At 42.1% G+C, this 121,896-nt stretch overlaps 1 protein-coding gene across 1 annotated transcript; it reads right to left on the bottom strand.

The window, feature by feature from the left end:
* Positions 1–4,457: 4,457 nt before the first annotated feature.
* On the bottom strand, positions 4,458–94,700 carry LOC126176691 (uncharacterized). The gene is made up of 4 exons (XM_049923854.1): positions 94,665–94,700; positions 25,868–25,992; positions 10,695–10,844; positions 4,458–5,511 (listed from the first exon to the last, which is right to left on the bottom strand). Exons 2-4 carry the CDS (start codon positions 25,976–25,978, stop codon positions 5,437–5,439), a joined length of 336 nt encoding a protein of 111 aa, XP_049779811.1. The 5' UTR covers positions 25,979–25,992; positions 94,665–94,700; the 3' UTR covers positions 4,458–5,436.
* Positions 94,701–121,896: the final 27,196 nt, after the last annotated feature.

Raw genomic sequence — 121,896 nt, 5'->3', positions numbered from 1 at the left:
CTCTCGTCGTGCTGATAGGATTATCCACTGCTGCTAGCAGTGGTGATTGGATACATAAGCTCACTACCAAGTTAAGTGGGTCAGGTAGGCAGTGTTACCGTGTGAACTGTAGGGCACTGTAGGCCGTGGATCGAACCCGTTCAATCATCACAGCTCTTAGGGAAATAGTCCGGTTAGGAGTGTACTATTCATTAGGTAAATACTGGCGAGTAACGGTCAAAAATGTATACGCAAGTGAATTTAGCAAGGTCCACGTAGCACCTAGTTAATGTGGTGCAATGGAGAGGGTAGGAGTGGAGTAAAAGTGAGCTGAGCTTGTGGCAGCTGTGCTGGATTCAAATATTAACTACGTGAATTCACTACTGCCTCTTACCATTGGGACTGAGCTATTTACAGTTAAAATACATAGCAGTAAGCGCAAAGGCGTGACAGCTACAAGTCCGTATTGGTTTTATACATACGGAATTGGGAAGTGGGTCATTCCGTCAGTAGAGGGGGTTAAAACAACTGAGTCAGTGGAGAACATACCCCATTTACTGATGGAAAGATTCAGCGGTTCGGTCGCAAAGTCTTTTAGCGGGTCTGCGACCATATTTGGCTCAATAATACACTCTTCTATTGATCGCTACGTTATTTTTTATTGTTGCTGTTCATTACACTCGCTTTAATAGCAACTTCAGATCAAATCTTATAGATACATAGTATGTAGTCAGGGTTTAAAGCATCTTAGTCAACATTAGAAGCCAAACATATTGTTCCCTAAGAACCATGGGTTAGGAAGACTTATGGCCCCCACGTAGAAAATTTAGTGCAAAATGAAAATGGGGTTAACCGATAGCGACTATGCATCAACACGTATCCCTGATCACTTCGGATTGGCATGCCTAATGAATTAATTCTTGACGGCAGGAGGGAACTGCTGTCTACGAGACAATGCGTGTTGTGAAATTTAGCTTTCTGAACCTAATACCTACGAATTTCTCAGAGATGACCGAAAGGGAGCATGATGACGAGACAACGTGTGCCCAGTGCTGGAGAATACGTCGCAACATACAGGACATCGCTCAGTACCAGGATGGGAAATAGAAATTAAAATAATACAGAATGACACGTCCAGTAAACCAATCGTCGTGTCTTTGGGTGGAAAGAGGAGCTTCAAAGAGAGGCTGGACCTGGAGTAGTCTGTCACCCCGTCCCTCCCTCCGCCCTTCCCTCACCATCACGTTTTCGTGTGGCAAGCAACGTAATTTGTCGCGATGTTTTCGCGCCTGTAATCGTTTTTACTTGCATTTTCGTGTGGCAAGCAACGTAAGTAAAAACGAATATAGGAGCGAAAACTTCGCGACAAACTAAATTACATTCTAGAAGGTAGGTTAACTCCCAGCAAAAAACTTTCTCATCAACATCGACTGGTTGCACATGACAAACTGCCTCTAGCAAATAACACACAAGTGATCCGGAAAATTCATGCACACCAACTGTAAAGGTATTTACAAAAAGAAATGATCTATTGTTTAAACTAGTCATCCACATGATTTTATAATCATTTAACCTGCTGATGATGGCACAGTGGTGCCGAAACATGTTTGGGTACTGAGAAAAAACGGTGTTTAGCATAACTGGCGGACCTCACATCCAACAATTTCAACCTCACAATAATTCATTCAAAATAAGGCGAAACTGCATCCATGACAAATGGAACGGTTACGTGAAGAACGTCGATACTCGGTACGGAAGCCATTACCTTACTTTCCCAAACCCTGAAGAGGTAAGTAAACTATTTCCTTTCCTCAGCAAAACTTGACTGAAGCTGCTACACATTCCCCTCCACCCAAATCGATCTTTTCTCCGCCCAGTAAGTCATTTATACACATTAGAGAGCAAAACTCAAGGACTGATGTAACTTTCCCATCATATTGCAGTGCCAAGTAACGTAGCTCGATCAAACTTGCACTGTACATAGTAAGAACTGTTGTAGTATAGCACAGAAGGCAACTGAAGGAAATATCTATTGAGACGAACAGAAATAACACTTTTTGGCAAAGAGAATAATTTCACTGAAGTCACCGCGACTGATGAGGTTCTCCTAGACATTACAGAATGCTGGCCATAGTTCTTATCAGGGTGTATTGTCACCACGAATGACAAGACATACGCTACAACGTGCTCCCGTGCTAGCCACAAGGAAGGTAAAGAGGTCTTACAGTACGCTGTTTCCCTCTTTCATGTCGACACTGTTGAAACCATGAACAAAAGACCAGCTTTCTGGCAGTTTATCATTCAAAACATAGTTATCAATTGTTAAGTGAAGAAGATATTTACTTACTACCTTCTATGTGGTAAATACTTGATTTTGATGTTTTCAATGGAACATAATTCTTTTCTAATAATCTCTCTACTTGGCAGGATGAAAGACATTCTTGGATTTTTATGTTTCGTAACACAAAGATTTGAAGTTTGATAGAGAGTTACTCCGATGAAATTTTCTGGCATTTAATGTTGCTTTTGCTTATTTCGCCGCGTCGAGTGAACGCGAGGTTTGAGGCTCCATGTCACGGATTGCATAGGCCCCTCCCGCCGGAGGTTCCCATCCTCCCTCGGGCATGGGTGTGTGTGTTGTTCTTAGCATAAGTTAGTTTAAGTTAGTTTAAGTGATGTGTAAATCTAGGAACCGATGACATCAGCAATTTGATCCCTTAGGAATTCACACACACTTCAACACTTTTTTGCTTATTTCAACGCTTTAGTTATGTGGACTATGGTTCGGATGCCACGTTAAACTGCAGTTGCTTTGTTAAATGACTAGATAAGCTGTTCACAACCCAGAAGAGAGGTACACAATATCAAGTCCAATACGACATTGTCTGTGATGTTTACATCTTCTTTCTTGATTATGAATATGGAACTTACTTCTATTATTATAAAAAGGTTTCACAGGGCAAATTGATTTGGGGGATAATTTTGAGTTTGATCTGAAAAAATTACTTCTCTTTCTACTTTAAAACAACTTGTTTTGATGATAAGAATTTTGGCCATCGTTTATTCAGAACTTTCATTTTTCATTGTTGGTAAACTCAATATTGATTTTGAATTTATCCAAATTAAACCTGCTTTGCTTCAGTGATATTGAATCTTGTGGCGGAAGTACGAAGAGATCAGTGGTTATCATTACAATTGATGAAATGAAAAAACTAAATATCCGGAGAAAAATTCATTGATTCCCTTCACCTTCACATCAGCGACTGACACATACTGCTCTTTAGACAACGACGCTCTATTTAATGACATTACACAGCTGTTGTTCACCAACCTATAGTGCTGCCTTATAGTTAATACTCGGTAGTTAATACTCTCTGTTAGTGATATGATGTTCATTTAACAGCTTATCAAAAGAGATTAACATTTAAATGTTCCAGAAAACTTTTCAGAAAAATAAAGAAATCTACAGGAGCCGGAGGATTGCCGACACAGCATAAATTGACTACAACAGTCGTGGAACACTGTGTAACGGAGCTGAAACTATTATGCGAGTTTCACATTTAATAAATTTTCCACTGCTTTTGCAAAAAGCTCCACAGTGAACATTCGAATGTGCGATTATAAGTCCACTCCTCTTTTCAGTTACTATAGAATGAAATTTCAAATGTGTAGCTCACTGTAAAAAGTAAAATTCCTTCATAATCTCTGTGTATGATGTCAATGTATGTTAATTATAGGAAACAAATAATTTGATATAGAATTACTTTGTTCGAGGGAAAGTGGCTACACAAAGAGGTACAATAAAAACGTAAAATAATGTTAAAGTGCATTATAACGATAGCATGCCCTTGGAATGCTGTAAGCAGGGTATTAAAAAATTGTAATGACAGAAATGTGACTGGTACAATAAAAACTTTTTCATTCACCTGACTCTACAGCCATGGACAGCAAGGCGTCTGTAAACACACTGGAGAGGATCGAAAAGGTTCAAGTCTTTGGTGACTAACTCACTGTCTGAGGAAAGCTATATTGTATTTATATTAGATACTTCCGGACAATGGCCCACTGTCTGTCCTCATTCATTTATTTATGAAGACTAATTACTTGATGTGTAGGAATCCAGAAACTTTTTCCATTGTGAGGAGGAAACCTGCTGGCAAGTAAAGTACATATTTACTTTTGGTGAATATCTTGGTCAGATAAAAATAGTAGTTTTTTGATAAGACGAAATGCCACAATTATATTCGATTGCTCTTCCAATACGAAACCTCCTAGTGAACGAAAATCTATTGACTCAAGTCTGCTGGTAAATAATACATCAGGAAGAGACTAAGTAATGTTGTGTCAATGCCCAATGTCAAGGTTCCATTTGTTCGTTTGTTGTTGACTCTTTCTAAACTAGTGCTACATGGATGTGAGGAAAACAGTGCTGAAGAGAATCAGCACTGAGAAGTAATACAGTTCTGACAACACTGACAATAATTTCAAATTTTGAATATTTATTATTTATTACAATCAGTGAAAATGGAAAAATTCTTACATGTCTAAAGCCTATTTTATTTTCATAAAAAATATTTTTAATCGTAAATTTTAATAAATAATTCAGTATTCATAAATAATTTCATTTTATTTTTGTCGCTAACAAACCAAGTTTGAAAATATTACCTACTGCAGATTGCACCTGTAAAAAAGAGACAATGGTCTGATTTACTCCTCTGATACGGTTTTATATAGTTGCATAGCGAATTGTCTGTGTTAGTTAAGCGACGGCATTTGCCTCTCTTACAGTCTATTGTTTTAAATGGTTTATATAGTTATCTAAGCTGAAAACGTGGTGGACCAACTAAAATTTCACACTTCCATCAACAATAAGAGTTGAATGACTTTGTGTTTACTTAGTTTTCAGTCTATAGCTTTAATGAGAATGAATGACAGGGTACGACGAAAAATGAATGCAAAAATTAAATGATAATGAAACTAATGGATGATGACATGCAAAAAAATTTGTGTTTACTGCATACTCTTATGATATACAATTTTCCACTATTTGAGTGTTACATGTAAGTCAAAATGGCATGAATGATGTATTTTTCTAAAATTAAATTTGCCTCGAAAATAAAATAAAACTGATCAACAGTCAGTGCAAGGGATCAGGGAAATGTTACATAACATTGAGAATATTTACACAAAAATACCGTTTAATAATCTTTCCACGAAACATTCTCAGAGCAGGTGTTTCAAAGTGGTATAGTAGCTTGTGAGATTGTGAAGTCGCATGAGTTCCCTGTTGCAAGCTGAACAGCCTGCGGTGCCCATACAAACATTGACTGAGTTAAAACTTTTCTTCCATACATTTAACGAGTGTTTAAGCATCGTTCACGCCATTTTGAGGTCGTTTGCCAGGTAATGGCGAGTTGTTGCATGGCGTCCACGGACGTCGAGTTGTGGGCGAACTGCTCAGGAGGAGCGTGCTGACCTGCCGAAGGAGTTGTTGAGCAGGTTGTTGACCGCTCGCAGCACGGTGATGGGGATCTGCAACAGCACACAGCCAGGATTAACTCAGGAAACATAGTTAAGTGTGCAAACGGCTAATCAGAAGCCGAGATCGAAACTACGGACCTCGCGGGCAGTTGAGACACAGTTACTACCGTTTTACATGTTTTCTTCAGGATCGTAATGACTGATATTCCTAGACGTTGCCCTTTCGATACGCTAAGATCCTTAAATATGTATTAATTAAAAAAGTTATTAATGGAGTCATTAAATGAACCTAGTAATTTCCTTAGCAAAACCCATTTCGAAGTATTCTCCAATGTGTTATAATGTCCCTACTCTTTGCTTTTTACCTTTTCCTTTGTTTGGGTTCCTCTTTCTGCTGGCTTGCACTTATCAGATAGTAGCTAGGTTTAACTGCTCATCAGGACGTCAATTGCCTTTCTTCTGTTAGTGTTCGTTTAGCTTACCGTTTTCATGCAGAACAACACGTTTTTTAGCTTCAGGTAATACAATTATTCATATGCTGGGAAACAATATTCAATTACAAAATTTATGAAATTCGTTCCTATATAACTTACAGTGTAAATATTTTTAATTAGGTAATGACGACGTGCTAGGAAGTCGAAACCGGTGATGACACTATTTGTTATCCGAGACCCAGAAATACAATAAAATAGTTACGCTCCCTATAAAAATTTTCTATAATTTTGAAAATTTGTATGATTTGACGACAAAGTTATCTAGAAGGGTTTAAATCAAGACATTAGCTCCTACGAAAGGCTGCTACATCGCTTCAGTTTCATTTTACACTACGAGGAAAAAACATTATTGTGACTGACATCATCACCCGAGTCGAATATCTGACACAGACGTCATGTCGATTCCAGTTACTATAGAGTTTCTTGTGACAGCAATCATGAATTCCCAATTTTGTAAGGTGCTCGTACCGCGATTATTAGTTATAATAAAGATATTTGATGGTTCAGAAAAGGCAATAAAAAAAAGACAAGTACATCAACAAACTTTTCCCAATTATGCTGATGATATTTGGAGTCAACTATTTGACATTTGCAAATTATTTTGCTATACTATCTGAAAATGCAGATGCAGGAATACAGCCCGCACTCTTTAAAGTGATGCCACTAGAGCAGATATCAGAATAAAATTCATTTTCGAATGACAAGAAATGTTTACAATAAAACGTGCATTTGAAAAAACGGAAAAGTAATGTATCATAACACAGTAGTGAAATCAGAACGCATCTACACAAGTGAATGTCTGCCACTGAATTGTAAACCAAACAAACTAGAAATATTAGAAGAATCATGAAAAAAGTTTAGATCCTATAAGTAGCAAGGACACCTGGAAACTAAGAGCAGTGAAACAAAAAAAAAAGGAAAAGAAGACTGATATTTTTTGAATGTTTACACAGGATGATGGACACTGGGATGAGAAAATAGACGTTCAGGTATCTTTGGGAAACGAAATCAACAACAACCAGTACCCGGGAAGTTACAAAATTCTTACAAATACACAACACAAAATCAGAAGGAGCAGCAGAATGAGGTAACTGTAAAATGAACTTTAAAATTTAAGAGGCTTCAAAGGCAGAAACATAAAAGAACAAGTTTTGAGTGATCTGAAGATAAAAAGAAGACATGGTGAAAACATGAGAAAAAGAGCAAATCGAGAGGAAATGAAATTATCACTTGACCTCTAGTTACCCACGAAAAATAAAAGATATCATGAGTGTTGAATCAAAAAAAGGTGAAATCTGAATCGCTTCAATTCTTCATTAATGCTTGAACATAGTATGCCTACCTCTGCGAATTGATCTCGATGCAGACAGGCAATTATTTTTCAGCACTTGATGAAAGCACGAATGGTTAGCAAAAGCTCGAGTCATCGCTAACATAGCTTCTGACGACTATGTAAGTATGGTTGACAAATACTGTTTGCCTTTTTTGTCTCTGAATTTTTCACATTTGTTCCGCTGTTCCCACGGATTGCCAACGTTGTCAGTACTGTCACGTGAATTACTTTAGTCACTCTTTCCCTGGCACTATATTAATTCTGGAGAATAGGCAGGAGAAAAAAAATGGACAGAGCTGGAATTAGATGTTATGTGATGTACGTTATCTGAGCGCCTTGAATAACTAAGAGAATAAATACAACGACGCTGACATTTATCGAAATTTACCACAACGAACAGCTTCTAACGGATTTAAACGTGCTATTTGGGCTTCGTTCATCCTTCGCGCTATGGATTTTCTGCGTTTATTTATAGTCACAAACATTGTGTGTGGTTTGACGCCGTCCTCCATCTTCTCTTATCTTACAGTAAAGTTTTCACCTCAATGTGCTTATTACATTCGTCATCCTTCTTTAACATCCCTTAACTTTCTCTGTGAGTAGCTGACTTGAAATGTTCAGAAATTGGAGCAACTGTAAGTTCTCTAACTTACAGGTGAACAATTAGTGATAGTTTAATAAAAACAGTTGAGTCAGTTTTTGATATTTTGGTGTTCAATCAGTTGCACAGCCAGAGCAGCAGCAAGTTATTCCTTGCTTCTCTTTTTTTTTTTTTTTTTGATCGAAAACGTTTTGTACCGTCTGATAAGAATCGGGTATTCCGATAAAACTGAAGAGAGCTACCTAATCGACTGAAACAGCAAAAAAGTATACAGATGTTATTGATGCAAAATTAAGTTGATTTCCTTATTTCCGCCTCCCCCTCCTTTCTCCTGCAGCTGGGTTGTAGCTTATGACACTTTTTATCTTTGAAACACCGATTGATATATCGAAATGATAAAACGGTACACATTTCCATCCCTGAAAATACGAACTATTTCAACAATTTTCACAACACGCGTTTGAGAGATGCTCTAAAGAATGTTTCCATACTTTTTCTATTGCATGGACATAATATTTAGTGTTACAAGAGATGACATAATTTTTCAGAAAGAAAGTTTTCCGTGCATCTAGTGTAATTACGCAGGTGTGTTTTGGTTCTGCTGTCTTCAGCGTTAAACACACTTTGTATACAGTCTGTTTTCACTTTCTACTGTACTATCTACGTCGACTTCCTACTTCCTACTGTGATAAAGTACGGCTCTACAATCCTATTCCCTACCCCTGCTTCTGTACCCCACTTTCTAACCCTCCTTTTAATGCAAACGAACTCTCCAGCTCAGTCTCAATCACATCATCAACTGATGCAACACAGCAAAAACGCAGGAATTAACTATAGAAAAAAACCTCCCGAACATTGTTCCCTCGATTCTTGTTCACGTACATAGAGATCAAAAATCCTAAAATGAAAATCTACATCTGCGTTTACGTGACTACTCAGAAATTCACGTTTAAGTGCTTGGCAGAGGGTTCATAGAAGCAATTGTAGACTATCTCTCGGCCTTTCCTCAGTCATGTATCACGTGGGAAAAATGGGCACCTGTATCTTCGAATGTGACCTTTGATGTCTCTCATTTCTAATGTGAAGACGGGCGTTAATTCACTGAAAATTCGTGTGAAGATCTCACCACAACAAAAAACACTTTTGTTTTAATGACTGTCACCCAAAATCCTCTTTTTTTGATGTCCTCCATCAGTCATGTCCGGTAAGGATCCCATATCGCGCAGCAGTACTCCTGGAGAGGACAGAGAATTGAAAAGTAGGCAGTCTTTTTAACATACTTGTCGCATCTTCTAAGCGTTGTGTTTTCTATATGATGGTTTCAATTTAAGTCGTTCGCAATTGTAATATTTAGGTATTGAGTTGAATCGACAACCTTCTGTGATTTATCATGTAACTGAAATATAACGGAATTTTTTGGTACTCATGTGGAGAACCTCACTTTTTTTTCAAGTCACCCGCCACTTTTCGCATCGTGTAGGGTAGATATCTTGTCTAAATCATTTTGTAATTTCTTTCGAGCTTCTGATAACAGCATCATCTATAAAAAATCTAAGAGGGCTGCTCAGATGGTTTCCTAACTCTTTTATATCGATCAGGAACAGCAGAGGGCGGAGAACATTTCCTTGGGGAACTCTAGGTTTCACCTCTGTTTCACTAGAAGACTTCCCGTAAGCTACTGTCAACTGTGCCTTCTGGCAGAAAATCACTAATCCAGTCATATAATTGAGACAATAGTCGACAGGCGTACCAAAGACTGACTAGGAAGCCTAATACACAATGCATGGAAAGAAATCGACAACGAGGTCATTAGAGTTGGAAAACAAGCTCGGATTTTTTAACTATGGGAAGGGAAAACGGTCACACCCCTTCAAAGAAACCATCTTAGCATTTACCTTGAGCGATCAAGGGAAAAGACGGAAAACCTAAAATTGAATGGTCGGACGCGAATTTGAATAATCGGTCACCCGAATGTGAGTCCAATGTGCTAACAACTGTGGCACTCCGCTCGGTTCGAAGATAGACACATCTGCTTCCATTAACAAGCTGAAAGTGGTAACTAAATCTCGGAACCCCTATCCACGTCACCCTCGCCCTTTCAAACGCAGAAAGTGCCTCAACCCTTCCGTTAGTTGTATTACTACTTCTGATTGCTTGGATGACATGCGATTCTCAAGCCTTCCATACACAAGTATCTGATCCTGTACCAGCTCATAAAGTACCGACACGTCCTGAAACACACTTTAACATGACATTCTCTCCAGTGTTTCCGTAACCAGACTCGTCACTAACAGTTACCCGACGCCCTTTCAATCACGATTTCCACACCACAGTAACATCGTGGCATACGTGTACCCAAACCCTTGCCTTACATAAATTTATTTTGGACTGTAAGACAAATTCTGATAAGTGGCAACCTAGTCATTACTTGCCATTTTTCCACCGGGGAATCAAAATTACTAAAATTTTGATTTCTTTCTGTAGGATTTATCTACTCTCTGTATTGCTATAGTTCAGTTTCCTTTTAGTATGTATTTAAAAATGTACGCCACTTATACAAACGTTAAGTGCTGTATATTAGCGGCAAAGTAACTGAAATTAATTTTTTAGTTTATGCAAATATTTTTAATTTTTACTTGATCTCTTATCACTGGCATTACCTACATTCTGGGAAATGGAGTTTGATAATGACGACACTTGGAAACAGTACATTGGCGTTTTAATTTTTAATGGCAGGTACTTAGAACAAAAATATTACGTATGAAATCGTATAGCAAAAACGCTCAGACATGATCGCTAGACTTACCTGGAAAATATCATTGATTATCCTGGAGAACATTGAGCTCCTTGTTGTCGGAACTGTAGTGGATGTAGGGGCTTCAGTTGTGAAGTCCGACACACTGCTGGAGTTTGTACTGACGCTGGTCGGCGCTGGGGAACTGCTCACGTCAATACCCTGAAACAAATAACGTCCAACCTCAGCCTGGACCTCTGCGAAATTGAAGAACGTGTGTAAAGATGTTTTTCAGTCACACCAGAATTTTAGGAAGACATAGTACGTACAGTAAAACAGTAGCAAATACGAATACGACAACAACAAAAAATAGTGGAGTATAGGGTTTTCCGTTATTTTATTACGCAGCTCAACACAACTCTCAAAAATTGTCGAGAATACAGGTTTTGAAATTTTTATAGTGTCTGTAACACCCTAGGGAGAGGTCCATTTTTCTACAGGCAGCGTGGCTTTGTCGTAGAAGGCTCACCTGCCACGAGGGTAATCCAGCTTCGATTGCCAGGCGATACATTAAAGAAGTAATTGAGGGCACGGAGTACAAGTACTACTCTGCGACGAAGAGGTTGCTACAAGGGACGAATTAGTTCCGAGCTATACCAAACAACTCAGACCTCTAACAACAGTAAAAAGTTGTTTTCACATATTCTGTAGCTCAAGGAAATAATAAATATCTATATTCTTTGAAGATTGCTGTTTTGTTGCAAATAAGGATTAGGTAGCTACAAAATTCTGACCAGCGGAAATACGTACGTGTGACACGTAGTAGTGGTTTTTAAAAAGCAAATAAAAGTTGTTTCTCCTTGACGATACCTTCTGCATTATAAAGTAATTATTAAATTACAATACGTGGTCAATAACTGTCTCCTAAGTGTCCAACATACCGTCGAGTTAATGATTTTTATGATGTGTGCAACGGCTTTCAGATGATATATACCAAGTTTCAGCTCTTATCTTCAATAGGATTTACGAAATAGATAACTAAGTAAATAGCTGATAAGCGGTGTATGGATCATTTACCCTGTAAATCGTTTCACTAATAGACTAAGGGCTGGAATTTAATTTGCGGAGTGTAAGGAACTCGATACCGAGCGAGGTGGTGCAGTGGTTAGGACACTGGACTCGCATTCCGGAGGACGACGGTTCAAACACACAGGCCTCCGGGCATCGTGATTTAGGTTCCCCGTGATATCCCTAAATCGCTTCAGGCAAATGCCGGGATGGTTCCTTTCAAAGGGCACGGCCGCCTTCCTTCCCCATCCTTCCCTAATCCAATGGGACCGACGGCCTTGCTGTTTGGTTCCCTCCTCCGAATCATCCAACCAACCAAGGACCTCCATGGACACGCCTGGTAATAAGGCTAGCGGCGCAACACTACGGTTGACGCGGTTACCATGCTACGGGATTGAAGAGGCGACTAACAAGTTTGTAGACTGCTACATAGAAAATACGCTGGACGACATAAATGAAAAATAAAACTTTCTAGATACATACGACATAAACGAAAAATAAAACTTTCTGGATGGATCATTTGTGTCTCAAAACGTAACAAATAAGTTAATTTAACATAATAGCGAGAAATACAGCTGTTCTCGCAATATTTATGACAAAGGCGCAAGTTCTTCGTTAGAAAATAAACCAACTTATAAAAAAAGGACAGAGCTCTTCATGTACCGTGCAATATAAAACGAGCTGTATACTTCTATTTTGGTCCGCGTCCACTATTTCAGGTTCACTCTTAAATACTACTTATATACAGCCTTTACCTCTTCCTTCTATCACTTACATTGTCCCATCTGCCCTCAAACAACTAACCAAAAACGTGGACCCTGAGGGGACTATCTTGCCCACTACACTTTTTGGAACCTCATGTTATTAATGTTCACTCCATCGACCCATAAAAGAGATCTTTGATTTTCTTTTAACATTGTCTTCTTCTCGCTTTCCGAATAAGTGTTTCCTCCATTGTACGACTTTCATATTCTAAAACTTAGACGAGAAAAACATGGAGAAGAAAGCGCATTAGCCTGGTTCAAGATGCCACCTTGCGATTCACGTTAAATAATCTATCTCAAGCGCATTAGACTGGTTCAAGATGCCACCTTGCGATTCACGTTAAATAATCTATCTCAAGCGCATTAGCCTGGTTCAAGATGCCACCTTGCGATTCACATTAAATAATCTATCTCGGAGACAACACGGAAATTGTATTTTTATATTTTTATATCCTCGAGAAAATAGACTTTGTAGTTATTCAAGAGTATTTAACACTCTAATACAATTTCATTATTTCGAAGAAACCAGTGTGACTCTGTGGCAGAATGCTCGTCTGCCACTTGGCTGGTCCAGGTTAGATTCTGAGATGCAAGCAAATGTGCAAGTTCTGCGAAAATTACAGTGTACGTAAAACACATATAGACGGAGAAAAGTCGTTAGCGGTCAAGTCTGGTAATCACTGGATTGCTGGTTCGAGTCTCGCTTTGGTTACTTTTTCATTTTTCCCTTTCAATTCGACTACAGACGTCATTTAAATTTACAATTCCTAAAGCGTATGCTAATTAAAACACCTAATTGTAATTTTCATGAATAATGCAGAACTTCTTACTTCTAATTACATAATGCGCACTAAACGCAGTTTTCATAGCAAATATATATTCTTAATTTCAGATCTTCACTAAACTATTCTTAATAAAAGTAGTTTAAATGAGAAACACTACAAATGAAATTATTCTTCTTCACGTATTTTAAAGTTCATGTAAATGCTCGTAGAACTTGTTGCACCTTTGTTTAAAAACTTACGCCATCCCAGAATCGTTTCTGAGCCGTCCAACTGGCAACCGAGGATTCCATCACACAGCCACACTGTGCCTCCGAAACAATGAACAAATACTAGGTTATTCAAGACACTCTATAAACTTCGAAGTCGAATTTCTTGAGAATTTTTGATGTTGATTGTTATTTCAGTTCTTAACTTCATGTAACATAAATATAAAAAATACAAAAACCTGATTGCTGTGCGGTCTCCGTGTTATGTCATTTAACGTGAATCGCGAGATGGCTCTTTGAATCAGGTTACGCCATTTTCCTTCTCCGTATCTGCGCAATTTTTCGCGTATAGTGATCACAAAGTCAACGGAAATTTAATACCGAACTTTTCTTCCAGAGTACGAAAAGATTCATCGCCTTACAATGGGGGCAACAATCGGAAAGTAATAAGAAGGCAATGTCAACAGAGTAGACAACGATCTCTTATGGGTCGATGATAGTGAGCAATACTAACAACAGGTTGAGAGTAGGACAGTGTACGAGATACATAGTACAGCCTTCTAAGTTGGTTTAGATTCTGACGAATAACTTGCACATTTGTCACAATTATCGTGAGAACTGCTATATTTCTCGCTCCTGTCTTTAATCAAGTTATTTGTTACGTTTTGAGACGAAACCGGCATATTCTCTTCAAATATGATGTCCAGCACTGGTTGAGTATTCATTTCTTTCGTTCAAAATATTGTCTGTGCAATACTCTAAAACCTTGTTTGCCGCCTTTCAAGCCTGCAGCAAGGCAACCACATCATCCGCCGTGTTGCGCTGGTGGCATAAATTCCAGGCGTTTTCATTGAGTGGCTTGTCTCACACTCCGCAAATAAAATTTAAGTCCACAACCTAAAAGTGATATAGAAACGCTTTACAGGGTGAACGACTCACACAATACTATCAGTTATTTATTTAGTTACCTATTTCATAAATCTTATTCAAGATCAGTGTCGAAGCTTGGTATTCATCATCTGACGGTTATTGCACACTTCATCAACTTTATTAACGTTGCTGTATGTTGGGAACGTTATTCAGTAATTATAGCAATTGAATAACTGTTTTATAATGAAGAATTTCTTTTAAAGGAGAAACAACTTTTATGCGATTTTCAAAAGCCTGCTGCTGTCTGTCAGACGTCTTATTTCCGTTGATAAAGATTCGAAGAGATTCGGAGCTATATAATCATTTTTTGTGCCAAAGTTATAGTCATCAAAGAATAAATAATTATTATTTACTTCAAATATAGAATATATGGAAAGGAGTTTCTTTTTTTTATATATAATTTTAAGTCGCTAGACTTCTTTCTAGTTTGATGCAGCCCGCACCGACTTCTTCCCTCGCAACCAGCTCTCATTCTCAAGAATAGTACTTGACCTTGTACCCTCAATTATTTCTTTAATGTATACCAATCCCTGTATTCCCTTATAGTCTTCATTTTCTACAGATTACTCTAGTATGACGGAAGCTACTCTCTCGTGTCTTAACACGTGTCTTGTCTGTCCCTTGTTGTCAGTGTGACTCTGCGGAACACCTCCCATATCCTTATCTTACAGGTTCACCCGCTTTTCAGTGTCCTTCTATAGCATTAAATTTCAAACGCTTCGATTCTCATTTTTTCCAGTTTCTCCACTGTCCATGAGTCACTATCATGCAATGCTGTGTTGCGAACATACGAGTACATCCTCAGAAATTTTTTCCTGAAATTTAGACCTATGTTAGATTCCAGTAGACTCCACTTGGCCAGGAACTCTCCACTTCTCTATGCTAGTCTTCTTTTTATGTACTATTTGCCTCTTCCGCCATAGATTATTTTGCTTCCAAGATAGCAGAGTTCATTAACTCCGTCTACTGCTTTATGGTCAACTCCGATATTAAGTTGACCGTATATATGCTAATCCTCGTTACTGTCCCCTTCCTTCGGTTCACTCTCAACCCATAGCCTGTAGTCATTAGAATATTCATTCCGCTCAATAGGTCCTGAAATTCTTCTTGACTTCCACTGGCGACAGCGATGTCATCAGCTAATTTCACCCTGAATTTTAATCCTACCCTTAATCTTTCTTTTTTCCCGTCACTTCTTCTTCTATGCATAGACTGAACAGGAAGGTCGAAAAACTGCATCCCGGTATTACAGCGTTTTCACTCCGACCAATTGGATCTTTGTCCTGTCCTATGTTCCGATTTGCACCATTTTACATTGTTGAACGCATTTTCTCGATCGATAGATTCTGTGAATATGTTCTTTTTTCCTTATGCTTTGCTTCCATTATAAATCACAACGTCAGAATTGCATCTCTTGCGCCTTTATCTATCCTAAAGCCAAACTGATCGTCATCTAATAGATCCTCAATTTTATTTTTCACTGTTCTGTGTACTGTTCGTGTAGTATCTTCGATGAATCAGCTCTTAAGTATCTAGAATGAAATTTTCACTCTACAGCGGAGTGTGCGCTGATATGAAACTTCCTAGCAGATTAAAACTGTGTGCCGGACCGAGACTCGAACTCGGGACCTTTGCATTTCGCGGGAAAATGCTCTACCAACTGAGCTACCCAAGCACGACTCACGCCCCGTCCTCACAACTTTACTTCTGCCAGTACCTCGTCTCCCACCTTCCAAACTTTACAGAAGCTCTCCTGCGAACCTTGCAGAACTAGCACTCCTGAAAGAAAGGATACTGCGGAGACATGGCTTAGCCGCAGCCTGGGGGATGTTTCTAGAATGAAATTTTCACTCTGCAGCGGAGTGTGCGCTGATATGAAACTTCCTGGCAGATTAAAACTGTGTGCGGGACCGAGACTCGAACTCGGGATCTTTGCCTTTCGCGGGCAAGTGCTCTACCAACTGAGCTACCCAAACACGACTCTCGCCCCTTCCTCACAACTTTACTTCTGCCAGTACATCGTCTCCTACCTTTCAAACTTTACAGAAGATCTCCTGCGAACCTGCTAGTTCAGCAAGGTTAGCAGGAGAGCTTCTGTAAAGTTTGGAAGGTAGGAGACGAGGTACTGGCAGAAGTAATGTTGTGAGGACGGGGCGTGTGTCGTGCTTGGGTAGATCAGTTGGTAGAGCACTTGCCCGCGAATGGCAAAGGTCCCGAGTTCGAGTCTTGGTCCAGCACACAGTTTTAATCTGCCAGGAAGTTTCAGCTCTTAAGTAGTCTGAGCGATAACTTTTGCTCTCGTCTGCCCTTGCCATCTTCTGGGATGGATGGATGAAATTTTTCTGATAGTCTGATGGAATGTTACCAGTCGCATGGAACCTGTACGACAACATGTATAAATCTCTGTTGGTCCATCATGGCCAGGGTACATTGGCTGGTAAGAAATTTTAAATGTCGATAAAATTCACCAACAGCTGTATACTTTAAGGTATTTTATTTTATTCTGAAAGCAACCGGTTTTGGCATTTCATTTTTCCATCTTAAGGTCCCATACGATTTTATGTAAATAAACGATATCCAGTGATTTATAGCGCTATACGACAAGTTCGGTTATTTGGATAAAAGCGTATGGGGAATTAAGAAGGCAAAATGAAATGCCGAATATGTTGCTTTCAGAATAAAATAAAATATCTTAAAATACACAGCTGTTGGCGAAGTTTATTGACATTGAAGAAAACCTTGTATAGATATTCGGTTGAACTTCTCATTATGATTTTAGAAATTCTGAAGGAATGTTATTGATTCCTTCTGCCTTATTTCGTCGAAAGTCTTCCAAAGCCTTGTTAAAATCTGACGCTGATACTAGATTCTCTGTGTCTTGCTTATCGATTGTCGTTTCTTCTTCTACCATGCCGTCAGGCAAGTTCTCTCCCGCTGACGTCTTCAGTGTTTCTTCTCACCTATTTGCCCTTTCTCTGCATTTAACAGTGAAATTCCCTTCTCACTCTTACTGTTGACGCCCTGGCTTTTTAATTTCACTGAAGGATGCTTGGACTTTTCTATATGCTGAATCAATCTTTACGACGATCATTCTTTTCGGTTTCTTCGCTTCTTTCTGTAGCTTCTGTTTATTTCATTTCTAAGTGCCTTATACGGCAGTATTGGATTTTCTCCCTGAAAATTTCTGTATTTCAATCTTCTCACTCAAGTTAAGTATTTATTCTGCTGCCCGAGGTTTCTTCGCAGTTGTCATTTTTAGCTGCGTCCATTTCTACCAAGTGTGATATTTATTATCGCGATTTCTACAGCCTTAGAAAACTGCAAAAGTGTCTCATCATCCCTCAGTACTTCAACATCCCACTTCTTTCCACATCTATTCTTTCGAACGATTCTCTTAAACTTTAGCCTCCTTTTTCTCACCATGATGTAATTCAGCAGAAATCGTCTCATATCTGTAGGCCTTCTCCAAGTATACCTCCTTGTCTTGTGAATTTTGGATTTTGTATTCTCTATTACTAGCTGAAATCTGTTGCAGAAACCGATTAAGCTTTCTCCCGTCTCAATCTGACAAGGAAGACCGCATTCGCCCTTAGCTGTATTTTCTATTCCTTCCCCTACGCCGGCCGGTGTGGCCAAGCGGTTCTAGGCGCGTCAGTCCGGAACCGCGCAACCGCTACGGTCGCAGGTTCGAATCCTGCCTCGGGCATGGATGTGTGTGGTGTCCTTAGGTTAGTTAAGTTTAAGTAGTTCTAAGTTCTAGGGGACTGATGACCTCAGAAATTTAGTCCCATAGTGATCAGAGCCATTTGAACCTTCCCCTACAACTTCATTTCAATCCCCCATGATAATTTAATCATCCCTTTACATAACGAATTATCCGTTCATTATCCTTATATAGAGAAAACATATCATCGTCTTCTACTTGTGACGTCGGCATGTATACGTGATCTATTATTATTGATGTTGGTTTCCTGTCAATTCTGATGAGGAAAACTCAAGCACTGAAATGTCCATTGTAACACCCTCTCTATGCTACCTACCTCTACCTGTATATAATGAATCCTACTCCCGTTTCTGTTGCTGTTTATATACTCTAACCTCTACCAGAGTTCCTTCCACAGGATACGTGGTAACTGCACTACTCGAGGACTGGATTAGGTGGAGTGCCGTGGCTTGCCAAAATTCGTGCACTCGGACGCCACATCGGGATTCCCTGCGTATGGACAGCAAACATGTCGTCCCATGCCTATTTTCGGTAGAAAACTGACGTCAAAGAAAGGCAACTTGCCAACACTGTATTCACATGTGTGACAAGTATCTTCATTCAATACTGTGTTTATGCGCTGTCGAGATACTTCAATGGGAAGTTTTTCTTCATTCAATACTGCGTTTCTGTGCTGCCGAGTTACTGGAGTGGATAGTTTTTTGCGTTGGATACTCGAGTTCGAGATTTTGATTCCCAGCCTAGTTTTCTTCTGTTTTTTAATTTTCTATTTCGCACTGCATGGCTTCTTAATCGTATACAGTAGTTATGGCGGGTATTGTACAAGACACGTTCAATTATTTAATCCTAAGTCAGAAGAGAGAACAGTCGATTTTATTATTGCACTTTTAAACGCATATTCAGTATACAAACACTTTTCAGTATGTGGCAAGAATGTTAAACCTCGCTGCCATCCCTTTCAGACCAGGGCACCAAACGGTATATTGTAGTGGCACATCACAAATGCCTTGACGAATGTACAGACCCATTCCTTCCTGTTACCTGATTTGTCATCCGCAGAACGTGAGTGGGATGCCATGGATTAATGTAGACTTCCATACCAGCTGTCAGCCAGCGATAAATGAAATGAAATAGATTGTGTTTCAACTATGAAAAGTATCCTGAAGATATTCCGGGAGGCAAAGAGCGCTGGTCCCCGGCACGAATCCGCCCGGCGGATTTGTGTCAAGTTCTGTTGAGCCGGTCAGTCTGTGGACGGTTTTTAGGCGGTTTTCCATCTGCCTCGGCAAATGCGGGCTGGTTCCCCTTATTCCGCCTCAGCTACACTACGTCGGCGATTGCTGCGCAAACAATTTCTCCACGTACGCGTACACCACCACTATTCTACCACGCAAACATAGGGGTTACACTCGTCTGTTGTGAGACTTCCCTGGGGGGGGGGGGGGGGGGGTCCACCGGGGACCGAACCGCACAATAACCCTTGGTTCGGTGTGGGGCGGCGGAGGGATGAAGTGGACAACGGTAGTCGTCGTGGGGTTGTGGACCACTGCGGCTGCGGCGGGGACGGAGCCTCTCCGTCGTTTCTAGGTCCCCGGTTAACATAACATAACATAGTAGAACATCCTCAAGATGGCATTCGAAAGTTTGCTTCGATGCAACAGCATATATAAGATTTGATTCGTACCCGTGGGAGTCATACAAATATTGATGATTGATCTTAGTTAAGAATGGAATGAAAATTTAACTATTTAATATTGGTTATAAACATTCAGACAAAGTTTGACAAATATCGGACTGGCGCTTCATGGCATTAGACTTTCAATTTCCGTCAATGTAGTGTATCAACTTCTACGATATATCACAAATTTTTGTATTAGCTCCTGTTGCCAGTAGTTAAATAGTGGGAGACGCCAGTACCGTAACGATCTACCGACGGTGCCCGCAAAGTGCAAAACCGCAAAGTGCAGAAGGGTGGGCTGAGAATAGAGACGATATGCAGTAAGGGTTACATTAAGCCCGCCCAGCTAGCCGCGCGGTCTAACGCGCTGCTTCCTGAGCGGAAAGGCGTACGAGTCCCCGGCATGAATCCGCCCGGCTGATTAGCGTCGAGGGTCGGTGTGCCGGCCAGCCTGTGGATGGTTTTTAAGGCGGTTTATCATCTATCATGGCGAATGCGGGCTGGTTCCCCTTATACCGCCTCAGTTTCATTGTGTCGGCGATTGCAGCGCAAAAACCGTTCCCAGGTACGCGTGCACCGTAATTATTCTACCACGCAAACACATGGGGTTATACTCGTGTGAGAGGTTCCTGGTGGGGGGAGCGGGGGGTGGTCCACTGGGGGCGCGAACCGCTCAATAACCCTAGGTTCGGTGTGAGGCGGCGGTGGGGTGGGTAGATTGTTGCCGTGGCCTGTTGTGGTGTAGAGTCCTGCATGATCGAGTAAACGAGCACAAAATACGACATGGGGCAAGCACACCCTAACTCGATAAGATGCCCGCACTAGTTGTAATGACCGAGCATAGATGCCGTAACCGAATCGTAGCACGTAACTTCAGACACATTACACGTGTCATTATCTGTGTGAGACTGCAGCCAATATGGGCTTCTCATTTGTGGTGTGTCTCTCTCTGTAATCACGCAGCGCCAGGAAGCCAGTGCAGTAAGACGTAAGATTGAAACCAATGTTTACACATTGAAGAAACGGGAAGGTCTAAAACGCCAAGTATGGGGTACATTTCTGTTGGCTGTAGACGAAAACAGTGCATCTGCTGGGTACGTATCGTGCATAAACTGCTCCACATTATTGTGTTTCCAGTTGGGAACCACTCATTTAAAGAAACACAGTTGCAAGAAACCTCACAAAGATACAGATGCTTCAAGGATACCGGCAGTAATAAGAAACAGTATTACAGCAAACTGTGTTGGAATGTGTGCTAAAGATATGAGACCTTTTAATGCTGTTTCCGGTGAACGTTTCAGAGAACTAGCCCAAGAATTAATACATCTAGGTGCGCATTATGGAGAAGTTAACACAGAAATGTCATGCCACATCTCTCGACTATAAGCAGACATGTCAAAGAACTAGCTGATGCAATACGAAACAGCATAATGCCTTCTGTTATTGCGGAAGTTATTAATAAAACCTGTGCTGCGACAGTTGATATGTGTACTGATTCGCATAATCAGGTGCACTATTTGACGCTTACAACACATTACATTAACACAGAGTGGTCTCTTGTGAACAATGTTTTATTTATAATAAAATTGCCGGACGTTAAGAAGACGGGAGTAAATATTATGAAAGAAATTGAAGAGAGGATGGCTGATTCGGACATTGCGCCGGACATGTTGCACAGTTTTGTTTTTGTCTCCGACCAGGGTGCCACTGTAAAACAGGCTTTGGAAAATCACGAAAGGTTTCCTTGTGCTGTTCATTGTATAAACACGGCACTTAGCCATACTTTCGATGAAGATAACTTCTTGTTAAATCATGCCCCGAAAGTAGTTGCTGCTTTGCTGAAGGAAAAGGACTCCGCTTACAGATTGCAAGGATATGATAATGAGCTAGCAGGAAAAATTGTGCATTTTGTGAGTCTTTTTAAAGAGGCCACAGATGGATTAGAAGGCGAAAAGGAACGGACAATCTAGTCAGTTCTTCTTTGGTTTCACAAACTGCAATAGATTTGCAGTGTCAATGACACTGACTGTCAGGTGAGTAATTACTGCAGTTAAAAGCACTGTTTCATTATGATAGGCGATAGGTTTATAATTAACTAGTGTAATTGATGTTTACTAACAGATATGTTTTTTAACAGGAGGTACAAAGGATTAAAAATCGAGCCTTGACTTTCGTTTGTGAGAAGATTGTGATCACTTCCAGACATAAAATTGTTACGTTTGTTTGGCCGTATTTCCGTGATCTTAATATGCTTGAAATAAATGAAAAGAAGGAAATTCTTAGCAATGTGCGACAAATGTGTGCTACTTACGCAGGTACAACATGAAATCACTAACATAATCGTTTTTGCATAGTTAGTGGATAATGTACTATAGTGAAATTGGAATGTTATAATTCGTATAATATTTCATTTACGTAAAACACCTCGTTTTTACGGGAACGTTTCGATGATTTCCACATCAGTTCTGTATTACTTGTATCTTTTGTTTATTATCATAGATCCTTCAAGTACTGTGTCATCACCACCCTGAAAGAGAGATCGTCTCAAGGAATGGAGGAACAATAGATCATCCGCAACAGATGAAATAGATCTCTACATTTTAATGCACGCCGGAGATGATGACATCTTAAAGTGGTGGTCAGCAAAAAGCTGACGTAATGAAAGATGCTTTAGTAAAGCCAGCATGTTACTGACAAATCGCCACAGCCAATTAAATCCGGGACGCGTTAGTGATTTACTGCTGATCAACAATAACTATAACTTTGTTTCTGTTGCAAACAAGTGAAAAGAATGACAAGTTACGTTTGTAAATGTTTAATGTTCTTTGTATGCCTTATTTATGAAGATGGTTGTCTTTTAGATTACATGTACAGCACGTATTTAATGTTTCCTATTAATGAAAGGAAAAATATATATTCTGTTTGGAAATGAGGCTCGTCTTCTATCCGCGATTGTGTTGAAATATCATTTTACTTTCCAAGTGCTTTATGAATTTAGCTGCGTCACGTACCCGTTCTTGGAAACGTTGCTTTTGTATTAAAAGAGAGAGAGACAGAGGTAAATGTGTGTGTGTGTGTGTGTGTGTGTGTGTGTGTGTGTGTGAGAGAGAGAGAGAGAGAGAGAGAGAGACAGAGAGACGGAGAGGCGTTGGATTTGTACAGCACAGTGCAGCGAGCCAGGGCGTGGCGAGGTGAGACGTCAGCGGTGATCGGTCATGCTTGGTTATCCGGAATCCGGATAACAGACATATGGCGAGTACGTGACAGAGCAGAGTCGTAGGGGCCGGACACGAGCGGCTCGGTCGCCCCGTAAACAGGCGAGCCGTGATCAAACATTGAGCGTTGCAGCACTCTATTGTGGTGTTGTGTACCACTGAAGGCTACAGCGGGACGAAGGCTTACCTTCGTTTCTAGGTCCCTGGTTTAATACAGTACAATACAAGGGTAACATTGCTTACAGCGATACAACACTGGTTTACGGGTATCCGCGGCTTGTAAGTGATACTCAAGTGGGTCATAACGTCGGAAGTCGTGGGTCATTCCTTTAGAGACGTTGAAAATAAAATTAGTTTAATGACAGCATACATAAAGCCATTTAAGCAATCATTTCTTGTTAACAATATTAGCTTATACCCAAGAATAAGCAGCTTCCACTCAGTTAATACTTGGCAGAAATCAAACCTGCATTTAGATCGGACTTCCTTAACTCTTCCTCGGGCATGGATGTGTGTGATGTCCTTAAGTTAGTTAGGTTTAATTAGTTCTAAGTTCTAGGCGACTGATAACCTCAGAAGTTAAGTCGCATAGTGCTCAGAGCCATTTGAACCATCCGAAGTTTAACTCTTGTGCAGAAAGGTGTGCAGTATACTACTACACCTATTTTCAATAAGGTACCACTCGAATTCAAAAATCTTAGCAGTAATCCACGCGCTTTAAAATCTAAACTGAAGAGTTCCCTCATGTGTCGCTCCTTCTATTCTGTCGAGGAGTTTCTTGAAAAATTAGTCTGATTCTTGTTGTATTGTTGATTGCGTTTACTTAAACTTATGGATTGACTTTTTCCGGTTCATACACACTTTATTTTTATCTGTTACTACTTTTATATTGTAATTTCATGTACTGACACGTTCCGTGACCTAGAAAATGTGCTCCTCAATTTGATCCCACGGAACTTGACGTGCAAATAAATAAAATAAAATGTGCGCATGCTCAATTTGTGAATAAAATGGGTGGAAATATTAATTTACTATGCAAAAAGGCAAACCTACGTTTCTAGCATTTGTAGACTTAGAGAAAGCTTTTGACAATGTTGACTGGAATACGCTCTTTCAAATTCTGAAGGTGGCATGTGTAAAATACAGGGAGCGAAAGGCTATTTACAATCTGTACAGGAACCAGGTGGCAGTTATAAGAGTGGAGGGACATGAAAGAGAAGCAGTGGTTGGGAACAGAGTGAGACAGGGTTGTAGCCTCTCCCCAATGTTATTCAATATGTATATTGAGCAAGCAGTAAAGGAAACAAAATAAAATCGGAGTAGGTATTAAAATCCATGGAGAAGAAATAAAAACTTTGAGGTTCGCCAACGACATTCTAATTCTGTCAGAGACAACAAAGGATTTGGAAGAGCAGTTGAACGGAATGAACAGTCTCTTGAAAGGAGGATATAATATGAACATCAACAAAAGCAAAACGAGGATAATGGAATGTAGTCGAATTAAATCGGGTGATGCTGAGGAAATTAGATTAGGAAATTAGACACTTAAAGTAGTAAAGGAATTTTGCTACTTGGGGAGCAAAATAACTGATTATGGTCGAAGTAGAGAGGATATAAAATGTAGACTGGCAATGGCAAGGAAAGAGTTTCTGAAGAAGAGAAATTTGTTAATATCGAGTATAGATTTAAGTGTCAGTAAGTCGTTTCTGAAAGTATTTGTATGGAGTTTAGCCATGTATGGAAGTGAAACGTGGACGATAAATAGTTTGGACAAGAGGATAATAGAAGCTTTTGAAATGTGTGCTACAGAAGAATGCTGAAGATTAAATGGGTAGATCACATAACTAATGAGGAGGTACTGAATAGAATTGGGGAGAAGAGGAGTTTGTGGCGCAACTTGACTAGAAGAAGGGATCGGTTGGTAGGACATGTTCTGAGGCATCAAGGGATCACCAATTTAGTATTGGGGGCAGCGTGGGGGATAAAAATCGTCGAGGGGGACCAAGAGGTGAATACACTAAGCAAATTCAGAAGGATGTAGACTGCAGTATTTACTGCGAGATGAAGAAGCTTGCACAGGATAGAGCAGCATGGAGAGCTGCATCAAACCAGTCTCAGGAGTGGAGACCTCAACAACAACAGAAATGCAAAAAAAACTCACCTTTTATTGAGCGGAAGTAGTTCACAAGAGTAGCTGGTGGTCACTAACTGTATTCATAGCGCTCAGTCAATGAGAGGTAACAAGAGAGCTGATACTCGTTTACATGAATTTCAAAAACAACGCACAAAAGAAAGTCGTGTGCGGTGGTCTGCTAGACGCTATGGTGCCGAATAATTTGTCACAATATGCGTGACGTCTATAATGAAAGTGCAGCTACTCACAGAGGTCCATTGAGGGACGTAATTATCGTATGACAGAAAAATGTGGTAGATAGGCTGTAGCGGAACCGTTGTACCCTGGAAAAAATTAGTTCCCATTTTGGCCACCAGGTACAAAACTGGCGAGGTGATTGCTGGAAAGACGTATAGAAAAATTTCCAGATGTAATGGATTAGAAATGGGACAAAGGCATGAAAGGTCAAAGAAGTGACAAAGGCATTATATTGATTTTATTACCAACCGACACTTACACAGTTTGTTCAGTATGAGCACTGGACGCAGTACAGCGCCAGATTTGCACCTGGAGCCCAAAATTGGAACTATTTTTTCCCAGCGTAAATCGGTTTCCCATTAACGCGTTAGCCTATCTACCATGTTTCGCTGCCATACGACAGTTACAGCCCCCATACTGAACCTTCCTGAGTAGCCGTGCTGTAATTATAACCAGCCTGTATTATCTGTGTTGGAGGGGAGCAGACGCCCTGCTGTGACTCACCAGAGGGATCTCGTTGCTGATCTCGGTCCTGTCCTCCTGCGGCCTGGCTGCCACCAGGGCCACACCCACTGCGGCCACGAGGGCGATCATCACGAACCTGTTGGCTGCCATCTCCACGTAAACTGGAAGCAAGAGCAGACGGTGCACGCAGTTTAGATTACGGCGCTTAATTTCACTCTGATACAGAAATAAAGGAAAAATACCCATTGTTGATATTTAAGAGCTAAGCTAGACTTTATTAGATACGACTTCCAACTGTATTGTCGCCTGGGAACAAAACATTTAGAGAGCAGATGCCCTTTGGACCACCGAAGTTGAAATAATTATAATTCGACCATTATTCGTGAAACACATACAACCGTCTTATTTCAATATGCTTTCGAGTTTGGACGGAACTGCGACCTGAAGTAAAAAAGGAAAAATGAGAAATTTTGAAACAGTTATCAGCCACTAAATTGGCCACCACCTTAGCAGGCGACAGTTGTTTGAAAAGTAGTCTTACCAGAGAGCCAAGTTACACTCAACATTTCAAGTGTAAACGTTTACTGCTCGTTAACCTACACTCCTGGAAATGGAAAAAAGAACACATTGACACCGGTGTGTCAGACCCACCATACTTGCTCCGGACACTGCGAGAGGGCTGTACAAGCAATGATCACACGCACGGCACAGCGGACACACCAGGAACCGCGGTGTTGGCCGTCGAATGGCGCTAGCTGCGCAGCATTTGTGCACCGCCGCCGTCAGTGTCAGCCAGTTTGCCGTGGCATACGGAGCTCCATCGCAGTCTTTAACACTGGTAGCATGCCGCGACAGCGTGGACGTGAACCGTATGTGCAGTTGACGGACTTTGAACGAGGGCGTATAGTGGGCATGCGGGAGGCCGGGTGGACGTACTGCCGAATTGCGGTGGGGCGTGGGGCGTGAGGTCTCCACAGTACATCGATGTTGTCGCCAGTGGTCGGCGGAAGGTGCACGTGCCCGTCGACCTGGGACCGGACCGCAGCGACGCACGGATGCACGCCAAGACCGTAGGATCCTACGCAGTGCCGTAGGGGACCGCACCGCCACTTCCCAGCAAATTAGGGACACTGTTGCTCCTGGGGTATCGGCGAGGACCATTCGCAACCGTCTCCATGAAGCTGGGCTACGGTCCCGCACACCGTTAGGCCGTCTTCCGCTCACGCCCCAACATCGTGCAGCCCGCCTCCAGTGGTGTCGCGACAGGCGTGAATGGAGGGACGAATGGAGACGTGTCGTCTTCAGCGATGAGAGTCGCTTCTGCCTCGGTGCCAATGATGGTCGTATGCGTGTTTGGCGCCGTGCAGGTGAGCGCCACAATCAGGACTGCATACGATCGAGGCACACAGGGCCAACACCCGGCATCATGGTGTGGGGAGCGATCTCCTACACTGGCCGTACACCACTGGTGATCGTCGAGGGGACACTGAATAGTGCACGGTACATCCAAACCGTCATCGAACCCATCGTTCTACCATTCCTAGACCGGCAAGGGAACTTGCTGTTCCAACAGGACAATGCACGTCCGCATGTATCCCGTGCCACCCAACGTGCTCTAGAAGGTGTAAGTCAACTACCCTGGCCAGCGAGATCTCGGGATCTGTCCCCCATTGAGCATGTTTGGGACTGGATGAAGCGTCGTCTCACGCGGTCTGCACGTCCAGCACGAACGCTGGTCCAACTGAGGCGCCAGGTGGAAATGGCATGGCAAGCCGTTCCACAGGACTACATCCAGCATCTCTACGATCGTCTCCATGGGAGAATAGCAGCCTGCATTGCTGCGAAAGGTGGATATACACTGTACTAGTGCCGACATTGTGCATGCTCTGTTGCCTGTGTCTATGTGCCTGTGGTTCTGTCAGTGTGATCATGTGATGTATCTGACCCCAGGAATGTGTCAATAAAGTTTCCCCTTCCTGGGACAATGAATTCACGGTGTTCTTATTTCAATTTCCAGGAGTGTATATCCGGTTCTAAAAAATGGCTCTGACCACTGTGGGTCTTAACTTCTAAGTACATCGGTCCCCTAGAACTTAGAACTACTTAAACCTAAATAACCTAAGGACATGACACACATCCATGCCCGAGGCAGGATTCGAACCTGCGACCGTAGCGGTCACGCGGTTCCAGACTGTAGCGCCTAGAACCGCTCGGCCACCCTGGCCGGCATATCCGGTTCTAAGGTTTTTTGCTTTTCATTAAAATTTTCCATAATCATGACAGTCTACGCACAGTATCGTCGCTTATAGCTATAGTAGAAATGAAGAAGTACAAGAGACGCTGAACGGTACTGAGGAAAGGGACCAACATTTTGCCAGACTGGAGGGGATTCTGCTGTCCCATATTAAAGACTCATTAAGTAAGGGAGATAAGATGGTGGATTCACTTTCCTCTAGCTCCATTTGCGAGTGAAACAGGAAAGCAGATGAATATCTTCGATACCCACTGCTATACTCTCCACAGTGGCTTGCAGAGAATGTATGCAAACCATTACTCGGTTACACGGTATTATTGTTAATAAAATAGATATGAAGACTGTGGAAAGAGAAGCGAACTTTACCGAACTTGACAAGGCAAAAATAGTGTTTGCTCATTAGCATGAACTTTTCTGTTTTTCAAACGCTGCTGCAGAGCGACGTGGAGCAGATGTCCAAACACTGGGTTTGTACCTGGGAGGAGCCGAGTTCCGACGCCCGTCCTACCATGCTAACGTCGGTATCAGTGGTTTCCTTGAGTGAGTTCTCACGGGACTCAGGTTGGTTCCTATTGACAGGGAATGCGGATTCTATCCCCTCTGTTCTTCTGTACATTTGCTACACCTCCAATGGCCTCCATGTCTGATTTCCTCTTCACAGCACTGATTTCGTTAAAAAATAAAAAAAACAGACGTTCCACCGAATCAGAATCTGTGAAGCCTTAGTTTCTGTGTTACATTTTATACACATGTCTTTTCGACTATAGCTCCGGTTACAATCTTCAGTTGTCGATACACGTCAGGTATCACACATATATGTAAGTAGCTGTACCCGGACGCTCTTTTACTGTAGCTCAATCTGCTTAAATTGAAAAGAAAGAAAAGAGAAAGCACGCGTTTCCAATATGTGTGAAAACTGAATATACGCCCTAATCTGCTTCTCTCTCCTGTCTCTGTCCCTCTCCGCCACGCTCTTTCTTTTTCTTTGTCCGTCTCCTCCTCCTTCCCCTCTCTCTGTCGTTCACCTCCTCTCCTTCTCTCTGTCCATATTTTCATGCCCCCTCTTTCTTCCCCTTTCTCAGTCTGTCTCCTCCCTCCCTTACTCTGTCCATCTTCTTCTCCCCACTCTCTCGCCATTTCCTTCTGTCCCCTCTCTCTGTCCATTTCCTCATTCTCGCTTTCTGCATCTATTACCTCACACCATTCTGTGCATCTTCTCTCCCCCCCCCCCCCTGACCGTGAGCCTTGTTTATTGTTATTGCTAATTCAAATTTGTAGTAGTATTCGAATCATAAACCAATAAGCTGTAAGTACAAATTTCACTTTGTCTAACAACGATTCACTAGTGTATATTTTATATATTCGTTTATGTATTAAAATATATAGTCTATACGTGGCTAAACGTTTATAACAGTAACACGTAAAAATTTGAAGTAAATCAGAAACGCACATTTTGAGATTTTTTAGTAACAATGTTTTCCCTTTATATATACAGGGCGGTACATTGATAGTGACCGAGCCAAATATCTCTTGAAATAACCATAAAAGGAAAAAAAACTACAAAGAACGAAACTCATCTAGCGTGAAGGGGGGAACCAGATGGCGCTATGGTTGGCCCGCTATATGTCGCTGCCATAGGTCAAATGGATATCAACTGCGTTTTTTAAATAGGAACCCAAATTTTTTATTACATATTCGTGTAGTACAGACAAATTGGCGAGAATCGGGTATCTCAAAAACGTCGGTGTTGAGAATGCCACATCAACATCGATTGCACCCGTACCATATTTCTATGCACCAGGAATTGCATGGTGACGACTTTGAACGTCGTGTACAGTTCTGCCACTGGGCACAAGAGAAATTATGGGACGATGACAGATATTTTGCACGCGTTCTATTTAGCGACGAAGCGTCATTCACCAACAGCGGTAACGTAAACCGGCATAATATGCACTATTGGGCAACGGAAAATCCACGATGGCTGCGACAAGTGGAACATCAGCGACCTTGGCGGGTTGATGTATGGTGAGGCATTATGGGAAGAAGGATAATTGGCCCCCATTTTATCGATGGCTATATAAATGGTGCAATGTATGCTGATTTCCTACGTAATGTTCTACCGATGTTACTACAAGATGTTTCACTGCATGACAGAATGGCGATGAACTTCCAACATGATGGATGTCCGGCACATAGCCCGCGTGCGGTTGAAGCGATATTGAATAGCATATTTCATGACAGGTCGATTGGTCGTCGAGGCACCATACCATGGCCCGCACGTTCACCGGATCTGACGTTCTCGGATTTCTTTATGTGGGGAAAGTTGAAGGATATTTGCTATCGTGATCCACTGACAACCCCTGACAACATGCGTCAGCACATTGTCAATGCATGTGCGAACATTACGGAAGGCGAACTACTCGCTGTTGAGAGGAATGTCGTTATACGTATTGCCAAATGCATTGAGTTTGACGGACATCATTTTGAGCATTTATTGCATTAATGTGGTATTTACACGTAATCACGCTGTAACAGCATGCGTTCTCAGAAATGATAAGTTCACAAAGGTATATGTATCACATTGGAACAACCGAAATAAAATGTTCAAACTTACCTACCTTCTGTATTTTAATTTAAAAAACCTACCTGTTACCAACTGTTCGTCTAAAATTGTGAGCCATATGTTTGTGACTATTACAGCGCTATGTATCACAAAGCGAAAAAAGTGGTCCAACTAAAACATTCATATTTCTTTAAGTACTACACGAATATGTAGTAAAAATAGGGGTTCCTATTTTTAAAAAGCGCAGTTGATATCCATTTGACCTAAGGCAGCGCCTTGTAGTGGGCCAACCATAGCGCCATCTGGTTTCCCCCTTCAAGCTAGACAAGTTTCATTCTTTGTAGTTTTTTCGTTTGACGCTTGTTTCGTGAGATATTTGGCCCGGTCACGATCAATGGACCACCCTGTATGTATCAAAACAATAGGTCAAGAACTTTCGGAGTTTAAGTAAACGAACATTTATGTCTTTGTTTATGTAGATTGGACCACCGTAAGAAACATATTTACAGTCACATTGACCATCCAGCAAATGTCACTGAAGGGATAAGCGTTTACAGAAGTATTTTTTTTTAAATTCACTTGCCACAAATCTCGAAACTAGGTGCAACTCCCTGTGCTACGTGTATAGCTATAAGACTATGATTGATTGAGAGAGCTACTGTTTTTGATTAGTACAACAGAAAATACGAGAGTACTTCATGCAGACACTGGTTCATTAAGAGAATAACCATTACTGCTGCATTCTCTTCGAAGCAGTCTCTGGGTGTTAGAGACTCACTTAAAGAAGTGCACTGTTTTTAAACGCGTTTCACAGTTCAGTGACATTTCGTTTAGATGTGTAGTAAAAACATCTTAAGCATGTTGAAAAATGTGCTCAGATTGGATTAAAGGAAGAAATAGGGAAGTTCAAAGACTATTTGCGCGATTCCTCACGAGGTTACTCAGTCAGCACAAGAGAGTCTCAGGAAAGTTGATCAGTTTTCATATTATACCGTAATTTATTACGTCCAAGGTCGCTTCAAATTTACAGCTCTTGTCATCATCAAATGTGATAAACCCTGTATCAGACTCGTCAAAATAGATAATTCCCGTTAAACATTCCGAAAATAATGAAGTCTTACAAAATGTGTTTATGAATTACACACCGTATGGTCACATATTAAACATGTCATCACTTATGAAACAGATTAATATTGAGCTGGCAACATTGCAGGAGAGGAGCTTCAGTATCTCGTAATGGCTTGCTATTCGTAGTCCAAGAGGGTACGTTCCAAGGTGAATCAAGCCACGTAGGAGGTGACTTCAGAACTTAGGTTGCGGATTATTGTGGCAAGACGAGTAACTCTTGTTGAATGGTGCACTACGCCTGACAGGTACACAGATACATGATATTGGTAGAAAGTTCCGACCTTGTTTATAGAGATCTGGAAAGTATGTTGAAAAATACACTCCTGGAAATGGAAAAAAGAACACATTGACACCGGTGTGTCAGACCCACCATACTTGCTCCGGACACTGCGAGAGGGCTGTACAAGCAATGATCACACGCACGGCACAGCGGACACACCAGGAACCGCGGTGTTGGCCGTCGAATGGCGCTAGCTGCGCAGCATTTGTGCACCGCCGTCGTCAGTGTCAGCCAGTTTGCCGTGGCATACGGAGCTCCATCGCAGTCTTTAACACTGGTAGCATGCCGCGACAGCGTGGACGTGAACCGTATGTGCTGTTGACGGACTTTGAGCGAGAGCGTATAGTGGGCATGCGGGAGGCCGGGTGGACGTACCGCCGAATTGCTCAACACGTGGGGCGTCAGGTCTCCACAGTACATCGATGTTGTCGCCAGTGGTCGGCGGAAGGTGCACGTGCCCGTCGACCTGGGACCGGACCGCAGCGACGCACGGATGCACGCCAAGACCGTAGGATCCTACGCAGTGCCGTAGGGGACCGCACCGCCACTTCCCAGCAAATTAGGGATACTGTTGCTCCTGGGGTATCGGCGAGGACCATTCGCAACCGTCTCCATGAAGCTGGGCTACGGTCCCGCACACCGTTAGGCCGTCTTCCGCTCACGCCCCAACATCGTGCAGCCCGCCTCCAGTGGTGTCGCGACAGGCGTGAATGGAGGGACGAATGGAGACGTGTCGTCTTCAGCGATGAGAGTCGCTTCTGCCTTGGTGCCAATGATGGTCGTATGCGTGTTTGGCGCCGTGCAGGTGAGCGCCACAATCAGGACTGCATACGACCGAGGCACACAGGGCCAACACCCGGCATCATGGTGTGGGGAGCGATCTCCTACACTGGCCGTACACCACTGGTGATCGTCGAGGGGACACTGAATAGTGCACGGTACATCCAAACCGTCATCGAACCCATCGTTCTACCATTCCTAGACCGGCAAGGGAACTTGCTGTTCCAACAGGACAATGCACGTCCGCATGTATCCCGTGCCACCCAACGTGCTCTAGAAGGTTTAAGTCAACTATCCTGGCCAGCAAGATCTGTCCCCCATTGAGCATGTTTGGGACTGGATGAAGCGTCGTCTCACGCGGTCTGCACGTCCAGCACGAACGCTGGTCCAACTGAGGCGCCAGGTGGAAATGGCATGGCAAGCCGTTCCACAGGACTACATCCAGCATCTCTACGATCGTCTCCATGGGAGAATAGCAGCCTGCATTGCTGCGAAAGGTGGATATACTCTGTACTAGTGCCGACATTGTGCATGCTCTGTTGCCTGTGTCTATGTGCCTGTGGTTCTGTCAGTGTGATCATGTGATGTATCTGACCCCAGGAATGTGTCAATAAAGTTTCCCCTTCCTGGGACAATGAATTCACGGTATTCTTATTTCAATTTCCAGGAGTGTAGTCACCAAGTCTCCGTTAACAAGGTCGGAACTTTCTATCAGTCGTTCGGTTCTTTGACGACAGTAATCCGCACCTTCGTCACGTAGCCATTTGACAATCGCTGTTTGAACGTCCTCAGCGTTGGAAATTCTCTTTCCTCCCGCGTGTTCTTTCAGTCTACCGAAAAGATGGAAATCGCGTCATGCAAGATCTGGACTTTCCAGTCAGCTTCAGCCTTGGGCAAATTGTTGGCACTGTTTCACTACGGCTGAACGCAACGATGCATTAAGACCGTATGCCATCAGAATTTCAATCAGACCTCAAAAATCTTTCTGTCCCTCGTTATTCAATTTTGAAGTACGTCTCCAGTTACCGCACCGTTATTCAAATCCCATCAGAACTGTGTCTGTAGGAACCCAGAACACATACTCTCTTGTTGCGCTGTGATGTTAGCGTGAGGCGAAAGTGTGACTTACTTTTTGAAGCCCATACGTATTAATCCTCCCTTTATAGTAGGGATTATGGCACTAAAATACTAGTAAAGATAAATTTTACGGTCGTTGCACTACGGAGGCGTCACATTATTCGCAATGCAATACAAAAACTCGCACTTGAAATTGACGTGTATTTCGCAAAATACATCGTCCACAGTATAAATGAAACAAAATAATACCGTGACTAGGATCAGTGAGTGTTCAGAGGCTAAAATCTAAAGTATAGTACATACTCTTGTTTGCTTTTCACACTTTTATGATGGAATTAACTAGCAACACTTACTGAGATAGTTTTGAAGCACATAATGCAAAACACACTGTGTGGGACGTTATGAGGTTGCGCATTCATAATGGAATGCTGAAAGATAATCTGTACTTAACGATGATTTCATGCGCCTATGTTAATTTGCATAGTCTGAATACAGTGTGCTGGAAGCCCACGCCAAAAAAATGTCATTTGCACGCTTATCACGTACCATTGTATCAGGATAACATAAGAAACTATGTTAAACCTGCTACTTGTAGTGTTTGACGTTGTGGAGAGAGGAAGTGAAATGGCATTGCATAGTTGTCTTAAGTGAGTGCTTAAAGCTTAGATCCCGGTTTACACCTTACGCGATTATGTTGACGCTCCCTGTCACAAATTTCAGTTAGTAGTAGCGAAAACATCCTCCAACACAAGAGGAGGAGATATAACTTCGAAACGACCTGAAGACACTAGAAGCTAGATTACAGCATGGTCAGTCAGAGACTCCAAAATCAGACACTGGTCTCTGAGGCCTATCCAGGAGCATATATAAATTTTGACCACAATTTAGTAATGATGAAGAGAAACTGAAGCTGAACAAAATAGTCCGTAGGATTCTGTGTGGAAACAGATGAGAACTAAGATACTGAGGATTGGTGAGATGCGTTTGAAGTTCCCTACGGCCATAGATACTGGGATAATACCACAGTAGACAAATCAGTTAGAGAGGAATGAATATCTGTAAAAAGGGCAATCACACAAGCTGAGCACACAAATGTATTTACAAGAAGGTAACTGTGGAAAAAATCTTTGGGTTACAGAAAAAGATCGACGAAAGCCGGAAATAACAAGATGCTCAGAAAAAGACAGCAATCCAGCAATATAAATCACTCAGGAATGAAATAAATAAGAAGCGTAGGGAAGCTAGGGTAAAAGGTTACAGGAAAAATATAAGGCTGTCGAAAAAGAAACGACATCGTAAAGACTGATTCAGAGTACAGAAAAGTCAAAACAACCTTCAGTGAAATTTAAAGCAAGAATATCAGCATTAAAACTGCTACGTGAATTACACTGTTAAACTGAGAGGAGAGAGAGGAAACAGGTTCAACGAGTACATTGAAGGACTTTGCGATGGGAAAGATTTTGTCTGATGTCGTGATAGACGAAGAAGTGGAAGATACTGAGGGTCCGGTATTAGGCGCAGAATAAAAACGAGCTTTCGAATATTTACAGTCAAATCAGGCATAAATCTTAGATAACTTCCTTTACAATGTCCAAAATCATTGGCCGAAGTGGAAATTAAACGACTATTCAAGTTGTTTGGTAGAATCTATGTGACTGGAGACATACCATTAGACTTTCGGAAAAAATATCATCAGTACAATACCGAAGTTAGCAAAGGCGTAAAAATGTATGAATTCGGTCAGCTTAATATCTCATGCATTCAAGATTCTGAAAAGAATGAGATCTACAGAATAATGGGAAAGAAGTGAGGATATGTTAGAGACGATCAGTTTGGTTTCAGCAAAGGTAAACGCACAGGAGAGCCAGTTATCATGTTTCGCTTGATAATAGAAGCAAGACTGAAGAAAAATTCAGGCGTTCTCAGGATCTGAAGACCTATAAATTATGTAAAAGGATGGAGAAACATAAGGGTAAGCTATAGGAAAATATGGGTAATATACAACGTATATTGTACAAGAATGTGTGTACAAGAAACAAGACGGAACGGTAAGAATGGAACACAAAGGTCGAAGTGTTCGGATTAAAAGGTTATAGACCAGGGACGCCTGCCTCCTTTAGCCTCTATTGTTCAATCTATACACTGCACAAGAAATGGGACAAATAACAGAAGGCTGCAAGACTGGAGTTAAAATTCAGCGTGATTGGACTTCAGTGATATGAGACGCTGACAACATTTCCGTCCTCAGTGAAAGTGAAAAAAAATTACAGGACCCATTGGATGGAATGCACAGTCTAATGGGTACAGTATCTGGATTGAGAGTAAACCGAAGAATGGCGAAAATAGTAAGTAGTAGAAGAAATAAGATAAGACGATAAAATTAACGTCTAAATTGTTGACCACTAGGTGGGTGAAGTAAAGAAATCCTGCTACCTTGGAAGTAAACTAACACATGACGGACAAAGGAAGAAGGATGTAGAAAGTAGACTAGCACTGGCAATATGGAAGTTCCTGGCCAAAGTAACTCTACTAAAATCAAACATCGGCCTTAATTTGAGGAATAAATGTCTGAGAGCGTATTTTTAAAACACAGTAGTGTAAGTAGTTACTCAAGGAATGTGGGAACATTCCAAAAGAGGAGAATCGAAGTGTTTTAGATGTATTGCTTTATATGGAAGTTAAAAATTAGGTGGACTGATGAAGATTGAAGAGGTTCTCCACAGAATCGGCGAAGGACTAACACACAGAAAATGTTAACAAGTAGAATAGAGAAGATGATCGTGTGAAAGCCACAGGGAATAGCTTCCAGAGAAATAGAGAAAGCTGCAGAGGCTAAAAAACTCTTGAAGACCACAGAGTCTGCAATACCACAGAGTCTGCAATACATCCAGCAAATAATTGATGACGTAAGGTGCAAGTGCTACTCTGAGATGAAAAAGTTCACAGAAGAGAAGACGCATCAAACCAATCGATAACCTTAGCACTAACAGTGGGCTTTCTGCGTGCCTTTATTTTGGAGACGCTTCATTTCCTTGCATAAGAGCCGGATGTTTCCCCCTAGCAGCTTTCACATTTTCGACCGTTGACATACAGCTGACGCTTCCATTCTGTGAAGTAAGTGAAAGCTATGATGACTGCGTTACTGGTAACAGTGTGAGTGGACCACGAGCATATATGTCACATATTGCTATATAAAACGTTATACACTAGAAAAGCGATATGCGAAATGAAAGGTATCGTAAAATGGGATGAATAGAAGCAATTGGATGAACAGAAATGAAATCTCCAATAAAATTCTACGCTATCGTGTCGGATGACAAATGGGAAAACCATTCAAAGATTTATTTACCTGGTTTGGTAGTAAACCAATTTATCACGGAAATTATGAATTTCAAAGTTCGTGACACTATGAGTTGATGTTGATCATCTAAAATTTCAGTTTTAAAGAATAGTTAATGTGTTTCGGCTAACTAAAAATGAGAGATGGGATTTTTATGATCAGTGAAGTGAACAAACGTCAGTGTTTCTTCAGAAGGAGACCACAAATTTGACAGAAGGGAAGAGCCACGTAGTGCTGTTTTCAGTACAGAAGATTATGTTATGGTGAAAGTATAGGGAAAATGTAAGCGTGCTCTACTCGTATGAGAGGAGGTAGTGATTATGTCGATAGATGGTGCACGTAATGTACCCAGGAACGAACATTCTGGAACATGATAGTTTTAGTGGGCCGGGTGTTATGATGTGAGGAGGAATAATGTTGCATGGGAGTACTCACTTCGAAATCTTTGCATATGGTACACCCACCGTCATTGAGACACTTTACTCCCCCATGTGCGTCTATTCAGGGCTCACTCGGCATTGACTTCATTTTTACGAATGACGATGGGTGACCGCATCGAAGTGCGCAGCTGGTGGAGTTTTGCAGCGAGACGATATCTACATCTACATTTACATCCGTACTCCACAAACCACATGATGGCGTGTGGCGGAGGGTACCTTGAGTACATCTATCGGTTCCATTCGACGAATGGATTGGCCTGCCCGTCGTCCAACACAAATCTCATAGAGCAAGTTTGAGATGCGATGAGGAGACTTATTGCAGCTCGTTAACATGAACCAATGATCATCCAGCAGTGATCAACCGCAACGGTGGAACGCCCTACCGCAAGAACTCCAACTTTGTGCCCAGAATGGGAGCCCGTTGCAGAGCAAGAAAGGGAAGGAAGGAAGATTAGGTTTTAAGACTACTATGGGGCCCTCACAATCTGAGGAATGATTTGTCTTGATCGATTTACGGAAACTGTAGAATACCTAAATTTCGGAGGCTCGACGGGGATTTGAACCGTTGTCCCTACAAATACTTGATGCTGCAAGATAAAGAAGACCAAATAGTACTACAATTGAGCCATATGAGTTGTTACAGGGACTGAATATTGGGAGCGGAGTGTTTTGACAGAAGTCATTCAATACGATTTGACACGTTAGTTATTGAAAGCTGCCCACATTTCTCTTCTAGTGCTTATTGTTTAGGTACACCAGTTTAATAAAGTTAAGGAAGAAGAACTAGAAACTTTGAGGTTCGCCAGTGAGATTGTAATTCTGCTAGAGATAGGAAAGTGTTTGGAAGAGCAGTTGAATGGAATGAATAGTGTCCCGAAAAGAGGTTATAAGCAACAAAAAAAGTAAAACAAGCGTAATGGAACTTAGTCGAATTAAATCAGGCAACGCTGACATAATTAGGGTAGGAAATGAAACACTAAAAATAGCAAGCGTAAATGAATACCGCTATTTGGACAGCTGAATAACAGATATGGCCAAAGTAGAGAGAACTGACTATAGCATGAAAAACATTTCTGAGAAAGCGGATTGCATTACCATACAACATAGGTTTAAGTGTTACGAAGCCTTTCTGAAAGTATCTGAATAGAGTGTAGTCATATATGGAAGTGAAACACCGACAATAACAGTTTAGACAAGAAGAGAATAGAAGCTTTTCAAATGTGATGCTACAGAAGAATATTGAAGATTAGACTGGTAAATCATATTACTAATAAGGAGGTACTACACAGAATTTGGGAGAAACGAAGTTTGTGTCATAACCCGACAAGAAGAAGGGATCAGTTGATAGGGCAAATTCTGAGACATCAAGGGATCACCAATTTTGTTATGGAGGAAAGTTCGGGGAATAAAAACTGTAGAGAGAGAGCAAGTAGTTTCCGAGAGACGTAAGTTGCTGTAGTTATTTGGAGATGAAGAGCTTACACAGAATAGAATAGCATGGAGATCGGCATGAAACTGGTGTTCGGAGTGAATATCACAACAACAAAAACAACAAAAACAATATAAATTTATGCGTTGGGAAGTCTTTTCTGAAGGTATCTGTCTGGAGCGTAGTCTTGTACGGAAGTGAAACGTGAACGATAAGCGGTTTAGAAAGAATAGAATGTAGCTTCTGAAATGTGATGCCGCAGATGGATGCTGAAGATTAGATGGGTAGGTCGGATAACTAGTGAGAAAGTACTGAATGGAATAGGGGGAAACAGAAATGTACGGTAGAACTTGACCAAAAGGTGGTGTCAGTTGATGGAACACGTGTGAGGCATCAAAGATATCGTCTGCTTTTAATGAAGGAAAATGTGAGAGGGTGAATTATGTAGAGAGAGACTAAGGGATGAATATAATAAGACAGTTCAAATAGATGTAAGTTCCAGTAATTATTCGGAGATGAAGAGGGCTACACAGAATAAAGAAGCGAGAAGAGCTGCTTCAAGCCAGTCTTTGGACTAAAGATCACAACATCAGCGTGTCTCTTTATGGCTTGTACTCGGGGATTTTGTTTTTGAGGGTAATGCCCCATATTTTAAAAAAAAGCCATTAATACACATAGACAAACGTCCTTGTTGGTTCTTCACATTTTATTTTTCTTCTGTGCGTCGGTGAAGTTTCGAACCATTCTGGCAGATGACACAGCCGTAGAACAGCGTCAAAATGGCGTCTGCATACGACTCACGTTACAAGCAGCGTGCTGTTATAGAATTCTTGTGTGCAGTAAAAGAAACCGTGGTGAACATCTATAAACGTTTGTGTGCAGTTATGGAGACGCTGCAGTTGATAGTACAGTTGGGCGATGAGTAAAGAAAGTTACAGTCTTAGGAAATGCAGAAACAGACCTCCATGATCAGCCACGCTTGGGACATCCTGTGGCAGCCAATGCTCCAGACGTGCTGAATCGTGCGGATGTCATTATTTGTGACAACCGGCGCATCACAAGTCGACCATTGACTCTACAGTTGTCGGTCAGCATTGGAAGTGCGTCTGCGATGATTGAGATTCTCAGATATTCAAAGAGGTGCTCACGATGGGTTCCACGAATGTTCACAACGGACCACAAGATTCAAAGAAAGGCCGTTTCATCTGAATTGTTGGAGCGTTTTGAGACCGACGAAGAGGCCTTTCTATCATGGATCATTACGGGGGGCGAAAGCTGGGCACACCACTTTGCGCTGGAAACAAAAAGTCAGTTACTGGAGTGGCATCACCCTCATTCACCACAAAAGAAGAAATTCAAGACAACCCCTTCTAACAGAAAAGTCATGGTGACAGCCTTCTGGGATTGTGATGGCGTCATTCTCGTGGATGTGATGCCAAGAGGACAATCATCAAGCAGAGGCATACGTGAAGACCCTGACTAACTCGAGAACCGTTTCCTACGTGTTCGATCGGACAAGAATCCAGCATAAATCTTGCTCCGACACGCTAATGCACACCCATACACAAGTCTGAGAACCCGGGATCACATCGCCAAATTGGATTGGACATCATTGCCTTATCCGCCCCACAGTGGAGATCTGGCACCCTTGGACTTCCATTTCTTTTGGCCGCTTAAAGATTCTTTACGGGGAACACACGTTGAAGATGACGAGAGTGTCAGTCATTCAGTGAAAACATGGCAATGCCTACAGGACAAGAACTTTTACCAGCAGGGTGTACATGCTCTTCCACAGCGTTGGCGTACGGCCATAGAACGTGATGGAGACTACGTAGAAAAATAGGACATGGATAAGACGTGTTGACGTATATTGTCACCAAATTCTGAGTCTTAACAACAAACATCTTCTGAGAAAAAATGTGTGGTGCATTACTTATTGAACGATCCCCTGCCTTTATTTGTCTAGTCTAAGGAAACTACCAAAAGAGTTATACAAAGATTGGCTTGCGTACCAGGTATTCCGTAGTTAAAATGGCTCGCAGATGATGTTACTCAGCTCCCTAGCGCTATACAAATTAACCTATGCGAGCACTCAGCTAGAGAGAAGGCTGTGTGGAAGAACTCTGATTTAGTGAAAAAGAAATAGCCATCAAATAAGAGTGGAGTAAGAAAATCAGAGATGAATGTGTCGACGTAAGATAGACAGTTGGATACAATAGAGCATCAGAAGCTTGGCGATTTATACTTCAAGTGAGAGCTAAACTTAGAAGAGCAACTAGAATTATTACAATTTCTGAGTGGAGGACACATTTTAAAGATCCTCTTACAGGGGATATGGAAGCGTTTCTAGAAGAGCAGAATGAAGTGGAGATTTGTCCTATGAAGGAGGAAGAAGTTTATCAGGTCCTTCAAAATTCAAAAAATTAAAAGCGGCCAGTCCTCGAAATATAGAAATGAAATTATTGAAGTACGGAGGACCTAAAATAGTAGTAACACTAACAATTATTTTTGATAAAGTAGTTAAGGAGGTGAAGTGCTCCAGGAATGGAAGAAGTCATACATTGAAACTTCCTGGCAGATTAAAACTGTGTGCCGGACCGAGACTCGAACTCGGGACCTTTTCCTTTCGCGGGCAAGTGCTCTACTGTTTCTTTGTGTCTGGTGTTCGTCTGTCCTCTTCGTGTCTGTCGTATTCGTTACCGCATTTGTGTTCTTTTAGGGCCTGGGGGGGGGGGGGGGGGAGTATCCTTCCCCTAGGGGTTTTATCTGTTCCGCGCCTTAATGTCTCGCGTGTTTTTGGAATGGGGGACTGATGACCTTAGCTGTTTAGTCCCCCTTAAACATCCTAACAACCACCACCACCATCTACTTGGGTATCTCAGACGGTAGAGCACTTGTCCGCGAAAGACAAAGGTCCCGAGTTCGAGTCTCGGTCCGGCACATAGTTTTAATCTGCCAGGAAGTTTCATATCAGTGCACACTCCGCTGCAGAGTGGAAATCTCATTCTGAAGTCATACATTACCGCCACATGTAAGAAAGGGAATGGGGCACTGATGACCTTAGCTGTTTAGTCCCCCTTAAACATCCTAACAACCACCACCACCATCTACTTGGGTATCTCAGACAGTAGAGCACTTGTCCGCGAAAGACAAAGGTCCCGAGTTCGAGTCTCGGTCCGGCACATAGTTTTAATCTGCCAGGAAGTTTCATATCAGTGCACACTCCGCTGCAGACTGGAAATCTCATTCTGAAGTCATACATTACCGCCACATGTAAGAAAGGGAGCAAGAGAGATCCGACTAATTACTGGGAATAAGTGTAATGGCTTCGGTGAGTAAGTTGTTCAGTAGTATAATGAAGAACAGATTGGGAAATGTTGCGCTGGTTGTTGTATCGCAGGAACAGCCTTGTTTTACCGCTGCGAAAAGCTGTGTTGATAACATCTTTTATGTAAGCCGGATTTGTCAGAAAATGATCGCAAAAAATCAAGATCTCCCTTTGGTGTTTTTTTATTTAAAAAAAGGCTATGATTCTGTGCCAATGAGGTTACTATGGACAGCAATGGTAAAGGCTGGAGAGGGTGATGCAACTACAGAGTTGGTGAAAAGGATGTGTCACCAATGCGAGGCAGTTTTAAAGTTTGGTTGCAAGATATCGGAAAGTTTTGAAACAAGTAAGGATTAAGACAAGGATATTCTGTGTCATCAAATATTTAAGTTATACTTGTTGTACTTCTTAATTACTGAATAGTATGTGTAGACGTTTGGGTATGGCAGTACAGCATCAAATTTTACATTACTTACAGTTTGCCGACGATCAAGTACATATGGCTTTGCATACGGATGATACCATGTATCAGAGCTAATGAATGCTTCTATCAGTGGGGCTAACAGTCAATATGGATAAAACAGAATATCTCCTTGGAAGTGGGCCGGGTAAGAAATGTAGACGTGTTCAAGTATCTGGGTTCACTAATCAGTAAGCCTGGACTTTGTGAGCTGGACATATCCCACAGGATCTTGCAAATGAGGGTGGCCTTTTGCTCATTAAACGGTGTCTTTTGGCGCCGGCACATATACAGGTGAACAAAGAAGGTAGTGTTAAGTTCTGACATATGGCTCGGAGTGTTGGACACGGAACGAGAGACAAAGGAGGAAAACTGAGCCTGTCGAAATGGACAAGTTACGGCGGAGCACGAAAGTGACCCGACTGGCTCGACTAAGGTATGATGCTGTGGAACCAGTCACAGAGAGGACTGATGCTCGAGCACTGATATACTATGGACGCGTCCAACGCTTGGAAGAACCACGATGGCCGCAGTGTTTGCTCAATTGGTGTCAGCGAGGGAGAAGGAGCCGAGGGAGGCCGAGAATAACGCGGACGAGATCTATAGCCGAAGTCATGGAAAGGAGAGGACTGTAGGAAGAAGACTAGCAGAATAGAAGTTTGTGGCATCAGAGAACAGGCAACTGCTGATAAGCGGAAACGCCCACTGAAGTAAAATAAGTAAGAAAACCAGCTTCCTGAGGAACGAAGAAGAATGCACGAAATTACGCAATGTTCGAGATAACACACCGCGCCACTGTTCCAAGATAAAGAGAGTGGAGCGAAGCTGAGGTGAAAGCGGCACGGCAGTTGCTCCTGGGGCTACATCCGCGACAAGAAGCGGTCCCCCCGCAGAGTGGGGAACGCTGTAGGGCGGCGCGTGGCACGGGGGCCGCGGGTGAGGTGGGCGGCACCGGGCCACCAGTTGCACAAGGGGCGCACTGCCTTGACCCGAGACGCTCCGCGGAACACTTTCTTCGCTGCTCCGCCTGTCACTGATGACTCCAGCAAGTGGAGCACACGCCACGCCACGTCTTGCGCAACCTTACTGTGACACTTTCCTAACTATCCGGTTCACACAACTCTCGGCCCCGTACTGCTGGCAGCTGGTTTTTTTACTTATGGTATATTATTTTATTTGGCCTTCAACGTGGGTCAAGGGCGCTCATGCCACTCCTCCTCCCCCCTAAATCTCAGGCAAAGGAAAAAATATAGTCAAGTTGAAATGTCCCCTTAGAAAAATTATTGAATTAGTGTGCTGATAAACCTCTTACATTATTTGATTTTCAAACAGCTGAGCAAAACTGAACGTACTCAGACATTTCGCTCTTTACCTATTCTGATCAACACTAAACTGACACACAATATTTTTTAGCGCAACGCAATCTGACTTTCAATAATCCCTACAAAAGAATGGCCCTGACTAACATTAACCAATACCTTTCACAAATCACTTACCTCACAAAAATCTTCGTTACTCGAACTACTGCAATACAGCGAGCGCCACTACTGCCAGCTAAATAAAAGATTCAAACTACTGAAGGCACTAACTACTGATAGGCATAGTTAGCAAATGAAAGATTTTGATAGACAACAAACAATGTATTTACCTTAATAGTGTTCAAAAGTCATAATATATATAGCAGTTCATGACATCCATTCTTACAAATGTACTGTTTCAGATGGACACATGTCCAGATCATCCGCTCTCAAAAATCCGCCATCTCACTTCCCCACATCCACCACTGCTGGCAGCTCACCTCCAACTCCGCAACGCTACGCGCTGTTCACGTCCAACTGCCCAACACTACAATAGCGAACATTACAACATTGCCACCCAACCACAGACTGTACACAGCACAGCCAGTGATTTTCATACGGAGCGCTACGTGGCGTTACCAATATAAAAACCTAAACAGCCTACTTACAAAGTCATATGATTTGCTTTCAAGAAAATGATTTAAACTTCGGTATTACGTAGGTTTTAACTGGATCGTAACTGGAACTTTTTGATGGCTACTGAAGAGTCGCTATTTATCTTCCAAAATATTAAAAATACTCAGTACCTCCAGGTCTAGGCCCCCTGCTAAAATCTATCGTATGGGGCTCTTGACGTGGGTAGACTATCTAGTTATCAACAATTACACCGTTTAGCCCTCAAAGTTAGATTATTCAGCCACCAAAAATTACAAAAAGCCATTTTTTTAAAACGTGTAAATGTACATATCACTTAAAAGTAAACAATATTTCTTCATCATTAGGAAAGCTCTTTGTATTGCTCTCGTGTTCCCAGCCGGATTTACCAGTTTATGTAACGATATTTCGACAACGTATGTGTGTGCGTGAATTCCTACGTGACGAAACTGCTGTCATTTGTCCCAAGACTTACACATTACTTAAACTAACTGATCTTCAGGTAATACCTGCAGAGTCTTCCCCAAACTGCGACTCCCTCCGACTACATTGCAGCTCATTTACAAAAAGAGGACGCTTATTCTATAGGTATCACCTAAAGAAGACGTCAAGATACGACGACGAAATATCGTTTTACGTAAACGACTGCACCAGCCTGCACACACCAGAGCGATACAAACAACTGATTTACCGGAAAAGCTTAACATTACACAACAGAAAACCTCCTGTAAACTAAATATGGAAATAATAAATAAATTTTTCTTCGCAAAAAAAGTTTACAAACAGGTTTGATCAGTGACAACTGTTACGTTAATTAACTACTGATGGCTGCACCTTCTCTACACGTCTGAGGTCAGATTTTAAAATTCTTATCGAAAATAAACATGAAAGATTCATGGGCATCGCGTCGGGTGGTATTGTCTAAAATACACTATATATCTGCAAGGCATCTGTTCGTCATCTTCAGGTGCGAAAATAAACGTTATTGAAAAGATACTAACTGCCTTATCATTCTGTAGTGAAAGACGAGTAATACTCGTAGGGAATAGTACCCTCAGCGTTCTGCAATCTGCGAGCAATTGTTTTCTATGTTACCGGAACTTGGAACAAGCGAAGATTAATTGGTTAATATGTCCAACGTCTGTGTAACTGCAGAATAAATGATGTTTTTGTTAAATTACTGGCTGGTAAATGGGATAGCTTTAAACTCTGAAAAAACACAGTTCATCCAGCTTCGTAGAAAGTTCTATGGTCCTGATGTGCTTATCGACGAAAACTGAAACTTGAGAAATCATAAAGTAGACATGCTTCAAGATTTAAGTTCAGGGGGGTACAGAAGTCAGTAAGTTAATATAATTTGCATATTTTCATTCTATTGAGTCTTTTCGGATAATATTCCATGGTAGTCCTCACTTACCCAAAAATGTATTCAGTGCACACAAGAAAGTATTAAAAATACAAGTGTTGGCCACACACACACACACACACACACACACACACACACACACACGTTTCTTGCAGGTATCTCTTCAGACAACTTGGATTGACAACAGCCTTACAGAACATATATTCACTTGTGTTGTTGTTGTGATCTTCAGTCCAGAGACTGGTTTGATCCAGCTCTCCATGCGACACTATCCTGTGCAAGCTTCTTCATCTCCGAGTAACTACTGCAACCTACATCCTTCTGAATCTGTTTAGTGTATTCATGTCTGAGTACCATCTACGATTTTTACCCTCCACGCTTCCCTCCATCACTAAATTGGTGATCCCTTGATGCCGCAGAACGTGTCCTACTAACCGAACCCTTCTTCTAGTCAAGTTGTGCCACAGATTCCTCTTCTCCCCGAGTCTGTTCAGTACCTCCTCATTAGTTATGTTATGTGATCTACCCATCTAATCTTCAGCATTCTTCTGTAGCACCACATTTCGAAAGCTTCTATCTTCTTCTTGTCTAAACTATTTATCGTCCATGTTTCACGTCCGTACATGGTTGCACTCCATACAAATACTTTTAGAGAAGACTTCCTGACACTTAAATCTATACTCGATGTTAACAAATTTCTCTTCTTCAGAAACGCTTTTCTTGCCATTGATAGTCTACATTTATATCCTATCTATTTCGACAATCATCAGTTATTTTGCACCCCAAATAGCAGAACTCATCTACTGCTTTAAGTGTCTCATTTCCTAATCTAATTCCCTTAGCATCATCTGATTTAATTAGACTACATTCCATCATCCTCGTTTTGCATTTGTTGATGTTCATCTTATCTCCGTCTTTCAAGACACTGTCCATTCAGTTCAACTGCTGTTCCAGGTCCATTGCTGTCTCTGACGGAATTATAATGTCATTGGCAACCCTCAAAGTTTTTATTTCTTCTCCATGGATTTTAATTACTACTCCAAATTTTTCGTTTCCTTTACTGCTTGCTCAGTATACATATTGAATAACATCGGAGACAACCGTGTCTCACTCCATTCACAACCGCTGCTTCCCTTTCATGCCCCACGATTCTTATAACTGCCATCTGATTCTTGTGCAAATTGTAAATAGCCTTTCGCTCCCTGTATTTGACCACTGCCACCTTCAGAATTCGAAAGACAGTATTCCAGTCAACCTTATCAAAACCTTTCTGTCTACAAATTCTAGAAACCTAGGTTTGCTTTTCCTTAACCTATAATCTAAGGTAAGTCGTAGGGTCAGTATTGCCACACGTGTTCCAGATTTTCTACGGAATTCGAACTGATCTTTTCCAAGCTCAGCTTCTACCAGTTTTACATTCGTCTGTAAAGAATTCATGTAAGTATTTTGCAGCCGTGACTTATTAAACTGATAGTTCGGTAATTTCCATACCTGTCAACACCTGATTTCTTTGGGATTGCAATTGTTATATTCTCCTTGAAGTCTGAGGGTGTTTCGCCTGTCTCATATCTTGCCCACAAGATGGTAGAGTTTTGTCATAACTGGCTCTCCCAATGCTATCAGTAGTTCTAATGGAATGTTGTCTACTCCCAGGACCTTGTTTCGACTTAGGTCTTTCAGTGCTCTGTCAAATTCTTCATGCAGTATCACATCTCCCATTTCAGCTTCCCTTACGTCTTCCTCCATTTCCATAACATTGCCCTCAAGTATATCGCCCTTGTATAGACCCTCTATATACTCCCTCCACCTTTCTGCTTTCCCTTCTTTGCTTAGAACTGGTTTTCCATCTGAGCTCTTGATATTCATACAAGTGGTTCTCTTTTCTCCAAAGGTCTCTAATTTTCCTGTAGGCAGTATCTATATCACCCCTAGTGATATACGCCTCTACATCCTTGCATTTTCCCTCTAGCCAACCCTGCTTAGCCATTTTGTACTTCCTGTCGATCACAGTTTTGAGACTTTTGTATTCCTTTCTGCCTGCCTCATTTACTGCATTTTTATATTTTCTCCTTTCATCATTTAATTCAATATCTCTTCCACTACCCAGGGATTTCTAATAGCCCTCGGCTTTTTACCTACTTGATCCTCTGCTGCCTTCACTATTTCATCTCTCAAAGCTACCCATTCCTCTTCTCCTGTATTTCTTTCCCCTGTTCCTACCAATCGTTCCCTAATGCTCTCTCTGAAACTCTCTACAACCTCTGGTTCTTTCAGTTTATCCAGGTCCCATCTTTTTAATTTCCCACCTCTTTGCAGTTTCTTCAGTTTTACTCTACAGTTCATAACCAATAGATTGTGGTCAGAGTCCACATTTGCCCCTGGAAATGTCTTAAAAGTTAAAACCTGGTTCCTAAATCTCTGTCTTACCATTATGTAATCTGTCTGAAACCTTCCAGTGTCTCCAGGCTTCTTCCATGTATACAGCCTTCTTTCATGATTCTTGAACCAAGTGTTAGCTATGATCAAGTTATGCTCTGTGCAAAATTCTACCAGGTGGCTTCCTCTTTCACTTCTTATCCCCATTCGATATTCACCTACTACTTTTCCTTCTTTTCCTTTTTATACTATTGAATTACAGTCCCCCATGATTATTAAATTTTCGTCTCCCTTCATTATCTGAATAATTTCTTTTATCTCATCATACATTTTTTCAATCTCTTCATCATCTACGGAGCTAGTTGGCATATAATCTTGTACTACTGTTCTAGGTTTAGGCTTCGTGTCTATTCATTTATGAAATTAATTATCAACTGTCCATCTGAGCTTGAGAATAATATTCGTAACTACAACACTAGAAGGGAAAATAATCTGCATTATCCTTTAATGAATCTAACTTTGGTATAGAAAGGGATGAAACACGCAGCTATACATCTCTTCGACACTTTAATCATGGAAATAAAATTTCAGAGATACATCAGAAATCTTTTCGAATGTAGATTCAAGATGTTTCTCCTTAACAGCTCCACCTATAACATGGAGGAATTCTTGAATGTAAATAATGAGTCATCGATGGAGAAAAGAACCTCTAATCGTTATAATACTTCGGCACCAAGTGCTCAGGATAAAATGGCTCCATGTAAGCCACACCTGGAAATAGATCTCCTTGAAAGCCAGGCACGTGCAGTTTTGAATTAAAGCTTCACTTTTAAAGGTTGTCTTATTTAAGACAAGAGTGCCGAGCCCTAAAGCACCTGGGGGGTGGAGGGGGGAGGGGGGAGGGGGGAGGGGGAGGGGAGAGGGGGGAGAGGGGTGGGGGGGAGGGAGGAGTTGCACTTGAACGAAGCACAGGAATTCACCATAACAAAGAAGTTGGTTTGTTATTGGGTTGTAGCTTTCTTGAGAACTCAGGAGTACAAACGAAAGGTTTAAATAATTCCTATAGATATTCACGAGTAAATCCAGTGTGCACTCCTCTGGAGAGTAAGCGGCCAGTGCTGAGAGGTGCCACAAGGAGCGAGCATGTGAGCAATCCAAGAGATCGCATGCTGCCCACCAGCTGCCGCGAACGGACTTTTCAGCTGACAAGATTGGCAGTTTTAGGACCCTGCATGATGATTTGGTAGGCGCAGTTACTTAGTGTCGATCGTTAACTGGTTAAGGTTGCAGACTGATCCCACCAAAGACAAGGGCGGTTCTACAGTAAAGGACAGAATGAAAGACACGAAACAAAACTGGCAAGCAGGAGCAACCTCAATAAGAGACGGTAAGAGAAAGACATCAGAGAGTGGATGGCGGAAGAGATAAGGCTGTTAATGTAAGATCAGGCAAGCAGTGAGTGGTAGACTAAGAAGAGGATCCAGAGACGCCTGAGAGGGAGAGATTATCATGCTGCTTTGCACAAAGCGTTCCAACTTTACCGTCTGGAGACATGTCAGCCTACTGTAGAATAAGTTTTCATGTTCTAAATATAATCCTTGCTTTTATTCCAGTGTCTACCACCAATGTGACATACTCATTTTTCATTCCATGTCGTGTGGACTTACGGAACAATGCATGAATCTTTAATCACCTAATTGTGTATCTCTTATCTGACATCAGCTTCCAAATATAAAAGCTGTACCACCTCTGAGAGATAATTGGTCTAGAAAATAGACGCCAAGCGCGTGGACAATAACGCTGCATCAGCAGTGCTCGAGGAATTAAACTGGCTGTCAGAAGTTAAAACATTGTTTTGGAATGAAACTTGACTCCGGATACCTGTTCTCCGAAGGCAGCATTATCAGAGTATGCATCATGGATCGACTCAATGGTTAAATTTTTCATTATTTTAGAAACTCTTTCTAAAACTCCACAACAGGCCTACCACGACATTGTATGATTAGAATCACCGGTACGTGGGCTACTAGAGAGAACTCAGTTTAATCAGAGCCTCAAGGGTCTTACTCGGGTGGCATTTTTTGCTAATACACTGTTCACTAGTGTAAAAGTAGATTATATCAGGGAGAAATATGTCGCTTGACTCATTTTGGAACAGCCTCTATCGAAATTTTAGTCTTTCTTTTCTGTAATGCATAGTTCCTCTCTTTGGGAACCTCTCGTTCGATGTATTTATCATTTCCGCGCCACCTCTACTACACAAACATGCCAAGTTTGTGTCTTCTCTTTTAATAAAGCTCGGTAAGAGGCCTGAAATGAAAACAATTCTCAAGAAATCAACTTACGGTGCATACCTAGGTGGTGCAGTGATAAGACGTTGGGCTCGTATTCGGAAGGCGTTGGTTGAAAAGCTCGCCTAGCCATCCTCATTTAAGTTTTCCGTCGATTGCCTAAATTCTTTAAGACAAATTAGGAATAAACGTATTCTTTGGTAATATTTGTGGGAGAATTTATTCATTCATGCCTCTTATCTTGACAAAACGGTTCGTTGTAATTATTCAGTGCTTTTTCTACGAGTAGGCGCCAACTATCTTGGTCTGATAAACTCGCACGTCATTGTACAAAAAGGTTAAAAAATGTTCAAATGTGTGGGAATTTCTTAGGGATCAAACTCCTGAGGCCATCGGTCCCTAGACTTACACACTGCTTAAACTAACTTATGCTAAGAAGAGCACACGCACCCATGTCCGAGGGAGGACTCGAGCCCCCGGCGGGGAGGCTGCGCAATCCGTGACATGGCGCCTTAAACCACGCTGCCACTTCGCGCATCAAAAAGATTAAATTTCTTTTGTTTACATGGAGTTCGTCACACTGTTGAAGCGAGTAATTCGAGAATGTCTTAACTGTTTTTGTGTTATGATGTGCTGCTTTGAATAGGGGATCGAAACGACACTCGGTATTATACTCAGTACAGTAGAAAAAAGTACTTTTGTTATATCACAAACAACACCTGAAATTGTACCGGTTAAGTATTGTACAATCGGATCAAACACGATTTTAAAGAGTCTAGCAAGAGTAAATCACCTTCGAACGTCGAAACCGTGCTTTGGTACGGATAAGTTTCTTGTTTTCATACCACCACATACCACTTGCCGAAAAATTTTGCAAATTTATATAACTTATCATGGATATAATGGTCAGGTATCATCTATTATTACCGCAAATATCGCGTTCGGGAAAAGTAGTTAATCTTAAAACACGAAGTTCGTGCATGTTACCATTATTACGCGCACTTGGCGTCCATCGCAATGCCCATGACGCAAGGTGACACAGTGGACCGAGAAATGGTGAATATCAGAACAACTTTTGTAGTGAAATATAGACCGTTCAAACCGTCATGCTACAATCAACTACCGATATTCTCGCCATGTAGTTATAAATACGTAAAAGTCGTTTTTCGTCATAAGCAAGAGCACGACTGAAATGACTGACCGCGCTATGTGTGCTTTCACGCTCGAGCGACTGAACTGTCCTTGTATTCTTGTTCGATAAGGTTCTCCTAAACTGTTTCTATTCAGTAAGTGAAAACTTTCTTTGCATAAAGACAGTTGAATGTTTCTGAGATTCAGAGCCATGGTTATTAATAAATCCTTTAGCAACTGTAAGACTGGCTTTTGATTTATCACAGCCCATAATCCATTAATTGGTCAAAATTAGTAATCATTTCTGACTGTTTGAAAAAGAGATTGTTTACTATTTTGTCCGATCAGACCACAGAAGTTTTCAGCGTGCGTTTAATATGCTTGCAGGTCCATACCACTAACGTCGATTTGCAGTGGGGTTTTGGAACATATACTGTATTCAAACATTATGAAGTACCTCGGCCGCGCGGGATTAGCCGAGCGGTCTGGGCGCTACAGTCATGGACTGTGTGTCTGGTCCCGGCGGTGGTTCCCTCTGGCATGAGTGTGTGTGTGTGTGTTTGTCCTTCGGATAATTTAGGTTAATTAGTGTGTAAGCTTATGGACTGATGACCTTAGCAGTTAAGTCCCATAAGATTTCACACACATTTAAACATTTTTTTCATCGAATAAAACTGAAGTAATATCCGGCGTCCCCAAGGAAGTGTTATAGGCCATCTATTGTTCCTGATCTATATTAACTACATAGGAGACCATCTGAGTAGCCGTCTTAGATCGTTTGCAGATGATGCTGTCATTTACCAACTTGTAAAGTTATCAGATGACCAAACCGAATTGCAAAATGATTTAGATTAGATAATTGTATGGTGCAAAAAGTGGCAATTGACCCTGAATAAAGAATAGTGTGAAATTGTTCACATGAGTACTAAAAGAAATCAGCTAAATTTCGATTACGCGTTAAGTCACACAATTCTGAAGGCTGTAAATTCAACTAAATACTTAGGGGTTACAATTACAACTAACCTAAATTGGAACGATCACATAGATAATGTTGTGGGTAGAGCAAACCAAAGACTGTGATTCAATGGCAGAACACTTGGAAGGTGCAACAGGTCTACTAAAGAGACTGCTTACACCAAGCTTGTCCGTCCTATTCCGGAGTATTGCTGTGCGGTGTGGGATCCGCATCAGGTGGGACTGACGAATGACATCGAAAAATTACAAAGAAGGGGAGCTCGTTCTGTATTATCTCGAAACAGGGCAGATAGTGTCACTGACATGATACATGCATTGGAGTGGCAATCATTAAAACAAAGTCGGTTTTCGTTGTGACGGGATCTTCTCATGAAATTTCAATCACCAGTTTTCTCCTGCGATTGCGAAAATATTCTGTTGACACCCACTTACATAGGGAGAAATGATCATTACCATTGCTGTTTCTCTGGGGGAACGCTGGGGGTGCGTACCCATAAACTTTTTCGTCGACAAAGTAATTTTTTTACGACGTAGAGGACTAGGAAGAGTGCCAAAGATTTATTTCACGGACGTAAATATTTTATTTCATTTTTTCGGGTTGGTAATTGCAATGCGAACTATATCAGTGCAGTTTTGGGTGGGAAAAGCGATGCCATTGACTGTTTCAAGCATTTAGAAGCTGTGGCCGATACCATTTTTTTTTTTTTTTTTTTTTTTTTTTTTTGTAGTTTGACATCTTGATGACGTCATGGCTAAAAGCAGACGGGTGGTATCCCATGCTTCAGTTATAAGTAATTTTAGCTGCATTATATCCAATGTCGGAGTACACTCAAACGTTTTTTTAGAAAAAAAGCACTGATCTTCACGATAAAATAAGAGAAATCAGGGCTTGCACAGAAAAATTTAAGTGCTCGTTTTTCCCACGCGCCGTTCGAGAGTGGAACGGTAGGGAGAGAGCATAAAGGTTGTTCATTGAACCCTCTGCCATGCACTTTATTGGGGATAGCAGAGTAATGGCGTAGATGTAGATGTAATACAACCTTCGCCTCGCAACGATGCGAGGAGTCGACCGTACATGTGGTTCGGAATCCACGGTGAACTATACGTCCCTTTTCTCGGGTTGGAAAACAGGTAGGTTTGGGACACACAAGGCGCCTAAGCGGCATCCAATTGAAAGACATGCATCCGATTACTGAGTCACATGAATTTATTGTTATTATTATTATTAATGTGCCAGTGTTATTTACCTGGGTGAGTGAGTGTATGTGTGCCGTAAGATCAATTCTGTCGCCGAATTAAATTAACAGCGGAAAAATACGGCCATACACCATAAAATTTTTTGCTTTCCTCAACGTCTATTTTTTGCGTTTTACAAAGGAAATTCTTCCGCAGGAAGAGACATATAAAGAGACAAAATAAATGCAAGTAATAATTTAATATACGTTCGAAGTAAAAACCAAGATATCTGACGCTTCGTTATTTGATTAACTAAATCATGAAAATTAACACTGTACAGCGAAAGTTACAATTTTCTCGTAAAATGCGGCGCTTCTCATTACCGAATTAGACGAACGAGGAACCCCGATTTACACTCTCAAATCTATCCTCTAACACTGGAATTCAAAGAAGAGTTGTTTTCCTTCCACGCTTCTATAATAAATCTGTTAGATGTGGTAATTTTGCTCATAACTGTTGCAAGACGAGTACTGATGTCCTTGAATGCGATGGTAATGCATTTGCCTTGTAAGGAGCAGTTTGACTGTTGAGACACGTCGAACACGAACGCCTCGCTAGTCGCGTGTAGGGTAATGATGAGCTACGCTGACGTATCTGGAAACCCTGAGCACCTGATTCCGTATAGTCAGTACGGCCTTGCGGTAGCCTCTGTGCGGTAAACGTCACGTATCTTCACTGTTCTGAACGCAGTCTTCTAGACACTGCGCTGCTTGCGACAAGCTGCTTTCATCAGCTCTTGATGCGTGATAGCCAACGAGAAACTGCTGATTTGCTTCTGTTTCGGGTTCTTCGGCCGAAGTTCGTCTGATGATTTTAGTGACGTTTCCCCAGCACGAGTCAAAGCTTCACCCTCCATTGGCGGTGGTGAAATGGAGCCGAGTTTACAGCCGCAGACTATATGTCCCTGGCGCGGCAACGTTCGAGGGCTTCTCCGCTGTCTTTTCCGGTGTGGTTTTCCCTTTGCTGCCTGCGACGGTCGTTCGCTGGAGTACAGGGAGGCAGGATCCGTTTACCTTGAGGCTTTCTTCTTTCTTGTGGAAGCTATTTGCGTGTTTGCGTATTTCTGCAGCTTCTCTGAACAAGCGGGTGTTATAGTGCTTCCCTGCAGCCAGAACTTCCGTGTCGGCGAATTTTATTACGTGGTCGATCTCACTGAGCGCGTGCTCTGCCACGGTGGGGAAGTCCACATAACGACTGAAAAATAAATAAATAAATAAAATCCCTCTCAGCGAAAATTCTTACTCGTTTACCGGTATGTGTTTCTCAAAGCCAGCTAGAACAGTGGAGAACACAAAACTCTAGACTTGAGACTATTATCCACGACGAAAGATTCGCCTTATTGGTTTTACAAGCACCATTTATATCTCTTCGGGAGTGGCGCTGCAAACATTGCAAGATTCTAAACGAGACAGGGAGATCTACTAATTAATTCTTCTCGGGATATCGGCCAACTAAAGAGGTCGATTTGTGGCGATGTTTAGTTAGATTTACTTCTTACCATCTTCTGACGAAGGCAAAACACGGTAGGTAAAAATCTTCCTGAAAAGTCGCTACATGTCAACCATTTCGCCTACTGATGCCCCGAGAAGAATTCATCGGCGAAATTCGACCAGAAATTTATGTTCAAAGTGGGGTTAGTAAACAAGTGAGGGAAGAGGGAAGTAATGCAGAAGGCAGAGAGGTTAAAGTGGGAGTAGCTTGTACACTGATTTGTAAGATACTTTTACGGTATTCATGTAAAGAGCTGCGAGACATGTAACTACCGCTATTATACAGTATATGCCCAAACATGTCGGATACTCCTGCGACTGTTGTACCAGAGACCCTAATATAAATTTCGGTCTCAGGTGGAACTGTATAGTAAGACGGCAACATCGGTCATATCTAACATTTTCTTTAACACGGCAGAAAGTTAACTGACAAGACCTATGAAAAATATTGCAGCGCCAACTTCGCAAAGAGGGGTGGGGGTGGGGGAGGAGCAAGGGCGACTGTGCCTCCTCCTTCCCGCCCCCCCCCCTCTGGAATCCAGCGTACAGAGTTTTCATTCATTACAGAACTCTCATACGCTTCCAGAAATTATTTACATATTTCTGCAGAACATGTCGTGACTGATCGCAGTGAGAAATTTCTAAGGCCTTAGCAATTTCTGTACACCTTCTGTACGTTGGTTGTCGCAATGTTCGTGGAAAGTTATGCCATTTCTTTTGGTGCAGCTGCTATTTAGCACTAACCTAAACTCAAAGCAGAGAAAGACCGTTTAGTAGGATACATGTCAGATGTATTGATACAGGGTGTTACAAAAAGGTACGGCCAAACTTTCAGGAAACATTCCTCACACAGAAATAAAGAAAAGATGTTATGTGGACATGTGTCCGGAAACGCTTGATTTCCATGTTAGAGCTCATTTTAGTTTCGTCAGTATGTACTATACTTCCTCGATTCACCGCCAGTTGGCTCAATTTAAGGAAGGTAATGTTGACTTAGGTGCTTGTGTTGACATGCGACTCATTGCTCTACAGTACTAGCATCAAGCACATCAGTACGTAGCATCAACAGGTTAGTGTTCATCACGAACGTGGTTTTGCAGTCAGTGCAATGTTTACAAATGCGGAGTTGGCACATGTATGGATTAGCACGGGGCAATAGCCGTGGCGCGGTACGTTTGTATCGAGACAGATTTCCAGAACGATGGTGTCCCGACAGGAAGACGTTCGAAGCAATTGACCGGCGTCTTAGGGAGCACGGAACATTCCAGCCTATGACTCGCGACTGGGGAACACCTAGAACGACGAGGACACCTGCAATGGACGAGGCAATTCTTCGTGCAGTTGACGATAACCCTAATGTCAGCGTCAGAGAAGTTGCTGCTGTACAAGGTAACGTTGACCACGTCACTGTATGGAGAGTACTACGGGAGAACCAGTTGTTTCCGTACCATGTACAACGTGTGCAGGCACTATCTGCAGCTGATTGGCCTCCACGGGTACACTTCTGCGAATGGTTCATCCAACGACATGTCAATCCTCATTTCAGTGCAAATGTTCTCTTTACGGATGAGGCTTCATTCCAACGTCATCAAATTGTAAATTTTCACAATCAACATGTGTGGGCTGACGAGAATCCGCACGCATTTGTGCAATCACGTCATCAACACAGATTTTCTGTGAACGTTTGGGCAGACATTGTTGGTGATGTCTTGATAGGGCCCCATGTTCTTCCACCTACGCTCAATGGAGCACGTTATCATGATTTCATACGGGATACTCTACCTGTGCTGCTAGAACATGTGCCTTTACAAGTACGACACAATATGTGGTTGATGCACATTTCAGTCGAAGTGTTCGTACGCTTCTCAACAACGGATTCGGTGACCGATGGATTGGTAGAGGCGGACCAATTCCGTGGCCTCCACGCTCTACTGACCTCAACCCTCTTGACTTTCATTTATCGGGGCATTTGAATGCTCCCCGGTACCAAATGTAGAGACTCTTCGTGCTCGTATTGTGGACGGCTGTGATACAATACGCCATTCTCCAGGGTTGCATCAGCGCGTCAGGGATTCCATGCGACGCAGGGTGGATGCATGTATCTTCGCTAACGGAGGACATTTTGAACATTTCCTGTAACAATGTGTTTGAAGTCACGCTGGTACGTTCTGTTGCTGTGTGTTTCCATTCCATGATTAATGTGATTTGAAAAGAAGTAATAAAATGAGCTCTAACATGGGAAGTAAGCGTTTCCGGACACGTGTCCACATAACATATTTTCTTTCTTTGTGTATGAGGAATGTTTCCTGAAAGTTTGGCAGTACCTTTTTGTAACACCCTGTATAAGGATAAAATTTGTTATCATCAGCTTCAACAATCTCACATCCATAATCATTTTAATAATACAGAATGATGTACTCTGAACTAAATCATGAAATAACGTTTACCTTTTAACTATCGAAGTAAGCTGCCTATAACAAACGTTGAGCGGATATCAATTCTCTGCGACATAATAAGTCTTTGCGCCACCTATAAAATTTGGGTCTTGTGGCATGACACGCCACCAAACTTCGAATCTGTGCAACTCATTTACACGAAAATGGCAATTTTTGTGTCTTTCCCCAGACCCCCTGGACAGATCTCTGCGGACGCCCATTATTCAGCTGCACGATATTTTAATTGTCGGTAGTTCAATGCGAGCTAGTATAGGAAAATTGTAGAACTAACGTCTTACGGCTCTGTCCTAACAAATGAAGCTCCTTATCTATCGGAAAACGTTTTAGGCACTGGCGTAAGAATGCTTCTGTTATGTAGTAGATATGACCACCTGTTACGCTAAAGATACGATCGCAGATACAGTACTATGACAAAATGTTTGTCTAATTTTGAAACCTGAGAATTTAAACATCATTAACATATAAATGTAACAAATTACTTACATACAACGCTTCTATGATACAGAATACATATTTTTATATTTCTAAGAAATTATTAGTGTATCAGCTACAAATTTTCAAAACTACGTTGACACACACTACTAAAATTGACAAAGTTTCGTGGTGCTGCTGTCTAAAAACCGAGGTCAAGCCGTCTTTTCTGTTAGAAACAGAAGGATAATTCAGTAGACAACTTCTTTTCGCACTGTTAATTTTTCAGGAAATGACAGATGAGAATTGAAGCTGTATTCGATTTGTAGTTCAGGACATCGGATCCTTTTCTGATAAAATAATGCTTAAGTAAATGGTCGCACGGGAAATTTTTTTGCCAACCTTTCTGACTGGTTACTCTGTATTCCCGACATGAAATAGAAGTCGAGTTCGATATCTGGTTCGACTAACAGTTTTATTCTGCCACAGTGCTTCATTTCAGTCCACAGCAACAGGAAGACTAAGTAAATGATTTTTAAAAATGGTGACAATTAGGATCATTCTCTCGCCATTAAAAGTCTTCACGGCGTAGCTGCTGTGATTCTGTATTCTTAAGACAGTATGAACAAAGTGAATGAAATATGCAAGTAATTAATATGTTACAACTACACTAGGAAACCGGTATGTCTTATAAAAGGACTAAAAGGGATGACTCCTCGCCTGGGATGTTGTATATGTCTTCAGAGTGGTGGCTGTCTTGCTCTGTGTCTTCAAAATTATTTAGAAATTCGATGTAAGACCTTTCGTCTTTGTGCATATGCTAGGGTAATTTTATATATTTGTGAAACCTTAAAGAATAAGAAGAAATCAACATAATGAATGAATATAACTATGCAAAGAAAAGCCTCGTGGAATAATATGAGTAGTAAAGTCATCCAACGTGCTACGTGTAACAGTACGTCAATCTAAATTTTCAAACTGTAGCTGAGTTTCTAGTTGTCAGACGTAAGCGTTAAGATTACTGATAACCTGAAATAACGGAACTGTTGACCAGTTACAGTGAAGAGCACGCTATTCGTGAAGTGACTTGTATTTTTGGTCTGCAAGCTATTGTACGATTTAGAGGCGAAGACTGATTAAAGTTAAATAAATAAAAGTGCTGCCATAAATTCACCGGTCTCTGCAGTGCGCAATGAATATAATGTAAGAGGTGCCTTAACTTACTTTTTGCTGTCATTCTGTACTGATTACTGTCGTTGTGGAAACACAGCCTTCTAGATTAATTTGAGACGTAAGAAAAATTACGATACATTTGTATAGTAGCAATACACTTACCACTTCCAATTAGTTTCACCAATTGAAAGTGGGTACACATTGGCTCTAGTGTAAGGCATTTTCGTAAAATGTGATTGAAGTGTTACTTAAGTTGAGAGATTCAGCCCTAAACACCCAATACCGTACAGCGCTTTCTCAGCGACGGGCCTGTCCGTAAAACTATTTCCGTACGTCGTTACTGTTACATAGCTGTTGTCCCACATACAGCAGTTTCTAGGATCTCATATAGGCTGGGACTCCGGCAAGCACATCGAAAGCCGCAGCGTGGTTTCTCTGTGTGCCTATTCGGCATCGCGTGCCTGCGTGGATCATAAGAGTCGTGTAAATGGTTCATGCGACTCAATAGATGAAATTGGTTGTTGTTTCATGGGAAAATCACATACAAACAATGAACGGTAGTCTTCAGATATGGATGTAAAACGGCACTAAACGGCACGTCACTTGATAATGGCGAAGAGGGGACTTGAAAAAACCAATGAAAAATGAGATACAGAACTAATTAGTCCGTTCATACTATAAAAAACAGATTATGTAAACCAATGGACCTATTTCAACCAAAATTGTCTGGTAAGAATTGCCATGAGAGTAAGGAGCAGCTCCTTATCAAAGGGGCGGAGGTTGGAGTGAAAAACCAGTGTAGACCAAAACGCCGGAATACCCTTACTTTAGTCATCCAGTACTTGAGAATGAGAGGAACTTCACACATAATATCAAACCCTTACGAAACTTTTTCTTGCTCACAACCCCTACAAAATGATGAAACGAAAAAAGTTTATCTGTTGCTACATTTTCTCTCTTCATACAGTAAAACTAAAACATGAAGCATGAAGTTTCAGCTTATTACTTCTATACTACTAACTCTTTTAGCGACATATTGGTCAGACAAGCAAAATTATATCCTTTTACGACGCATAGTTCAGGATATATGACTTCATAAACACTAAGGTGCATGAAAAATGCAGCATCATGCATGACGTTTCAATTTATTATTTCTTTAGTACTAACTATTCACCAAACATTTCGCAGACAGTACCCACATATACCACTGGATGTACCTGCAAAATTATAGCATTGTAATACACATAGCTCATGAGATACGACATCATAAACGTTGAGCTGCGTGAAAATGATACTATAGGGCAAAATTCACTAGAGATACACTAGAGATACAGGTGTAATGTGTAAATAAATACGTGTGAAATATGTTAAACCCATACGCGAACAACGCTACGGTTAAAAAGCTCATCCTAAACTTCTGGAACAATGTCAACTAGATTTGGTACACATGTTAATTATGATCTCTATAGAAGTACTGTAGGGGTAAGAACGACCAGTGACCCATGGGGGTGGTGGAGAGAGAAAGGGGATGAGAAGGACACGGACAGAAAAGGGGAAGGAGGAAATGGGCACAGATAGGGGGCAAGAGGAGAAGGGCAGAGAGAGGGGAAGGTGAAATGGACAGAGAAGAGAAAGAGGAGGAGAAGCACAGGGAGGGGAGGAGGAAATGGATGGAGTGAGGGAGAGGAAGGGATAGAATTGGAAGGAGGTGGAGGAGATGGACAGAGAGAAGAGGTGGATCATTTGGACAGAGAGAAGGGGTGAAGCAGGAGATTGACAGAGAGCACAGAAGGGGGAAGGCGGAGATGGACAGGACACTGAGCAGAGAGAGAGGGGGAAGGAGGAGACGGAAAAATAGAAGACTGGAAACTGTACATACCCTGCAACGCCGGATACTCAGCTAACCCACTAATACAAGTGGAAAGAGCTCCAACACCATAGCATCGAGGCACCGGCGATTATAATTATTTGGCTCTCCATGTGCTCGCTCAGCTGACAGATTGTCAGTGCGAGGTAGGTTATGTGGTCGTGGGTATAGCTTAATCAATTACGTAGGTGCAGCTCCAATACATATCAGGACTTTCGATAGACCAACGCCCTTCTTGCGTAATGTGAGTTTCGTTGTTTCTCTCGCATACAGGCTTTTCGAACCCTTACGGAATCCGCGACGAAATGTTTAGTCGTTACATAAATAAGAATTCAACTAGAACGTACATCGCGGAGAGGGGCGTGTATTTTCTTCATTCGTTTGGATGTATTCATTGTCTGAATGAAGTTCCGTTGCGATAGCAGCACAGGTTTCTGTTCGAGGGATCTATGGTAGGGGAGAGAGCTGTACCTATAGGATAGTGTATCTAGAAACACATGTTGCTTTCTCGTTGTTAATTCAGTCTAGTGAGTGATTAGAATTACATGAAACAACGTGCACTAGCGACTGCCATAAGTAGTTTCCTCCAATTTCTACAGTTTTTGTTGTTGTTAGGCTCGATAATGCGTCTTCTGCAAAATTTGTAAATATTTCGCGTTGAGTGCTGTATTATATGCTAAAGCTATTTGGGATACATTGTTAATTCTTAAGGTACAGAATTTTATGGTGAGTAAAATGCTATATATTTTTAGAATTTATGTAACATGTAGACAGCAAAGCCACACTTCGTCGGTCGTGCACCGCCTGTCGTCTACCTTTTACCATGGAACATGTGGGACTTGCAAATGAACTAATTTACTTTAATGTCTTAATGATTTTACTGTCGTGAAAATGGAAATTTGTTTTAGTGTCCAGTAGCTTCTATTTCAAAATATTTTTAGCCTGTAACTGGTTTTTAACAACACTTCTGCTTAATTTGCTTTCACTTACTGATTATCGGTATGTTGGAGAAATAATGAAACAGATAAACGATTAAATACAATGCTGACAAGATTTCCTCAGTTGCAAACTCTTTTAGACTCCACTAGAATATTTGTTTCTGGGTACATGATCATGCTATAATTTGGGACGTGTCTTCACATATGGAGAAATCTTAATTTTCCACAGTAATTTTTGAAACTTCACAGAAGGACTGCACCATTTAAAAAGTGAATGCCATAATTTAAAAATAGAATTAAAAAATAGATACGCCAACAAATTCGGTGAATAGTCTTAGAAAGAAAGGAACGCTAATCTCCTCCTTCTCCTAATAAAAAAGAGAAAAAGGAAACACGAGTTAAAAACAAAAATCTTTACTAGACTTCAAAGTAATCACCATTAGCTACAACAAACTTCTGACTTCGGTTACAATGCTGTTGAAAGCTGTCAGAAAACGTGTCTTGTGGAATCGCTCAAAGCACCGTGGTAAGGCATTGTTGTGTCTCTGCATCATTACAGGAAGTGAGAACTGGCGTTACCAATACGATCCATGGAACAAGCGATAGTACTATGGTTAAAAACAGTGCTGACCTACGAACTCTGTACAGAATCTGATAGAGATTTCTCCATTTAATCGATGAATTTTAGTAAATTCAGCTGTTCTTCAACGCCACTAACATTGGTCTTATTTGCAGTAAAAGAACATTTAAAATCTCCCTAGTTTTGCTTTTCTATCTTGAATTTCAGCTCCTTTAACATTCGTGAGGTTGTGGACACTAACTTTGGTGCCATCGGCACAGAGCTCTAGAACTAAATCACGTGGATAAAAATTCTGAGTCAAGGTAGGAAGAATTCCTTTTTTGATAACTAGTTTCAGATTCTTGACGAGCCATCTTCAGATCAATAAAAATTTTTACTGATTTCAATGTGTATAAGCCACCTGGCATTAGAAATCGTCATAATCTGTTGAGCTGAATCGCTCTTGTTTTCTTGTACATACTAAAGAACAAGGACCTCGTGGTTATATTATTTACAACGTTAGTGTGTACATGACAACAAGAACGATTCAGCTCAACTGATTATGACGATGCCTTGTGGCCGATAAACACTGAATTAAGTAACAATTTTTGTTGATCTGAATATGGCTCTTCAATGACTTGAAACTAGTTATGAATAAAGGAACTTTTTCGATATTTACTTCGAATTTTTATCCACACATTTTAATATAACAGATCGCCTGTCTCCCTGTTTGACAACTTCAAAGAATAAGGAAGGAATGAATTACCGTGTGTAGACGGGACGTGTCTTGCTATCACGTTACTGAACTACTTTGCTGGATGCTATAGATAAAGAATTCTGGCCTTAGCGGGAACATAGATAGCAGAAAGCAGGAGAGTGAAGACATCGTCACAGCTTGTTAGGTAATCTCTGCTACTGCCGCTTGCACTTAAAGCCCACAAAAGGCATTAGGGCTTTATGGCACAGGGATGAGGGCGCCGCAGTCTCCACCCTAAATGCCTCAGCCACATTCGACCCCCTCCGTCGGAATGTGTGCTGACACCGCATTCCGGAAAAAAGCACTGCCTGAGGCAACGACTAGTAAAAAACAAAAGAAAAAGGAGGAAAAAAGTTACATGAGGGGTTTTAGTGTTGGTTCAGAATAGCATACAACATTGTTTAGTAGGATTCAGTTCGTGCACAGTGTATATGGCAATCTGTTTTAATTTTGTGTACGCTTTGTTACATTCTTCAGTTGTGAGCTCACCAGTAGCTTATTTTCGCCCTTTACGGAATACTCAGGTGAGAAATAGTTAATTTCTTCTGGAAGATTAGAAGCCGGTAAGTGTGTAGGTGACTCAATATAAGCTGGTTCTGAAGACCTTCCAAGTGATAAAATGCTTTCTGCCAACATAAAATTCTAGGATGTCTCCCATCTTCCACATCGTCGGAAGATGCGAGTGACAGTAATCTCCTTTCCATGAATTCATGCACTTGGAAACCCGAGAACGCCAAATAGATATAAAGAGAACTCAGTAGGAAACATAACGAGATAATTTTTTGCCGTTAGCACTGCGGAACGATCGATCACTTGTTTTTTGTAGTCGTGATTCTTAGTACAATCTGTAGTAACCGAGATAAAGCTTGTCCGAGTGTCGGACGTTAGAGATATGTAAGTCATTCGAAATTAGGATTTGCCACACCTTCGAAGAGGCTTGATTAATGTGGAATTCATTGAGTCCTGCGTGACAAAAATATCACCTTCATTCAGTGGATCAAGAATAGATTTATTTTTTAACAGACAAGGTGAATCACTTGAGTCAAAGCCACGTTACGCTGAGTGAGTATGTGGAGCGTGCTGCTCGGCCATAATGATCTAGATATCCCTAAGTGACTTCACGCAAATGCCAAGAAAGTCTCTCCAAAACAGTTGCGGTCCGTTTGACGCTACTTTCTCGTGCAGCAGAGCTTGTCACGAAACTTTTGTGATCCTGGTAGCGGCAGGACACAAGCGTTTTGTCTCTTGACGTGTAAATTTATGACGCTTTGATGAAACGGGGCATGTGATATCAGCTAAAAGTGGCAGTGCAAGAACTGATAGTAGATGACAGATATTCCTCATTATTGAAGGAATGAGGCCCGCAGCTCGTGGTCGTGCGGTAGCGTTCTCGCTTCCCGCGCCCGGGTTCCCGGGTTCGATTCCCGACGGGGTCAGGGATTTTCTCTGCCTCGTGATGGCTGCGTGTTGTGTGATGTCCTTAGGTTAGTTAGGTTTAAGTAGTTCTAAGTTCTAGGGGACTGATGACCATAGATGTTAAGTCCCATAGTGCTCAGAGCCATTTGAACCATTTTGGAGGAATGAGTTTGCTTGAAATTGTTGAGCTACACAAACGTAGCTATCAGTACGCTTCATTGCGAAGTTTTAAAATCACGGTTTGTCAGAAACAGTTAGACAAAAGCTCCATAAAATTAGTTATCAACATTCTATCTTACAAGTGAACAAAAGTGATCAATGCACTGAGTACAATTTGGTGCGTTGCAATTCAGAAGTCGGTTATAACAATTCTAATTAATAATTATTTGTATGTAGCATAGACGAAGTAGCTGTCGTTTCTAGCTACTTGACTTAAAGTCAAACATTTGAACTGTGTTACATTATTTTAGTCACATTCCACGGACTCCATGGAGAGTGGTCTATGGCACATGGAAAGAAGTCAAGGATGAACTTCTGATTTACTTTAAGTGTAAGACAATGAAATGAAATTAAATTACTGGACTGCTGTACCAATTCTAGTTATACCTTCACCTGTTGTTGTCGTTATGGTCTTCAGTCCAAAGACTAGTTCAATGCTACGTTATCCTGTGCAAACCTCTTCTTCTCTGAGTAACTACTGAAGCTTAGATCGTTCTGAATCTGCTTACTGTATCATCTCTTGGTCTCCCTCTACGATTTTTACCCCCTATGCTTTCCTCTACTACTAAATTGGTGATCTCTTGGTGTTTCAAAATGTGTCTTAACAACCGATCCCTTCTTCTGTCTGGTTGTGCCACAAATTCCTTGTCTTCCCGATCCTGTTCAGTGCAACCTCATTAGTTAAGTGATCTACCCATTTAATCTACAGCTTTCTTCTGGAGCGCAGCATTTGGGAGGCTTCTGCTCTCTTCTTGTCGAAATTGTTTATAGTCCATGTTTCACTTCCAAACATGGCTACAATTCAGACAATTACTTTCAGAAAAAAATTTACTAATACTTAAATCTATACTCGATGATAGCAAATTTCTCTTCAGAGATGCTTTTCTTGCCATTGCCAGTATACATTTTATATCCTCTCTACTTCGACCGTCACCACTTATTTCGCTGCCCAAATAGCTAAACTCATCTACTACTTCAAGTGTCTCAGTTTCTGCTTTAATTCGACTACATTCAATTCTCCTCGTTTTCCATTTGTTGATGTTTATCTTATACCCTCCTTTTGAAGACACTGTCCATTCCATTCAACTGCTCTTCCAAGTCCTTTGCTGACTCTGACAGAATTACGAAGTAATCGGCAAAGTTTTTTTTATTTTATTTCATCTCCCTGGACTTCAATTCCTACTCCAAATTTTTCTTTTGTTTCCTTTACTGCTTGCTCAGTGCACAGATTGAATGAGATCTACGGTCGCAGGTTCGAATCCTGCCTCGGGCGTGGATGTGTGTGATGTCCTTAGGTTAGTTAGGTTTAAGTAGTTCTAAGTTCTAGGGGACTGATGACCGCAGCTGTTAAGTCCCATAGAGCTCAGAGCCATTTGAACCATTTTGAATGAGATCGGCGACACGTTACAACCCTGTCTCATCCCTTCTCAACCACTGCTTCACTTTCATACTCCTCGATTCTTGTAACTGCCACCTGCTTTCTGTACAAATTGTAAGTAGCCTTTCGCTCCCTGTATTTTACTCCTGCCACTTTTATACTTTGAAAGAGAATATTCCAGTCAGCATTGTCAAAACCTTTCACTAAGTCTACAAATGCTATTAACGTAGGTTTGCCTTTCCTTAACTGATCTTCTATGAGAGGTCGTAGGGTCAGTATTGCCTCGCGTGTTCCTACACTTCTCCGGAATCCAAACTGATCTTTCCTGAGGTCGGCTTCTACCAGTTTTCCAGTCATCTGTGAAGAATTCGTGTTAGTATTTTGCAACTGTGACTTATTACAATGATGGATCGGTAACTTACACACCTCTCAACACCTGCTTTCTTTGGATTGGGAATTATTATATTCTTCTTGTAGTCTGAGTATATTTCTTCTGTCTCATACATCTCGCTCACCAGATGGAAGAGTTTTGTCATGGTTGGTTCTCCCAAAGCTGTCAGCAGTTTTAACGAAATGTAGTCTATTCCCGGGGTCTTGTTACGTCTTAGGTCTTTCGCGCTCTGTCAAACTCTTCACGCAGTATCATAATTCCCATCTCATCTTCATCTACGGCCTCTTCCATTTCGATAATATTTCCCTCAAGTACATCTCCTTGCATAGACTCTCTATATACTACATCCATCCCTCTGCTTTCCCTTCTTTGCTTAGGAATGGTTTTCCATCTGAGCTCTTGATATTCATACAGGTGAGTCTCTTCTCTCTAAAGATCTCTTTAAGTTCCATATAGGAGGCATCTTTCCCCTAATGCTACAGGCTTCTAAATCTTTATATTTATCCTCTAGCCATTCCTGCTTAGCCATTTTCCACTTCCTGTCGATCTCATTTTTTGTATGTTTGGATTCCCTTTCTCCTGCTTCATTTACTGCATTTTCATATGTTCTCCTTTCATCAATTAAATTCAGTATCTCTTGTGTTACACAGGGACTTCTATATGTCCTCGTCTTTTTACCTACTTGATCCTCTGCTGACTTAACTGTTCCATCTCTCAAAGTTACCCATTCTTCTTCTACCGTATTCCTTTTCCCTATTCTTGTCAGTCGTTGTCCATTGTTCCCTCTCAAACTCTCTACAACATCATTAAACTAAAACGCTAAATTTAAGGTTTTCCGTGAAGATATTGTGCAGTGAGTAGACTGAGTTGCCTACAAGAAAGTTCTTCTATTCATTCTTAAGCCCCACGACATTACTTCCACTATATTTTGTGTAGAGATAAATAGTGGTAATGACAAACGATTTTAATGAATATCCAGGGTGAGTCAACTGCCCCTGCTGATGTCGTTTCACGCAATTTGTAATGTTACAATTGGCCTTCAAAGGCCACACATGAGATTTTCATATTCTCTCGCTCGCTACGCTTAAACTATTAGCCCTAAGGAAAAAGTGAACAGCGTCTCTTCGTACGAAATTTAATACAGTTAAATTTTGTACTGGGGTACATTTTCGCTAGAGGCCACGTTTCTCGAGATATTCGCGAAAAACGTATAAAGGTGTTCTTCAAGCACATCTCCACATCCACACTCATCTAGTCAGATTTTCTAGTATGTTGCTCATAGCATTCCCTCCTGACACCCTAGAAAAATTTTCGACTATAGGAACTGTTTCCAATATGAGACCTTTTTTGGTTTCAATTGATGGGGCTATTACGCCTCCGGCATAGTCGGCTATTTCGTTAACATTATTCACTTAAACGTACCCATATTATTACGCTGACAATTCGACCCAAACTTAACTCTTATAATCACAATAGTTTCGTTGTCAGAAGTTCTAAAAAATACAGCGATGATGTTAAAACGTTATCCTACTAAAATCCACAAAACTGTTAGGTAAAAAGTGCACAAATTTCAGTCTTTGACAGCTTTTAAGTGCTCCACTGAGCTGATGGCGTAATAAGACCAGACAATTAAGACCTAAAAGGGCCGAGTGTGGGAAATAATTCGTTCAGTCGCAAATAATTCTAGTGGTAGGAGAGAGTGCTATGAACGGCATGGTAGAAACCCTGACCGGTGGAAGCTGGTTGTGGGAGTTGAGGTACGTTTGAAGGTCACTTTTGTACTTTTGCCTTGAATAACACGAAAACTACGGCCTCTAGCGAGAACGTATTCCAGTATAAAATTTAATTACATTAAATATCATACAAACAGGTCCTGCTCAATTTCTCCATAGTAGCAAAAGTTTGCGAGTAGCGAGCGAGAGGATATGGAAATCGCGCCCACGGTTTTGGAACGTCAAAAAAATGGCTCTAAGCACTATGGGACTCAACTGCTGAGCTCATTAGTCCCCTAGAACTTAGAACTAGTTAAACCTAACTAACCTAAGGACATCACAAACATCCATGCCCGAGGCAGGATTCGAACCTGCGACCGTAGCGGTCTTGCGGTTCCAGACTGCAGCGCCTTTAACCGCACGGCCACTTCGGCCGGCGTTGGAACGTCAGATATAACATTGCTGATTGTGTAGAGCGACATAGGTAGGGGCAGCAGGATCATCTTGTATGTGTTGTGAAGTAGTTGTCAAAATGCTCATTGTTTAAAGAGGAATCTGCAGGATGTATTTGAATTTACACTAGATATAATTCACTTAAATCGCTTCTACATTCTGAAAATATTGACTCTGGAACTTGAATTTCCCGTGAAACATTTTCGTATCTTATTAGTGAATGGAAATAAGCACAATAAACTAGTTTTTTCTTCATTTTCAAATGGCTTATAGCATTAATAATGGGTACTGTACGCACAGCTGAACCAAGATGCTCCATTAATTGTAAACGGTAGGTTTCTAGCTGAGTTTGTGATCTATCTGCAGCAGCCAAAAGTTAAGACTATCTACTTCTTGTATTACACTGTTTTAGAAAGATTTACAGCTTGTAAAGTTATGTGAGAAGTAAAGAACCGTATGTACTTAGTCTTGTCAAAATTCAATGTAATAAATTTCTTTGAACTACATTTATGTTTCCGAATATTTCATCAGCTTCCTTTTCAGTTTTACTGTCCTTAAGAAGCGAATCATTCCAATAAGACTGGTGTAAAAACGTTATTGTTCCAGATTCAATTGGTAGTGAGGAAAATTTACCTTAACATAGATGAAATTTTGTAAGGCGATAGTCATAAAATAGAATCTAAAAGTTTTTGTCGTTGTTTCAGCGCAAGACAAAGTAGCTAAGTACCCGTTTGTCCGAACTAAGGCACTCTATGATCATTCATGAGTGACTGTATGTAAAGTCACTGTCACGAGCGACTCTCTTCCTCTTTCTACGGCGACCAAGTCAGTGGTGTATTTCAGTTTTTTACTTATTTTTTTCTATCTCTCTGAACTTCAGGGGCCACATCGTAATATTCTGTTCTGCAAAGCTGAACATTGTACAATAAAGAACTTTGCATGACAGTTTTGGTGGGTTACTAGACATCCGTTCGTTCACGATCAAATAGTGGAAAATTTCGAATCATTATATTTTTTTGCGCAGGAAGAAAGTTATTTTTCATTTTCTAACGGAAGAAGGTCCAACGAACAGTTACAATTTTTATATTAACTTTATTCACATACCGGTTTCGGAAACATATTCCCATCGTATATCACAGATAGTGGAAATATAAAATTCTGAAACCGATCTGCGAAAGTTCAAGGAAACATTTTAGGTGTTCGGTGGATTTTCTTCACCTACAGAATGAATTATACTGCAGGAGACCCAACGCAGGCATCCTTTACCTGGAAATGCATCAAATTATTATTCAGTGTTATTGCTTCAGTCTGGAGTAGCCAACAGATTACGTGTTTGGGTTATGTCTATAGTAATGGTCCACTGGGAATTTCAGACGATTCAGGGTGTACAGAAGTCCCTTTGTGAGTTCGGACTAAGCCACCACAACAAAACCATTAACTGCTCATCAACAGGTGAGGTGACGCATGCGACTTAATTTGGCCTGACATCTGGGTCGTCAAAGGCGCGATGAAAGCTTGGTGTGTGTCACCACTGACTAACGTCAGGAAATTCGTGTTCGTTCCTGTCGTTGATCACAGAAGCAGTTTTCGGCATTGATCATGTATATGGCAAGTTAGAATCTTGAACTTACTTTTTTATTCCGGAGGAAACTATGTAGGTCAGTCTTCTCCAAATGATTATTTTGTTTATCTCTCAGAATTGTACCTCTTTCACATAACACTCGTTAAGCGTTATAAGTACCTTAAAAATATTTGACGTGAGATATTCGTTTATTTAATAACTAAATGATGTTTTATGTCTCTTTTGTAAATGATGTTGACAAACAGCATTTGTATTGTTCGTCGAACAAATAAACGAAACAGATGACAATAGTTTTTGAGAAGAGTGTTTTCGTAATTACCTTTCGGCTGCCCTGATTTAGTTTTTTCGTAGTCTTATTAAAGCCAACGGCCTTGCCGCAGCGGTAAAACCGGTTCCCGTCAGGTCACCGAAGTAAATCGCTGTCAGTTTGGGCTAGCACTTGGATGGGTAACCATCCGGTCTGCCGAGAGCTTTTGGCAAGCGTGGTGCACTCAGCCCTTGTGAGACGAACTGTGGAGCTACTTGTTTAAGAAGTAGTGGCTCTGGTCTCGTAAACTGACATACGGCTGGGAGGACGGTGAACTGACCGCTTCCCCCCTCCCCAGTGACGTCTGTGCGCCGAGGATGACACGGCGGCCGGGCGGTACCGTTGGGCCTTCATGGCCTGTTCTGGCGGAGTTTAGTTTAGTAGTCTTATTAAATCACTGAAGGTGAATGGATCTGAAGTTGATGAGAGGCGACGTATTCACTATGAAAGTGACAGCGATCCAGTGTTATGAAATTTTGTAAATATCACAACAGTCAGACAATTGGTTCCGATCGGAGATGTTGTGGTACTTACAAAATTGGATATGAAGTTGTCAGTTGTCGCTGCAGGTATATGCCTTACACCAGTTGAATCACTCCCAGCCGACAGCGAGTGACAACACGTATTGCACAGTGCGCTGCAGATCCGGCTGTGGCTGCAAAGTTGCCCAAAAGCACACTTTCCCCTTGTGACTCGTTTTACTGGTAATTCCACAACACGATTTATATCGATTCCCGACTACCCGATTTCACCACCATTTCGTAAATGCAGTAGTCCTTTCAGTAGGTATCAGGTTAAAATCGCCCCACAATTTCACCACTCCTTGTGCTCTCTGTCAAAACTGCTCCTATTTCGCCGTCCTGGGCTTTAACAACTAGGAATAACGAAAGGGACAGACAAAATTCAAAGACAGCTACACTGTTCATTAGTTTTTCTTTTTCACTCAGTGTGCCACCAGGTGTCTCGTGTACAACCAAGACGGCAAATGAGAGAAATTAGGCCGTCCACAGACAATCACTCTTCCGCTTACCATCCATTAACGCAACAACACGATGATCGTTATTATTCTAATATTCTACGCATCTCCCCTTATATTCGGCACTGTGGCAGCCATGAGAAAAGTAGGTGGAAATTTAGGAACTTCTACTACCAACGTAAATTAATTTACCAGGATATGACAGCTTAAATTTAAACTAAAACCGTAGCTCTTGTGTCTACTAACCTTATCGTCTCATACTCGTTTGGCATGTTCGTGACTAAAGCACAGCTAACCCGGTAACATATGCCAAACGAGTATGAGACGCTAAGGTTAGTGGCCACACCCGTGCCCGGTGCATACAAAGTGACGTACACTGAGCTCTTTCGAACTGGAGAACTTCTGCGTCAGTGTCTCCAAGAGACTAACAATGAACTTCGATAAAATTAAGTAAATGGACAGACAAACGCACGAATAACTTCATTTTCACAAAGATGGATGACTCAAGGTTCTATATGTGTCTTATGAGAAACTTACCGAAGTATTTCACAAGCAAAATTGGGTTCTCCTGAGTAGAAACTGCGGAACATTGGTTCAGCCTTTCTGCTTTCTTTGCGGATTAATTTGGAAATCGTGCGGACGTGCTCGACTATCGTCACGTGCAGAGCACCAGTAGATGACCCACACCTAGACTGTATCCATTTGTCGAATTAGTAACGGTGGGGTGTACGTACAGACCGACGGAGACTGCGACGCAGTTAGGTCACTAGACTATCCGCAGAGTGTCCCGTCCAGTCCTTCTGATTTAGGATTTCTGTCGTTTTACTATGTCATTTGAGACGAATGTCGAAATGGTTGCTTTGATTACGCCACAGCCAACTTCCTCCCACATCCTTGACTAACTGACTTAGTTTTCCGTCTCTTCTCTTGAAGACTGTCAGTTAAACCCTGATCTTCCTCTTTCATTTCTGGTATGTAAGCCTGCATAAAAGTTATTCCCACTCCCATTTAGTTTTTCGATGATTCTTCACTCCTCCCACAGAAAGACAGAACACGGCTAAGGCTTGAAAACACACACAGCAATATTTCCACCTTTTGGGAGCTCTCGCAAAACGCAGCTTCTTTCCAAACAAGGAGGGATGTAAATCCAGTTTAGAAATTATTGCAAGTACAGGCTACATCGTGCTTGCGATCGACCTACGCCCGAGCTCACTCTGGGTTTATAAAAGTATACTTGCTGTGGTACACGGTTTTGGATCATCCATTGTAAATGTGAGAGCCATTGGTTTTGGTTGTTGCGTACTTCATCGACCACATTTTACTGAAGCCGCACGAAGTATCCGTGCGGTCTGAGGCGTCTTGTCCCGGTCCGCGCGGCTCCCCCGTAGGAGGTTCGACTCCTCCCTCGGGAATGGGTGTGTGTGTCGTCCTTAGCGTAAGTTAGTTTAAGTTACATTAAATAGTGTGTACGCTTAGGGACCGATTACCTTAGCAGTTTGGTCCCGTAAGACCTTACCACAAATTTCCAAATTATTACTGAATTCCCTATGGATACAATCAGATATACTTTTACCTCGTGAATTCCCTTGCATAGCATGTCGTACACATTTCGTTTCTTACTTATGTGTCCTCTTACCTTGTTGCTTCAACGCCCTTAACTTACTTTCATTAAAATTGAGAAATGTGCAGATATAAGTCGCTAATAATTTGTTTATTGGAGATATAGCTAGATTTCAAACAATGTGTGGCTATCGTCAGTGCGGTAAGATTATCGCTTCCTGTACACATAGCCCCTACTAGGCTATCTACGTCAGTATTTCAGTTCACAGGTCGGTCCTAATGACAGTCTTCAGCGACACACTTCATACTACAATTCAATGTAAAAAATACAGTTACATGTCTAATTAATCTTCGTCAGCAGTTTTATAAAATATCTTGATAGAGAATGTATACAAAGTTTATGGTTACGCTTTTATAAAATGCCTACGGAAACATTTTGGTACGATAGTCGCAATATATAAAGTTTCGTGTCAAGCACAAAATACAGTGGTTAAAAGGGTCGTAAGCGCAATTATTTTCACGCAAAATACACGTACTGAATAACACAAATGTGGTCGACTAGACAGTAAGCAACGCAACTACACTCCTGGAAATGGAAAAAAGAACACATTGACAGCGGTGTGTCAGACCCACCATACTTGCTCCGGACACTGCGAGAGGGCTGTACAAGCAATGATCACACGCACGGCACAGCGGACACACCAGGAACCGCTGTGTTGGCCGTCGAATGGCGCTAGCTGCGCAGCATTTGTGCACCGCCGCCGTCAGTGTCAGCCAGTTTGCCGTGGCATACGGAGCTCCATCGCAGTCTTTAACACTGGTAGCATGCCGCGACAGCGTGGACGTGAACCGTATGTGCAGTTGACGGACTTTGAGCGAGGGCGTATGGTGGGCATGCGGGAGGCCGGATGGACGTACCGCCAAATTGCTCAACACGTGGGGCGCGAGGTCTCCACAGTACATCGATGTTGTCGCCAGTGGTCGGCGGAAGGTGCACCTGCCCGTCAACCTGGGACCGGACCGCAGCGACGCACGGATGCACGCCAAGACCGTAGGATCCTACGCAGTGCCGTAGGGGACCGCACCTCCACTTCCCAGCAAATTAGGGACACTGTTGCTCCTGGGGTATCGGCGAGGACCATTCGCAACCGTCTCCATGAAGCTGGGCTACGGTCCCGCACGCCGTTAGGGCGTCTTCCGCTCACGCCCCAACATCGTGCAGCCCGCCTCCAGTGGTGTCGCGACAGGCATGAATGGAGGGACGAATGGAGACGTGTCGTCTTCAGCGATGAGAGTCGCTTCTGCCTTGGTGCCAATGATGGTCGTATGCGTGTTTGGCGCCGTGCAGGTGAGCACCACAATCAGGACTGCATACGACCGAGGCACACAGGGCCAACACCCGGCATCATGGTGTGGGGAGCGATCTGCTACACTGGCCGTACACCACTGGTGATCGTCGAGGGGACACTGAATAGTGCACGGTACATCCAAACCGTCATCGAACCCATCGTTCTACCATTCCTAGACCGGCAAGGGAACTTGCTGTTCCAACAGGACAATGCAAGTCCGCATGTATCCCGTGCCACCCAACGTGCTCTAGAAGGTGTAAGTCAACTACCCTGGCCAGCAAGATCTCCGGATCTGTCCCCCATTGAGCATGTTTGGGACTGGATGAAGCGTCGTCTCACGCGGTCTGCACGTCCAGCACGAACGCTGGTCCAACTGAGGCGCCAGGTGGAAATGGCATGGCAAGCCGTTCCACAGGACTACATCCAGCATCTCTACGATCGTCTCCATGGGAGAATAGCAGCCTGCATTGCTGCGAAAGGTGGATATACACTGTACTAGTGCCGACATTGTGCATGCTCTGTTGCCTGTGTCTATGTGCCTGTGGTTCTGTCAGTGTGATCATGTGATGTATCTGACCCCAGGAATGTGTCAATAAAGTTTCCCCTTCCTGGGACAATGAATTCACGGTGTTCTTATTTCAATTTCCAGGAGTGTAGCTATATAGAATTTCTCACGTACGATTTTTTGAGCACTACCGTTACAATATTTCGGTGTGAATATGAGCATGCCAATACCATATAAAATTTTCTTGTAGAAACGTGAAGAGGAAAAAAATTGAACGTCATATATTCCCAACATAAAGTGACCTAACCACAACAGCAATGATATCCGACAACAAAAACAGATCAATGCTAAATCTGGAATGACCGATAGCCCATAACGTGTGGGTCCAAACGAAGCAATAGCTACACGAGAAAGAGGAATAGTATGCACATAGCATATGAAAAGTTTTCGAACTTACATCACAAAGCAGAGAAATTTAGTGAACATTAACCTATACCAGGAAACCTTAAGTATTTAAGATTCTCCTAATATCGATGGCTTCCTGCTAATCCGATTTGCTTTTGATGTCTTACAATCCTCTTCGCAATTCGTGTTTAGTATCAACCACTTCTTATATTGAGAAGGTTCCGAAAACGGCGGCATCTTTACCTAAGCACACCGTCCTGCAGTCCTGAATGCTAACGTCCTTAGCTATCACACGCTGCGCGCAACCGGGAGCGTGCGTTACCTTGAAAGTGCGTCACCTTGAAAGTGCGTGACCAGCGGCGCAAGTGCCTGGAGCAATGCCAAGGTAGCCGCTGCAGCCCTGCAACGGAAATATCGCAGTCGGAAGTACGCTGGTTGCTGCCTTGCACCGTGACTCAACAGACCGTCCATTTCACTTTTACCGACGATGGACAGCCGGTTTCTCCTCCGTGGTCGAACGGAGCCAATGTACCAGATGGCTTTCTCCGTCCGCTGCCTCTCTCTAGCCGGGACCAGCGGGTGAGCGCCAGAGCCGCTACCGCCTGCGACTTTCACTTGCAGAGGTTCGCCACGTCCCAGAAGGTACGCTGGGTGTTATTGAACTTGGAGCGACCGCACCCATCTTAGTGACGCACTCTGTACAGCCTACGTCCTCCGGTTCGCTATTCTGGCTAGAAAGAAGGGAGGGAAGGTTAGAGACTAATGTCCCCTCGACAGGCGGTCATTGGAACACAAGCTTGGATTACGGAAAGATGTGGAAGATAACCGACCGTGCACTTTTCAAAGGAACCATCCCAGCAATATCCGAGAGCAGTTTAGGGAAATCGCGGAAAACCAAAATCTTGATGGTGGGAGGGGGACTTGTGGGTAGGGAAAGAGTTCCCATCTTCTATGAAGACGCAATCACCGTACAGTTACTGTTATGGTAATCGCACCTACGGCTCTAAGCTGACACTGCTGGATCGAATCTGGATGGTGAAGATTTTCCATATTAGTTACTGCCTTAAATGTCAAACCTTTACACAGTTATCTCATTTAGTGCAGGATTAAGAAACCACTGATAATATGTTTTCCCCTGGAAAAAATTTCAGGCTTACTACTCAGATAATAACAGGTTGTTGAGGATATTTTTATTCTGTCGTTGCAGTTGCAACAACAGAACAAAAATACCCTCAAGCGTTTTAAAGCAACTACGGACAACATGGCCACACAAATGAAGAAAATAATAGGTTGATGCATACGTTCACGGTGTTTTTGTTTTTTATGTTGGTATTGCTGTTGCTCTGGGTTTGTTTATCGATTGTCATGTTTTATTTGTATGAGTAATTCACTGTTGCTATTTGAGTTTACATATTGTCATTTTGTGATTTGGAGGTAGTGGGTGGAGCTGTGGATGGTATAAAATGGAGTGCCAAGTGGAGAAATCGGAACATTTCCGACATATTCTTCTGTTTGAGTACTATAGAGGGTGACAGCAGAGAAGACAAGGAGAAACATTTGCGCCGAGAGTGGAGATAATGCCATTGGACAGAGCACGGTAAAAGGACTGTGTCTCTTTTTAAGGAGGATCGTTTTAACATTGTGACTTTCCACATTCAGGAAGTTCTCTGGGATTTGATGAAAATCGCATAAATCCACAATGATCAACGTCAGTGTAGTCGAGAACTGGCAAATGTGATGAAATGTGATCATTCCACCATTGCGACATTTGCATGCTATGAGGAAGGTTGAAAAATTGGGCGTATGGGTATCGCAAATTTTATGCAAAAAAACACAAAATGAGCGGGTAGCATGTGAGTATGTACCTCTCTGCTTGTTCGTCATCGATTGGCTCGTGAATAACACCGACCATTCGTATCCTGTACCGTTAATGATGACGAGAAATGGTGTCATTATGCTAACTTAAGGACAGAAAGGAATGGTTGAGCCCAAATTTCCTGTACAAATACATGCGCGCATTCACAAAAGCGACGGTGGGATGTAACTGCGATTGTTTCCCCGAGCTATAACCGTCACTGCTAACATTTATTGTCAACAACTGAGACGTCTTGCAGATGCAGACCAAGAACAACGACCAGAAAGACTACGTGAGGTGATGCTACTCCACGATAACGCCAGCCCGCATTCTTCTGGACTGACAAAAACCACTGTACAGAAGTCACGTTGGTAAGCCATTGCACACCCAGTTTATTCAATCGATCTTGCGCCCTCAGATTTTCATCTTTTCCGCTCTCTATCAAACAACCTTCAAGGAACTTTCTTGCTGGATGCACTCCAAACACAGTTCGACGAGTTTTTCGCCTCAAAACTGCGTGATTTTTGCAGTCGCGGCCTCGAAAAGTTACCTCAGTATTGGTAAACTGTTGTAAACAGTGAAAGAGAATATATCATTGATGGCTGTTGTGTTGTGTTTATTATACTTACGGAAGAACTCTACGAATTTAAGCCCTATCCCAATATTTCCCAAGAAGCATAGTCATGTTTCGGCACTGTTGTGTTACTTCTAAACTGAAAAGCAATACATATACTGCGGGGGATTGCAGTTAAAATAATATTTGTCATTTACTGTTAACGGGTATACAATAATGCTATTGCCACATTGCTCTCTACACACAGCCATTATCGTTATTTATTCCGAATTGGGGCACCCACCTTTGTCTCGCTTTTAAATTAATGGGTATGGTTCCAAACCTCTGCAGATTCGATGGCAGCCGTCCAACTTTCACTAGAAAACAAACTCTTAATCGAGCGTAATGTTCAGGTATGTTAGGTAGTGCTCTTTGGATTAGTAGGAAAAGGCAATTGTAAACAAGTTTTTATACCTAAAGATAATCGGATGACTGAAACGGGTCGTGAATGAAGAAATATTGTACCAACAGCCCTTGGACATTCTGAAATATGGATTCCTTCAAATAGTTGCCAGTTGTGAGACATACCCTGCACAAAATACGGGAGAGGAGTTCCATTTTAATATTTCGAGTAGTTGCATGTTGTTTTACTTGGTTATATTTTCAAAAGTCCATTTTATTTCTCCATCACGTATTAAAAATAGTTGCTGTTAACATACTTTATCACTATATATACGAAGGGTGATATTTGCTAAATGGGGACATATCGCAGGAAACTATCCCTTACAAGAGAGAGAGCAGGAAAGGTCATGTGGACTTCGGGCAGGAAATTCGTTCCAAGGTGGAGATAAATGATGTTCAGCAGAGTAGTTTTTAACGGTTGAGTGCATGCAAGAGGACTCAGCAAGCAAGTGGGAATGTTGTGTCTTGTACTAACACTTTAGCTCACACAACAGGGTATGCAGGATGTCTACGCACTAGGATCGCTGCAGAGGCAAGTCCGGAGAAACAAGACCTGCACGCGTTGTGTTACAGATAATGGCAGCTATTGTTGGCAATATTGCTGCTGTCCTGAGTATGGTGCTAATACTCTACTACAGGCAGACGATTCCCACTTGCCTGATAGGTTCTCAAATGTGCTTTCAATCACTTAAACCTACATTGTCAAAGACCTTTTACCTTAAAGTGGGCTTATCTCCATTAGAACTCATTTCCGGCCATATTGAACCGAATTTCATTTCGAATAGTGGGACTCAGATTTCAGAATTTGAAGAGGTCTAATTTCATCACCTGTATGCCTGAACTTTAAACGCAGAGTTTGATCGGTGTAATTGATAATTTGCCTTCTCTTCCTGAATTATTACAGAGAAAAGGTGCAAAGTAATTTAGGCAAGGAGATGTTTTTCGCTGACGAGAATCATGCGTTAATGTGTTTGTGTGAGTGACTGAACGTATGTCGGAGGCTGGCTGAGGTGGCACAAATAAAAGAAAATGAAATAAAAAAGCACGCATTATGTACATGTTTAGCTCGTGTTACAGCGCTCCTCTTGCGAAACTTGGTACGCACTGTGATGCATTGTTGAGGCTCAGTGCCGCAGTTCTTTGCCACGGACTCTTTTTACGGCAGTCTTCTTCGTCGTCCCACGCAAAGAACCGTGTCAATATCTGGTTTTGACTCATGGAAGGCAGAAAGTTAAAATCTGAGTCAACTGCTGCGCTCCTGAAGGAAATTTCCTATATATGAACGATGTTGCTGAAGTTGCAGAAGTAGTTTTTCGGAAAATGCTTTACATTAGCATAAGAAACAAAACACCACATATTTAGGATTCGCTTGTTTTTCGCTGTGCAGTTGTTCTCAAACTATTGCAGGGAAACTATTGGTTACAAACATTTGATTACTTCAAATTTTCCCACATCGCAGTCTGATGAAGGGGTGGTTACCTTTCCGTTATTGGTCATATTGATCTAACTACATCGAAGCCGAGTAAGTTGTTCAAAGAATTTGCAGTGAATTAAGAGTGCGAATTCCTACTGATAATCTGTCGGAAGCAGAAATTGTCAGACTGAAATTGTATCACATTTCGAAATGCGTATCTCCACATTATTGAGAGGTAAACGCTAGGTTAGTAGGCGCAGTGAAAAAAAGTGGCAGCGCTAGCAATGAAGGGTAAATAAAGCGTGTCGGGAAGACGCTGGAAAACAGTGCAGCCGCTGTCGTAATGCGACAACGGAGAGATTCATCTGTTATCGAAAAGTGCATGATCATTGGCTTTCGACCAGGTGTGGAAGTATTTACGAAACGGCTAACTTTGTAATAACCTGTTCTCGTGCCGCCATGGTTAAGGTATACCGAGCATGGCAAAATGGTGCTATCCAAAACAGGCGCTGAGGCAACTGCGGGTGAACGACTGCTGCGAAGATGTGTGCGGTCGAAGAGACGAGCAACTATTAAGCAACAGACTGACAGGATGAATCAAGAGCCTACCAGCAGTGTGTTCTCAAAGACCGTTAAGCGAGCGTTGCTGCGTACAGGCCTCCGCAGCAGGTTCAAAAATGGTTCAAATGGCTCTGAGCGCTATGGAACTTAACATCTGAGGTCATCAGTCCCCTAGAACATAGAACTACTTAAACCTAACCAACCTAAGGACATCACACACATCCATGCCCGAGGCAGGATTAGAACCTGCGACCGTAGCGGTCACGCGATTCCAGACTGAAGAGCCCAGAACCGCTCGGCCAATCCGCAGCAGGCGCCTGGCTCGTTCACCCATGCTGACTGCCGTTCATCACCGACGACGGCTGGGACTGCACGCCAGCAACGCAAGAGGACTTCCTCTGAGAGGCGATAGATGACCTTTTCAGATGAATCTCATTCTATGGTCCGTCGGACAGATGGGTGTTGGGCGTGTAAGGCGTGGAACGTCTAAGAGCAAACACACTGCAACAACTGTCGGAAGGGTCCAGTCCGGAGAGGGAGCGTTATGATCTAGGGAATGTTTTTGTGGCATTCCCCGGGTGGTCTCGTCATTGTGGAATGCGCAATGGATCTACAAAAGTATGGATCTGTTCTTGGGGACCACGTCCAACCCTAAATGCAGTTGGGTTTTCCCCGGCACGATGGCATCTACCACTAGGACAATGTAAGTTCGCAGTGTAGGTGCATGTTTCGAAGAGCACCAGGTTTTTTCTTTACCCCCTTGCCACCAAACTCCCCGCATTTAAACCCAATCGAGAACCTGTAGGACCATCTCGATTGGGCTGTTCGCGCCATGGTTTTGCAACGGAGAAACATAGCACAGCTGACAATGCCAATGCCACGCATTGCTCCATATCGCTTTCGGTACTTTTCAGTACTTCACTGATTCTCTTCCTACACGTCTCGCACTGCAAAAAATGATTATTCAGGCTTTAGCTGATGGTCAAATTAATATCACTGTACAGTGATTAAAACATGTCAGCCGGCCGGGGTGACCGAGCGGTTCTAGGTGCTTCAGTCTGGTACCGCGCGACCGCTACGACAGCAGGTTCGAATCCTGCCTCGGGCATGGTTGTGCGTGATGTCCTTAGGTTAGTTAGGTTTAAGTAGTTCTAAGTTCTAGGGGACTGATGACCTCAGATGTTAAGTCCCATAGTGCTCAGAGCCATTTGAACCATTTTTGGAAACCTGTCTGAGGATGGATGACTGAAGGTGACTGTCTAAAGACCAGACGTTTTTTAATCGTTGACAGAAACAGAAGAAATTAATTCTAAAACAGCTTAAGTTCACTGTTGAGCTCCTCGAACTACGGTAGCACTATTTTGGCTTTGCGATGCGGACAGTTACCTTACTGGAAGATGCCATCGCTGTCTGCATTTGACGCAAAATATTTGACGTCTCATCTCTATCAGAGACAGACCATTTTCAGTAGTCGGGAGACCACAGAAATGTTTTTATTCTGTGCAACGTCCCAATTTTGAAGTCGGGAGACCACAGAAATGTTTTTATTCTGTGCAACGTCCCAATTTTGACTTTCTCCTCAACGAGCCTCAGATAGTGCTCTTTCCGTGCTCATAGTATCTACAGCTAACAGACGGTAGTACGACACTTGTACTGTACTGCCAAAATACCCGTGACACTGAAAATGGTGTTTTGCAATTAAGTGCAATTTTCGTTTACTGGACACGCAGCGTGTATTGAACAATAAACCTGTGATACAATAATTAAAAGTACCTCAGTATCTTAGGCCTCTGTATTACAATGACTTTCCATTTTGTGAACCCATAAGAAAAGAAACCGAATTGTTGAAAACCTTACGCCTTCCAGTACTCTATTGCTACTTTGGAAGACTCCAAAAATGCCACGAGTACTTCTGCAGCACTGCCATAACTAGTAAGCTTTTCAGAGACTGCTATGTCCGGAAGCAGTTCCATTATTTTATCGTACTGCTTAGCTACCGTAGCATTCTAAACAAGCTGTTCCACCTGCTCTCCGTTTCAAGTTGTGGAATACACGTCACCAGTTATTTTCATGAAACAGCTAGTCTCTGGCCTGCACTGAGTCCTGACCTGTATCCTACAGAACACCTTTGGGATGTTTTGGAACGCCGACATCGTGCCAGATCTCACCGACCAACATCGATACCTCTCCTCAGCGCAGCACTCCGTGAAGAATGGGTAACCATTTCCCAAGTAACCTTCCAGCTCCTGATTGAACGTATGCCTTCGAGAGTGGAAGCTGTCATAAAGGCTAAGCGTGGGCCAACACCATACTGAATTCCAGCATTACCGATGGAGGACACCACGAACTTGTAAGTCATTTTCAGTCAGGTGTCCGGATACTTTTGATCACATAGTGTACACTTCCTGTATTTCTTGACGAATGTAGTCGCTGCAGTGCCTGTTCCTTTGGACATACACACATGTTCGAAGGAACATTTCATCGTACTTTATAATACCACAGGCACTGCTATTTCGCATTCGTGCCGTAGTACTATTCACATATGAACCACAGTTCACACCAGATGGAATTACACACTTGCACAATCAGCATTTATGGAAACCTAGATGCAATTGTTCCATTTTATTACCAAGTGTCGTTCTCTTTCAGCCTTGGGGCTGGTATCATTGGTAATTCGTTAATCTGACACCAAGTATTTGTGAACAGACTTACGGGGTAAGCTTACCCAAATTTACGAGAGAACATCGTACCTCTTGGTTTTTTTTTCTTTTTTTTTTTTCAAGACACCCCATTGATCATCCGTCAACCAGCTCACTTCTTGCACGACTGCACTCCTGCAAACTTCAGTCTTAAGACTCGCCTGTACTTGGATCAAATTTTTCTTGGTCGATACGTTGGTGGAGGTGGGCCAATTTGTTGGCCTACACGCTGACTTGTACCCTATCTATTTCTACATCTACGGCAGTTTATAGTCGGTGTGTTCATCTCTGGTGATTCACATTGAATCACTTCTGAATAGAATTCTTACAGGTTGTGAGGAAATATGCAATACTCCTGGAATTTGGGATAGTGTTTGTCTTGTTTGCAGGGCAATGAGACGTGAAACCTTATTTAGGCAGAACGTGGACATTTTGTGCATTTTCAATAGCAACTATTTGCGAGAATAAAGACATTCTGGTAAATATCACTGTTTTGAAGACAGAAACCAAGCATTTTCAGACACGTAACAAACTTCTTATATGTCTACATGTGAGGAATGTATATCTGACATTATGCGCTCTGTTTCTGAAACAGCCTATACAGCACGATTTAACTGCCACCTATGGATTTTATGCAACCCGCAATGTCTTCAAGTATAATGTGTGAGAATTTCACATTCTCTTGCTCACTACGTGCAAACTATTAGTCCTACAGGAAAAATGAACCAGACCTTTTATGGGACATTTAATGTAGTTAAATTTTGTACTAGGATACATTTCCAATTATTCAAGAAAAACGCACAAAAGTGACCTCCTAATGCGTTTTCCTTGAATAGCTCAGAAATTATGGCCTCCACCGAAAACATATCACAGTACAAAATTTACCTGAATTAAATTTCCTACAAAGTGGTCATGTTCATTTTTTCTGTAGGACTACTAGTTTGTGCCTAGTGAGCGAAAGAGTATGAAAATCTTGCATGTGGTTTTTGAAGGCGCTATGGTTTGCATAAAATCCCATCTGTAGTGTCAGTTTAGTCACCCTGCATAATTCTATGCATCAGGCTTTCGACTCCCTTAGTCTTAAATGATTTTTGACAGTCACGAGGCAGGATTCGTTGTTATAGAGACCTCATGCAAACATGCTAGAACAGGGACTGGTTCTAAATACATTCAATATGGTGCCTAGCATATTGCTGTTCTGGCTTATCCAGCATACTGTCACAGATTTTTTTGGTTTGATGAATTACTTACGAGGATCTGCAGTGGCCTCATCAACAGTCGTCTCTCTTTTACTGACATGGATAATGTGATCGTGTCTGATATCTAAAAAGGTAGTATGATCTTCTTTAAAAACGTGTGAAGCACGTGGGACAGACTACTAAGAAATATACTGCAGGAAACTCTCCGATTCTAGACTCTGTAAATCCGTTTACCGCTGTGTTACATTGACCTAGTCGCGTACCTTTTGTTTAGCTGCTCCTGACATAATGAAACAGTTACTGAAATAGACTTGTCATTGGCTTGTTCCACTGAACGAGCAGTAGGCAAGCAGTCGTTGGTAGCTCACGTACGAGTTGATTAAACAGTAAAACGATTGGGTTTCTCTACGTACTGAGGGTTACAGAAGTGAGTCCTTTGGTATGTGTGCTGAAAGGTTTCCCTGAGTCAATGGACATTGCCCCTCGCTGAGTCATTTGCAGTGAAGCAAGAGCCACAACAAGGTGCTCGCCGTCCACCAGTTTCTCTCGTGAGACAGCCGAGAGCAGAATGGAAAGTTAGCGAGTACTCAGAAACAGAAGACTCTTTCTTAATGTTCTTACTACGAAACTGCTTTAAATCGTATCGACTGTTTCTTGAGACTTCAAAACAATCAATGCATAGCATGCTAATGCTGAAACTCTATATTTTCGCACTTTTTTTCTTATCAAAGACCTAGCAGAGCTGAATTGGCTCTGCTTGTTTAGCAGCTTAATATGTAAACCTTTCAGTGTGTATATGTGAAGTGAGAATGACTATAGCGAATACGTGAATAATTGCTTGTGTTGTTATAACGGAATATTAAGATGAATAAGTGCGTTGGTACAGAAGACTCTGCCCTGTAAAATTAGGCAATTAATTAATGTTATCTGTATCGATTCTGGATGCTCACACTGCGTCCCCTTGTGGCAATAGTTGTCGTCGCTGAGACAACAGAGCGTCCCAAGTAAACGAAACAAGGAGGAGATCGTTTCTGTAATTATGAAAACAGGTGCGCAGAATATACACTAAGTGATGAAAAGTATCCGGACACACCCAAAAACATACGTTTTTCATATTAGGTGCATTATGTTTGCATCTACTGTCAGGTACTCCATATCAGTGACCTCAGTAGTCATTAGACATCGTGAGAGAGCAGGATGGGGCGCTCCGCGGAACCCACGGACTTCGAAAGTGGTCAGGTTATTGGATGTCACTTGTGCCATACGTCTGCATGCGAGATTTCGACACTCCTAAACATCCCTAGGTCCACTGTTCCCGCTGTGATAGTGACGGGAAAACTTGAAGGGACACGTACAGCACAAAAGCGTGCAGGCCGACCTCGTCTGTTGACTGACAGAGACCGCCAACCGTTGAAGAGGGTCGTAATTTGAAATAGGCAGACATCTGTCTAGACGATCACACAAGAATTCCAAAATGCATCAGGATACACTGTAAGTACTTTGACAGTTAGGCGGGAGGTGAGAGAACGTGGATTTCACCGTCGAGCGGCTGCTCATAAGCCACACATCATGCTGGTAAATGCCAAACGACGCCTCCCTTGGTGTAAGAAGCGTAAACAATGGACGATTGAACAGTATAAAATCGTTGTGTGGAGTGACGAATCACGGTACACGATATGGCGATCCGATGGCAGGGTGTGGGTATGGCGAATGCCCGGTAAACGTCATCTGCCAGCGTGTGTAGTGCCAACAGTAAAATTCGGAGGAGGTGATGTTATGGAGTGATCGTGTTTTTCATGGAGGGGGCTTGCACCCCTTGTTGTTTTGCGTGGCACTATTACAGCACAGGCCGACATTGATGTTTTAAGCACCTCATTGCTTCCCACTGTTGTAGAGCAACTCGGGGATATCCATTGCATATTTCAACACGATCGGTCACCTGTTCATTATGCACGGCCTGTGGCGAAGTGGTTACACGACAGTAACATGCCTGTAATGGACTGGCCTGCACAGAGTCCTGACCTGAATCCTATAGAATACCTCTGAGATGTTTTGGAACGCCGACTTCGCCCCAGGCTTCACCGACTGACATCGATATCTCTCCTCAGTGTAGCACTCCGTAAGGAATGGGCTGCCATTCCCCAAGAAACCTTCCAGGACCTGATTGAACGTAAGCCTGCGAGAGTGGGAGCTGTCATCAAGGGTAAGAGTGGGCCAACCCCATACTGAATTCCAGTATTACTGATGGAGGACGCCACGAACTTGTAAGTCATTTTCAGCCAGGTGTCTGATCACGTAGTGTATGTTACGGAAATCAGTCTGTTGTAGAAACATTGAACATATTTGGTACTCGGTCTGATAACAGTTTCGGAAACGACTCTTCTGAAGGAGTCAACACTAATTCCGAAACTACCACTCACGTGCATCAAGATAGTAGGAGAACTGGCAACATAAGAAAGTGCTCAGGCTGCAACTATTAATGTTTACCCAATTGCTGATGGACTGCCTAATCGTGATGTGCAATTAATGCAAATAAACAATATGATAACGTAAAACCCCGAGGCAAGTTCATACAAAGCAGTGATGCTTGTTAATGAAAAAAGGACACAATGTTTTAAGAGTAAATTATAAGGGGTGGTACGGCATGAGGTTTAATCAATATTTGAAAGTTACTTTCCTGGGGAACTGCCCATAAGAGCCATTAAAAAACAAATCAGCTGTGGATAAGTAAGGGAATTAAAGTTTCATCTAAGAGGAAGAGGGAAATTTACATAAAGAGCAGACTAAATTTAGAGCCGAGATTACTTGCATAATACAAAAAATACTGTACTATTTTAAGGAAAGTCTTAAAATGTCCAGAAGTATGCACGTCCTGACAGAAATAAACAATGCAGATAATAAGATCAAAACTTTATGGGATGTTTTTAAATGGGAGACACGGCAGCCAGTCATTGACAACGTTCCATAACAATTAAACTAAATGACAATGTAGTTACTGATAATTCACCAGCTGCAAGTACATTTAACAGTCACTTTCTAAACGTAGCAGCAAAATTATAAGTACATGGTTCAGCTGAAGAAGCAAGAGAATGCATTTTAAATGTAAGTCCTCAACACTAAGCAACTAGAGGCAGCATCGACATCTTTCGCTGGAATGAACAGAATTATAAAAATTCTGAAAAACCAATCTCAGTTGCTCCAACTTTATTAGTAATGTACGTAGTGATACATACAGTGCTTCACTGACAAAGGCGATTTTTATCGGTGAGTTAAAATATGAAATTGTTTAACGTCTTCGTAAGAAAGATGATAATACAGAACCAAACAATTATCGTCCAATAACATTACTGACATCTTTTTCCAAAATATTCGAAAAAAAAGTTTTACTCAAGAGTAGACCTACACTTAAATGAAACAATTTACTTATCGTATCACAGTTCCGATTCCAGAAGGGTTGCTTGACTGAGAATGCTGTTTATACATTCATTCAACAAATAATGTAAGCGTTAGGTAATTGGTATTTTTTGTGATCATTCCAAGGTGTTTGATTCTGTAGATCAAGTTACTCTCCTGAAAACACTCATAGTTTGCGGAACTGATGGTTTTACGCACGGATGTTTTGCATTATAATTCACGAACAGAACGCGAAAGGTGCGCTGAGAAGTTCAAGAAATGTCGCAAAGTTAGAAAATTTTAGTGACTGGGGAGAAATTACAAAGGGAATCTACTTTGCGTCCACTACTATTCCTTATATACGTGAATGACATTCCACGTAACGCACAATTGGTACATTTTGCAGATAATGCTAATTTTATAACAAAATCCATTAGAGAGAAAGCAAGAGAAAGATGTTAGATGATACTTTCCAAACAATTATACAACTGCTCTCAGAAAATGATCCACACAAAATTTTTAAAAAGCACACTATATTAAATTCCTTACAAGAAATAGCCATACCAACAATTCATGTAACACACGAGCAGGGGTCAGCAAACAGAGGAACGCTCGAATTTTTTTGGTCTACATGTTGATGAAAACTTGAACTGGAATGAGACATATTGATGATCTACTCAAACAATTAAGTTCAACCGTTATTGCTCTTCGTAAAACTGCTATCACGAAGACAAGAATCAATCTCCATATAGGTTTTGCATATTTCCTCTCAATGTTTCATTGAATAATTTCCCAAGTTAACTCATCATTTAGAAAGAAAACATTAATTGCACAAAAGCGACTAGTAAAAATGATATTTGATGTTCACCCACAGACGTCATGTAGTTATCTCTTCAAGGAGATAGGCACGCCGTCACATTAAATATATTCCCTAAGGAAATTCGTCATAAATGTTCCATCAAAATTTGAGAAAAACAATTATATCCATACTTAGAACACTGGAAGGAGAAATGATCTTTATTACCATTTCTTAACGTTGTCGATGGCTCAGAAAGGCGTTCAGTGAGCAGTAACGAAAATTTTGGTCATGTGTCCAATAACTCAAAATTTCTGACAGGTAAAAAAGTAACTTGCAATTCTAACTTAGTCATTTCTCCTGGACAGCTATTCCATTGACGAATTTCTACTAACAAAACTTGCAGCCAGCATACAAAAGGAAGAAATACTTGTTTTTCAGTGTAGTTGCACGGGTAGTACTAAAATAAGGCGTTCGTCAATGTTAACACTAGTTACGTACACATATTCCGCAAACTAAATCGTTCCCCATCAAATCGATAAAAGAACCGTTCAAATGACCTATGGAACATGCAATTAACACGGCTTGCTTTGTGTGTCCTCGCTAATTAGAACGGTATAGATGCGTTTCTTCACTTCTGGAAAGGCTTAGATGCAGTTACGCATCGCGAGTAGAGAACATTCTACAAAACATAATACAGTGCTTCGGTCGAAATGTGGAGACATCGCCAGGTACGATAGAAGCTTTCCGAGTAGGAAACGTGATAAAATCGTTACGGCTCACGATGTATGCCAGGCAACACGGCAGATAACGTTCACAACTCTCCCAGCTGTTCAAAGACGATGCCATTATCCACAAGAATGTTACGTCGTTAAAAACTTGTTAAATGCAGGAGAAATTGCAGACGAACGTCGTCGCGTAGAGGGACTGGCAGTTAAGCCTCACCATAACTGGAAGTAACGTAACCGCCATAAATAAGCGAAAGGACTCAATGTGAGGTGGAACGACAGCATAAATCCATCGGAAGACTGAAGCATTGTTTGTGCACGAAGAAGGCAAAATTCTCGTTCATACAACTTAAAGAGTGTCGTTTCCTGATAGAGACTTTTCTTCTTCTTCTTCTTCTTCTTCTTCTTCTTCTTCTTCTTCTTCAACTGCTTCTTCTTCTTATTAGTCTTTCGACTTCTTTGACATACCACTCCACCCCGGAACCAACCTTCATCTCATAGAAATACCCAGCGTCCTCATTTAATATATGTATTCCGATCTCTCTCTTTCTCTATAGTTTTTACCCTCTACAGTTCCCTCTAGTACCATGAAAGCCATTTAATGATGTGTTCGCAGGTTTACTGTTATTGTGTCTAATTACTTTGGCATACAGTCACTGATGTCGGTATCATAATCCTTACCAAGGTCCCATTATCCGGCTGCCTGTGTTAACTCTACATAAACATACTTCTAAATGTCAGAAAAGCCAAAAAAGCATAAAATAGTCTTTCAGCATACTCATTCGACGTTTCCTGACAAGCCGTTTCTTACTGGCGTCCATCAGAAGTTACTAATGAATACCATACTTAACACAGGAAGCTCATTCAACTTGGTTCACTCTTATAGCGTTGGTACTGTGTTATGCAGGAACAATAGCCCTTTGATTAAATTACTGTTCCAATTAGTGAGCGTTTGACAATGTGTGAGACGGCAAATATTCTCCCGGCGATCTCCTAGTAAGTGTGATTCCCCGTTGCCTTATTATAAGCCATACATGACGCGTTACATGCACATCTGTGTTATTTATGATGAGAATCAACAGAATGCACCGGAAAGGTACATTCTGTCCTAACCGAACGAACGCATCGTGGTTCCCATTGGGGTTTAACTCGGGGAATTGACACCAACCCTAGTGACAAGACACAGCACGCCATCACTTCTCATCCTCAGTGACAAAAAATGGCCTGCCGGAGTGGCCGAGCGGTTCTAGGCGCGACAGTCTGGAACCGCGCGACCGCTACGGTCACAGTTTCGAATCCTGCCTCGGGCATGGTTGTGTGTGATGTCCTTAGGTTAGTTAGGTTTAAGTAGTTCTAAGTTCTAGGGGACTGATGACCTCAGATGTTAAGTCCCATAGTGCTCAGAGCCATTTGCACCATTTTTTTTTACAAAAAAATGTTGGTGACGAACATATCTTCTATCACCACGAATGGTAGAGGACACTGCAGTCGCGTGTATTGGCCGATTCCGCTACGTACCCTAGACCCCATCCTGCTACACCCCTGTTACGCTCATACACCCACGGCTTCTCACCTCTGCCAGCTACGTCTTCTTCCTACAGTGTTTTCCCATAGTGAAGCACGTCCGGCAGAACTTTATGACGCGGCGTATCCGTTGACCTTGTCCTACATCTGACAGCACATTTACTGCATTTCAGGCACTTGGTGGAAATCCACACTGCACGAACTTTCTAATTTCGCACAGCGGCAGTGTTGCTGGTGCCTACCGTTCGATGAGTCACTTTCCGTGAAGCGGGCACTTTAAGGTTTACCGACCGTACATTTTCGGCCGCCAGCGAACATCCGGTCCATTTAACATCTGAGTGAACTACCCACAGGGAAAGGAAAAAGGCCAATGCTAGAGCAAGCAGAACGGACACGCGTGGTGTGTTCTGTTTAGCTTCTTTAGATACGGCATTCGCTTTTTGGCCTTCTGTTAAAATACGCTCTAGATCGATATTACTTCTTACAAACATAGCAACTCCCTTTCTTAGGGGGTCTCACAGGCTAAATTCGATATCGCCTTCATACGGTCCTGGAGACCAGAGACACATGTTCATAAGTCTTGATTGCAGTTTGCCATGGTGGACTGCATCTGCCTTAGCTACGGTCAAGGATGACAGCAACTTCCACACTTCACTGACAGATAATGTTTTCATGTTATTGAAATAATCTCAACACCGCACCCCTATTCCACAGACTTTATTGCTACTTCAATCCTTAATTCGTAAATGTTCCATGAATACTTCACGTTCTAAATTATTTGATAATCCGCTGCAGTTCATAGACTTGCATGTGAAGCGTGTAGTATCGGGCAACGACCAAGAAAAGAACACTCTAATGCCAAAATTCAGAGCCAGACGTAAGACCAGACAAAAGCTGTGGAGTGCTAAACGTAGTCTATGACCATATTCTTGACGACAGGTTTTATCACTAGAGTATCTGGATCAAAACTGAATATTTTGTAACTATTAATCATATACAGTTGACACTCCTGAGACATACTAATAATGATGTAGGTTGAAGCAGTTAATTAAAATTTTAATTTATTGGTTTATCCTACAGCATTATTTTGTAACTATGTTTAATCGTTGTGAATTTTTGTCTGATAGACAGAAAAAGTTAAAATAAAAATGAAAATAAATAAATGATGTTAGACTGCACTGCTCAACTGCAGTCGTGCTGCCGGACTACAAAATAAAATGACAGCAGGTGTTTCTTGAACGTGACTTATCACTCGCAAGTATCACGGCGTACTTGTCCGAATAACACAGTCTAGATCACAGATTTTGTTATACCTCGATGACCGGTTGCAAGCAGTATAAGTCATGTTCAGACCAAAAGACAGGTCACAGCAACGGTTGCACACCGTCAATTAAATCGACCAGTCAGCAGTTGCTGCGACATGTTTCTAGATCTGAAGACTGTTGATACTGGATGAAACCGTGATGTTTGATACTTTCATTGTGTGTTGTGCACAGAAAATTACGTGAGGTGTTTAATACGAGTGAGTCCATGCTCAAGTGGGCTACATGAAGATCTAAGACAACAGAACACTGCAACACCTCACATATCGGTAACATTACGAATAAACGCCATAGCACACGAAAAACGCACTTGAAAATAGAAATCAATTCCTGAAAACAGTCGTGCGAAATACAAGTAAAAAGAAAATCGTGACTGGTAGCAGAAAACGATATTTTATAAACAGCCCACGATCTTACTTACAGATCTTATTGAATGTTGAAGATACTAAGGCATTTTTATCTCCATCCCAAGTTAATAAAAATAATGAACTTTAACAAACACCAAATCTGAAGTAAAGTTCAGAGTATAAATGTCTGAGCCATTTACAATTAAAACAGGATTAAGACGGGAATATGGTTTATCTCCATTATTTTTCAATTGGGCTCTGGTGTACGTGATGAGGGAATGGTACAAGGAAAATCCTGAAAACAGAACTGGAAACAAGAAAGATCAAATAAACTCAAATTGCTTGGGATTCGCAGGTGACGTAGCGTTCCAGGTAATAACGTTCAAGAAGCCAGAAATCAAAGAACAACCCTATAAAATATAGTACAAAAATAGGACCCCGTATATCAGTCGAAAAGAATGAAGTAATGGTAACAGATTCACTAGTAGGCTAGTTATTGACGTAACAGTGAAGAACAGAAAAGCAAAAGTATTGAAACAATTTAAATAGCTAGGAGGAATCGTAACGTACAACTCGGAAGAGAAAACTGTACAGCAACAAAGGTCTGACAAAACGATAAAAGCTCAACAATTAAAATGGGTTACCTAAATAAAAAATGTCCGTCAGTCAACTTCAAAACGTTGGAAGGTGGTGATTCGACCAGAGGCGAGATACGGAAGAGAAACTCTAGAGTCACCCAGAAAAATGAAATCAACAAAATCCTAAAAGTAGAGAGAAGATTAGAACAAGCATAAATAAAAGATACCAAAAATATGAACAATGGCGGTTGGTGCTAGTGACAGATGGAGTGGTGTGCAGCAAACTGGAACCAGCTACAGATATTATACGGAAAGAAGGATCTCTTTTTTTTCCTATTTTTTGTTTGTTTGGTCACTTTGCGCACTTTATGAGTGCACCAGAAAGCAATTTACCAAGAGAATTATAGAAAAACTTTGGAACAAGAAGCAACAAGTAGGATCGATAAAGGAGATCAGGGAGGGTATGAAAAAGCTATAATTAATCCTGGATGATTTACGAAACAATACAGCAAATTAAAAAAAAAAACTGAAAACCACACAAATAAGATTTAAACGTAAAACTGAGAAACGACAAACAATAAGAAAAGTATTTACAGATGAGCAACGACAGAAACACTGGAAATTTCGGAAAGATGACCAGAAAATGATTGACTGAAGTAGTGTAATGATTCTGTAAAAAACAGAAGAAGAAAGAAAATCACTCTTTTTACTGTCACAGGCTCCCTCCAGTATTTCTAATGGATAAAATGAAACAACCGTAAGTTCTACAGTAACCCATATTCTTTTGTTTGAAGGGCGGTATCATACAACTGCCACTTCGAAACGACGCAGGAGTGAAAAAGATACAATAAGAGGATATTGTATCCAAGTTACGATAGCCACTGCGGCAGAATGTTGCCATTCGAACAAGTGTAGGTGTAGATGTTACTTGTGACAATAATATTATCTTGGAACTCTTCCATTTGGTCCGTGTTTGCATATTACTATGTTACTTGTGTTAACTGCTACTTAGCACTGCAGAGCAGTATAGGTGCAGATGCTCGTGACGGAGGCGGACGCTGCAGCGGGTCCGACTCGTTGCTCCCCTACCTGCTGCTGCTGCTGCTGCTGCTGCTGCGACTGGCTGTGGCGGTGTCTGGAGCGGGACTGGCGCGAGCTGCCGCGCGCCGCACAAAGACTTTCGCGTCTCCTCGCCACGCCGGCCGGGCCGGGGACAGTCGCCGCCTGATGCAACTGCCGCCCTCCGGACACGCCGCCGATACCGGCAGCTGCCTTTCGAAACCTGCAGCTAATCTGGTCTACAGCTATGTGTGTGTGTGTGTGTGTCAGAGGTAGAGAGATCGGGGACCCGGAAAGCATTTTTTGGTGTTCGAGTCGCCTCCTTCCCATTGTTGCTCAATGACGTGCCACTCTAGTCCACCTTCACAGTTGTGAACAGTCAAAAGCTCTCGGCGTAATCGTCTCAGGCCTCAGTCGTTTTCCGACGAACCGCCCTAGTAGAGAGCGATGGGGGAGAATGCGGCAGCGGTCGAGATCCTACAACGTGGCTCGCTAGAGTGGTTTTAGATAAAATTTGCGTCAGCGACAGGAGGTGCCTGATGAAACTATTATTGTTTTTCCTCATTTTATTGTAACAGGTTTATTAATAGGACAGGAAATGTTAGCTTTCTATTTGTATGAGTGGTGTTCAAAAGAAAAGGTACGGAACGACACTGGATATAATGGAAGTTTTTATTCAAAAGTAATCAGCAGAGGCCTAAACACAACTATCCCACTATTTTGGGAGCCGAAGGATTCCTTGTTCCCAGAGTTCCTATTCTGTGGCAGGAGCCAATCCCCTATTTTCTTCATTATGCCGCCGTCCGAGTGGAAGCGCTTCCCTGTAAGATATTTAAGATTTTCATCTTTTTTTTTTTTTTTTTTTTTTTTTTTTTTTTTTTTTTTTTTTTTTTTTTTTGTGGCCCAAACACATGGAAGTCGCAGGACAACATGTTCGGGCTGCAGTACGGATGCTCAAGCTGCTCCCACTTGTACGTGGCCATTACGCTTTGTGTGACCTTGAAGACGTACTTATATGGATGTGGTGTCTTTCTGGCGATACCGGCCATGACCTTCTTCTTCTGTGCGGATGCACACATATTCCCCGAACTCTTCCGGAACTTGGAAGAATGTCTTCCACGAGTAATGAGTGTGTTGGGGTGGGACACTACGAATGTAATGTGTGAACATACAGGTGAGAATGTGAGTCTCGCGGGAGGCGTGCGCGAGATAGTCCCTGCTGTCGCACTATCATCTGTGCACTCGGTGGCTCAGATGGAGCGTCTGCCATGTAAGCAGGAGATACCGGGTTCGAGTTCCGGTCGGGGCACACGTTTTCACCTGGCCCCGTTGATCTATATCAACGCCCATGCGCAGCTGACGGTATTAATATAATTCTAATTTCGTTGAGGACATGTGGACGCGTTTTATCGGCGAGCAGAATCACTCCCTCCGTCAGACTCCAGGTCGTTTGCTCTTGGTGGACTTGTGTTAGCTACGAAGTGTCTCACAGTGCACGTCGTTTTAATGGTTTTTCGACACTCTAGGAATTCAGCGAGTCTCGGACATCGAAAAAGACGGTGACACAGGAGCAGCTGAGGACACAGCTTTGAATTTTGTAGAGGGAGGTGACGACGCATGCTTTCATTGCATAGATGTCTCACTACGTTATTTCATGAAGCCTTATCCCAAAGTCGCATTTGCGGATTTCAAATCGTTTGGCTGTTACTACGTGTCATACCTTTTCGTTTGAATACTCCTTATAATTAACTGATCAAAAGTAACTGGACACTCTGACCTAACGCTGAGCTGACTGCTCTAGAGCCGGCCGCGGTGACCGAGCAGTTCTAGGTGCTTCGGTCCGGAACCGCGTGACTGCTACGGTCGCAGGTTTGAATGCTGCATCGGGCACGAATGTGTGTGATGTCCTTAGGTTAGTTAGGTTTAAGTAGTTCTAAGTTCTAGGGGACTGATGACGTCTGATGTTACGTACATAGTACTCAGAGCCTTAGGTTAGTTAGGTTTAAGTAGTTCTAAGTTCTAGGGGACTGATGACGTCTGATGTTACGTATATAGTACTCAGAGCCATTTGAACCATCTGACTGCTCTAGACAACACGAGATGAGGACCAATGTATCCCGTTCCGTTAGGGGTGTGGCTATAAAAAATAAAAGTCATGGATTATGTTCACAAAATCACTGTATTTATTCAGACGGTCTTCTCATGAATCAATACACAGCTGAAATATTTTTAAAAGTGTTTTGAAACAGTCACTGTAGTCCTTTTTGGAATTGCTTGTAGTACTGCAGTACAACTTCGTGGATGAAACTTCAAGGATCTTAAGGCCAGGCCGCCAGTCGCCTCGAGATCGCATTGTATTTTGGAACTCTACACTAGGAGCCCTAGCGGAATTGGGATACACTGTGAAAAAGGAAGTGGGGAGTATTGTGTCGTCAGCACAGAAGCAGTAACAGCAGAATGGCCCATCGGGAGAGTTTCGAACATGGGCCCGTCATTCGTAGTCATATGAATAAAAAGTCTAGTAGTGACATCTGAGCTCTTTTAAAGCTTATGTCCACTCTTGGTGATGTGATTGTGAAATGGAAATGTGGAGGAACTACAATAATGTCCTGGGAGACCCCGTATACTGACGGACAGGAGCCATCGAGCGGTGTTGAGGGTGGTCTAACACAGTAACTGTGTGCAGAGAGTTCCAAAGAATGAGGAACAATGGGTCTTCTCACAAGCCACACACTTACGGAGTCAATGTCAAGTGACTGTAGAGGTGACGTAAAGAGTGGTGCCACCATTCAGTGGATGCCTGGCAACGAGTGATTTAGAGTCACGAATCACGCTATGCTCTGTGACAATCCGATGGAAGGTTGTAGGTTTGGCGAATGCCTGGGGAACTTTGCTTGCCACTACGTGTAGTCGCAGGTGCTAAGTATCAAGCAGGTGATCTTACGGTGTGGGAGTCTAGTGTTCAATCCTCACATTGCTGCTAAGGAAACGCTAAATACTGAAGGATATGAACACAATTCTACAACATTGTGTACTCCACACAGTAGAGAAACAATACAAAGACGATGATTCTTTTTTGAGCATGAGAATGTCTCCTCCTATAAATCGGCATCTATGAGGCACTGATTTGCGTACGGTAGTCCTCCTGAAATGGACTGACTTGCCCACTGTCCCTATGTGAATTCAATAGAAAACTTTCGCTCCAGAACACAGTAACTTTTGAGGAAGAATGGGCTGCCATCTGTCCACAGACATTCAGAAACTTCACTGCAAGTGCCCCCAGAAAAATTCAAGCCATAATAAAAGCGGAGGATAGATACATTCGATATCAATGTCCACTAATAGGTTTCCAAAAACTCTTGATCAGACATTGTATATTAGATTTACATGTTTTATACATAGGATGCTCCGCAGCTCGCTCACATTTCACAAACTTTATGGTGACGAAGACGATGACGTCAGCTGCATCTTACAACTGCTGGCGAAAAGTATTCTAACACTGGGTAGGTCGTCAGTTAAAGAAAATTTACATTTTGTGTATCTTCAGCGTAGCAGGAAAAATAAATGGCGACCAATATTTTGGTACTGGGTAGGATGCCAAATAACGAAAATTTACTTATTGTGTGTATCCAGCGTAGTAGCAAAAATACATAATTAAATCTATGGTTGATTTGGTGATGTACAGGGTTCGAAACTTCAGAACACAGAGGAGCCACATATGGCAACAATACCGGCCCTAAGCAAGCTGGTATCAAGTCGGACTGCACTTAAATGATTGACATAGATACATCATTCCATTTTGTTTACGACCTTCCACTAAGGAAGGGATTCTATTTGTGTTTATCTGCTCTGCATAGTAACTAACAGTTCTTGATAAAACTTTACGTAGTTTTCGTGTTAGATTTCTTAGTGCTTTCTTGATCGTTTAGAACAGAAAGCGCCCTAAAACCGTCATTTGTTTGTTTCGCGGCCGTTAGCCACTAGTCACTTGAATCAGCAGTTGTCTTGTGACAGCGAGAGCGAGAGCACCAGCAGCAGCACAGTACTGTTTGTATAAAGCGTTTATTTTGCATTTTGTTTACGACCTTCCACTAAGGAAGGGATTCTATTTGTGTTTATCTGCTCTGCATAGTAACTAACAGTTCTTGATAAAACTTTACGTAGTTTTCGTGTTAGATTTCTTAGTGTTTTCTTGATCGTTTAGAACAGAAAGCGCCCTAAAACCGTCTTTGTTTGTTTCGCGGCCGTTAGCCACTAGTCACTTGAATCAGCAGTTGTCTTGTGACAGCCAGAGCGAGAGCACCAGCAGCAGCGAGTACTGTTTGTATAAAGCGTTTTTGTACTTATTTGCTGCGCTTAGCTTTTAAATAGTTTTTCTGGGAAAACCTAGCGTAGTTTTCGCGTCTCGTATTTCAGTGAGTGTTTCTTGATTATCAGAGTAGCTCATCAGAAGATTATCTTGGGAATTTGTCACCGTATAGGGTAGGGTAAACCTAGTCATGTGTAGGGACTGTGGTTGTTGTGAGCGGACGCAAGGAGAATTGGCCACTCTTCGGGGGCAGGTGGAGGCTTTGTCTGTTAGGCTCATCGAGCTCGAGGCGCAGGCGTCGGCTCGTAGTGGCGTTGGGGCAACTGTGGTGAGACCTATGCCTACTTCGGTGGCCTTGGAATCACATGGAACCCCTGATGTCGCTGCGTCTTCCGGCAGTGAGCATCTTACCGGTCAGCCATCACTCCAGGGTGAATGGCGGACAGTGGTGGGCTCTCGCGTGCCTGGCCGAAAGGCGAAGGTGGGATCTGGCCGCGTGGCAGCTGCCTTACCCCTTTCCAACAGGTACGGGGTGCTTCCTAGTGGTGATGACATCGTTTCCGAGCCACCACAGGATGCCTCGCCTGTTGGGCCAGTGGCCGATTCTCCGGCAAGGTCCCGACAGTCACAGAGGGCGGGCCTATTAGTTATAGGGAGCTCCAACGTTAGGCGGGTTATGGAGCCCCTCAGGAAAATAGCGAGTAGGTCGGGGAAGAATGCCAGTGTGCACTCGGTGTGCTTGCCGGGGGGTCTCGTCCGTAATGTGGAGGAGGCCCTTCCGGCAGCTATTGAACGCACTGGGTGTGACCGGCTGCAGATAGTAGCACATGTCGGAACGAATGACGCCTGCCGCTTGGGTTCTGAGGCCATCCTTGGTTCCTTCCGGCGGCTGGCTGATTTGGTGAAGACAACCAGCATCGCACGCGGAGTGCAAGCTGAGCTTAATATCTGCAGCATAGTGCCCAGAGTCGATCGCGGTCCTCTGGTTTGGAGCCGTGTGGAGGGTCTAAACCAGAGGCTCAGACGACTCTGCGACTATAATGGTTGCAAATTCATCGACCTCCGTTATTGGGTGGAGAACTGTAGGGCCCCCCTAGACAGGTCAGGCGTGCACTACACACCGGAAGCAGCTACTAGGGTAGCAGAGTACGTGTGGCGTGCACACGGGGGTTTTTTAGGTTAGAGGGACCCCCCCTTGGGCGAAACGATAAAATACCTGACGGCTTACCAGAGAGGACATTATCATCGTTGATAAAGAACGTCCGTCCTCAGAGACCAAAAACAGGAAAAGTTAACGTAATGTTGGTAAACTGCAGGAGTATCCAGGGCAAGGTTCCTGAATTAGTATCTCTTATTGAAGGAAATAGTGCGCATATAGTATTAGGAACGGAAAGTTGGTTAAAACCGGAAGTGAACAGTAACGAAATCCTAGACACAGAATGGAATATATACCGCAAGGATAGGATAAACGCCAATGGTGGAGGAGTATTTATAGCAGTAAAGAATTCAATAATATCCAGTGAAGTTATTAGCGAATGCGAATGTGAAATAATCTGGGTTAAGCTAAGTATCAAAGGTGGGTCAGATATGATAGTCGGATGCTTCTATAGACCACCTGCATCAGCAACCGTAGTAGTTGAGCGCCTCAGAGAGAACCTGCAGAACGTCGTGAAGAAGTTTCGTGATCATACTATTGTAATAGGGGGAGACTTCAATCTACCAGGTATCGAATGGGATAGTCACACAATCAGAACTGGAGCCAGGGACAGAGACTCTTGTGACATTATCCTGACTGCCTTGTCCGAGAATTACTTCGAGCAGATAGTTAGAGAACCAACTCGTGAAGCTAACGTTTTAGACCTCATAGCAACAAATAGACCGGAACTTTTCGACTCCGTGAATGTAGAAGAGGGTATCAGTGATCATAAGTCAGTGGTTGCATCAATGACTACAAGTGTAATAAGAAATGCCAAGAAAGGAAGGAAAATATATTTGCTTAACAAGAGTGATAGGGCACAAATCGCAGAATATCTGAGTGACCACCATCAAACGTTCATTTCTGAGGAAGAGGATGTGGAACAAAAATGGAAAAAATTCAGAAACATCGTCCAGTACGCCTTAGATAAGTTCGTACCGACTAAGGTCCAAAGCGAGGGGAAAGATCCACCGTGGTATAACAATCATGTACGAAAGGTACTACGGAAACAAAGAAAGCTTCATCATAGGTTTAAGAGTAGTCGAATCATAGCTGATAAGGAAAAGCTGAACGAAGCGAAAAAGAGCGTAAAGAGAGCAATGAGAGAAGCATTCAACGAATTCGAACATAAAACATTGGCAAACAATCTAAACAAGAACCCTAAAAAGTTTTGGTCATATGTAAAATCGGTAAGCGGATCTAAATCCCCTATTCAGTCACTCGTTGACCACGATGGCACCGAAACAGAGGACGACCGAAGAAAGGCAGAAATACTGAATTCAGTGTTCCGAAACTGTTTCACTGCGGAAAATCGTAACACGGTCCCTGACTTCAGCCGTCGCACGGACGCCAAAATGGAAAATATTGAAATAAACGATATCGGAATTGAAAAACAACTGCTATCACTTAGTAGCGGAAAAGCATCCGGACCAGACGAGATACCCTTAAGATTCTACAGTGATTATGCTAAAGAACTTGCCCCCTTTCTATCAGCAATTTATCGTAGATCGCTGGAAGAACGTAAAGTACCTAGCGACTGGAAGAAAGCGCAGGTCGTTCCCATTTTCAAGAAGGGTCATAAATCAGATGCGAATAATTATAGGCCTATTTCGCTTACGTCAATCTGTTGTAGAATAATGGAACATGTTTTGTGTTCTCGTATTATGACGTTCTTAGATAATACAAATCTCCTTCATCATAACCAACATGGATTCCGCAAACAGAGATCATGTGAAACTCAGCTCGTCCTATTTGCCCAAGAAATTCACAGTGCCGTAGACACTGGCGAGCAGATTGATGCCGTATTCCTGGACTTCAGGAAGGCATTTGATACGGTTCCGCACTTACGTTTAATGAAAAAAATACGAGCTTACGGAATATCGGACCAGGTTTGTGATTGGATTCAGGATTTCCTAGAAGAAAGAACTCAACATGTCATTCTTAACGGTTCAAAATCTGCAGATGTAGAGGTAATTTCGGGAGTACCGCAAGGAAGCGTGATAGGACCTTTATTGTTTACAATATACATAAATGACTTAGTTGACAACATCGGTAGCTCCGTGAGGCTATTTGCAGATGACACGGTTGTCTACAAGAAAGTAGCAACATCAGAAGACTCGTACGTACTCCAGGAAGACCTGCAGAGGATTAATGCATGGTGCGACAGCTGGCAGCTTTCCCTAAACGTAGATAAATGTAATATAATGCGCATACATAGGGGCAGAAATCCATTCCAGTACGATTATGCCATAGGTGGTAAATCATTGGAAGCGGTAACGACCGTAAAATACTTAGGAGTTACTATCCGGAGCGATCTGAAGTGGAATGATCACATAAAACAAATAGTGGGAAAAGCAGGCGCCAGGTTGAGATTCATAGGAAGAATTCTAAGAAAATGTGACTCATCGACGAAAGAAGTAGCTTACAAAACGCTTGTTCGTCCGATTCTTGAGTATTGCTCATCAGTATGGGACCCTTACCAGGTTGAATTAATAGAAGAGATAGACATGATCCAGCGAAAAGCAGCGCGATTCGTCATGGGGACATTTAGTCAGCGCGAGAGCGTTACGGAGATGCTGAACAAGCTCCAGTGGCGGACACTTCAAGAAAGGCGTTACGCAATACGGAGAGGTTTATTATCGAAATTACGAGAGAGCACATTCCGGGAAGAGATGGGCAACATATTACTACCGCCCACATATATCTCGCGTAATGATCACAACGAAAAGATCCGAGAAATTAGAGCAAATACGGAGACTTACAAGCAGTCGTTCTTCCCACGCACAATTCGTGAATGGAACAGGGAAGGGGGGATCAGATAGTGGTACAATAAGTACCCTCCGCCACACACCGTAAGGTGGCTCGCGGAGTATAGATGTAGATGTAGATGTAAGTTAATGTCTCTGTCAGAAGTCATAAATCATAGTGGGTGGCGACTGATGGTGTGTCAGTCTCTCGGTCACCCTTGACCAGATCTTTTCATGGGGTGGGACATCTGGAGAACGTGTAGACCAGAGCAATAGTTGAAAAACCTTTGTGCCGAGGTGGGTCGGGATAGCTTGGGTAACATGTGATCTTGTTTTATCTTGTTGAAAGATGATGTACATAGACCTAGAATATGGGGCAGAGCAACCGTCCTTAGAAGTCATGAATATAATGTTTTCTGACCAATTCAACGGATCTGCGAACAAAAGGTAGTCGTATCCAATGGCACTCTATATCATCAGGCCAGGTGCTTATGCTGCATGACGACGCATGCGATTTGGCAAGTTCATTCTCCTTGAGGTCTCCACATACGTATATCTCCATCACGATGCAGAAGCGGGACTCAGCTGAAGAGACGACGCGGTGCTACCCCTTGTCCAGTGTCGCCATTAGCTGCACTATTGTCAGCTCGTCTCTCTCTCTCTCTTGCACAACACAGAGGAAAGCTGCAACAATGGTTCTCCCGACTACATCTATCTGTTCGTGTGGATACTTGTCTTCATGTAGACAAAACCCTTTCTTGACTCAGGTTACTCGTCGTGACTGTACGAGTCTGCTGAGGGAACAATATGTCCTGGTCTCTCGGGCACAAGTTGAGTCAGGTCATAGAGGTCCTGCATTGTGTTGAGCACAGTGGTCTTCCACCAATCAATTCCACATTTTCATGATATTTTACCCAACGTATCCTGACCAATCGAGCAACAGTATCATGGAACGGTAAACTGCAGTTACTATAGGAGGTGATCCTGGTGCCGTCGAATTCCGATCCATGCTGGAAAATTTTCTCCTTACACGAGGCATAAGGCGACAATCTGACTATTAGAGAAGACATCCATTTGAACATGGCTTGATCTACCTCTACAATTTTACGCCCTCACTTAACACACACACACACACTCTCTCTCTCTCTCTCTCTCTCTCTCTCTCTCTCTCTCTCTCTCTCTCTCTCTCCACTATCAAACTGTCGATTCCTTGACGACTGAGGGTGTGTTCTATCAACTAATCTCTTCTTTTAGTAAAATTGTGCCATAAATTTCTTTCTTTCCCGAATTAGATTCAGTACCTTTTCATTAGTTATCCAAACCATACATTTAATCTTCAGCATCTTCTTGTAGTACCTAACTTCGAAATCTTCTATTTTCTTCTTATTTGAATTGTTAGTACTCCTTACTTCACTTCCTTATATGCTTGTTATCCACAAAAATATGTTCATAATACTTAATGATTAATAACCAGCACTGGCAGTCGAAGACTTCCCGCATAATAAGGCACCCTCATGCTGCAAACGGCGTTATCAAAGAGGGCGGAGGAGCGGACAGAGGTTCAGTGCACTCTCTTGTTCTAAGGGTGGGAAATTGCCCAAAGTCGGAGGAATCAGCAATGATCAACGCCATGAAGATGCAGAAGGTAATGGAAACCGCGGCATTAAAGACACATAACGTGTAACGACAGGACTTGTGTCATGTAATTGAAAATGTGTCATGATGATCTCTCTATTGGCAGAAGATTCCGGAATGGTCCCTCCTTCGGATCTCCAGGAGCAGACGGCCAAGGTGGAGGCGACCATGAGAAAAAGATTGAATAATCAACGAAAGGATAACGTTCTACTAGCTTGGGTGTGGAATGTCAGAAGCTTGAATGTGGTAGGGAAACTAGAAAATCTGAAAAGTTAAATGCAGTGGCGCAATCTAGATATAGTAGGGGCCAGTGAAGTGAAGTGGAGAGAAGACAAGGATTTCTGGTCAGATGAGTACAGGATAATACCAACAGTAGCACAAAATACTATAACGGGAGTAGGATGCATTATGAATAGGAAGGTAGGGCAGAGATGTGTTACTATGAACGGTTCAGTGATAGGGTTATTCTTATTAGAATCGACAGCAAACAAATACCGACAACAATTGTTCAGGTATACATGCCGTCGTTGCAAGCTGAAGATGAAGAGATAGAGAAACTGTATGAGGATATTGAAAGGGTAGTACCGTATGTAAAGGGAGATGAAAATCTAATAGTCATGGGGGACTGGAACGCAGTTGTAGGGGAAGAAGTAGAAGAGAAGGTTATAGGAGAATATGGGCTTGGAACAAAGAATGAGAGAGGAGAAAGACTAACTAAGTTCTGTAATAAATTTCAATTAGTAATAGCGAACTCAGGAGCAGATATAGACTCATATCACAATGTAGTAGTGATGAAGAGTAGACTGAAGTTCAAGAGATAGTCAGGAAGAATCAATACGCAAAGAACTGGAATACAGAAGTACTAAGGCATGGCAATAAACGCTTGAAGTTCTCTAAGGATCTAGATACAGCAACAAGGAGTAGCTCGGTAGGCAGTACAGTTGAAGAGGAATGGACATCCTTAAAAAGGGCGATTACAGAAGTTAGAAAGGAAAACATAGGTGTAAAGAGGATGACTGCGAAGAAACCATAGGTAACAGAAGAAACACTTCAGTTGATCGATGAAACGATAAAGTACAAATATGTTCCGGGAGACTCAGTAATACAGAAATACAAGTTGCTGAGGAATGAAATAAATAGAAAGTGCAGGGAAGCTAAGAAGAAATGGCTCCACGAAGAATGTGAAGAAATCGAAAAAGAAACGATTTTTAGAAGGAAAGTCAAAACAACCTTCGGTGACATTAAAAGCGAGGGCGATAACATTAAGAGTGTAACGAGAATTCCACTGTTAAATGCGGAGGAGAGGGCTAATAGATGGAAAGAGTACATCGAAGGCCTCTATGAGGGCGAAGATTTGTCTGATGGGATAGAAGAAGAAACAGAAGTCGATTTCGAAAAGATAGGGGATCCAGTATTATAATCAGAATTTAAGAAATTTTTGGAGGACTTAAAATCAAATAAGGCAGAAGGGATAGATAACATTCCATCAGAATTTCTAAAATCGCAGAGACAGGTGGCAACATAACGACTATTGTCGTTGGTGTGTTGAATGTATGAGTCTGGCGACATATATCGTCCACACAATTCCGAAGACTGCAAGAGCTGGCAAGTGCGAGAATTATCGTACAATCAGCTTAACTGCCCATGCATCCAAATTGCTGACAAGAATAATGCACAGAAGAATGGAAAAGAAAATAGAGAGTATGTTGGACGACGATCAGTTTGGCTTCAGAAAAGGTAAAGGCATGAGGGAGGGTATTCTGACGTTTTGGTTAATAATGGAAGCAAGGCTAAAGAAAAATCAAGACACGTTTATAGGATTTGTCTACCTGGAAAATGCGTTCGACAATGTAAAATGGTGCAAGATGTTTGAAATTATGAGAAAACTAGATGTAAGTTATAGGGAGAAATGGGTAATACACAATATCAAAAAGAGCCAAGAGTGAACAATAAGAGTGAACGACCAAGAACGAAGCGCTCGGATTAAGAAGGGTGTAAGACAGGGATGTAGTCTTTACCCCCTACTCTTCAATCTGTACATCGAAGAAGCAATAATGGAGGTCAGGAGTGGAATTGAAATTCAAGGTGAAAGGATATCAGTGATACGATTCGCTGATGACATTGATATCCTGAGGGAAAGTGAAGAAGAGTTACATGATATCCTGAATGGATTGAACAATGTAATGAGTACAGAATATGGACTGGGAGTAAATGGAAGAAAGACGAAAGTGATGAGAAGTAACAGAGATGAGAACAGCGAGAAACTTCACGTCAGGATTGATGGTCTCGAAGTACATGAATATTAGGAATTCTGCTACCTCGGCAGAAAAATAACAAATGACGGACGGAGCAAGGAGAACATCAAAAGCGGACTAGCAGTGACAGAAGAGCATTTCTGGCCAAGAAAACTCTACTAGTATCAAACATAGCCCTTAATATGAGGAAGAAATTTCTGAGAACGTATGTTTGGAGTATGGCATTGAATGGTAGTGAAACATGGACTGTGAGAAAACCGGAATAGAAGAGCATCGAAGCATTTGAGATGTGGTGCTACAGGCGAATATTGAAAATTAGATGGACTGATAAGGTAAGGAATGAAGAAGTTTTGCGGCAGAATCGGAGACGAAACAAATATGTGGAAAACACTGACAAGGAGAAGGAACAGGGTGATAGGACATCTGTTAAGACATCGGTGAGTGACTTCCGTGGAACTACAGGAGTTGTAGAGAGCAAAAACTTTAGAGGGAGACATAGATTGGAATGCATCAAGCAAATAATTGAGGACGTTGGCTGCAAGTGCTACTCTGAGATGAAGAGGTTGGCACAGGATAAAAATTCGTGGTGGGCCGCTCCAAGTCCGTCAGAAGACTGATGACCAAAAGTAAAATACTTAAGCTTATATGACACGTCAACAAATTCCTCATTCTCAGAAATGCATTCTGTGCTATAGCCGTCTGCGTCTAATGTTCTCCCTACTTCAGCCATCATAAGTTATTTTGCTTCCCAAAGCATCTACTAGGTACATTTAGTGTCAAAATAAAATTCTCCAATCTTAGCATCGCATGATTCAGCTCGACGATATTCCATTTCCTTTGTTTTACATTTGTTGATGTTCATCTCATAACGTCTTTTCGAGACACTATTCAACTGCTCTACTAAATCCATTGTCGACTCTGACAGTATTAAGCTGACAGCAGCAAACGTCAAAGTTTTTATTTATTCTTCCCTCTGTATTTTAATTTTAGATTTCTCGTTTGTATCCGGAACTGGATATTCAATGTATGGATTGAATAACTTCAGGGTATGATGCAACCTTGGCTAATACCCTTCATAACTACTGCTTCCTGTTCATGTTATTAGACTCTCAATTCTTCATTTGAGTGTCTGTTCGAGTTGTAAATTAGCTTTCGCTCCCTATATTTTATCACTGATACCTTCAGAATTCTGGTGACCTTTCTCTATAATAAACGTAAATTTAACGTTCTTCAACGTATCTCCTAAGATACGTTAAATGTTCAGAATAGCATTGCTCGCTTCTACCTTCCTCTGGAACCCAATCTGATGTTCCCTAAAGTTGGCTTCTACGGCTTTTTTCTTATTCTGTAAATAATTCGTAACATTATTTAGAAACCACGAGTTATGAAACTGATAAGGTAAGGAATGAGGAAGTTCTCCGCAGAATCCGCGAAAAAAAGGAATATATGGGAAACACTGACAAGAAAAAGGAACACGAGCATATCTGTTAAGGCATCAGATAATAACTTCCATGGTACTAGATGGAGCTCTAGAGGATAAAAACTTAGGGGAAGACAGAGACTGCAATATATATGTAAAAAATAATTTTGGACATAGGTTGCAAGTGCTACTTCAAGATGAAAAGATTGGCACCAGAGAGGAATTCGCGGTGGGCCACATGAAAACAGTCAGAAGACTGATGACTCTAGGAAGAAAGGAAAAAAGGAAAGAATGGTAATAATCACAACTGTCAGCAACTGGCTGTGGAGGAAAAGTACCAGTATGACCTCAGCCAGCATTTTTGATCAAGGTTAAGGTTACCCCTACCTCCCACCTTATCCTCTAAGCCAATGGGGTGACTTAAGAATGACAGGAAATAGAAAAGGGATGTAGTCTTGTAGATTGGAGATATGAGCCCAGTCTGCCCAGTCTGCATAGTTGCCAGATTTATCCGATATGGACGACACTATGACACAGCAGATCGAAGAAGGTGCAACAATGTTGGTCGAAGGTCGTCTCAACAAGAAACATCAAGATCGACAAGATGGTGACTCCATTACTGTGGAACCATGACTCCTCAAGGCCAACAGCATCTAAGATGGCGGAACTGTGATGGCCCATAGTCAAATCGAAAAGGATCCTCTACGTCAACAAGATGGCACCCAGTGTGATGGATCTGCTCTCAGGGTCAAGATGGCTGAGCTATGACGCCAAATTGTGTCCAAGATGGTGGACAAACCCTGTAGATCAATTCCTACTACTTTTCTATTCAGGGATAGTGGAATAATGTTTGTTCTGGTGCAGTCAGTATTGTTGGCAAATTTATTCAAGATGGCGGCTCTTCCTGCATAGTCCACCACCACCACCACCTCTCCACCATGGAGGGTAGATGTGGCAATACCACACTAATGATGTCACCACTCCCACTCCTCCCACTTCCCTAGCTCCCCTCCCCTCCTCTCCACTACCTACTCCGTTCCCCAACTTCCCATTTGTGAACTGGCAGGAAGCACACCCAGTCAGTGCTAAGCTGCTGGAGAGGAAGGATATAAGGTACTGTCTTAGACATTGTTTTCATTTATTTGCATGTATACTATCCTGCTGGAAGAATTTTCTAAATTTTGGCAGAGAAACCTAACTGACAATTACCCTGCAGATTTTCTGCTCGAAATTCAACTAAACAGAACTTCTTAAAATTTGCAGGATGACAGAAAAACGCGCTCGTGAGAAAACGGATCACATGGCATGAAGTGAGTGCTAAATTCAAGCAATGTATTGTTTACTGGTTTAAACATTAATTAAAGTATTTAATTAAGTTGTTGAGAAATGTGTTCCACTGATGAACTGTTGGCGTTCGACAGACAGGAGATTAATAAGCGTATTACCTGTAAGCATATAGCTGAGGACTGTGTCCATAGCCTCCTACATGGGGAATGGAAGGAGGTGTTAATGGATGAGCATAGGTGGAATACTTTTCAGCAAATAATGATGATGCAGTAGGATTGACTGAGGATGCATTTTGCAACTCATAGAGAATACTGCCAGTGCTGGAGTTGTTACTGTTTTTTGAATTGACGAGTCAATCCACAGTGCAGAAGATGACTTTGTTCTCTTCTGCTAACCGAGACTGAATGAACTACAGGTGCTTAGTTTATAGGGTTCGACATAGGATGCCTGGAATGGGTTTTGTTCGCTTTTCTCATCACACACGTGTGTGTACGTATGTACCTTGTTGCATGCCATAGTCCACAACACCACTCGAAATATATGAGGAATTGTCCTACAGCTGCTGTTGGGAGAATTGTCTCCTGCTGATCTACAAGCGTGTAGCTGCTAAGGAACTTGTACACAGATACATGGTAAGAAGGGATAAGGGAGAAAATTATCACTTAAAATGTAGGAAGAGTTGCACCTTCCGCCCAACAAGTGAAATAGCTGCTGAAGAACTTCTATACAGATGCGTGGTGAGAAGGGATAGGGCAGCGAACTTTCACTGAAGTGTTGAAAGGGTTGTTCTTACCAATCTACAAGTGTATAGCTGCTGAGGAACTTGTACACACATGTACATACATGGTAAAAATGAATAAGGTAGTGAAAGGAAGATACACGCAACCACAATTGACAAAAAATGCTTTACTTCTCGAATTACACATCGAAATAGTTGTGAATAAACCACTACTCATAAACAATGGATCATAACGAAATCCACGCACTGTAATTGAGAAAAATCATTGTAATAACACAATTACCGCAAAAACCGACCTCAAAAGATCTTGCAAAGAGAGAGTGATGAGAGCTGTATGTAAGTTCACCTTAGTGTGTGGATGCAGATTAAGCAGCTTAGAACCAGTCTTACCACCCTCTTCTACCTTCCCCTCTTCCTCCCTCATTTCCCCCATTGCCAGGGATACCGGTTTTCCAGGCCTGTTCTAACCTGTCGCTCATGATACAATGTGCTGGCAGTGATATGCTGTTTCCAGTGTGGATGGTGGATGAAAGACTCAAGAACAAGATGCCTTTTGCAAACTGTTAAATGTATTTCTTGGATATATATATATATATATATATATATATATATATATATATATATATATAGAGAGAGAGAGAGAGAGAGAGAGAGAGAGAGATTATTCGTCTCATTGTGCACAAATCTGTCAACTCTGTCCCTGACATGTGGAGGGCAGTACCCACATTCGCTAGCCTCTGCTGCTGCGTACGGTTATGGCCTGTCATCGCCCGCATTTATTCTACTTAACAGGTAAAGTGAAGGCTGTCTGGTAGAGATTCCTGATCCTCCACTGTAACGAATCACAGCTTTTTGTGTGTGTATGTGTGTGTGTGTTTGTGTGTGTGTGTGTGCAAGTGTCCATGTTGGTTTTCTCATATATTGTTGACGGTTGAGATTCCTGCTGTACAGATGATGGAGTGTGCTGCAGCAAACCAGTTAACAGGAATTCTTGCGACACCATTCATTATTTGCCAAGTGATTCATCTTTACTAAACAATTTTCCTTTTCGCTAACGACAATAGCTGTAAAAAACCATGAAATAGTCGTTTAGAAATAATAAAATATGATACTGGTTTTAAATTAAAGAACCAAGATTTAAAGTGGTTCTCACAGACCAAAGCAAAATTTTTGAAGGTCAAATGTAACAACAACCAGCACAAATTTAGCAGCAGTTAAAAATATTAAAACAAATTAAAATGTCCAAGCTGACGAAATGGTTTTAAATTACAAATCAAACATGATCTTTTGAGAGAGCTGAAAGCGACACAATGACCTACAAATGGCCCAGCTGACTAGGGATAACTTTATACAGAAATGTCACGACACAAAAGGGATTCACCCAAAAAGAAAAAAAAAAGATCTTGAACTCTGAAAAGTTTAGGCCCATGCGAACCAGAGAAGAGAAAGCTTAACTTAGACAACTGTCAGTGTGCCGTACAGTCGCTTCACACAGGGTAACGGCAGCGGCGAATCCCAAATGTCAAATAATATCGTACCGCCGGTACACTCAAAAAAAAAAAAAAAATCTCTGTCAGCCCGGACCAACTGCCCACAGAGTCTGAAGAAACAATAGCTGACCCATCAGGCAATAACCAGGCGCTCGTGCTGCAGTCTGGAACCGCAAGACCGCTACGGTCGCAGGTTCGAATCCTGCCTCGGGCATGGATGTTTGTGATGTCCTTAGGTTAGTTAGGTTTAACTAGTTCTAAGTTCTAGGGGACTAATGACCTCAGCAGTTGAGTCCCATAGTGCTCAGAGCCATTTGAACCAGGCGCTCGTAAAATAAGTGTCACGCGACAAGAAGTGGCCTAGTTGCAGTAAAGGGTCAATGAGTACGACAACATACTTTCAACAAACAGCTGGCTAAGCAAGCAATCCAGAATAAGTTAGAACAACCCCGGCAAATGCTATTAAAAGATTAAACTAAGAATTTCGAGAATAGTATAATTTAAACACTGTCAAGAACTAAGAATGAGCACATTAACATAACCGAACTACAAATATAATTTAAGCAGGTTTTAAACAACTATCTGAACTTCCCTTCCAGGTTGAAATGCTGATTCTGTTAATAATGTAAGGTCAGATACCAGTACAAGATTTCCCGCAGACCCAATCAGGTACCAAGAATCAGGTTATGGATTTTGCCTTACAACACCCAAGGGAGCCAACACAGAAAATTACACAGTTTTTTGGCAGTGTACCTAGTATAGTATAGAAATTCTTCCAATCCATATGTGGCATACAGCAAACCAGTGCTTAACAGTATTGGTTGAAAACAGTCTTGGTTGCAATCTTAGTTTTTTTATTTTTCAACGACGCTTTTCGCCTTATTTAGGCATCTTCAGGTTATCTACATAATCTTGTTTTTGATGTTACTCACAGATGAAGCCACACGTTTTTCTGCCCGACTTTTTACCAATACTGTTTAACCAATACTGTTAAGCACTGGTTTGCTGTATACCACATATGGATTGTAAGAATTTCTGTAGTATGCTGTCTAGTCGGGCAGAAAAACGTGTGGCTTCATCTCTGCGTAACATCAAAAACAAGATTATATAGATAACCTGAAGATGCCTAAATAAGGCGAAACACGTCGTTGAAAAATAAAAAAAAACTAAAATTGCAACTAAGACTGTTTTTAACCAATACCTAGTATACTAATAGATCTGGCCAAATCAAAATCAAAAAAGAGCACAATAATAATAAATGTTCATGACAGAACCAGTAGCACTGTCAACGACAGTCACATTTCCACCACTTACACAGATGGTGACAGTAATAATTTTAGGCATCATTTGGCAAGGAGAAACACTATTAAAACCAAACAATAAAAAACTATCACCACAATTATCACACCAGGGGATTACAACTACGTTAATTTCCAGAGAAGCCACACAGGGTGCTCAGTGAACACACAGGTGGACAGTGTCAAACAGTTTGTGTAAGCGATAGAGATGATACTACGGCCCATTCAAACTTTCCGAAAGGTACAAATTGACAACTCAGGAAAGGATCATATAAGGCATGGCAGTAACAAGAGAGTCCGCTAATGCAACTAAACTAGATCACACAACACAGCCCAACAGCAGGAAAGAGGTGCCCTTTCAGAGCACCGGAATCAGCTAATGATAATCAAAGCAGTCTCCGTTGCCACGGCTCCATCAGAGCGAACCCGTCAAGATAGTGACCATCGGCGTGTGACAAATACGTTTCCTCCAACCGACTTCCTTCCTCCACGTCCCCCGGTGACTGACCGATCCCCCTCTTTCCCGCCTTCAGACCAGAAGATGCGGTGCAAGAGCACCGCCCGGCGACCAGAGGGAAACCAAACCTGAGATACTAGCCACAGACTGCAGTCGATACGAGCTGACGTGGCTCACATAGGAACAGTGGTGGAGGAAATGTATGCAGATACTTGCTCCTCATGGAGCAACACATTGCGTTTCTGCCTAAATGCTGCCTTCTTAGCAGCTCAGTGCTGTAATGTCAGATAATTTATTGAAAAAAGTAAGTGATTAAACATGAACACTCATTTACTGCATGAAGTATTTCCCTGTGTATTCTCCAGGTCCGATTCTTTTTAATCTTGCTGCAACGAATGTTGTACTGACGGACCTCATCTCATATCATGTAAAGAGTGCAATTTTGTCTTTTGAAACGAATACTGTGACGGCAACAGTGCAAGTAGCGGGTATAGCACTAAAAACAATGAAATCTCCAGCTAAATAAGTATAAACACACTCTCGTGGTGTGAACTTACGCTTGTTACAACGAATGTTGAACCGAGAACATCGAATCTTACAATGAATGAACTGCAAAATAAGCACTTAACACTATACAACAGACCTTAAACGTACATTCAGCTAGCAAATTCCACACGCTATGGTGAGTAGAAGACTTCGTTAGTAACGTAATGCTGGTAGGACCAAAAATCAACACGTTAACCAATACTGAGTAAACTCTCCGGGACAGACAGAAGTGTTTTCTTGTGAATGTTACCAGTGTGTCTTAAGAGGAGAAAGACATAAGCCTCTTACATATCTCTTCGCATGTCGGATAAAAACACAGTTATTTTTAGACGCAATAGCAAGGCACAATTCACATAACCTTCCCCCCTCCCCCTACCCGTCCTGCTTGCTATTTCGTAACGTTGAACTGAGTAAAAATATGAACTCGTTCTACGATACTGTTGTCGATGACGGATGAGAAAACTGCCTTGATTTTCGTACACCCAAGCGAGCATGTAAGCATCTTTATTTTTGTTGTATTTTTCTCATTTTTACGAATTTCCCTTCAATTTTCGCAATTCTACCACATTTTCCTCAATTTCAACGTGTTTTACTCATTTACTCGAGTTCCAAACCACTACTGTCGATGACTTGTTACCTCAACAAAACGTCTCATCGCGCAGATCTCGTGTGCTACCAGCCAATGACATTGCAGCATGGTTCTCAATTTCTGTATTATAGTTAAACCAAAGTCCCCTCCATTCCTTTGCAAGTGGTATATACTTGTGGACATGTCGAGAACCCTGTTACACTGCCTAAATTACGTGACACAAGTACTATTTCTTAGTGTGGGAAATAGACACCATCATAGAGCAGGTTCAAAAGCTCTGTTCCTTAGCTAGAATGATTTATTGGTTAGGTAAGATGTTATTACGACTGGCCCTCTCTGCTATATTGATGGGGAGGGGAGTCACAAAGCATTCTCGCAGTTGTAGCACAAGGTTGGAGATTGAAAGATCTCACCAATGACTTTGGTGATTACCACCCCAACAAGCGAATTATGTCAATAGCAGTACTCTACCCCCTGATCCGAAACGAGCCCCCCCCCCCCCCCCCGCTGAACCCTATCGGCTAAGGATCCTGAGCAAAACTCTGTATGATCTCTCTATGCGCGCTCTAACTGTTCCTGTGCCTTTAACCAACCGCCCCCTCCCCCGAACCCCCCCCCACAGCCGCCCCCCCCCCCCCCCGCAACACCGTCTCCGATTTCATTTGGAATTGACCAGAAGCAGGAGGGCACTGTACCCACTGCACTGCATTCGACATCTTGTGAAGGCATATACAGAGCTGAGTTCCACGCAATCAATACGCTTCGATGTTTTACTTTCCGAAAGGGGCGAACTCATGTTCTAAACTTGCACAAGCGACCAACGCTCTTGACACAGACCAGTATTCTCATTCCAATACCGCAACTGCCGCTCTGTGAAGACTGTTACGTAAGTTTTATTCACGTCACCCATCCAAGTATACACGACCTCTCTAGATAAATGCATGCTGAGGAGGTCAGTATTCCTTATTTGTGTGTACTACATACGAACCTGTACAGTTGAGAGCGTGCTGGTGATATGACAGACAGTTAAGAAGAAGAAGAAACATATAGTTTATGCATGATGAAGCTCCAGACGGAAGGAATTTGAAACATATTACGTAAATCACTTGTGCTGTCAGTTCTGGAGTATCGTTCGAGTTTCTTGTAATCTATACGAAGAAGGCGTTGGAAAGAGCGAAATGATCGTAGAGAACATAAAGACACAACCTCCTAAGGCACTTAAACATGCTCTAATGTTAAAGCAGTGTGGTTTGCAATATATTAGTTGTAGAATGCAACGCTGTTAACACTACAACGCAGGAAATATAAATACGTTCACTCTGCAAGTTTTCTGTCCCACACACTATGGTGACACACTTTAAGATGGTAAGGAGATTTTTTTTGACACACGCACTATATACGTTTCTGGAGGTGTCTAGTACTCACTGTTCCTATCCGATTACGGTTCGGAAATTATACTATGCTCACATCAGTAGTATCAAGTGATCGTCGGCAAATGAAAATGAATGAAACTACGACATCTTATGAGGAAATAGACAAATCCATAGGAGCAGCGTGTGGCATGTGAAATTACACGCCACGCTGCACTAACTCTCTGAACAGAACACAGTCTCCTCCACAACAACAACCGTTAAGCAAACGTATACACAGGGATTCCAGTAGCTCAGGAACCACTGTTACTGACTTAGAATCACTGCAGTTATGAAACTCGATTTGTGTCAAGTTATGGCAGGGAAATGGAATACTTTACACGCATCTTCATTCAGCTAGAAAAGGGTGCTGAAATAGGTTTTCGTCGGTTTGGTGCACATAATTCATCACACATGTGTTAGAAGTCCTCTTCTGGCTGTGGTATGGAGATGTTTGCTGTTAACGATTGCAGGTAGATAACACTCTGAGTCACACCCAGAACAGCACATGATTCATCACACATATGTTAGAAGTCATCTTCTGGCTGTGGTATGGAGAGGTTTGCTGTTAACGATTGCAGGTAGATAACACTCTGAGTCACACCCAGAACATGCAGTTGTATATGATTCATCACTGCAATTATGAAAATGAACTTTAGATTTATATCCAAGATTTGGTGGGGAAATGCTGTACTTCACATGCATCTTCATTCACCTAGAGGAGGGTGCCGAAATAGATTTCCCATCAGAGTTGTATATGACGCATTACACATTGGTAGGAAGGCCTGTGCTGGTTGTGGTATAGGAAGGAATGCTGTTAATGTTTGCGCGTAGATAGTTCTATAAGTCACAGGCAGAATACGCAGTTGTATACAAGTCGAACGCAGATTATACTCCTAGAAACAACGGAAAAAATTGTTAAATGTGCGATAAATGTCCTGACACAACATTTCCCTGTCTCTAGAATGCATCATCTGTCTAATTATTACTTCAGTCGAGATACTGCGGAATGTTGTTAGAAACCGTTTAGCAACTATTCTGTAAGGTATCTGATAGCTCGCACTGCATAGTCGTGATTGTTAGAGGCTACAGAGAAGCACGTTGTAAACAGATTTGCACAGGGTCAGACACGCTATCCATCCTGTAATTGTTTATTGCAGCCCCCAAGTTGGTAATACAATGCTCTTTACCTAAGGAGGACTAAAGTTTATCGCAGTCACAAATCTGGACACAATAAATAGTGTTTGTTAGAGTTTAAAACACTTAAACAGTCTTGCACTAGGTCAAATACACGATCCATTCTGTATTTCTATATACTGAAGTCCCGAAGTTGATAATACAATGCTCTTTAACTAGAAAGGAAGTAAAGTTTATCTTAGTTACAGGTCCGAACACTAAAAACCGGTAAGGTGGTAACCGATAACTTAAAGGCCACACCTGAGCTTATGGTCAGATATAAAAAATATATTTATTATTCTACATTTGACGGTCATTCACGTTAAACAACCGTCCTATCCCTGGCCGTAATCAGTTACTGTTTCCCTTGTTCCCAGTGCTTCAATGTTGACTTTTTCTCGTATTCCTCTTTCTGTCACGCACTCGTTCCCATGCAATGGGCGATTTTATGCCATTTTTCTATAATTTTTATATGTATATGTTCATATTTCTAACATAATCAGACGTGGCTTGATCTTACAAGGGTAGTATACCACAGTCCATTGAAAACTCTTGAGAGTTTCCCGCTTTCCAATGATCTACATGCATCGGATGGGCCTAGCATGAGAGTAATCGAACTAGATTGTTGAAAGTATAGTAACCCTCGTTTCGTAACTACATGAGACTCGACGAGTGCTGCATGTGAAGGATATAGTGGAAAATCGAAGTCTGGAAACAAATTGATGTCCTACTCCAATGAGTCAGAGCGTGTCTGCAAACTCATGCTGTGGTGCAGTTGATGGGAACTCAAAGTCTGCAAATAATTCTGTGTGTTGACTTGATTCCTGCTCGAACGTGTAGGTAGTTGATCTATGTACAGAGTTGATTTCTCCTGCTGCTGCTGCCTTGATTTTCCATAAAAAAATATGCTGTTATTGCTTGCCAGGAGTGGTCTGCTACTTCCGTTTATACCATCAAGCTCTGATATATGCACCACAACAGAGCCAGGTTATCTACAATCCGTCGGTAAGACGCATGTACTTGGATCACTGAAGTTGCTGTGTTCACGTTATTGTGTTGTAAACACAAAGCAATTACGCTCATGTAACGGTCTTTGCGAAAGCAGAATATCGAAGTTTACTGATGTCGTGGAACTCTGGTCATACTGTTCTTCACGAGACGTCAAATGTAGTGGGTATAGTGCCCCCCTACTTCTGGTCAGTTCCAAATTAAATCGCAGACAATGTTGCAAGGGGGGGAGAGGAGTTTGGTTAAAGACACAGGAACACTTACAAGACACATAGAGAGACTCCCTAGAGTTTTGCTCAGGATCCGTAGCCAGTAGGTTCAACGAAGGGGCAACTCGTTTCGAAATAGAGGGGCAAAGTGCTGCTACAGATAAGATATATTTGTTGGCGTGGTAATCGTCAAAGTTGTTGGTGAGATCTTTCAATCTTGGACTTTACGCTACAAATGCGAAAATACTTTGTGATCCCCACCCACATGTATAGAGATGGCCAATCGTAATAAAATCCTACCAAATTTATAAGGTTTTTCGGCGAAGGAACGTAGCTTTTGCACCTCCTCTCTGCTGTTGGCTGTTCCCCACACAAAGAAATAGTATTTGTGTCATGTGGTGTAGTCAGTGTAACAAGGTCCATAAGATGTCTACATTTATATAGCCCTCGCAAAGGAATGGAGAGTGCAGTGGTTTAGCTATAACAGAAACTGAGAACCAAGCTGCAATGTCATTGGCTGATAGTACAGGAGATCTACGCGATGAGATGTTTTGGTGACATGACAGGTCATCGAGAGCAGTGACTTGGAGCTCGAGTAACTGGGTAAAATGCGTTGAAATTATGGAAAACCTGGTAAAATGGCGAAAATTGATGGGAAGTACATAAAAATGAGGAAAATACAATAAAAATGAGAAAAGTACAATAAAAATGAGGATACTTACATGCTCGCCTGTGTGTATGAAAATCATGGCAGTTTGCTCATCTATCATCCACAATAGTATTATAGACCGAATTCGTATAATTAACTCAATTGGATGTTACGAGATAATGCGGAGTGGTGGAGGTCGCAAATTGTACCTTACTGTTGTATGTAAGGATGTTTGTGTTTTTTTTAACTTTTTGGTTCAAATGGCTCTGAGCACTATGGGACTCAACTGCTGTGGTCATAAGTCCCCTAGAACTTAGAACCACTTAAACCTAACTAACCTAAGGACAGCACACAACACCCAGCCATCACGAAGCAGAGAAAATCCCTGACCCCGCCGGGAATCGAACCCGGGAACCCGGGCGTGGGAAGCGAGAACGCTACCGCACGACCACGAGATGCGGGCTTTTAACTTTTTAACAGATAGTGAGAAAGCTGCTGTTCTATATTGATATTTGGGCGTTTGAAACGTTTGCGACGCCCACATGCATGATACTTTATTTACAAGGCTTCCGCAGACATCAATTTTGACTGCTTGGAGACTAGGAGAGCATGCGGGCGACACTAGGCTGCTGGAAGTGAGCGACGGCGGCAGGGATGGTCGTCTCCAGCACACTGAGCAGCGACTGCCCGCAACGACCTCAGTGGCTGCTGGTCACGGTGGCCGCCCCCTCTGGCGAATGCAGCCCCCTGGAGCTACTTCCTCCCACCACACAGTGTGGCTGAGGGCCATTGCATCTCTTCTCCTGGAGAGCTGTCTTTGCCCCATTTACAGACATGAAACACTGTATCATTGTCAATCCAACACCGACCAACGCAGACCATAACAAGCAATTGGACCAGAACCAAGACTAGGATGCACTCACAGTGTAACAGAGTTATTGCTATTATGTTTCTTCTTTTTTTAAATATAAGCTGGCTTATAAGAGGATTATGTCTCCCTCCTCCTAAGACACACTTGTAACACTCACAAGATAAACATGTCTATCAATGAAACCTTGGCAGATTAAAACTGTGTGCCGGTCCGAGACTCGAACTCGGGACCTTTTCCTTTCGCGGGCAAGTGCTCTTCAAACTGAGCTACCCAAGCACGACTCACGCCCCGTCCTCACAGCATTACGTCTGCCAGTATCTCGTCTCCTACCTTCCAAACTTTACTCTCCTGCGAACCTTGCAGAACAAGCACTCCTGAAAGAAAGGATATTGCGGAGACCTGGCTTAGCCACAGCCTGGGGGATGTTTCCAGAATGAGATTTTCACTCTGCAGCGGAGTGTGCGCTGATATGAAACTTCTGAAATCATCCCCCATGCTGTGGCTAAGCTAGGTCTCCGCAGTATCCTTTCTTTCAGGAGCGCTTATTGTGCAAGCTTCGCAGGAGAGATTCTGTAATGTTTGAAAGGTAGGAGACGAGATACTGGCAGAAGTAAAGCTGTGAGGACGGGGCGTGAGTCGTGATTGGGTAGCTCAGTTGGTAGAGCACTTGCCCGCGAAAGGCAAAGTTCTCGAGTTCGAGTCTCCGTCCGGCAACCAGTTTTAATCTCCCAGGAAGTTTCATTTCAGCGCACACTCCGCTGCAGAGTGAAAATCTCATTTTGGATGTCTATCAATGCCTGTATGTTCAATCAGTATCGGTTATCATGTTGTTGTTTGGACCTACCAACATTACATTATTAGTGGAGTCTTCTGCTCATCATAGTGTGTGGAACCTGCTGACTGAATGAGTGTTTTGGAAATGTTGTATGGTGTTACTTGCTTATGTTTTAGTATATTCATTGCAAGATTCAATGTTCTCAGTTCAATATGCATTGTAACAAATATACTTCACACCACGAGAGTGAGTTCACACTTATTTAGCCTGCGATTTCACTTATTTGAGTACTACACCCACCATTTGCACTGTTGCCATCACACTATTCGTTTCAAAAGCCTAAAACTACACTCTAGACGATGTGAGGTAAGGTCTGTTAGTACAATATTCGTTTTATCAAGCATTATGGAGAATACACGATGGCAATGGTTTATGCAGAAAATGAGTGTTCATGTTTATTCAGGCTCTTTTTTAAATAAATGAACTGACATTATGGCAGCTGAGCTGCCAAGAATGGCAACACTTACGGCAGACATGCAGTGTGTTACACCAACAGAAGCAAGTGAGCTGTGTAAAATTCCTCCACTATCTATTCCGCCACCATCTGCACAGCAGGAATATCATCGTTCCGCAATATACGACAAGACACACACACACATACACACACACACACACACACACACACACACACAAGCAGAAGCACGCACGCACGCGCTCCCACAAAGCTGTTATTTGGTTCAATGAAGTTCTGAAACCTCTGCCAGACAGTCTGTCGAAGAAATAGAATAAACATGAGTAATGACTGGTTATAACCATATGCAGCAGCAGAGGCTAGCTAGTGTGGGTGTTCCACCTGTCACGGGCAGAGCGGGCACATTGGCGCACAATGAGACAACTAAGCATCAAGATCCACATGTATCTCATTTACGCAGGACATACTATTTCATTGTTTTTCCTTCGTGAGACTGACTAGACTTAGCCAGAGACCACTTTCAGATAGTGATGGCACATCCAGAACATTTAAAAGCACACCGTTGTAGACCATTCATTTCTTCTTCCATGACGCATAGTCAAATATATTGCTATTGTTACAGGGGGAGGGGGGGCAGTCTTTCTGAGAAATACTTTTAACAGCTTGCAGAAAACGTGTTGTCTTGAGTCTTTCATCCATCTGTGACTGACTGTTGCAGACTGGAAACAGATC

The sequence above is a fragment of the Schistocerca cancellata genome, chromosome 3 (genome assembly GCF_023864275.1).
Source record: "Schistocerca cancellata isolate TAMUIC-IGC-003103 chromosome 3, iqSchCanc2.1, whole genome shotgun sequence".
In the NCBI taxonomy this organism is placed as follows: Eukaryota; Metazoa; Arthropoda; class Insecta; order Orthoptera; family Acrididae; genus Schistocerca; species Schistocerca cancellata.
This window is presented reverse-complemented; position numbering and strand designations above follow the sequence as displayed.

Coding starts and splice junctions, on each gene's coding strand:
- LOC126176691 (XM_049923854.1), bottom strand. CDS start 25,978: ATGGCAGCCAACAGGTTCGTGATGATCGCCCTCGTGGCCGCAGTGGGT. Junction 10,845..25,867: donor TCAGCAACGAGATCCCTCTG/GTGAGTCACAGC, acceptor TATTTGTTTCAG/GGTATTGACGTGAGCAGTTC. Junction 5,512..10,694: donor TAATCAATGATATTTTCCAG/GTAAGTCTAGCG, acceptor GTGCTGTTGCAG/ATCCCCATCACCGTGCTGCG.